A 144,179-nucleotide genomic window follows, 5' to 3' on the forward strand; every position below is an offset into this window, starting at 1 on the left:
GCATATATTGAAGTAAATGTTTTGCTCTTTTACCTTAACTTTTTAGCTCCAATTAAGAGTGCTGTTCAGGGAGTGAGTGTGCTGGTAGTTAGAGCAGAGTTTGGGAAGGGCATGTATGACTGTTTGGGAGCCAGGCCTCTGCGCTGTGTGTGAGAACATCGGTCCAACTCTCCTATGTGCTGCCAACACAGGTTTTTTGATGCCATACGCAACAGCTAAAAAAAAAATTTTTTAAAAAGGAAAAAATGTGCTAATTTGTTGTTGTATATACAGCCTGAAACATTAGAGTAATAAATCAAGAGAGTTCAAATGGGCCTTGAAAAAACAAACACTACTTCTTTAACAAAGAAGTTTAAAGATTAGTGATGATATGCAAATTGCGCCAAAGCAATTACCAATCCAAAAATAATCTCACAACGGTGTGACTCCATTGAGCTAGATCATGATTGGTTGTTACGGGTTATTGTACCATACATTCCCACTGATCTTTGTACATTCTGAATGAAACTGAGTAAAAAATTTTATTTTTATAGCACAATTCTCTCAATCGGCCAGGTTGCATGATGAACAACATATCTGCTCATCTGTATTTAATAAATATAAACTAATAATTGCAGCTGAACACTCAAGGCCAATTACAGAACACCTTCAAATAAGCTAATAAGTGAAAATAGTGCACATATTAAAAAACATATAAATCTTATAAAATATTTAAGAGGAAGGCCAAAAAATTTTCCATAAAATGTTTATAAAAAATATCCCGAATGGTGCAAAGTGGTGTAGAATGAACATGCAAGTGTCAAATAATGTACAGCACCTACACCATACACACAGATGGCCGCTCACCTTAGGACCATGACCCGCTGAACCAACAGGATGGTCAAACAAGCATTCTCATGAAGGGATCTAATAGTCTCCCAATGGTCTGAGTAGACTCAAGGCAACACTTGTGAAAAGTGCCAGAATTGTAAGTGGTTTTATATTTATTAAATAAATGATTATATAACAGAGAGCACTAGATTATATTTGCTTTTATATCGATATCCACGATCCTATGGAGGAATTGGCTGTCTTGGATCCACTCAGACCATTGGGAGACTATTAGATCCCTTCATGTGAATGCTTGTTTGACCATCCTGTTAGTTCAGCGGGTCATGTGTTAGATAAGGAAAGGTAGGTGTGGCGCTGTTCTAGGGTACAATAATTGCATGCCCCTGTGTGACACTTTGTGTATCCCTATATTATACTCCTACGCATTTCGTCATCAAGACGTCAGCTGGAGCGGCGCCATCTTGCTACACCATCCGGTTTAAAGACCATGTGGTGATCCCTGATTATTAGTCATGTGACCGCGGCCATTTTTGGTTAGTCCGTCGATAAATGAATACGAGCGCCATCTATTATTTTATTATCCTTTCTGTTAAATTAACTCTCATGCCCATATTAACTTATAATCCCAAACAGCCCATTTGGTAACTGATTACAATATCTGTTGTCTGGCCGTTTACAGTTTATAATAGGAAAAGTGTAAATTCTTCCAAATATCTGATAAATGATGGTTATGGGGACACTGCATGCTATAACAATGTTGCATACAAACACAAAAAATGGTTATACCTATTTTAAAACAAAGATATACATTTTCAAGTGTGTTAACCCCTGGATAATTTAATAAGTATGATGTAAATCATGATGTTATTGTAATTTAAAAAAAAAAAAATATATATATATATATATATATATATATATATATATATATATATAAATTAGACAAAATACTGGCTTCTACCAACCTTCTACCAACCTTTCCAACTAGCCCAATCTTTTACAACCCCAACCCCTCTATCCGAATACCTGCAAAAGGTTCCTAGGCAGTATCCAAAACCTTTCATAATATTAACAAATTCACAGATTGTCACCCTTTGTATATCTGTTTCCTATTGTTTAACGCACTCTTCGCAATACTATTCTCTCTCTACATGCATACTTGATCCAAATCATTTTAACTTCTCAAACCTTGAAGTATTCTGAAGATGTATAATGTGATTATTCTTGTTCTTTATTCTTTCTTCTGTTTCTCTGGTATTTACACCGAGCCAGGGTATCCCCAACTGGCAATGTTTTGTTAAAACTCATTTTCTCTTTGAAACTAATAAATACTTTAAAATAAAAAAAAATAATAATAATAATTTTAAAATACATTAAAAATACATAAAAAAATGTGTAATGTGTATAAAGGTCCTAAGGCATCGGTTCTCAACCTGGGGGTCGCGACCCCCTGGGGGGTCGATTGCCGATTCTCCAGGGGGTCGCGGATGCTGGCCGAGATGCTGCCTGAGATGCTGGCCGAGACGGACCCGAAGTTACTGCCGGAGTCCGTCCGTCTCGGCCAGCGAGATGTCACTTCCTGCACAGGAGAGACTGCACGGAAGTGACGTTCCGTCGCCGCCATCTTGGTACTCTCGTCCACAGTAATGCTTAGACTTAGAAGTCGGCAAGCGGACATCTTGTTACACCCACCGAAGTCCGCTTGCTGTGGATGAGTGTACCAAGAGGGAGGCAACGACACACCTGAAGAAGAACACCTGTGTCACTGTGACATCTGGTAAGTCAGACACACAGGAGAAGCTGACAAGATAACATTTTTTTCATTATGTTACTTAACATTTATATATATATAAACGTATATATATATATATATATATATATATATATATATTATATATATATATATATATATATATATATATATATAAATGTCCCAGTTGGTTCCTCAAAAGTGTTTATTCGTGCCAGTGCTAGATACATGTTTGGGTGCTATACACTTTGTGTATCTAGCACTGGCACGGAATAACCACTTTTGAGGAACCAACCGGGACGTTTATATATAAATAAGTGGTGGGGGCGCAAACAAACTGAAAAAATCTGAAAATAAAACCCCCATTAAAACGCTGCAACTGTGCCTTTAAATGCAGCCACTGTGCCCATCAATTGTCGCCACTGTGCCATCAAACGCAGCCACTGTGCCCTTTAATTGTTGCCACTGTGCCAAAACACAGCCACTGTGCCCATCAATTGTCGCCACTGTGCCAGCAAACATCGCCACTGTGCAGCCACTGTGCCCATCAATTGTCGCCACTGTGCCCATCAATTGTCGCCACTGTGCCAGCAAACGCCGCCACTGTGCCATCAAATGCAGCCACTGTACTCATCAATTGTCGCCACTGTGCCAGCAAACGCAGCCACTGTGCCCATCAATTGTCGCCACTGTGCCCATCAATTGTCGCCACTGTGCCAGCAAACGCCGCCACTGTGCCATCAAATGCAGCCACTGTGCCCATCAATTGTCGCTACTGTGCCAGCAAACGTCGCCACTGTGCAGCCACTGTGCCCATCAATTGTCGCCACTGGGCCCATCAATTGTCGCACTCTGCCAGCAAACGCCGCCACTGTGCCATCAAATGCAGCCACTGTGCTCATCAATTGTCGCCACTGTGCCATTAAACGCAGGAAACTGTGCCCTTTAATTGTTGCCACTGTGCCAAACGCAGCCACTGTGCCCATCAATTGTCGCCACTGTGCCAGCAAACGTTGCCGCTGTGCAGCCACTGTGCCCATCAATTGTCGCCCACTGTGCCATCAAACACAGCCACTGTGCCCATCAATTGTCACCACTGCCAGCAACACCGCCACTGTGCCATCAAATGCAGCCATTGTGCCCATCAATTGTCACCACTGCCAGCAACACCGCCACTGTGCCATCAAATGCAGCCATTGTGCCCATCAATTGTCACCACTGTGCCAGCAAACGCCGCCACTTGTGCCATCAAATGCAGCCACTGTGCTCGTCAATTGTCACCACTGTGCCATCAAACGCAGCCACTGTGCCATCAAACGCAGCCACTGTGCCATCAAATGCAGCCACTGTGCCCTTTAATTGTTGCCACTGTGCCAAACGCAACCACTGTGCCCATAAATTGTCGCCGCTGTGCCAGCAAAACGTCGCCACCTGTGCCAGCAAACGCAGCCACTGTGCCCTTTAATTGTTGCCACTGTGCCAAACGCAGCCACTGTGCCCATCAATTGTCGCCACTGTGCCAGCAAACGTCCCACTGTGCAGCCACTGTGCCCATCAATTGTCAGCACTGTGCCAGCAAACGCCGCCACTGTGCCAGCAAACGCGACCAACGAAAATAATTTTACTGTTAGGGGGTCCCCACAACTTGGGAAATTTTATCAAGGGGTCACGGCACTAGAAAGGTTGAGAACCACTGTCCTAAGGTGAGTGGCCATCTGTGTGTATGGTGGAGGTGCTGGACATTATATGACACCTGCATGTTCAATCTAGAGACATTACTTTGCACCATCCGGGATCTTTTTAATGAACTTTTTATGGCAATGTATTTGGACCTTCTCTTATATATTTTATAAGATTTATATGTTTCTTGCACTGCACTATTTTTATTGATCATCTGTATTTGTTAGATATTACCAAAAGCAGTGCATAAACCTTGCAAATATCTATCTGCTCAAACACTTAGCTACTGTGTATATTGATAACGGTAAATAATGATTGTTTAATAGTGTTGGGAAATATCATGTTTTATCTGCTCTGTTAATGGCACGTGTCTGCATAATGAGTTTACATGAGAATGGCTGAACAGCTCAGACCTAGGAACTTGTAAGTCTCTTGGGAAAATATAGATTCATTGACTAAAATATGCTCCACATAGTCTTAATCCGATTTACTTAGAGAGATTTTTTGCAGAAAACTGTGTGATATTCCCTTGGTAGTAGATGTGTACTATCGACACACACAAGGGCCAGTAAGTGCTACTATTCAGTTCCTGTTACACACATTGGATCCTTACTGGCAGTTAGCAGAAGGTCAGGGTCACAAATGTGTATAATATTTCTCATACATAGATCTTATGGAGTGCAGCCAAATGCCAAGTGGAGAAATTCAAAGATGAACTGCCATATGCATTGTTTTCTATGGATTGGTCAGTCACGAGGCACCTTCATCATTTTTGGAAAGCCTGAATAGCACTAGTATTATTTCAAATAACCACCACTCAACTAAATAATTATAGATATATGTGCTGGCACTACGAATAATTGCCCACGGAGGTTTTTTTTTCTTACTTCCATATGGAACACATGAACTTTATTCTGATAACACAATGGTGCACACAATGGTCATCGTCCAGCTTATTGAGACAGCTTGTTTCTGGTGAAAGCAGCCATTGATGTTTACAGAAGACATTTACAGAAGACTCCATTTTGATGGTCTCTCTATAGCCTAGCATGAGCAACCATCTCTAGGCGATCTTGTATTTAAATCTGAAGCCTTGAAAAGAAATATCCATAGTGAATATGTACCATGACATAGCAGTACATACAGCATCCCTTATTTTGCAAACACTGGTTCTGGTCGGGTTCACATATGTGCGGCCATGGTTCCTTGCCTGGGGTCCGGTGCATTCCTGTTCACTGCCAGTTCAGCACAGGTGCGAATCAGGTCTAAAATTTTGTCTAAATTTGCACCTGAACCGGAGCCAAACATGCACAGGATCCTTTTGGAATGCAGACAGCGGCTGCCCCACACCAGTGTGAACCGGCTCCATTGAGAGTCGGTCACACTCGCATGTCATGCGAATTGCATGCGGAGAAAATCTGCATCCAATTCGCACATATGGGAACCCAGCTTTAAAGCTAAGTAGGTAGATATAAAAGAGACAAACTAACATACCTCTGGATTTCTAGTAAATCCTTAAATGTATTTTTAAAGCAGTGTTCCTGAATTTGATCTGCTATCAGCCTCCTGTAGTCCCTGTACAGCAGAGCTCAGACAGGGAGAAGGAGAAGCAAAACAAATAGTCTATCAGCTGTGCTGAAGTGCAAAGAGAATGCCGATAGGGGAAGGGCAAAGAGATGAGCTCATCAGTCTGCTGCTTTTCCCTTCACTGTCCATTTACAGGGTGGAGGAGGGGGAGCTGCAAGTTTTACTACTTGTGCAGCAGAGAAAAAAAAGGTGTCCTACCCAGTTATATAAGGCTGTTTGGCCAAGCTGTGTAAATCTCAGGACTGGATGGACAGGAATACAAACCCTTTGATAGGTAAAAAGCTTCCATAAATGTATTTCATCTGTGCAGTTAGCCATTTGCCTAGAATTCAGCTTTAAAGATATGTGCTATTTGCACGTACAGGTTAATCCAAGGCTACCAATAATTTTGGTTTTGAAACTTGAAAGGACAATGAGCCCGACAATATTCTGCCTAGTATACAATGGCGACCCTGGGGGGGGGGGGGGCCAGAGGGGGCCCTGACCCCCCCCAACATTATGCTGGGCCCCACCATGTGCCCCCCCCCCCCCCCCCCCCAAAAAAAAAATTTTTTTTTTTTTTTTTACAAAAAGGCAATTTCTTTTTGTTTGTATTCATATCGGATGTGCCGCATCTTACTCGGGCCACCGCTGGGGTAACACAGTCTCTATTGAGAGGGAGAACGTCCCCAGTCAGCTCCTGCGGGTGATTCCTCCCCCCTCCCTCTGCTCGCTGACACTGCATAATGCAAGCGCTCACACAACCATGTCCGCCAGATCTGCTCCTTCCCCTGCATCCTCATTGGCAGGGAGAAGAGTGAGTTGCAGGAAGGACTCCACCAGGACTCTCAGTTACTAAAAAAACAGACAGGAGACAGGAGAACCAGCCTGTAAATTCCAAGAAATGCCAGACCAGCGCTGTCAATAGCAGGGGCAGGACAGCAAGAGGAGGCTGGGGAACCCCACAGTGACAGAACACCAGGGCCCGGTGGCAAGACAACCTTTGCAACCCTGATAGTTGTCCCACTGCTTTGGACCCTTATATTTTCTTGGTATGCTGGTGACATATATCTCTTGTTCTCTGTCACCCTGGGGGGGGGGGGGGCCCAATACAGTAAGAAGGGAGCTCACTGCAAAACATGTGAAAGGGCCATTGTGGGATAGTAGCAAAGGGGTAAAGGGCCCCAGGATAGATAAAATATAGATAGATAAATAGATATATCTATATATATATATCTATATATAGCTATATATAGATATATAGATATATATATATATATATCTATATATCTATATATATATAGATATATATATAGATATATATATAAATATATATATATCTATATATCTATATATATCTATATATAGCTATATATATCTATCTATATATAGATCTATATATATAGATCTATATATAGATAGATCTATATATATATAGATATATATATCTATATATATATCTATATATATCTACATATCTATATATATATATATATATATATATATATATATATATATATATATATATATATATATATATATATTTGCATTTTATATTGCCCCCCTATTTTTGTCCCTGTCCCCCCATGTGCCCCCCCTAAATATGAAAGCTGGAGACGCCACTGCTAGTATACAAAATGTTCCAAAAACAGATAATTTGGTTGTAATTCAGTTTAAATGCAAATCATTTGTACTGTTTGCCCTGTTAGAACCAGCGCAGCATCACAATTGGCCTTGGCTCTGAACACATATTAACTGTTAGATTCATGTGCTCTTTGGTGGGTCTTGCTTATGTCACCATTTATAGTTTAATTACTTTAACACACTAATAACACAATACACACATATACATACATATACACACACACACAGTATGTACGTTGTATATAATATATATATTTTTTGTTTTTAGAGTGTAGAAAGGTTAGAACGTCTGCTAAATTTTTATTCTTGTCTGTATCCTCACTGGGTAGATTGTCAGCAAGATAGAAAATGATGGAAAATACAGTAATTTGTAGTATTTAACAGAGCAGAAATGGGTATTCTGGTGACCACTGACAATGCCCTCTCACTTCCTATTGTATCCCTATGACAGGAGGTGAAGAGATATCTAGCCAATGCATGGCGTATCACCCATCTGTGCAATGTGTGCGTTGCATACAGGCCCTGAGGGGTGGTAGAGCCCACAGTGCTCATACACACATTGCACACATGGAGGAGCCACCAGCATTCCACCTGTGCTCCAAAATGCCTCCCTCCACTTTTATGTGCCCCCCCCCCACAGCACTGACCCCCTATGCCTCCCCTGCAGCTGCTAGCTTCTTCTCCTCTCCCTTCCTGCCGGCTTTGAGTGCTGCAGAGGAGCCACTTCTTTCACCCCTCACTGATCCCCCACGCCCCCAACTTTGCAGTGCTGCTGGCTGGCTTCCCCTTCTCCCTTTCCTGTTGGCTGCAGCTGCTGCTGAGGCAGTAGAACAGTGCAGTGTTAAAGATCGAGAACACAGGGTTGGGGGCTGGTTACTGACCCCTTACTGAATGAACACAGTGAGCAATTGGTACAGATCTGGTGTCAGGCATTCATTTGAGCAATGCTGCATTGCATCTATTTCCAACAAGCATCCACACACCAAAAAAAGAATGTACCAATGTATACAGCTTGCTATGCCTTTGACTGTTTTCATAAGATCAAGGTCCCTGATCCATATCTTAAAAATTGCCCTAAGTGTGGGTGTCAGGGATGGGCTCAGCCTTTCCTTCTCTGAGCTGGCCGCTCAGCTGGCGGCTAATTGCCAGCTCCTATCTCTCCACAGTGACTCACCTGTTGATGATATCCTGCTCATCAGTCCTGCCTACTTAAACCGTCCAGCCCAGATGATCTCTGCCTTTGCGTTGGTCAACATCACAGAGACTATCTCCTGCATTCCTGTTAAAGACTTGCTTGGCTGACATTCCTTCTGGCTCCAGGTCCTGCTTGCTGTTCCACTACGCTGATCCCTGGTTCCCTGACTTTCTAGCTTGTCTGACTATCCGTTCCGGTTACCGAACTTTGGCTATGTTTTGACTTCTTTTGTTCTATTTACTTTTATTATTAAACAAGTGTGATTTAACTGTACTTCTGTCTCGGTCTGATTCATGGTTTCTGACAGTGGGCTGGTGGGAGACACTGTAACACACTGCTTGTAGGATTGTTATCATATCTCACAATTCTGGAACAAAGCAGTTCAATATTTAAATCATATCCAGAGGATTATTCTGCCCAAGAACCCTTAAATTTGCCTATTTAGTAACTGGTCTCCCCAGAACCAAATCCACAGAGTGACGGTGAACTGGATATGCACATGCGCAGGCAGAGTGAGGAAAGAAATAATGGCAAATTGTCTTTCAGCCAAATCTTTGACTCGTAATTCCTGTTCCAGTTATAAAGACCATCATGTGGGCAGAAGGGCTGAAGATGCAAAACTGAACACAGACAAACTGACAAAATGATTCTTCCAAAGATGAGGCCTATTTATAACTTTTTCATTTCATGCTCAAGAAATAATACCAATTATTCAGTCTTTTCAGTACACAATGTGGTACTCAGAGGAGGTACTCAAACAGACTCCTATCTTTTGCCTAGCCAGCCTCAGGCTACGTCATACTAAAGTTAGACAAGAACTAAAATTCATTCAAAGGAGAACAATGAGGGCTTCCTCCCTTTTGTGTTGACTTTTGACTTTGTTGTAAGACCTCACCACCTTGATAGGCCTGATAGGCTCATCAATGACCTAAGTTGCAGATGCCACAGAACTCTGTGAAGGTCAGCTACATCCTACTTTATCTTGTTATACATCTACTTTCTCAATATTGATATTCTCCTTTCTTCCTCCTGTTTCTCGTATTTCCCACTTGTTTTATAATTTATCTATGTATATGTATTCAAATGGTATATGGGATGCGCTACCTCAAATGTGAGCCTTTCCGCACAAATCAAAAATAGGAATGGGAAAGCTGCTGCTATAACTTGTGTTACCACCATTAATAACCAAAAATGCTGCTTTGATGAAGGCTTCTTAGCCGAAACGTGTCAGCATATAGCCTGTACCCGTGTACCCATGTAACCAATAAAGGACTTTTATTCATGAGCATCCGAGTTGCCAGCCCTTTTTGATTCAAGTATTGTATTTGGGGCCTGAACGTCCTGGCTAGAGCACCGAATCACTCTTCAGCTCATGGACTTTCATATTGGCAGTGGAGCTGGGGTAACATTTTGTTTCTCTTATTAATAACCAAAAATAGTGAAAATAGCTGCACTATCTCCCACAGTGAAAAAAAAATTAAAATACAATTATCAAACTACAAATCAGCAAAGTGCAAATAGTGCTCACAAATAGTTGAAGTGCTGATAGCTCATTATAGTGCAATAAGTGCTGAGAATAATATGCTCCTCTTTCTTTAGCCAAAGGAAAGTGCTGTGCCTTGTGCAAAGAACACAATCTTTGTGTCCTATCACCAACAAACTCACCAGAGGTTGTTGATCTCCTGAGCTTACACTGAGGTAGGTCAAAACATGATTACTATATCTGGTCAGTCTCTCATTATGAGTCACCATCCGTACCACCGTAATATTCCATACAAGAAAACCAGAGAAGATATCATCACATAACACTGTTTATTTAAAATCCCAGAAAAATCGTTTGGTATGCACTCTCTCACATGGTTAGGTGCCTCCCCCAGCACCAGGAATTATCTGCCGTCAATATGGTAATGTACCGTGGCTGCTCCATGTCTCCAAATGTGTATCTAAGCTAGCATGCATTCCACCCTGCGATAGCGGAAGTGACGTAGTGCCGTGCTTCTTCGCCCCTATGCGTTTCGTCACAAGGACGTCATAATCAGACTATTTATAACTTGACCATTTTCCACCAACACACCACAACACAGTGCATGTATATTCACATGTATGGATTGTGGTGTATTGTAAATGTTGCACATTAATAAAAGTAATCTGAACACATAGATTTAAAGTCATCCCAAATGAATATTTGCCAGTAGTTTTGGATTTCCTTGTATATTACGAGCTTTCGCATTGGGGTACAACCCAATTTGCTCTGGCAATGTGACCAAGTGTGCACAATTGTGTCGAGACATAAAAAAAAGCCACAGTTGTACATGACCAATAAAACCTACAGCCTTTTAAATATATAGCAAGTTGTTAAAATGTGCCCTCAGCAGATCATCATTCACCAGAGAATCCAGAAAAAAGTTGTTGTATTAAAATAGTACAGAGCATAATACATTCACTGAATATTTAGAAGGAAACAGCTGTGTGGTAATTGTAAAAAGGTTTTAATGAACATATTTTAGCTATAAACTCTTTTTTTCTGCACTTGTTTTAGCCCAATGACGCTTTTCTAGAGCTATAACAGATGACATTTTATTGAATTCATTATATAGTGGGTTTGTGGTAATATTGAATGAGAAGTGCTAATGTAATAAGAATCAGATTGATAAAGATCTTAAGTCTTGCACTTTTCATGCTTGGAATGTTGTATTATTTAAAACCTCTTTAATTTCCCTACCGTCATCTTTTTCCAGCCTGCACACCTTGCATAAGCTTTATAAATAAAAAGGAAAAAAATTGCGAACAGTAACATATGATTGTGGTTGTTTAGCACAAATTATCAATGTGACCCCCAAGCTTAAAAAGAACTGCACTGCATCTGAGCACCACAAACCAAAAACGCTATTTAATTCATTTTTATTATTCAAAGCAAACTCACCCATCCATCCATGTCTTCATGCTTTATTTTGCTGAGAAATCACTTTGAACCCCCCTCCCCCTAGCATCTCTAGCCGCGTTCATTCTTGGTAAGGGCAGGTACTTCATGTAGCACTTACCTCCTGGAATCCATCTGCCCTTAGCTAAGGCATGCAGGCGGGAGGGTGTGCTTAGTTGAGAACCCCCCCCCCCCCCCCGAAGACCTCCGAGATGTATGACATCATTTGCCTAGGCCTGCAAAGCAGGAAGTAACTGAGAAGAAATGTAAAAAAAAGTTTAACACAAGTAAATATGATATTCTTTCCAATCTATTTAATAATGTTGGAAGCATAAGGATTAAAAATAGTCAATTTTGATTGCGAGAGCGAAGTTTCGCTTTTAGGTAAGTGTATTTGTTTGCAGCACTTTAGGTGAACATTATGCTGCTTTTATAAATGGATCTGCAGTGCCATGTACAATAAGCATATTTTTTATATTGGGGTAAAAGGTCCACTTTAAGCATTTTTGTTTCATACGCTTAATTCGAATTTCCCACATTTTGACTGGTTTACCACATTGGACTGATGGAATGTAAAAAAAAGTGTCAAGCAAGTAAATGTAATATACTTTCATATCTATTTACTATTGCTAGCAGCATACTTATTAAAAATAGTCAATGTTTTCTGGTTTACGTTCTGGATGATACTTGCTATGTCCCCCTGCAACTCGCTGGCCAACATTGGCCCTCTTCTTGACTTCCTTTTATTGGTTGTATTTGTACTTCACTGCTATTGGATTATTTGTATACTTCCTTTTTTGTATATGCATGTGTATTTGGAAGCTGCCTTTTTCTCTTGGCTCACCTAGTCCTAATCCCGGCTCCTTGCAATTTTTTATTTTCTAAAAAAAGTCCCTCAGGTATTGTCATATAAAATAAAAGCAGGTCTGGCTGCAATACTCACATCCATTCTGAAGCTGTGCCAACAGTACCTCTCCTTCGTCACAAGATATCCTCAGTTTTCTGGATTAAATGGCAGCCAGCATCAACCAACCCAAAAAGATTGAGCATTTACTGTGAATGCCAGACACCACCACTGTACCCTTTATTTGCAGCGTAGGGTGCAGAGAGTGGTACTGAGGTTAGTTCCTCCTTACCTTCTGTTGTAAAAAAAAAAAAGCTTATGTATACAGTGCTCAATAGCTTATGCTAAAATGTATACAAACAAGTAATGCCGCGTACACATGATCAGACATTCCGACAACAAAATCCATGTTTTTTTTCCGACAGATGTTGGCTCAAACTTGTCTTGCATACATGCGGTCAGACAAATGTCAGAAATTCCGAATGTCAAGAACGCGGTGACGTACAACGCGTACGAAGAGCCTGAGAAAAATGAAGTCCAATAGCCAGTGCGGCTCTTCTGCTTGATTCCGAGCATGTGTGGAAATTGTGTACACATGATCGGAATTTCCGACAACGGATTTTGTTGTTGGAAAATTTGAGATCCAGATCTCAAACTTTGTTTGTCAGAAATTCCGACGGAAAATGTCCGATGGAGCCTACACACGGTCGGAATTTCTGACAACAAGCGCCCATCAAACCTTTGTTGTTGGAAATTCCGACAGTGTGTACGCGGCATAAGAGTGGTGTCATCATCTTCACTCCCTTTTCCTACTGCAGCTCCAGTTAAGGATTTTATCAGAGACTTAAAGCGGACCTTCAGTCACTTTTTCAACTTTACATCTATTAAATTCTCTGCCTTTGTTGTTTTAACTTTGGATAGTAAAACATGTTTTTTTCTGCCAGTAAATACCTTATACAGACCACTTCCTGTTTCTTGTCTGGCCATTAGCCTAGGCTTATGACATCATGCACAGCTCTCTCTCACTCTCGTGAGAGTTTGCCAGGAAGGGAGAGGGAATGAGTCATAAAGGGCCAATAAAAGCTGCAGGGCTGCAGAGCTGGAGGTGTGCTTCTGTGTGTCTGTGTAAATCCAGGAAGTGAACAGGTAGCAGCTTCAGCTGCCCACAGTTAAAATGGCTGCAGCCAGACTCAGTGGAGGGAGATTTCTGCAGCATATTTGGCAAGTACAGAATCACAGTATATATAAAATAATATGTAAAGTGGTTGGAAGGAAGCTTCAGAATGGCAAAGATGTTTTTATTACAAATTACGTGAGCAGACTGCAGTTCCTCTTTAAGCTGGATACACACTATACAACTTTTGTTGTTCGATTTTCTTTAAATTTACCTTCAACTATGTAGTGGAAGGGCCTGCCTGATTGCATACAAATTGAACGTGTTTAGGTTTGACCTCATATTACATATATAGTATATATTACATATTATATTACATATTATTATATTATACATATATTACATATATATTACATATATATATTATATATATAGTATATAGTACATATTACGTATATAGTTTTGGTAAATCTAAAGGAAGAAAATCTAAAGAAAATTGTATAGTGTGTATCCCTCATAAGAAGGGAACACTTTGTGTTGTTCTCTCTCTTTTGAAAACCCATAGAGAGAGATTTCCTAAAACTGGAGCACACAAAATCTGGTGCAGCTCTGCATAGTAACCAATCAGCTTCTATGTTTTATTGTCAAAGCTTATTTGAAAAAGCTGAAGTTAGAAGCTGATTGGTTACTATGCACAGCAGCCCCAGATTCTATGTGCACCAGTTTTAGTAAATCTCCCCCATAGTGTTCTGAGAATCCTTTGTCATGTATTAAATATTTATTACATCATCAGCTGCAACACAAGGACATCTTTAGCACATACTGTAAGCATCAAAATATTACTATTGTGAATGAGAATTCGTAAGGAGATTCTTCACTTACCACAACTCAATTCTTATGCCCTGTACACACGGTTGGATTTTCCGACGGAAAATGTGTGATAGGACCTTGTTGTTGGGAATTCCGACCGTGTGTGGGCTCCATCACACATTTTCCATCGGAATTTCCGACACACAAAGTTTGAGAGTTTGCTATAAAATTTTCCGACAACAAAATCCGTTGTCGGAAATTCCGATCGTGTGTACACAAATCCGACTCACAAAGTGCCACGCATGCTCAGAATAAATTAAGAGACGAAAGCTATTGGCTACTGCCCCGTTTATAGTCCCGACGTACGTGTTTTACGTCACCACGTTCAGTACGATCGGATTTTCCGACAACTTTGTGTGACCGTGTGTATGCAAGACAAGTTTGAGCCAGCATCCATCGGAAAATATCCATGGATTTTGTTGTCGTAATGTCCGATCAATGTCCGATCGTGTGTACGGGGCATAAGACCATCAGACCTCCTTTAGTGGTACACAGTAAAGATCATTGCAAAGGCCCACTGGGCCCTATTATGGTGGAACTGGGACCTCCCTCTTAAGGCCATAAAAATATTTTTGCCTGTAAATAGTAATTAAAATATACATTTGCAGTGTATAAAGTAACCTCCCAGAACATTTGTCATTTCTGCACAATGCTCGCATTTCTTTTGGGTTGAATATAAGGTGCCATCTTTGTAACGGCAAAGTCTTGAACATCACCTTTCTGGATTTAAATAGCTGCCAAAATATTGATGCAATCTTGCATGTGTCACAAATGTGATACAGCAGTGATCAGTTTGACTTGAAAACATCATGGAATCCTGATTTTCTGGTCAGGTAACATTGGTCATTAGGATGAATTGAGTGGGTGAATATCTCTAGTAGGAAAACATAACTAGCAATAAAAGCACGACAGGTATTCTAACCTTTCCACACTCTGTCCACAACTGAAAAAAAAAAAGGTTTGGCGTCAGAATACACATTCATTTATGCAATGCTATAAAGAATGCAAGAGTAGTAGATGCTGGAACATACTCTAGCCAAAAACACCCAAATCTACCAGATGGACAGGAAGAGTGATTAGAAATATGACACATAGATCTCACTGTTGGGTTATCCAAGATCTAAGTAAACCAGACTCCTTCTATAAAGAAAGTACTACTTTTAGGTGGACTGACACGGCAATCTGTTTTGCTTAATAAACTCTTAATGCTCAATAGATCAAGGTGCTCCCAAGAACTGTTGTGAATGTAAATACACCAGTCTGATGTCCATATGCAAAAGTGGACGGTGACTGGTAATTTCAAGGTGGGAATTTCATTAAGAGACCCATGGGTTAATGTGATTGTTTCTTGTATGTTCTGCGTTCATTTTAATGACTATCCTCCCCTAGGCCAACATGGGTTTAAACTCACTTTAGCTTTGGTCGCCCAGGTCAGATATTGTCAGCCCTCCTCCACCCTGTACTGAGGCAAAAAAGCATAACTGCATTAGTCTTAATTGAAGTGCTGTTTTATAGGCAAGTGTGGAGGTTTAGAGTCCGTTAGCACAGCTGTCTGTACAAAAAGCATCAACCAGAGTACTGTAGTATGCACAATCAAGATGACCTATTTTATGACAACAGCTAACTCATGTCTCATTTTTCAGACATGAACTATTTTATACCGTCTGATAGGATACAGACACAATGAGGTGCTTCAGCATTGGGCAATGAACTACCAGAATACATTCTTTCTAAAAGCTTCTAAAAATCTAAGGTTTAAAAAAACAGGAATAAAACCTCAGCTAAGCACTATGTTATCAATGGTTTTATAACTAAAGCCTAGTACACACGATCAGAAAATCAGACAAAAAATACCGCTTTTGGAGCTATCTTATGATAAACCGAGCTTTAGTACACAGCTTTTGAGAGCCAATCATGACAGTTCACCTAAAATGATCAAACAAAAAAAAAATTCTTGTACGATACTAGATTGAACGATTTTAGTTTAATCAGTATAGTATTTGCATGAAAAAAAAATCAGAAGAGCAAGACCATGCATGCTCGGAAATGAAAGAATACATTGCAATACAACACATTAAATCACTTTGGAAGTTGAATTCAGGCGTACGAGAATTTTTGTATCTTTAGTAAGTTATGGGTTTTCGATAAGAAACTAGCATGTAAAAGAAAAAACGGATGATCATTCTTCCGATATTCTCATCGTGTGTATGAGGCTTTACTCATTACAATTTTAGCTACAAACCTATGTTTAAAACTAATTAAGGTTTATGATGCCCTGATTTCAACTACCTGAAACAATGTAAGTGTACAAATTTGAATTTAAGTTCCTGTTCTAGATTAATTTTGCCTGACCACTGTCCTACAGCAGCCTTTTTCAACCAGGGTGCCCTGAGGCTTCTTCAGGGGGGTCTTGGCAAAATGCCTAAAAATTAATAAAAAATCATAAACAAGCCGGCAGGTGGATGAAGATTGCATTTTAGTTACACAAAGCCACGGGTTTTCATTATGCACCATTACGACTTTCCAGGCACTGGAATCCTAGCAACCAATGATGTCGTCAGTTGATAAGGAGGATGTCTGTCCCTTCCACAGCATCCTTGTTTGACCCTCCTGTGCCTCTCTCCCTCAGCACTGGGGTTACATTAACTGACTGATGGAGAGAAATTGAGAGAGAAGAGAAACATTGGAATACTAGTCAGTACCAGTGTGTAAAAGTGTATTTGCTTTGGAAGAATAAATCACCTCTAACAATGGGTGTCCAACATGTGTGGTTCTTCCTGCATTATGTAAAACTATTGGAATAGTTTTTTACATTTTAGAATGGGGTGCCTCAAGACTGTCCATCATTTTAAAGAGTGCCTTGAGTGAAAAAAGGTTGAGAAACACGGTCCTACACTATGTCACAAATAGTTTTGAACCAGGGATTCAGAAGGTCCAAGAGAATCCTATTCTGATCTTACACGAACTCTGATATTATTGAGTATGTGGTAACAAAGTATGATGGGCACTTAGACACAACTTTCAGGGCATTGGATATTGAAGAGTATATTAGCTACTCTTTCATTGCACTGAAATAAAAAGATGTGTTACTTGGTTATATTGAATGAAATCCCTCAGGAATGAATAGCCTTCTTCCAGTGCTGTCATAGTTATAGTTGCTTTAATACTTTCAGTTTGTCATAGAACCAAAGCATGTATGTGTATATTCAGATGGTTGTACTAGGTCAGCGGCTAACCAAGTACAGAAAGATAGGTCAGGATGATAAAGTTGGAACATGCACCTTCAAAAATAGGTCAGCAATGGCAGCTCCCATAATTTTATCTTGACAGATTCCTTTAGGTAAACTTAAAATAGTGTTATACTTCTCAGTCAGATTAAAGCTCTTTCTTAAAATGTTACCTTAAACCTACAGTGCAATGTCTGCAAAGGTGGCATTCACTCTACACTACACTACATTATTTTAAGCTATATTTGACGATTGTTTCCTTGAAACAGACAAAAAAGGCCACAAGGCCTATTGGATAATTTGGTTGGAAGATGACTGCAGATGCTGAGTGTTTGCATCTGTATTGGCTTACCTTCTGAAAAAAGAAATTCTCTTAGGGAAACTTCCAATGCTCATGGAAAAGGCCACTGGTATTAGCTAACTTAAATAAACCATATAATGCCCACTTATTTAGCAAACTAACCCTTTGGGTTTAGAGCAGGCAGTTAAAGTGATGGTAAATAGGGATGAGCCCGTGGTTTGAGTTGAATGTGAGTTCAACTCAAACATGGGGTGTTCATTTGTTCTAAAACTAACCGAACATATGGGGCATTCGTGGAAAATTTGAGCGCCGCGGAACGCCCCATAATGCACTGCGAGATATACAACAGTTTGTATATGTGCCTCCCACTTTTTAAGGGACCAAAAGTAATGGGACAGTTGGCTGCTCAGCTGTTCCATGGCCAGGTGTGTGTTATTCCTTCATTATCCCATTTACAAGGAGCAGATAAAAGGTCCGGAGTTCATTTCAAGCGTGCTATTTGCATTTGGAATCTGTTGCTGTCAACTCTCAATATGAGCTCCAAAGAGCTGTCACTATCAGTGAAGCAAGCCATCATTAGGCTGAAAAAATAAAACAAACCCATGAGAGAACATTAGGTGTGGCCAAATCAACTGTTTGGAACATCCTTAAAAAGAAAGAACGCACCGGTGAGCTCAGCAACACCAAAAGACCATGGAAGACCATGGAAAACAACTGTGGTGGATGACCGAAGAATTCTTTCCCTGGTGAAGAAAACACCCTTCACAACAGTTGGCCAGATCAAGAACACTCTCCAGGAAGTAGGTGTATGTGTGTTAAAGCCAACAATCAAGAGAAGACTTCACCAGAGTGAATACAGAGGGTTCATCACATGATGTAAACCATTGTTGAGCCTCAAAAACAGGAAGGCCAGATTAGAGCTTGCCAAACAACATCTAAAAAAGCCTTCACAGTTCTGGAACAACATCCTATGGACAGATAAGACCAAGATCAACTTGTACCAGAGTGATGGGAAGAGAAGAGTATGGAGAAGGAAAGGAACTGCTCATGATCCAAAGAATACCACCTCATCAGTGAAGCATGGTGGTGGTAGTGTCATGGCGTGGGCATGTATGGCTGCCAATGGAACTGGTTCTCTTGTATTTATTGATGATGTGACTGCTGACAAAAGCAACAGGATGAATTCTGAAGTGTTTTGGGCAATATTATCTGCTCATATTCAGCAAAATGCTTCAAAACTCATTGGACGGCGCTTCACAGTGCAGATGGACAATGACTCGAAGCATACTGCGAAAGCAACCAAAGAGTTTTTTAAGGGAAAGAAGTGGAATGTTCTGCAATGGCCAAGTCAATCACCTGACCTGAATCCGATTGAGCATGCATTTCACTTGCTGAAGACAAAACTGAAGGGAAAATACCCCAAGAACAAGCAGGAACTGAAGACAGTTGCAGTAGAGGCCTGGCAGAGCATTACTAGGGATGAAACTCAGAGTCTGGTGATGTCTATGCATTCCAGACTTCAGGCTGTAATTGACTGCAAAGGATTTGCAACCAAGTATTAAAAAGTGAAAGTTTGATGGATGATTGTTAATCTGTCCCATTACTTTTGGTCCCTTAAAAAGTGGGAGGCACATATACAAACTGTTGTAATTCCTACACTGTTCACCTGATTTGGATGTATTTGGAGATGTTCGTTTCATTTAAAATCCATTATGGTGTTGTGTAGAGCCAAAAAGATTAGAATTGTTTAGAAGATTGTTTAGAGCCAAAAAGATTAGAAATTAGAATTATTGTCCCAATATTTATGGACCTGACTGTATATATAGACTGACTATATATACAGTCAGTCTAGAATATATATATATATATATATATATATATTATACTACAGTGCAGGCGGTGTACACAGTATAATAATTTTCTTCCAATAAACACAAAGTGAAAATTGTTGAGTGCCATAATAACGTATTGACACTATCACATGGGTGGCAGGGTATACCTAGCCTTATGAAAAAAAAAATGAACCGTGATTCCATCACTTGGGGAGGAGGCAGGTGATATCTATCTGTATGCAAATACCAACCAGCATTCTAGTGAAGCAGGTGGAAAGAGGCACCTTGTAATCAGCCGTCTTGTTTTCAGTATAGCAACCAATGTTTTCAGAAGGGAAGGTCATCAATGGCAGTCTCCATACTTCCTAAGTGCATGTTTTCTAAAATTAAGAAAAAGTGTGATGTCAGGAGACCTGTTCAAGCTTTTGCATAAAAAATATCTAGACATGTAAGTGATCTTGAAACCATAGCATTTAATTAAGGAGCAAAAATTGTGTTCCTTTGATTGTTTATTTTATTAGTAGCGTACCAATGAACACAATACTACAGAAAAAAAAACATTTGTTGCTGGTTGCAAAGGAGTTAATCCAGGCAATCCAAAGTCACGTGGGACTCAAGTCAAATGTGTTTTGAATACCGGCAATAAATAATGGAACAGAGCCTGTCTTGCAGCGATCATGTTGCATAAAAAAAGACCTGACTTAGCTTTTTTCCTTGAATCCGTTGTGCTAAGAGGTTGTGAGCAGGGACCGGCTCTCCCTGAAGTGCATGCAGTCTCCATGTCATCACTATCGATACATTATGCCAAATCACCCACAAGCACTCACCCTGGAGATGAAGAGAAGCATCATTTGAAGAATTCCTGGTTTTCAGGCTTAAAATCCTGTAACATACTTCTGAAAAAAAGGTGTCTGAGAGACATTTTCGTTCCATAGCTTTACAAGGTTCTTTCACTGTGCTGAACATTATCGTTTATAATTTATAAAGTGCTGGCATATTCTGCAAGGCTCCATGAAACGGGGAAAAGTAAACACTTACAAAAGCATTGGAGCACACATTGATCTTCAGTCCCAATTTGTAGAAAGGCCTGGAGAGCCAGAGGCTAAGAAAGCACAATGTTAGGAAATGGTAGGCTGTCTCTTTGATCTAAGTTACAAAACTGGAGAAAGGAAAATGCCTGTGTTGTCAGGAACATATGTGTTCTTTGGCCAAAGTCAGGCTATGGCAATTGTGCAGTGACACTAAGACAAAAAGGTTTTGGACTGTTCCTTTTAGTCTTTGTGGTATGTGATTTTTGACTTCTAACAGAAGCAACCAGCTTAAAGTGATTGTAAAGGCTCATTTTTTTTTGTTTTTGTTTTTAATAACAAACATGTTATACTTACCTCCTCTGTGCAGTTGGTTTTGCACAGAGTGGCCCCAATCCTCCTCTTCTCGGGTTCCTCTTTGCTGCTCTAGTCCCTCCCTCTTTTGAGTGCCCCTCTGCCAGTAGCTTGTTACAAGGGTCACCCAAGCTGAGTCAGAGCTCCGTGTATCCATTCAGGCAAGGAGCCCCGACCTGGCCCCATCCCCTCTTTCCCCTGATTAACTGACTGACTTTGATTGACAGCTGTGGGTGCCTATAGCGCTGCTGCTCTCTCTCAGGCATTTAGGAGGAGTGTACTGGATGGCCGAGGGGATCGTGGACATCGCTGGAGAGAGAAGGAGATAGGTAGGTAAGCAATTGGGGGGTGCCAGGGTGGCTGCTACACACAGAAGGTTTCTTATCTTAATGCACAGAATGCATTAAGATAAGGGCATTAACGTCTGCCTTTACAACTCCTTTGATGTGCTCTTTTACTCATGTGAATAGATATGTACAAGGAGGGAAGCATTAGTAAAAAGGTAACCAGATAGCAAAAGAGGTCTCAATAGGTCAAGGAAAAGGTACAGGCCGGCCCGAGGTTACAATCAAGATACAGTGCCTTGATAAAGTATTCCTACCCCTTGAAATTTTCCACATTTTTCCACATTTTGACATGTTACAATCAAAAACGTAAATGTATTTTATTGGGATTTTATGTGATAGACCAACACAAAGTGGCACATAATTATGAAGAGGAAGGAAAATGATAAATGGTTTTCAGAATATTTTACACATAAATATTTGAAAAGTGTAGCATGCATTTGTATTCATCCCCCCTGAGTCAATACCTTGTAGAACCACCATTCGCTGCAATCACAGCTGCAAGTCTTGGGGATGTCTCTACCAGCTTTGCACATCTAGAGAGTGACATTTTTGCCCATTCTTCTTTGAAAAATAGTTCAAGCTCTGTCAGATCTGTGAACAGTAATTTTCAAGTCTTGCCATAGATTCTCGATTGGATTTAGGTCTGGAATTTGATTGGGTCATTCTAACACATGAATATGCTTTGATCTAAACCATTCTATTGTAGCTCTGGCTGTATGTTTAGGGTCGTTGTCCTGCTGGAAGGTGAACCTCTGCCCCAGTCTCAAGTCTTTTGCAGACTCTAACAGGTTTTCTTCTAAGATTGCCCTGTATTTGTCTCCATCCATCTTCCCATAAACTCTGACCAGCTTTCCTGTCCCTGCTGAAGAAAAGCATCCCCACAACTTGATGCTGCCACCACCATGTTTCACGATAGTGATGGCATGTTCAGGGTGATGTGCAGTGTTAGTTTTCCGCCTCACATAGTGTTTTGCTTCTCACAAACTGCAAACGGGACTTCTTATGGCTTTCTTTCAACAATGGCTTTCTTCTTGCCACTCTTTCATAAAGGCCAGATTTGTGGAGTGCACGACTAATAGTTGTCCTGTGGACAGATTCTCCTACCTGATCTGTGGATCTCTGCCTCTTGGCTGCTTCTCTGATGAATGCTCTCCTTGCCCGACCTGTCAATTTAGGTGGATGGCCATGTCTTGGTGGGTTTGCAGTTGTGCCATAATCTTTCCATTTTCAGATGATGGATTGAACAGTGTTCCGTGAGATCTTCAAAGCTTGGGATATTTTTTTTTATAACATTACCCTGCTTTAAACTTCTCCACAACTTTATCCCTGACCTGCCTGGTGTGGTCCTTGGCCTTCATGATACTGTTTGTTCTCTAAAAAAACCTCAGAGGGCTTCACAGAACAGCTGTATTTATACTGAGATTAAATTACACACAGGTGGACTCTATTTACTAATTAGATGACTTCTGAACGCAATTGGTTCCACTTGATTTTAGTAGGGGTATCAGAGTAAAGGGGGCTGAATACAAATCCATGTCACACTTTTCAGATATTTATTTGTAAACAATTGTGAAAACCATTTATCATTTTCCTTCCACCTCACAATTATGGGCCACTTTGTGTTGGTCTATCACATAAAATCCCAGTAAAATAAATTTATGTTTTTGGTTGTAACATGGCAAAATGTGGAAACTTTCAAGGGGTATGAATACTTTTTCAAGCCACTATAGGTTTGTTCTTAGGTTGAATTTGTATGTAAGTCGGAACAGGTAATTTTTTTAAGTGAAGCTCCAGCCAAAAAATAATTTTTAAGTTTTTTTTGGATAGCATAAGGAAGGGATAACGCCCCTGTAACATTTGTTTTGCTGTCTGTCCCCCTGTTCAAAATATTTCACCTCACTTTCTGTCCCTGGGACAATTGGATTTTGAAAATTTTGGGTTGTTGTGGAAATAAGGATTGGTGATAAAGCTTCAGAGACACATTTTTCCCATGATAACATTTACAGGAATGAATTGCCCTTCCTAGGGGTAGATTTTCTTCTCAATTCCTGTTGTCTTCCGTTTGTAAGTCAGATGTTTGTAACCCAGAAACCGCCTGTATATAATTCATGTTGAGAAGATATGAAGCAACCAGGATTCCTAGGCTAGAGAAAAAAGGCATGAGGTGCAAATCCCAAAACAGCCCTTCATGTGCTGTATTGCCACGGAGTAAGTAGAAGTAGAAGTGCTGTGATATTGATTTTTTAGAAAGTCAGTTGGTGGTGCCTTGAGTCCCTCTACTCTCGATTAGGTCTGCGTGGGATGACAACAAACCTAGGACTGTAGCTAATTCAAACTTCACCTTTCCTACAAAAGGTATTAAAATGATAGCGGTCATCATATTGGTTACTATGGGAAATATAAATGTTATCCAACAAATATTTCTGGTAAATGGTGCAATGGTGCAACAAAAATCTTTGGTATCAGGTACAGAGACATGGACACAAATAAAAAAATGAAACATGGCTATGATTAATTTAAAAAGCTGATCAACTAGGGCAGGCCATAAACAGCCTGACCTCCAATGCAACATCAGGGTAAGGATGGCGGCACCTAAAAAAAGGAAATAAACTGCACTTCTATTCTCAATATCTGTGCAATCTGGTATTTACCGTAGCTGTCAGTTGGCCAAATCACATGAGAAACATTGGAGGGCCCAGGTTCTACAGATGAAGGGCAGATATAAGTTGTAGTGAGACATCTAAATGTCTATGGCTAGACTAAGACGTGTGCATACGCACCTGCAACCTGACTTTCTAACGTATTCACTGGTTCTGTTCCTTATAGCTGTAATTAACTGATTAAACGTATTATTGATTAAGTGCCTTTAAAATAAAAAGCAGATCTGGATGCAATACTATTTTTCTTTTCAATATCACCTGCAGACTCATTGCTCCATCTTCTTCTGGATTGAATGACACCAACCTCATTCAATCTACTGAGCTCAAAATAACAAAGATCCACCCCCTGGGGTGCATCCTTAACCACTTAAGGACCAGCCTCGTTTTGGATTTTAGGTGTTTACATGTTTAAAACAGTTTTTTTTTGCTAGAAAATTACTTAGAAGCCCCAAACATTATATATTGTTTTTTTTCTAACACCCTAGAGAATAAAATGGCAGTCAATGCAATACTTGTTTTTGCACCGTATTTGCGCAGCGGCCTTATAAGCGCACTTTTTTTGGAAAAAATTCACTTCTTTGAATAAAAAAAATAAGACAACAGTAAAGTTAGCCCATTTTTTTTATATTGTGAAATATAATGTTACGCCAAGTAAATTGATACCCAACATGTCACGCTTCAAAATTGCGCCCACTCGTAGAATGGCGTCAAACTTTTACCCTCAAAAATCTCCAAAGGCGACGTTAAAAAAATTCTACAGGTTGAATGTTTTGCGTTACAGAGGAGGTCTAGGGCTAGAATTATTGCTCTCGCTCTACCGGTCGTGGCGAAACCTCACATGTGTGGTTTGACCACCGTTTTCATATGCGGGCGCTACTCACGTATGCGTTTGCTTCTGCACCCGAGCTCGTCGGGGGGGGGGTTTATTTTTTTTATTTTTATTATTTATTTTACATGATTTTATTTTTTTTTACACTGTTTTGAAAAAAAAAAAAATTGTGTCACTTTTATTCCTATTACAAGGGATGTAAACATCCCTTGTAATAGAAAAAAGCATGACAGGACCTCTTAAATATGAGATCTGGGGTTAAAAAGACCTCAGATCTCATATTTACACTAAAATACAATAAAAAAAAAAAAAAGAAAAGTAATTTAAAAAAATGACATTGAAAAAAATGTGCCTTTAAGAGGCGTGGGCGTAAGTGACGTTTTGACGTCGCTTCCGGCCAGCAGTGTCATGGAGACAAGTGGGTGCCATCTTAGCCTCACTCGTCTCCAGGCACAGAAGGGAGAAGGCCGCTACCGACGGTTCCGGTAAGCGGCGGAGGGCACCGGATTGCAGCGGGAGGGGGGCTCTCCTCTCCCGCCACCGATAAAAGTGATCTCGCGGCGAATCCGCTCCAGGGACCACTTTTATCTTAAAGCCGACCGCCGCACGGAAACGGGGATACCGGGGTTATGGCAGCTAGCTGCTGCCATAACAACGATATCCGCCGCCAAAGTTTGGACGTACATCGGCGTTAAACCACTTTGGGCTCAAAGGAAAATTCTGTTTATTCAGAATCCTCCCACCATTTGGAATACGTGAACCCCATGTATCACATGACAATATTCTAGGCAACTGAAACAGGTATGTGAACAAAAATGCAGCAGGGTGAAAGATTGACATGGAAGGGGAGAGGGTCAGCGGTGTTAGCAGTTCCCAACCTGAAGTTGAGCTTCATGAGATATTATTTTTATATAACAACATGTCTCTATAGCCCCTATACAGTATAATATTTATTTAGCTTTGTATCTACTGCTTTTGGATTAAGCTTACCAAGCATCAGAGCCTTCTCTGGAGAGATGTTCCTGCACGCTGTGTGGCCAAAATACAATACTGGAGCTTTTGTGTCACTATTATATCCTTGTAAGAAACCTGAGCTTATTCTCTAGAATACCGTCTAATTGTTTAGTTGCAGTTCAACAAACTCTCAGAGGCTTACAACAACAGGAGAGTTTAAAGGCATATTGTACCTTTTGCAAAATAAATAAAATATATGCGCCCACATGGATTTAAAAAAAAAAATAAAAATTATTAATATTTTCATTTGAGTCTGCATAGCATTGCAACCATGGGTACAATGCTCAGACTCCTGCGGTAAGGTGGATGAATGTAAAGTCCGTCTCCTCTATTCATAGAGCACTGATAATTCGGCTTCTATGAATGGAGGAAAGGGTTTGTGTCAGAGAGCTCACCTTGCTGGTCATGGGATTGGCCGCCTGGGGGCGTGCCTGTGAGCAAGCCGGCCTATTTAAGTTTGTCAGGCACTCTGTTCAGTGCTGCCTGATCATCAGCTTCCTGTGCCATAGTTCCTGTTTCCTGTCTTGTCTTCCTGTTTACCTGATCTCCTGACGACCCGGGTTGCCCTTGGATTCTCCTGTTTGCTGCCTGTACCTGACCTTGGCCTGTTTGACTCCGCTTCTGCCTGCTCCTATTGTACCTTGCTGCCAGTCTGTTGCCGAACCCTGCTTGTGTCCCGATCTGCCTGTCTTGCTCCTGCTCAGCACCTGTTACCAGTGTTACGGACTACTGACCTGTTGTCTGAAGATCATCTCTCATCCTGTACCTGGATCTCTTCAGCAGGCTCTCATACCATTCCGCACTCTCGTGCCTCCTGTCTGCTCTACCAGGGCCCATGAGTCGGATAAGTAAGGGAGTCTACCCTCTGCCCAAGCGGACTCATCAGTCTGGTAAGTAAAAGTCTGACAGTATCAGGCAGCCATGACTGAGTCCGGGCAGGGGGCCTCCCCCATGGATGAACTATGTAGACACCTGGCAGGACTTACCCAGGCCGTGAAAAGCCTTCAGGAAGGTTACTCAAGATTGGAGGAACAAGTCCAGGCCTTATCTTCCTCTTCCAACCCCCAGGGGGTGTCTTCTGCTGGATTCCAATCTGCACCCTTTGTAGTAATGCTTCCTCCAGAGCCCAGAGTACCCACTCCCGAGAAATTTGCCGGTGAACGCAGCAAGTATCGTGCCTTCTGCAATTCCTGCGAACTCTACTTTGCTCTGCAACCCCGCACGTTTTCACTGGAAGCCACCAAAGTAGGCTTTGTTATTTCCCTGCTGACAGGTGAGCCACAAACCTGGGCTCACCGCCTTCTGGAGCAAAAATCTATCTCCCTAGATAGCCTAGACGATTTCTTCAGGGCCATGTCCCAATTATATGAAGATCCCCAACTGACAGCGACTGCTGAAGCTGCACTGCACTCTCTGCAACAGGGTCGCAGAGCGGCCGAAGATTATGCAGTCGACTTCAAACGTTGGAGCGCCGATACGGACTGGAACGACGCTGCCCTGCGTCATCAGTTCAGAATGGGGCTATCTGACCCACTCAAGGACGAGTTGGCTCGAGTGGGGGTACCTCAGTCTCTGAAAGACCTCATCGATCTCTCCATCCAGATTGACCGTCGCCTAAGAGAGCGTCGGTCAGAAAGGTCTACCAGCCACCTTCATCCCACCTGGATGTTACCCAAGGTTCCCAGTCCGGTCAGTCAGTTTCCTCCGGCTTCATCTGTCTTGACTCCAGAACCCCCTGAACCCATGCAACTCGGTCTGCTCCGGCCTACGCTTACTCCAGAGGAAAAGATGCGCAGACGAACCCACAACCTGTGCCTATACTGCGGTGAATCCGGGCACTACGTGAGAGCCTGCCCCAACAAGATGCGTAAGTTTCGTTCTGCCTCTTCAAAGTGTGCATCTGTGTTACCTAAACTTGGTTCTCATCTCGCTCTTTCCTTCACTCTGCAGCTTCCAGGAGGGAGTATTCCAGTGTCAGTAATTATTGATTCCGGCGCATGCAGCTGTTTCATCGATTTGACCTTTGCTGCCAACCATCGTATTCCACTTCAACCTAAGGCTCAGGGGCTTGCTGTCCATCTAGCGGATGGATCCATTATTAGTTCAGGCCCGGTCACTCAAGAGACCGTCCCCTTGCTGGCCACCATGGGTACCCACCATCAGGAGCTTCTGCGTCTGGATGCCATCTCTTCTCCTCTCTTCTCTATTATCCTAGGGATGCCCTGGCTGCAGGCCCACAATCCCAGTATCAACTGGGCCACAGGAGAAGTCAAATTTCTCTCTGAGTATTGCCAACAGCATTGTTTACAGCAATCTTCTGACATGACCTCCCAACTCCTGTGCTTGGACTCAGATGCTGAACTACGTCAGTCCGTCCCTGAAGCTTATCTGGACTTCCTGGATGTATTTAGTAAAAAAGGAGCAGAAACCTTGCCCCCTCATAGGCCGTATGACTGTCCTATAGAACTGTTACCTGGTACTGAAGTTCCATTTGGGAGAATCTTCCCGTTAACTGAGCAGGAGTTAGACACATTAAAGACTTACATAGATGAAAACTTGGAAAAAGGGTTCATTCATCCTTCTACCTCCCCAGTCGGTGCCGGCATCTTCTTTGTCGAGAAGAAGGACCACTCGTTACGTCCCTGCATCGATTACCGGGAGTTGAATAAGATCACCATTAAGAATCGTTATCCCTTGCCTTTAGTACCTGAACTTTTTCAAAGATTAGGAACCGCAGTCATATTCACGAAACTAGATCTCCGCGGAGCTTATAACTTGATCCGTATCAGAAAAGGGGACGAATGGAAGACGGCCTTCCATACTCGATTCGAGCACTTCGAGTACCTTGTCATGCCATTTGGATTATGCAACGCTCCCGCAACCTTCCAACATTTCGTCAACGATATTTTCCATGATTACCTGGATCTGTATGTAATAGTATACCTTGACGACATCTTGATCTTCTCCTCTTCACTAACCGATCACCGTAGACATGTCTGCAATGTCCTAACCCGGCTTAGGCAACACGGCCTCTATGCAAAACTCGAGAAATGCGAGTTTGAACGTCAATGTATTCAGTTCTTGGGCCTAGTCATCTCAGTGGAGGGTATCAAGATGGACCCCCAAAAGGTGTCTGCTATTATGGATTAGCCAGCTCCGATAGATAAAAAAGGGGTACAACGCTTTATTGGCTTTGCCAATTTTTACCGGAAGTTTATTAAAGGTTTTTCTGCAATCATCGCTCCAATCACCGAATTGACCAAACAGGGAACCCGATTCTCTTGGACTGACAAAGCCCAGTTGGCTTTCGAAAGACTCAAAAAGCTATTTACTTCAGCCACCATTTTGAAACACCCTAACCCCGTCCTACCATTTGTCTTGGAGGTCGACGCTTCGGAGATCGCAGTGGGAGCGGTGCTCTCTCAACGACAGGGCGCCAAGGCCCTCCTCTATCCAGCAGCGTTCTTTTCACGCAAACTTTCAATTTCGGAAAGAAATTATGATGTGGGGGATCGAGAACTTCTGGCCATCAAGGCGGCTCTGGAGGAATGGCGTTACCTATTGGAGGGTGCTGCACATCCTATTCTGGTCTACACCGACCACAAGAATCTGGAATACCTGAGAACAGCCAAAAGATTAAGACCTCGTCAAGCCAGCTGGGCACTTTTTTTCTCACGATTCCAGTTTCACATAACTTACAGGCCCGGTTCCAAGAATATAAAGTCAGATGCTTTTTCCCGCATGTTTTACGATTCAGAGAAGACCGTATCTCCCGATACGATTCTTCCTTCGGGGAACTTACTGCTCCTCCAAGGGGACCTTGTTTCACGGATAAGACAGGCCTCGGTGGGAATGCTTCCGTATCCCGAAACCGATTGGAGAGAGGGCCTGTTTTGGCGAAGAGACAAGATCGTGGTTCCCGAGAAGCTAAGGGTAACTGTGATGGAACTATGTCATGATCATAAGTTGGCCGGACATTTCGGTGTCCTGAAAACCACTGAGCTGGTACAGCGCACCTTCTGGTGGCCTCAATTAGCCTGTGACTGTAAAAATTTTGTGGATTCATGCAACACTTGTGCTCGGAGTAAGAACACCAGGACAAAGGCCTGGGGATTATTAAAACCCTTACCTGTTCCAGAGAGGCCATGGAAGATGATATCAATAGACTTCATCGTGGAATTGCCCCCCTCCGAGGGTTTCTCTACTATTTTTGTTGTGGTAGACAGGCTGTCGAAGATGGCACATTTCCTCCCCATGAAGGGTACACCTTCGGCTATGAATACGGCAAAGATTTTTGTCAAAGAAGTGGTTAGGTTACATGGAGTCCCAGCAAGCATTGTGTCCGATCGGGGTGTTCAATTCACTTCAAGGTTCTGGAAGGCCCTCTGTGGTTCCCTCGAAATTGAATTGGCCTTTTCATCCGCCTATCATCCCCAGACGAACGGGCAAACTGAGAGAACCAACCAGACCTTGGAGCAATACCTCAGGTGCTTCTCTGCCTTCTCTCAGGATGACTGGGTTTCCTTATTACCCGTTGCAGAATTCTCCTATAACAACTCCTTGCACTCTGCCATCAATCAAACACCATTTTACGCTAATTACGGGTTCCATCCATCTTTTCTACCAATCTCAGTACCTGAATGCTCCGTTCCGGCCGTCTCAGAGACTATGAATTTCTTTTCCACCAACAATAAGATCCTACAAGAGACAATGGCCAAATCCCAGGATTACAATAAAAAAATGTTTGATAAGAAGAGGCGTGGAGAATTGATCTTGGAGCCCGGCAACCAAGTGTGGTTGTCCACAACTAACCTGAAAATGTCTTGTCCCTCTAGGAAATTAGGCCCTAAGTTTATGGGTCCGTTCCCAGTGAAGAGGAAAATAAATGATGTGACCTATGAACTTGATTTGCCAGACTCTCTAAAAGTACACCCGGTCTTCCATGTGACGCTGCTGAAACCTGCTACCTCTAATCCTTTTGCTGGTCGCACTGTCGGCCCACCCAAACCTGTCATAATTGACAACGAAGAGGAATTCGAGGTAGAGGCAATCCTTGACTGTAGGAAAAGGAGGAATGGAATTCAGTATCTTATTAAATGGAAGGGGTATGGTCCGGAGGACAATTCCTGGGAACCAGAAAACAATTTACATGCCCCGGAACTTTTACAGACTTTCAGAAATGTTCATGCCTCCAAGTTGGCCCGGCTGGGCATCCGGAGGCTGCCTTTAGGGAGGGGGCACTGTCAGAGAGCTCACCTTGCTGGTCATGGGATTGGCCGCCTGGGGGCGTGCCTGTGAGCAACCCGGCCTATTTAAGTTTGTCAGGCACTCTGTTCAGTGCTGCCTGATCATCAGCTTCCTGTGCCATAGTTCCTGTTTCCTGTCTTGTCTTCCTGTTTACCTGATCTCCTGACGACCCGGATTGCCCTTGGATTCTCCTGTTTGCTGCCTGTACCTGAACCTTGGCCTGTTTGACTTCGCTTCTGCCTGCTCCTATTGTACCTTGCTGCCAGTCTGTTGCCGAACCCTGCTTGTGTCCCGATCTGCCTGTCTTGCTCCTGATCAGCACCTGTTACCAGTGTTACGGACTACTGACCTGTTGTCTGAAGATCATCTCTCATCCTGTACCTGGATCTCTTCAGCAGGCTCTCATACCATTCCGCACTCTCGTGCCTCCTGTCTGCTCTACCAGGGGCCGTGAGTCGGATAAGTAAGGGAGTCTACCCTCTGCCCAAGCGGACTCATCAGTCTGGTAAGTAAAAGTCTGACAGTTGGAAAGGGAAGGCATAGTCAGCACTTTTGGTGAGTGCCTGTGAGAGATGGAGCCAATTATATCAACCCTGCATTAACTGGAATATCACTGCTGCTGGGGTATCAGGGGGCAGAGGACAGAAGATTTCAAAGAGAGAGCAGCCACCTGCATACGGGACAATTGTCATTCATGTAAGTGCTGTCCCTGGTGCTGATTTATGTTCAATCATTTTTATTGTTTTCATAAGGCAGTGAGTAAAGAGACAAGAAAGCATAAAGTAAACACGAATATGTTTGCAGGTCAACAGTGCAGGGTTGGTCATCATTCAACAGTTTTGTGCGATACAAAAAATTCCCTGGTGCTATTTTAAAACAAAAGTCTCTATATGTAAGCATTAAAGTACAGTATGTCCAAGGCTAACAAATTTTTTTATCAAGTTTCTTTTGGGTCTCACTGAGGGAGATTTCTGTTTGCTTCCTGTCCTTTAGACACAACAGGAAGAGAAAGGAAATCCGAGGGACTTCCTTCTTATGCCCCATACACACGATCAGAAATTCCGTAAAAAAAAACTGGATGATTTTTCCGACGGAATTCCGCTCAAGCTTGCCTTTCATACACACGGTCACACAAAAGTTCTCTGAACTTTCGACCATCAAGAACGAAGTGGCGTACAACACTACGATGAGCCAAGAAAATGAAGTTCAATGCTTCCGAGCATGCGTCGAATTGTTTCCGAGCATGTGTGATTTTTGCGCGTCCGAATTGCATACAGACGAATGCATTTAAGGATACAGACTTTTTCCGACCGAAAAATAGAGAACCTACTCTAAATCTTTTGCTGGCTGGAATTCTGCCAGCAAAAGTCTGATGGAGCATACATTTCTGACCAAAAGCTCTCATCGGTCTTTTGCTGGTGGAATTTCTGATCGTGTGTACGGGGCATTAGACAGTTTCCACTGCAATACTGTAAATGTCCCCACTCCCCACTGAAATAAGTTCTCTCTATTCTTTTCTCAGTCATAAGTAAAACGTTTTATTTCCTCAGTCCAGATGACAGCAAGCACCAAGACAAATAAAGAGGGTGAATCCCCCCAGCAGGGACACAAACACATCTACTGCACGTGTGGAAACTTTCAATAAATCACATGTTAGTTTTCACTTTCCCATATACCTATATAATAAAACTATGGAAATTCTTTATTTAAGCAAAACAAATTGAAATTAGTATTTTTCCATACAGTATGGGGACGTGAATGCAGACAAATACACCTGTATATGTTTTGTAGCAGCTGGGCAAATATAACACAGAGACGTCCTTTCACTAACCCTATCTGTGTGTTCTGTCAAGTCATTATCTCTTCGAAGTGTGCATGTTAACATATCAAAACTGCAGTGTGGGTCATTTTGACTTTTGAGCCCAGCTGTATTTTTCCCCTCCATGCTATTGTCAAGAAGATTTAACCATTTAACCACTTTATCTCCGGAAGGATTTACCCCCTTCCTGACCAGAGCACTTTTTGCAATACGGCACTGCGTCGCTTTAACTGGCAATTGCGCGGTCGTGCACCCAAACAAAATTGCACCCAAAACACGGCCCGCCAGCAGCGCTCGTGCGCCCACAATGCCGTTATTTAAAGGGGACGTACCTGTACGCCCATTTGCCCACCCGTGCCATCGTGCCGATGTACATCGTCGTGCGCTGGTCAGTATGTGGTTAAAGCATTACTAAACACACACTGTTTAATTTACATTGTCCCTTCTATTTCTGTATATAGATAATGGCACTGTAATTATTTTAATAAAAAAAAGTCCCTTTTTCCTAATCAATATACACCATGACACAGATCTTTCCCAGCCTGTCTGCAGGAAAACATAAGCAGGAGGAGCTTATAGTCCTTTGCTGCTGGTCACATGTTCAAAATAAAAAAAAAACAGCCTTTGGAATACAGACTAAAAATAAATACATAATATCAATAAACTGTTTTAAATTTACATACACATATATAGTTGAAATAATTTTTTTTTTTGACAATAACATGGTGTGGGCGGATTTCTGCCAGTCACAGGCTGTGTCACCCCCCCCCAGTCTGCGTCTTAGAATAAGAGGGAGGTGAAGCCTCCATTAATCTCAATGCAATATACCGCTCCCATTGTGTTTAGCTGGTAAGTGGGCATGGAGGAAGAGGGAGGGAGTGGGCTGTCATTTAGCACTGTGTATACGCCCACATGTGTGACTCTTTAGTCACATGGGCTGCTCAGATGTGATAGGGAGAAAATGCTCAGCATAGAAGCTCACCAAAAACTCTGAGCATGTGCAGAGTTGCCACCACAGTTTCAAAATCCCCAGCTGAATTGGGGACATGAACAGAAGGTGGAGATAGAGAACAGCAGGATCAACCAGGTTTTTTGCAGCATACAGAAAACAAATCTTATAGTGACTATGAACAGCATGTAATACACCATTTATTGATAGTTTTTCTTGATGTGGGTTTAGTGACACTTTAATTCAACTGCCATTGTGATTTTCATGTATGTGTCCTAGGGTCATTTTAAAATCACTTCTGGACTCTGGAGTGGCCAAATAGCAAGGATACTTTGACACAAATTTGTGGCAGTGTTGAATTGTAAGTCTGTTAACTTTGTAGCACCCTCTAGTGTGCTAGAAGAGTAGTACATTTTGTGAGGACAGGTAAATTTCCAGGCTTGGCTGTGTTTTGATCTGGGTTGGGAGTTACTCAGGGTAGTGCTGGGTGACTCACAGGTAGCATCACCAGGACCTCCCACTTCTTTCCAGAATGTTTTGGTGTTTTCTGGAAAGAGAGGTGGAGAGGGGAGGTGGAGCTGCCTGGTGTATTCTGAGGAGCCATGACCAATCCCCAATCTTGATTGGCAGGGGGCAGGCCTCCTTAAATACCAAGGGTCAGCTCAGCAGGGGAGGAGTTGATTGGATGGAAGATGGAGATGGAGTGTTACGCTGTCAGAGCCTTTGAGGGAGCTCCCCAGTCCGGGGGCGGTGACCTTGGGCCTGGGCTTGGATGCAGACGGGACCCTCTTACAATCCACCGAGGTCTCCTGACCAGGAGGCACAGGAGGAGCAAGAGAGGACAGTGGGAGAACAGTGCCAGGAAAGTCTCCAGGAGTTTCACAGAGGCAGCCAAGAGAGCTGGTGAGTGTTCACACAGTGGGGAGGACTGGGAAGCACGCCTACGAGGACTGAGATGGAGCAGTCTGGGATGGGTGCAGAGCCAGTCTGGAGGATTGTGGTGGCATGGGCAGAGGAGAGGGGCAGCTGCAGCCAGGAGGGCTGACAGTGCCTGAAGAGGTGGTCCTAGGAGCAGTAGCCACAGGGACAGCTAGCACTGGAACTTTCTATTTTTTGCTACATCATAGGGGCCCCACGGTCCCTGCCTGCAAAGGGCATGTGCTTTAGGCCTGACTAAGCCAGTGTCAGGTCTACAGTGGTAGCTAGTCTGGGAAGTGCAAGCAAGTGATGTGCTGGAGTAGTGAGGAGTAATAGTCTGCAAGCAAGTGCAGGAGGAGAATAGGAGATTGTATATACTGTGGTGTATATAGTTGGTTCCAATATTGACTGTTGATTACCAGGGCATCTCATAAGTTTCCCATCCCCATCCAAGTTAAATTCCCCTCAATAAAACATAAAAAAACAAGTGCAAGGACTGCTTTCATGTCTCTTATTTGAGCGATTGAAAAGTGTGTGCCTGTCTGGGGCAGGGTGACAGACGGACCACTACATTCATAAGCCCCTACGGGGGTACCGCTACAACTTGCTGCACATTTTCACTGGTAAGATGAACACTTGCAGAGCACTTGAAGCACATGTTCTAGTTGACACTTTTCAAATTTGTAGCAAATTTGCGTGGCAAGTCACTAAGTTGCAGTGGTGAGTCTACAGCAAGAGCTCTGCAAGTCTACAGCGTGAAAATTCAGCCACAGTGACCCCTGTGGTGGGATGACTATTGCACAACATAACTGAACAAAAACTTGCAGCAGACTTGCAGAATGTTTGCAAAGAAAGTTGATCTGGAGTCATGCAATGCAGACTTGCAATTGTGCAACAAACCTGTGAAGCCTGGCAAGCCTAGCAATAGCTTATCAAGTCATTTTCAAACTTGCAGCACAATTACTTGCTATCCGGGTAGATGTTGCAACCAGGGGCTGCCATTAACAGCCAAGGTCCGAACCTAGACCTGGAAGCTCCTAGGCCTCCTATTGTGTTACAGAGCCCTTTAACCAGTTGCCGACCACCTCACGCAGATATACTGCGGCAGAATGGCACGGGCAGGCAAAATCACATACCTTGTACATGATCTGCCTCCCGCGGGCGGGGGGTCAGATCGGACCCCCCCGGTGCCCGAGACGGTCGGCTTCTGTCCGGGAGCGATCAGAGGCGAGGGGGAGACCATCCATTCATGGCCCCCCCCCTCTCTATTCTCTCTCTTTTGTTCTGCTCTTTTTTAATGTATTCTATTCTGCAATGTTTTATTGTTATTATGTTTTATCATGTTTGTTTTTCAGGTATGCAATTTTTTATACTTTACTGTTTACTGTGTTTTATTGTTAACCTTTTTTTTGTCTTCAGGTACGCCATTCATGACTAAAAGCAATCCTAGCGGCTAATTAGCCTCTAGACTGCTTTTACAAGCAGTGGGAGGGAATGCCCCCCCCCCACCGTGTTCCATGTTTTTCTCTGGCTCTCCTGTTTCAACAGGGAACCTGAGAATGCAGACGGTGATTCAGCCAGCTGACCATAGAGCTGATCAGAGACTAGAGTGGCTTCCAACATCTCTATGGCCTAAGAAACCGGAAGCTACGAGCATTTCATGACTTCGATTTCGCCGGATGTAAACAGCGCCATTGGGAAATTGGGAAAGCATTTTCTCACATCGATCTTGGTGTAGTCAGATGCTTTGAGGGCAGAGCAGAGATCTAAAGTCTAATAGACCCCAATTTTTTCAAAAAAGAGTACCTGTCACTACCTATTGATATCATAGGGGATATTTACATTCCCTGAGATAATAATAAAAATGATTAAAAAAAAAAATGAAAGGAACAGTTTAAAAATAACATAAAAAAGCAAAAAAAAAATAAAGAAAAAAAACAAAACAAAAAAGCACCCCTGTCCCCCCTGCTCTCGCACAAATGCAAACGCAAGCTTTTAAAAATGCATTTAGTTTGTCGCCACTGCACGTTTGTGCGCAATTTTAAAGCATGTCATGTTTGGTATCCATGTACTCGGCCTAAGATCATCTTTTTTATTTAATCAAACATTTGGGCAATATAGTGAGTTTTAGTGCATTAAAATTTAAAAAAGTGTGTTTTTTCCCAAAAAAATGCGTTTGAAAAATCGCTGCGCAAATACTGTGTGAAAAAAAAATGAAACACCCCCCATTTTAATCTGTAGGGCATTTGCTTAAAAAAAAATATATAATGTTTGGGGGTTCAAAGTCATTTTCTTGCAAAAAAAATAATTTTTTCATGTAAACAAAAAGTGTCAGAAAGGGCTTTGTCTTCAAGTGGTTAGAAGAGTGGGTGATGTGTGACATAAGCTTCTAAATGTTGTGCATAAAATGCCAGGACAGTTCAAAACCCCCCCAAATGACCCCATTTTGGAAAGTAGACACCCCAAGCTATTTGCACAAGTTGCGGGAAAAAGACAAATTTTTTTTTTTTTGCACAAAGTTGTCACTAAATGATATATTGCTCAAACATGCCATGGGAATATGTGAAATTACACCCCAAAATACATTCTGTTGCTTCTCCTGAGTACGGGGATACCACATGTGTGAGACTTTTTGGGAGCCTAGCCGCGTACGGGACCCCGCAAACCAAGCACCGCCTTCAGGCTTTCTAAGGGGCGTACATTTTTGATTTCACTCTTCACTGCCTATCACAGTTTCGGAGGCCATGGAATGCCCAGGTGGCACAAACCCCCCCAAATGACCTTATTTTGGAAAGTAGACACCCCAAGCTATTTGCTGAGAGGCATGTCGAGTCCTTGGAATATTTTATATTGTGACACAAGTTGCGGGAAAAAGACAAATTTTTTTTTTTTGCACAAAGTTGTCACTAAATGATATATTGCTCAAACATGCCATGAGAATATGTGAAATTACACCCCAAAATACATTCTGTTGCTTCTCCTGAGTACGGGGATACCACATGTGAGACTTTTTGGGAGCCTTGCCGCATACGGGACCCCGCAAACCAAGCACCGCCTTCAGGCTTTCTAAGGGCGTACATTTTTGATTTCACTCTTCACTGCCTATCATAGTTTCGGAGGCCATGGAATGCCCAGGTGGCACAAAACCCCCCCCCCAAATGACCTTATTTTGGAAAGTAGACACCCCAAGCTATTTGCTGAGAGGTATAGTGAGTATTTTGCAGACCTCACTTTTTGTCACAAAGTTTTGAAAACTAAAAAAAGAAAAAAAAATTCTCTTGTCTTTCTTAATTTTTAAAAACAAACGAGAGCTGCAAAATACTCACCATGCCTCTCAGCAAATAGCTTGGGGTGTCTACTTTCCAAAATGGGGTCATTTGGGGGGGGGGTTGTGCCACCTGGGCATTCCATGGCCTCCGAAACTGTGATAGGCAGTGAAGAGTGAAATCAAAAATTTACGCCCTTAGAAAGCCTGAAGGCGGTGCTTGGTTTTCGGGGTCCCGTACGCGGCTAGGCTCCCAAAAAATCCCACACATGTGGTATCCGCATACTCAGGAGAAGCAGCTAAATGTATTTTGGGGTGCAATTCCCATGGCCTGTGTGAACAATATATCATTTAGTGACAACTTTGTGCAAAAAAAAAAAACATTTGTCACTTTCCCGCAACTTGTGTCAAAATATAAAATATTCCATGGACTCAACATGCCTCTCAGCAAATAGCTTGGGGTGTCTACTTTCCAAAATGGGGTCATTTGTGGGGGTTTTGTGCCATCTGGGCATTTTATGGCCTTCAAAACTGTGATAGGTAGTGAGGAGTGAAATCAAAAATTTACGCCCTTAGAAATCCTGAAGGCGGTGATTGGTTTTCGGGGCTCCGTACACGGCTAGCCTCCCAAAAAGTCCCACACATGTGGTATCCCCGTACTCAGGAGAAGCAGCTGAATGTATTTTGGGGTGCAATTCCACATATGCCCATGGCCTGTGTGAGCAATAGATCATTTAGTGACAACTTTTTGTATTTTTTTTTTGTCATTATTCAATCACTTGGGACAAAAAAAAAATAATATTCAATGGGCTCAACATGCCTCTCAGCAATTTCCTTGGGGTGTCTACTTTCCAAAATGGGGTAATTTGGGGGGGTTTGTACTGCCCTGCCATTTTAGCACCTCAAGAAATGACATAGGCAGTCATAAACTAAAAGCTGTGTAAATTCCAGAAAATGTACCCTAGTTTGTAGACGCTATAACTTTTGCGCAAACCAATAAATATACCCTTATTGACATTTTTTTACCAAAGACATGTGGCCGAATACATTTTGGCCTAAATGTATGACTAAAATTGAGTTTATTGGATTTATTTATAACAAAACGTAGAAAATATCATTTTTTTTCAAAATTATCTGTCTTTTTCCATTTATAGCGCAAAAAATAAAAACCGCAGAGGTGACCAAATACCATCAAAAGAAAGCTCTATTTGTGGGAAGTAAAAGGACATAAATTTTGTTTGGGTACAGCATTGCATAACCGCGCAATTAGTTAAAGCGACGCAGTGCCAAATTGTAAAAAATGCTCTGGTCAGGAAGGGGATAAATCCTTCCGGGGCTGAAGTGGTTAAAGTATAAAATAACTACAATGCTTTCACCTGTGACATTCATCAGGACTTCCTGTTTGCTCTGGTACATAGCTTTGAGAAGGGCAGAGCTTTTTCTGCGCTGACCTTCTTTGACTGGAGTTGGGTTTAAAAAGCATTTAAGGCACTGTAAGGTGCTAAGGATAAAGTGGCTAAAGGCCAATTCTAGGCACCATAATTTTCACAGGTTTAGTGGCATTAGTAAGCATAGCATGTTAAAGTGGTTGTAAAGGCAAAATGTTTTTTCTACCTTACTGCATTCTATGTAATAGGCCCGTCCTGAATATTTACAGAGGGTCCAATGTGGTGAAATACTGCGACCATGCAACCAAGGCTCCAAACATGGTCTTTTCCGGGAGCTGAAGTAATTAAAACCGTGTGCGGCAGGACACATACAAGCAAATCCCCCGATGACACAAAAACATGCTGCTGATTCATATGTGAAAAACCATAGTAAGCCACGTGATGGCTACCTGGGGTGGTCTGAAAAAATAACATAGATGATGTGTGAATGTTGAAGGAAAAAAATAAAATAAATTAATTAATTAATAATGTGTAAGTGTGATAATGAAAAATAAATGTGTGGATTGTGTGAACAAGAGCCAATTAACATGGAAAAAAGGAAATGATAAAGAAAGATGGGGCCAAAGGGCCAAAGAAACAAGCCCAAAAGGTGAAAGGCATACAAGGAATAACATAAAAAATGTGTGTCAAACAGTGAACAAACTTACTTGTGGAACAAACTGGAAAAAGAGGATTAAGTGCTAAAATGTGGTGTGACGTCTGGCGTGTATAGTATTTTTTTTTTTTCCTTCAACATTCACACATAATCTATGTTATTTTTTCAGCCCACCCGAGGTAGCCATCACATGGCTTACCATGGTTTTTCACATATGAATCAGCAGCATGTTTTTGTGTCATCGGGGGATTTAGTTGTATGTGTCCTGCCGCACACGGCTTTAATTACCTCAGCTCCCGGAAAAGACCATGTTTGGAGCCTTGGTTGCATGGTCGCATTTTTTCACCACATTGGACCCTCTGTAAGTATTCAGGACGGGCCAACCTGCCTTTCCTTTATATGTACAACTAGACTAATGTTACTATTTTTTATACCTTATAGATAAATTGAGCATCCGCCCCTGAAGAGTGTTTTATTTATTGAATTTATTGAATTTGAGGTATTGATTACACGAAACGCGTCGGTCTTATGCAATGCTGACCCATATTTGTAATGAATCATGATGTCGATTTCTGTCTACAATAGACTATTAATTTATTGAATTTGAGGTATCAATTACAGGAAACGCGTCGAGCTTATGTGATGCTGACCCATATTTGTAATGAATCATGATGTCGATTTCAGTCTACAATAGACTATTAATTTATTGAATTTGAGCTATCAATTACGGTCTCATTATTTTATTTATTTATTCATACTTTTGCTGCTAGTGCTGCTTATATGTTAAATGTATATATATGAATTTAACCCATGCAATGTATTTAACAGAACCATTTACCTATGTACTTTATATCCATGCCACACTTGTATGTTATGTGTAAGTGGATTAATATGATTCAGTAGACCAAAGTTTATGTGGTTTATATATTGCCATGTTTCATATAATGTTCTTGATCAATAAACTTTATTTGTATAATATTCACCTCCACAATGTCAGCCACCTCTTTCAAAGTCCCCACTTTTTCCCCTTTTTTGCATACACATATACTAGGGTTGGAGGCACACCACATATGTGCCTCATATAAAGTCCCTCCCCCTTCCATTTGACATATACTAGGAATGGAGGTTTGCTGACAGGGTAGGCAGTGTTCCCCTGCCGCCCAAGTGAGAGATTTGCAGGCCCCGGGTGGCAATGTACCGTACTCGGGTACTGCACACTTGGGACACAACCACATTGTGTCCATGAGATTTTGCAGCACTTTGCGCTAAGTATATGGGGGATATCCTTCAGCCTTGGCGATCCAGAGTTCCTTCCCAGTCTGTACATGGGAGCTGTGATGCGCTCTACACGTAACCCCCTCCCACCCACCCGCCCATTAGGGGCGGAGAGCTGTTTGGGGTAGTGGGTGTAGACTTACAACGCATCGGTGCCACGCATCCTGCCCAGCGTGTGGTGTCCCTTTTGGCGCCAACACGCTGAGCGGTGATTTCCAACTCAGCTGCCCTGGCGGGAAACATGGGCTATTGTCGGGGGCGGTGACTACCGCCGCTGCCTGAGCCCCTCCCAGCCTACGCCACGCTTGCGTGACGCTGGTATTTAGCCGGCGTGCACATGTGCGGGACTCATATTTATACTGCCTCCCTTGACACAACCTTGCTGCTATACACGTAAGACGTCACACCACATTTTAGCACTTAATCCTCTTTTTCCAGTTTGTTCCACAAGTAAGTTTGTTCACTGTTTGATACACATTTTTTATGTTATTCCTTGTATGCCTTTCACCTTTTGGGCTTGTTTCTTTGGCCCCATCTTTCTTTATCCTTCCCTTTTTTCCATGCCAATTGGCTCTTGTTCACACAATCCACACATTTATTTTTCATTATCACACTTACACATAATTAATTAATTTTTTTTTTTCCTTCAACATTCACACATAATCTATGTTATTTTTTCAGACCACCTCAGGTAGCCATCATGTGGTTTACCATGGTTTTTCACATATGAATTAGCAGCATGTTTGTGTCATTGGGGGATTTGGTTGTATGTGTCCTGTCGCACACGGCTTTAATCACCTCAGCTCCTGAAAAAGACCATGTTTGGAGCCTTGGTTGCATGGTCGCAGTATTTCACCACATTGGACCCTCTGTAAGTATTCAGGACGGGCCAACCTGCCTTTCCTTTATATTTACAACTAGACTAATGTTACTATTTTTTATACCTTATAGATTAATTGAGCATCCGCCCCTGAAGAGTGTTTTTACAGGAAACGCGTCGGACTTATGCGATGCTTACCCATATTTGTAATGAATCATGATGTCGATTTCTGTCTACAATAGACTATTAATTTATTGAATTTGAGGTATCAATTACAGTCTCGTTATTTTATTTATTTATTCATACTTTTGCTGCTAGTGCTGCTCATATGTTAAATGTATACACCGTATTTATCGGCGTATAACACGCACTTTTTTCCCCTTAAAATCAGGGGAAAATCATGGGTGCGTGTTATACGCCGATCCCCCGCCGATTGTGAGCCTCTCGGCCATTCTCGGCGGCTTTTGGCCACTCTCGGCCGTTCTCGGTGGCTTTCCCCGTTTATCTCTTTGTATATGTTCATACACTTAGTTTAAACACCATTCTAAAAGCTGGTACCTTTTATTTGCTCTTCCCTTCTAGCTGTGGAAAGTCTGTCTATCCGGATCTAATTTAGATCCCCTGTTCTGTTATGCTTGATCCAAGCCTAGGGATATAGTGACTTTACACCTCACTTATCTTCAAATACCATCATCACATTACCACGCTGCATGTGTTTAAGACCTGCAGTGGTGTATACACATACATAGCCTTATTTGAGAACCCAGGTAAGCCATTTCGTTCTTCACACATACTTCTTTCCCCTTTTCTCTTTTTTTTCCTCCCCTTTTTCTTCTTTTGTCTTATCTCCCCTCCTATGTTTCTCCTCCCTTTTTTCTTCTCCCTCTCTCCCCTCTTCTTCTCCTCCTGTCCCCTCCTTTCCATGGTTCCCTTCCCCCCTCTCCTTTCCCTTTTCCCCCTCTCCTCTCTTTACTCTCCCCCCCTTTTGATTCTTTTCCCTCTTTTACTGTTATCTCCTTCTTAGTTCCTCCTTCCCCCTTCCCCTCACTTTTCCCTTCTTTCCATCTCTCCTTTCCTTCCTCTTCACTCCCCCCCTCCTTCTACCCCTTTTTGCTCTACCTCTTTCTCTCCTTTCCCCCCTCCTTTTCCTTTCCTGCTCCCCCCTCCTTTTTTTCCCCAACACCCCCCTTTCTCCTTCTTTTCCTTTTTTCTTTTTCCTCCCCCCACAGGCTCCCCAGGCTCACCGTCCTCAAAAGTGTCCAATCTGTCTGCCGCAATGTCACAGTCCCACTAAAAATTGCTGATCATTACTAGTAAAAAAAATAATAATAAAAATGCCATAAATCTATTCCCTATATTGTAGACGCTACAACCAATCAATATATGCTTATTGCGATTTTTTTACCAAAAATATGTAGTAGAATACATATTGGCCTAAACTGATGAAAAATTTGTTTTTTCACATTTTTTTTTTGGGGGGGGGGGAATTCTTATTATAGCAAAAAGAATTTTTTTTTTTTTTAAATTAATGGTCTTTTTTTTTTAACGGCGCAAAAAAAAAAAAAAAAAAAAAAAACGCAGGAGGTGATCAAATACCACCAAAAGAAAGCTATAAATATGGTAAAAAAAAGGACATCAATTTTGTTTGGGTACAACGGCGAAGGACATCGCAATTAGTTAAATCAGTTAAAGCGACGCAGTACCGTATCGCAAAAAATGGCCTGGTCATTAAGGGAGCAAATCCTTCTGGTCCTTAACCACTTTAGGTTGTACTGATCATAAAGAGATACTGTACATGGTTGTATGTTTTAATTTAATGGCAATGTACTATTCGCATTGTTATTATTATAAAAACAGAAAATATATTTGCAGCCCAGAGTTGCATTTTCATCCCTTATTTAGAAAACTCTGTCATTATGACACCTAATCAACATGGCTTATGAAAATAAGGTAAAGGAGATACAATTATCTATACAAGAAACAGATTTCCCAACCAAATGTTCTTGTAAACGATATAGGATACTCGTGCTCCACACACAGGTGCTTTGCATACATTTGCCTGGCTTCCTCTCCTGGCAGATGATCTCCTCTGTACACATACAGGACACTCTTCTGAATAGGTGATGAGCTTCAAACAATACTTATGTGATAACTGATTTCCGCTCCACACCTACACATCTCAGGTCCACCAGTCATGGAGAGCCATTCCTGGAAAGATTAGAGCTTGAGGCAAAGCCAGGTTTTAATGAACACAACAATCCTGCTGAGGTCTCATTAACGATGAAACAGGATGTGATGACTGGAATTTGTTATGTATTCATTTAACACTGTAATACATAGACATTTAAAGTTGAACCTCCAGGAAGACATAAAAAACAGTTATGTGTTCATTAAAAAAAAAAAATAATAATAATAATTATATATATATATATATATATATATATATATATATATATATATATATATATATATATATATATATAATGTATATAATTTTTTTTTTTTTACATAAACCCCAATTAGTCTTAAAGTAGGCAAAACTTTTTATTTTATTTTGGATAGAGTAAGGGAGGGTTAAAGCCCCTGTAAAAATTATTTTTGCCATCTTTGTCCCATTGTGGAGATTTACCTTCACTTCACTTCTCCAACAGGAGATTAAAGGTAATCTCTTGGGGACCCCCAGGTCACCACAACTAGTCTCCCCATTGAAAGATTTCTTCTCTATTACTTTTCTGGGGACAACCTAAAATGCAGGATTTTCTTTAACTTTTACTTTCAATAATTATGGTAAAAAGGACAAATAGAGAGGGTGAATCTCCCTATTGGGGGCACAGACAGCAATAAAAACTGACAGGTGTTCTAATCCATCCCCCGCTATCCAAAACTAAAATAAAAAGTTTTGCCTTTAGTTTTACTTTAAAGCAAAAGTAGGCCCATGGGTTTACCGGTTTCCCAAGAGAAAGCTCCAGTTTTAAATGTTCTATAAATGTTGCCAAATCCATAAAGTGGTGTTACACCTAACATCAAAAATGTATTATATTGCAGCTTACCAATCATTAGATGTGGTGGCTGCTTCAGTTTTTTGCTATTTCACTTTTTTCCCTCTGTTTTCCCCAGGTGATCTGACCAGTAACACACCTCCTGTATTAGTGAGACACAACTCTGGAGGAATGAATACTAGAGGCAGAGCAGACAGCAGCATTGTCAGTCTGAGGGGGAGGGGAGGAGAGTATTAAATGTATTAGCAGATTTATATACACTAACCAATTGAAGCAAAAACTCCAACTCACACTTTATAATAGGTTACGTTTTTTTTCCTTTAGGGATAAAGGTTTTGCATGAATAAATAAAAGATGATCATTTTATACACCCCTGCCAATGTTAAGTGGTTTGTCTCATCCATGTAAACTGATGCATTCTGCTGGAGAGCTTGAGTTTGTGAAAAAAGAAAAGAAAAGAAATACATTTAAATTGATTTTCACTGCAAGCTTTCTTTACTTTGTAAACAATGGCTTGGGGAGCCAGTCTGTATGATGAGGCCACAATTTAGTGCACTCGGAACAATATTAGAGATTTTTGGGATAAATTCTGGTGTATCTTTCTCAGACTTTGAATGAAAATAAAAATTTTTTGCCCCACAGAGAGCAAGCCTTATGTGAAGAACCCAAATTATAGTATACTCAGGCCCAAATTCATGGGGGAACACGACTGCCAATTTGTGTACCAGTGTTCTCCCCTCTCTGTAGGCTTATGTTACTCTCTTCCTCAACCTCAGAACCAACATCAGAATCAAGTAATGTCTGTGCATCGTCAAGTAACAAGTGGCTGACGCTGTGGTCAAATAATTCAGCTGACTCTTCCATGCATGATTCTGGGGCTATGGCAGGAGTAGCTGTGGACAAGGAGGCAGAATAAGCCACTCTGGCAGCTGCATTGGACTACAAACTAGTGTCATTTTGGGTCAAAGATGATAAGGATAGTTTAGTAAGCCAGTCCACGACCTCCTCTACATGCTGTGGCTGGATAGCATGGGCAACATCACTAAACAGAGACAAACATGCACTGCCTGAGGACGGACCACATCCACCTTTGCCTGTGGACACAGACGTTGCTGGCCCCCTCATAGTGGCATGGGAACATCTGCCTCTCCTTGTTGGCCTCCCAGACGATGGAGGAAGACTTATTACCAAAATGTATTAGAAACTGGGAAATGTTTGAATGGATGCACTTTTTTGAATGAAAAGTGGTGTTTGGTGTGCTTTAACCACTTATGGACCACTCATATACTATACTAACACTACACTAACACTATACACTCAGAGTCAAATGTTATGTAAAGCTGTGTTAAACACTGCACTACATTGACACTACACTATACTTACACTATACTTACACATCACTCAGAGTCACAATAAGTGAACACACTAACTCGCTAGTAGCAAACTGAGCCCTGCTCTATCTATCTCCACTCCAACACAATGCAAAAGCTTCTTATGGGAAGGTACCTTTTATAGTGTGGGGTGGGACTATGAGCACGGAGCCCTGATTGGAGAAAGTCATCATCACTTTGCTCATTTAGGGCTCTGACAGCGGTCAGGTGCAAAGCTTCATTCAATTAGGGCCCTAGAATGCACTGTGAAGCACGCAGTGCATTGTGGGGCGCTCGGCGGGCGAACATCCCAACGAGCTGCGCGCAAATTCAGGTGTTCGCCAAAAGGCGAACAGGCGATGTTCAGGCCAAACTTGTGCTCGGCTCGAACCGTTCACCCAACACTACTGGCCAGATAACCAGATGAAAATAGAAGAAAGAAAGCCTGAAAAAAGGAAACTAATGCAGCTATCACATCTAAAAATTGCTAAACTGCAATATAATAAATGTTTGCTTTTGGGTTAAATACTGCTTTAAAGTGGCAGTTAAGTCCGCTACAACTTATTTCTTTTAGATCATGACATAATGTGCTAGTATGCAATAATTAGCACATGATGGCAGACTTATTTGCCAAAGAAACCCTCCAGCACTACGGTGTATTCAATACAGCGTGCCCACAGCGCTCCCTTTCTTCATCTTCCTTCCAGGTTCTGTGCTTTCGGCCGCTTGAATGGCCGGGCTGTAACACTGGAGCTCACCTTAAGTCTCCATTAGTCACCACCTAGAAATAAATGTCACTTTGTGACATTTCAATAAAATAAAAAAAATAAAAAACACAATATAAAAAAGAAAGACAATGCCTTGCTTTGTAAAAAAAAGAAAATTGATGTCAATAATCTGACTATGCTTACTGGCATGGTCTGTCTATATCACAAGACTGGCTGAACAGGATTCCAAATATTTTTTGCAAATTCCAGTTCCCCCCCGCTGCATTGTTAATATAACATAATTAAAATTCTAGCACCAAGACTGGGAACTCTTCATGAAGGCCACAGCAGGTGTGCAAACCAAGGAACACAAATATGGTGGTCATATCTCTCCAAGAGATAAGCACTTGTCCACTCCAATATTAGAAATGTGGTAATGAATGTTGGGCTAAATTTGTCCATTATTATGGGACAAGGCTTGATTTAAGGAGCACTCTGATTATGGCAGCTCATGTACACCAGAGGACCTCAATGAACAAATTGGGATCATTTAAAAAAATATTTAGAAAACAAAGAGAGTGGAATGGGAATTATCACAGTATTCCAAAATCTGAGCTGATTAGTCTTTTATTGGAATGACACAAGATGCTACCTCCAACGCATTTCGGGGGCTACAGACATTCACCTTCATCAGGGCTTAGAAAGCTGTGTGGGACTGTGTGGCAGAAATTAATATGATTCAGAAACTCAGCAGTCTGTTGAACCTTAAGCCTAATACACACTAGTAGTTTTTTTTCCAACAGGGCTGAACGAAAAAAAAAACCTGACAGTTCAGGAGGAGCCACTGTACTAACCATGCTATGTTAGTACAGCAATCTCCCCTGCTGTGCTATTGTGTTCTGAAAGGGAGACAGGCCATTGGCTGAAAGGGCCGATCAGAAGCCGATCGGCAGACCTTTTTCGATCATGCCCCTTCGACAGAAGCCGCCTGACTGCAGTACACACTGGCCAAATGTCAGCCGGTTTCTATTGAACAGGCTGATGCCATCCGACGTTTGGCTCGTGTGTAGTAGGCTTAAGCGTCAAAACAGTCAAACAGAGGTACTACTATATTAATTCTAGGTGGAATAACCCTTTAAATACTGGTGTCAGGTAACTGCAACATTTTGTTCTTTGGGTTCACTTCATATCAAGTGTGTGGGTGGGTCTCAGTGCCTAAAAAACTTTGCGCCCATGATGCAACAGTAGCCATCCCTTTTGCATGACAAGGGCTATTAAAATGATGTAGAGAATAGAATGGTCAGATTCACAAGTTCCCAACTTCAAGTCCACTCCACTTAAAAGTTTTTATTGCTGTTTGTTTCCACATTGGAGTGAATGTGCAAGGAGGCTAGTGGCAAAAGCTGAACGTATAAAGTCCAAAAAGAAAAATATGCATAAAAAATGCATGGAGGGGACGCCCCTATGGACTTTATAGGGCAGAAAAGGAGTATGAAAAGTAAATATATGTAAAAGGCACAAAAATGCCAACTTTATTGGTATACAAAAAATGAAAATTCACTTTAAAAGACAACAATGGAATGAGTTGATATAAAATATTTAGAACATATGATATCACCCAGTGCTAGCGAACCCAAAGATCCACCCCAATAGAAATTGGGTACGGATTGAGGTTGGTAGCTATAGTGTACATCCCAACATTAGGGATGAGCCGAACACCCCCATCAGAACATGCGAACAGGCAATAAATTAGTTTGAACACCTGAACACCATTAAAGTCTATGGGACACGAACATGAATAATCAAAAGTGATCATTTTAAAGGCTTATATGCAAATCATCGTCAAAAAAAGTTTTTGGGGACCTGGGTCCTGCCCCAGGGGACATGTATCAATGCAAAAAGAAGTTTTAAAAACGGCCGTTTTTTCGGGAGCAGTGATTTTAATAATGCTTAAAGTGAAACAATAAAAGTGTAATATTCCTTTAAATTTCGTACCTGTGGGGTGTCTATAGTATGCCTGTGAAGGGGCGCACGTTTCCCGTGTTTAGAACAGTCTGACAGCAAAATTACATTTCAAAGGAAAAAAGTCATTTAAAACTACTCGCGGCTATAATGAATTCTCGGTCCGACAATACACATAAAAGTTCATTGATAAAAACGGCATGGGATTCCCCCACAGGGGAACCCCGAACCAAAATTAAAAAAAGAAAATGGCGTGAGGGTCCCGCTAAATTCCATACCAGACCCTTATCCGAGCATGTAACCTGGCAGGCCGCAGGAAAAGAGGGGGGGGGGCACGAGAGAGCGCCCCCCCCTCCTGAACCGTACCAGGCCACGTGCCCTCAACATTGGGAGGGTGCTTTGAGGTAGCCCCCCAAAGCACCTTGTCCCCATGTTGATGGAGAGAAGGGCCTCATCCCCACAACCCTTGCCCGGTGGTTGTGGGGGTCTGCGGACGGAGGGGCTTATTGGAATTCGGAAGCCCCCTTTAACAAGGGGACCCCCAGATCACGCCCCCCCCCTGTGTGAATTGGTAATGGGGTACAAATGTACCCGTACCATGTCACAAAAAAAGTGTCAAAAAGGTTTAAAAACACAAGAGACGGTTTTTGACAAGTCCTTTATTAATCTCTTCTTTTTTCAGCTTCTTATTCCATCTTCTTTCTTCTGGTGTTCTTTCTGTGTTCTTCTTCTTCCTCTATCTTCTTCTTCATCTTCTTCCTTCTTCTTTTCCATCTTCTTCTTCCTCCGCTCTTCTCGTCCTGCATCTTCCTCCAGGCTTCTTCTCCGCTCCGTCCGCACGATCCGCCTCAGTGGGAGTCTTCAGTCGTATGACGCTTCGCTTCTTCTGTCACTTCTTATATAACAGAGGGTGGGGCGACCCGTGACCCCGCCCTCCTCTGACGCACAGGGTATTCACGGTACTTCCCTGTGGCTTTCCCCATGTTGTCAGAGGGGGGCGGGGTCACCCGGCGGGCGGGAGAGATGATGCCAAAAGGGTATTATAGGTTCAAAAAGCCTCTTGAAGTATAGAGAGGAGTATAAAATATAAAAGAGAGAAAAAAAGATGGCATCATCTCTCCCTACAGCGGCATTAATTTAATCACTGCTGGGAGGACTGGGCGTCCCTTGTGAACGTGCCTTTGTGGACCGGCATATGGACACACGGATACTCTCTTGCCATATGTGGACCTTTGCAGCCAGCATGTGTTTTCCCCTTTGTTTTTACCTCTCCCCAATGAGTCTGATTATGTAAGTACTATGTACCTGGTTATTCTATATAGTGGCATGATAGGCCATGCTTTGATATTTCTGTCACGTTATTCTGTTACATCATCACATGTATATGTATCTATATTTTAGGTAAAAGAATAGCTTTACCCAACTGTGTAAATTCCCCCGAAGAAGGAATATTACGTCCGACTACGGTCTCCCCGAAACATGTTGGGATGTACACTGTAGCTACCAACCCCAAACCGTACCCAATTTCTATTGGGGTGGATCTTTGGGTTCGCTAGCTCTGGGTGATATCCTGTGTTCTAAATATTTTAATCAAATCATTCCATTGTTGTCTTTTGAAGTGAACTGTATTTTGCCTTTTAAATTTTGTATACCAATAAAGTTGTCATTTTTGTGCCTTTTACATATACTTTACATATACGGTATTTACTTTTCATACTCCTTTTCTGCCCTATAAAGTCCATAGGGGCATCCCCTCCATGCATTTTATTGCATATTTTTCTTTTTGAACATTTTCTTAGGATGATGGCAGGCATATTTATTTTTATTTATTTATTTCAGGTACTTATATAGCGCCGTCAATTTACGCAGTGCTTTACATATACATTGTACATTCACATCAGTCCCTACCCTCAAGGAGCTTACAATCTACGGTCCCTAACTCACATTCATACATATTAGGGACAATTTAGACAGGATCCAATTAACCTACCAGCATGTCTTTGGAGTGTGGGAGGAAACCCACACAGGCACAGGGAGAACATGCAAACTCCAGGCAGGTAGTGTCGTAGGTGGGATTCGAACCAGCGACCCTTCTTACTGCTAGGCGAAAGTGCTATCCACTGCACCACTGTGCCGCCCATATATACACCATCATTTGTCTTTCTTCCTAACGTATAAAGTCCAGATTTTTTTTTTTTTTTTTTTTTAGATTCTTTAGATTTTTTCAGATTTTTAGATCAAAAATGCCATCATGTTTTAGGGGTTTAGAGGGTCCTCTTTCATCAGGGCCACTGTTAAATAAAGTGTATACTGGACTGATAGATTTGGAAGGATTCTGAGGAGTAATTAGTACGATCGATCCAGACTTTGGTTAAGCTTTAAAGCAGAAGTAAACCCATCCACAAAACAGTTTCATAACAGTCCCATTGGTTGTGCTCTCTGTCAAACAATCCAATGGCTGGTGTCATAACTGATCACATGTGCAGCATCATGGCAGTTGTAGATTAAAGTGGAGTTCTGTTTAAAAAAAATAAATAAATAAAAGTCAGCAGCTACAAATACTGCAGCTGCTGACTTTTAATAATCGGACACTTTCCTGTCCCAGGGTCCAGCTATGCAGGGGAACGAAGCCCCACTCCTCTCCCCCTCCTCTCTGCGGGGCCGGCATTGTCACTGTGGGTGCCTGGCTGTGGTTTCAAAGCCGAGCACGCACTGCGCATGTGCGAGCTGCGCTGCGTTTTCTGACTGGCTGGGCAATCATCTGGGACCTGTGACGTGTCCCAGATAATTGTCGAGAGGGAGGGGGAAGAGGTGATCTTCCTTCCGGCGCCGCGGTGCCCTGGGAGGAAGTGGGAGCTGGACATGGGGTCACGTGGCATGTGGCAAATGTGGCATGTCAGGGGGTCACTTTCCCTTAAAGCGGAAGTTCCATTTTTGGGTGGAACTCCGTTTTAAGCAGAAGCAAAGATGGCAGCTTCCTTGGCTGAAAACGATAGGGAGGGTTTACTTACACTTTAAGTGATGGAAATTCAAGAGTTTACAGTAGTCACTGGAACAGAAGATGAAGGGAAATCCCCCGTAGCTGCTCCTGTTCTAGTGACAGCTGTATAAGGCACACTATGGAGAAATTTTCTCTCATTTCCTGCTGTATCTCAGGGGACAGGAAGTGAAGGGAAATCTCCTCAATACGGTACAAACTAACAAACAAAAAAAGAAACTGACTGACACGGGTCTAGCCATTCCCTATACAAACAAAAAACTTCTCACTAGAGATACATTTTATACACTGAAAATAAGCTGATCTAATGCTGCCTGTTAGGCCCCTTTCACACATGCGGACCGTATGTCCGTATTTCATCCATCCGTTTTCGGATGAAATACGGACATACATGCATCCCTATGGGATAGCGGGTGTCAGCGGATGTACATCCGCTGACACCCGATGTTGTCCGGCTCCGCTCTCGTCCGATTCTGCGGACGGAAGAAAATCCTTTTTTTCTATCCGTCTGCAGAGCGGATCGGAAGAACACGGACAGACGGTCCGTGTTCCTCCGATCCCCCATCGGGGAGAGCGGAGATCTGACAGGGCGGTCCCTGCACAGTGTGCGGGTCCCGCCCTGTCATCTGCCAGCTCAGCTGGGGAAAGCGGAGCGATCCCCGCTGAGCAGCGGATAAACACGGGGCGGATCAACACGGATCCGTCCCGTGTGAAAGGGGCCTAAAGCTAGCCATACACAGCTACATTCTTTATTCACAATAAACAGCATGGATGAAGGAATCTGCACTGCTGGCTATTGTATTTAGGGCGGCAACAACAATACCGGCTGCTTGAATACCCGCAAAATGACTGCATTTGATTGGCTGCAGTTACTGGTCAGCAGACAATTTTTCACTCAGCTCCTTTAATTTTTTGTTAACCTTTGCTGAGTCTTGAGGTTCCAGCAGGGTCACCCACAGCTCGATTTTAGTCTGATTCAGCAGAAATTGGCAGAACTTTGAGTCGTGTATGGCCTGCCACCTATTTAAAACTTGATGTTAGAATGACACAAGTCTTCGCTGGTCCCATGGACAAACACCTGACGTTCTGATACTTCTATACAGAAAGATCAGTTGCCCTTGCAGGGGGAATCAGAATATGTCTGTTCACTTATCGAGAAACAAAACAGGTATTATTTCACTTATTCTCCTCTGTATTTTTCTCCTCGCTAAATTGTAGTGGACGGTGTCAGTAGTTTTTTCTTTTTATTATTTTATCTATTATTCTTTACAATTTTGTTGTTTATTACTTTTTAAAATAATTTTAAAATATTTATTTTCCACAGTGCTTCTGGGGAAGGTGGTGGGGTATACGGTGGTGAATTGTGCCAGTAGTTTTTTATTTTTATGTATTTTTTTACAATTTAATTTGTTTTTAATTTTTCACAATGCTTTTTTTTGGGGGGGGGGGGTCGGGGCAGTAGGACAGTGTCAGTAGGGCGGGGGTGTCAGTAGTTTATTATTTTATTATATTCTTTTGACCCTGCAGCTGACTAAGGATGAGCCGAAACCCCCCCGGTTCGGTTCGCACCAGAACCTGCGAACGGACCGAAAGTTCGCACGAACGTTAGAACCCCATTGACGTCTATGGGACTCGAACGTTCGAAATCAAAAGTGCTCATTTTAAAGGCTAATTTGCATGGTATTGTCCTAAAAAGGGTTTGGGGACCCGGGTCCTACCCCAGGGGACATGTATCAATGCAAAAAAAACTTTTAAAAACGGCCGTTTTTTCGGGAGCAGTGATTTTAATGATGCTTAAAGTAAAAAAAAAAAAAGTGAAATATTCCTTTAAATATCGTACCTGAGGGGTGTCTATAGTATGCCTGTAAAGTGACGCGTGTTTCCCGTGTTTAGAACAGTCCCTGCACCAAATGTCATTTTTAAAGGAAAAAATCTCATTTAAAACTGCTTGCGGGTTTAATATAATGTCGGGTCCTGGCAATATGGATGAAAATCAGTGAGACAAATGGCATGGGTACCCCCCAGTCCATTACCAGGCCCTTTGGGTCTTGTATGGATATTAAGGGGAACCCCGCACCCAAATTAAAATAAGGAAAGGTGTGGGGCCACCAGGCCCTATATACTCTGAACAGCAGTATACAGGCTGTAGGTTTGTTGTTAAGTAGAATCTCTTTGTAATTTTGAACGGGTACATTTTTAACGTGTTTAGCTCCAGCCAAAAAATCTTTTTTAAGCTTTTTGGAAAACATAGGGAAGGGTTATCACCCCTGTGACATTTGTTTTGCTGTCTTTCCTCCTCTTCAGAAGATTTCACCTCACTTTTTGTCCCAATGGATTGGAAAGCATCAGTGGAAAGGAGAAATGTTTTTCCCATATTAACTCTTACAGGAGAGAATTTCCCTTCCTAGGGGTAGATTTATTCTCACTTCCTGTTGTCTCCTTCCGTTTGCAAGTAGGAGTCGTTTGTAAGTTAGTTGTTTGAAAGTAGGGTCCTGCCCTATATACTCAGCAGAAATTTGGGCCTTAGGTGTTGCTGTGGCCACAACACTGTAAGCCCTCACAGGGCTCTGCTGTGAAATATTAGATCAAGAATTGTAATTACATGCCCCTGTTGAACAGGAGCTGAAAAATTAGGCCTTAGGCACTGGTGCTGGTGCCACAACACTGCAACCCCTCACAGACACTCTAGTTGGAATGCAGGAACGAGCCCTGCTGCAAAGTATTACATCAAAAATCGTAATTACACGCCCCTGTTAAACAGGGGCTGAAAAATTGTGCCTTAGGCACTGGTGGTGGCACCCAGAACCAAAAATGTTCTTACAAGCTATCAGCGTGATGATTGAGGAGGATAATTACTCAGGGATAGTCACTCAGCATCAGCATAGGCAGTCTTTGAAGGGATCTGAGATTTCAAAAAAAATTATTCGGTTACATCAGCATCAGGTGCTTGGTAGCTGGTGGTGATCCAAGACTCATTCATTTTTATGAAGGTCAGTCGATCGACCGAGTCAGTGGACAGACGCACCCTGTGATCGGTTACCACGCCTCCAGCAGCACTGAATGTGCGTTCCGAAAGAACGCTGGATGCAGGACAGGCCAGTAGCTCAATTGCATACTGTGCAAGCTCTGGCCAGTGATCCATCCTCAAGACCCAGTAACCCAGAGGATTTTCGGTGGGAAAGGTGTCCAAGTCTGATCTTGCCCCTAGGTATTCCTGCACCATGTAAAACAGACGCTGGCGATGGTTGCTGGAACCGATCATACCTTGGGGCTGCGGACCAAAAAATTGTCTGAACGCATCGGTCAGACGGCCACCTTCTCCACCGCTCCTTCTTTGACTGACCGAAGCCTCAGCAACACGTTGTCCAGAAACAGGAGTTTGTAACCTCCCAGTCTCTGGGAACGCGTTGCACAGACCTTTCTGCAAGGCCTCCCGAAGATGTTTCATCCTCTGCTCCCTCTGCGATGGCAAGATAAGGTCCGCAACCTTACCCTTGTAACGTGGATCAAGGAGGGTTGCCAGCCAGTATTGGTCCTTCTCCTTGATACCACGAATACGAGGATCCTTACGCAGGCTTTGCAGGATCAGGGAGGCCATGCAGCGTAGGTTTGCTGAGGCATTCGGTCCGGAGTCCTCTGGGTCACTAAGGACGACATGGTCCGCAGCCACCTCCTCCCAGCCACGTACAAGTCCATGTGTTTCTTGGGACTGATCCCTTAAAGACTGCTGCTGATGCTGAGTGCCAGGCTCCACCTCCATACTGACACAATCTTCCTCCTCCTCCTCTTCCTCCTCGTCCTCTTCCTGTGTGATCGGCGGGCACGCAGGAACACTGTCTGGATAAAGGGGGCCTTGAGAGCTAAGGAAGTCCTCCTCTTCCTGCCTCTGTTCTGCCTCAAGTGCCCTGTCCATTATTCCATGCAGCGTGTGCTCCAACAGGTGGACAAGGGGGACAGTGTCACTGATGCATGCACTGTCACTGCTCACCATCCTCGTGGCCTCCTCAAATGGTGACAGGACAGTGCATGCATCCCTGATCATGGCCCACTGGCGTGGGGAAAAAAACCAAGCTCCTCTGACCCTGTCCTGGTGCCATAGTCGCACAGGTACTCATTGATGGCCCTCTGCTGCGTGTGCAGCCGCTGCAGCATGGCCAACGTTGAGTTCCACCTGGTGGGCATGTCACAGATTAGGCGGTTCTTGGGCAGGTTAAACTCCTTTTGGAGGTCCGTCAGCCGAGCACTGGCATTATATGACTGGCGGAAATGCACACAGACTTTCCTGGCCTGCCTCAGGACATCCTGTAAGCCCGGGTACCTGCCCAAGAACCGCTGCACCACCAAGTTAAGGACGTGAGCCAAACAGGGCACATGGGTCATTTGTCCCTGTCGGAGGGCAGAGAGGAGGTTGGTGCCATTGTCGCAAACCACCATTCCTGCCTTAAGTTGGCGTGGCGTCAACCACCTCTGAACCTGCCCCTGCAGAGCTGACAGAACCTCTGCCCCAGTGTGGCTCCTGTCCCCCAAGCACACCAGCTCAAGCACCGCATGGCATCTTTTGGCCTGCGTACTTGCGTAGCCCCTTGAACGACTACGGAGCACCACTGGTTCCGAGGAAGAGGCCATGGAGGAAGAAGAAGAGGAGGGGGTGGAGGAGAGAGGTGTGTCACAATCATTAGCATTTTGGAGGCGTGGTGGCGGAACAACCTCCAACACTACTGCACCTTGTCCTGCATCCTTCCCAGCTGCCAGCAGAGTCACCCAATGCGCCGTGAAACTTAGGTAACGTCCCTGTCCATGCCTGCTGGACCATGAGTCAGCGGTAATATGCACCTTATCGCTGACCGCCCTGTCCAGCGAGGCATGGACATTGCCTTCCACATGCTGGTAGAGAGCCGGAATCGCCTTCCGTGAGAAAAAGTGGCGTTTGGGTACCTGCCACTGAGGAACCGCACATTCCACAAACTCACGGAAGGGGGCAGAGTCTACCAACTGAAAAGGCAGTAGTTGAAGTGCTAGCAATTTTGCCAAGCTAGCATTCAACCGTTGGGCATGTGGATGGCTGGGAGCAAACTTCTTTCGGCGGTGCAGCAGCTGGGGCAGGGAAATTTGCCTGGTACAATCTGACGTCGGTGTACCAAAATCAGATTGCCCACAAGTACGTGGCTGTGACACACCTAATTCTACACCTTCATTCCTCTCAGTGCAGGTCTCAGAGAGGACTGAAGGTCTAGTGGGGTTGGAAATCTCAGCTGATGAGGAGCAAGCAGAGGTCCTCTTTGTTCTTTGGTGTGGGTCTTTTAGATACGCTTGCCAACGAACTGCATGGCAGGTCAACATATGTCTGGTCAAGCATGTGGTACCCAAGCGGGAGATGTTTTGGCCACGCGAGATACGCTTGAGACATATGTTGCAAATAGCAGCGGTGCGATCTGATGCACTCGTCTCAAAAAAGGCCCACACCAAAGAACTTTTTGAATAACGCGCAGAGACTGCAGCACCCTGCACATGTGGAGCTTTGGGGTGTGATGCAGTCAATGTGCTGCCCTTAGGCTGGCCCCTGGAGGGCATCCTGCCTCGTTGGTGATGTGCCGCCTCCTCCTCCTCCTCCTCCTCCTCTCTCCTATCAGGCACCCACGTTGAGTCAGTGACCTCATCATCCCCTCCCTCCTCATCACTGGAGCAAACCTGGCAGTATGCTGCAGCAGGGGGAGCATGACTGCCAGATTGCTGTCCTTCTTGGGCACCCCCTCTGTCCGTGCTCGTGTTACTGCCTTCATCGAGCTCAGTATCATCATCAGAGCCTTCCAAACGCTGGTCATCCTCCTGGAGCATGTACCCAACACTGTGGTCAAACAGTTCGAGGGACTCCTCAGGAGGACATGGTGGGGCTAGGGAAGGAGTCACTGATGACATTGAGCCAAGGGAAGAGGCCGCTGCTTTGCCAGACAAAGTACCCTGGGCATGGGTGAGAGAGGATGAGGAGGATGAGGACGGCTTGTTCATCCACTCGACCAAGTCTTCCGCATGTTGCGGCTCAACATGGCCAGCTGCCGAAAAAAAGGCCAAGCGTGTCCCATGGCCACGTGCTGATGAGGATGCACCGTCTCCACGACCAGCACTAGACACAGAGCCTGCTTGCCCTCTCTTATTGGCTTGTGACTGTCTGCCTCTCCTTCTTGGCCTTCCAGACATACTAATGGCCTGTAGCTGCACTAAGCTGGGATATATATATATATATATATATATATATATATATATATATATATGTACTGATACTGCAGCTAGCAAAATCAACTGCCTGCCTGTAGTATGAGAACACCACCAACCTTCTACAGGTAGCTTTAGCTGAACACTGTGAGGTGGACGCACCCCACTAACTTGTAGGTTTAGCAGAACACTGTGAGCAGGACGCACTGCACTAACTGTAAATAGTCTAGCTGTCTGACTGTGGTACTAATAGGATCAAAAGAACATCAGTAATTTTCTTTAAAATACTGTAACAAGACAAGCCTGCCTGTCAGTAAGAAGATAACAGGAACGGATCTAGCTGAACACTGTGAGCAGGACGCACCCCACTAGCTTGTAGGTTTAGCTGAACACTGTGAGGTGGACGCACCCCACTAACTTGTAGGTTTAGCTGAACACTGTGAGCAGGACGCACCCCACTAACTTGTAGGTTTAGCAGAACACTGTGAGCAGGACGCACTGCACTAACTGTAAATAGTCTAGCTGCCTGACTGTGGTACTAATAGGATCAAAAGAACACCAGCAATTTTCTTTAAAATACTGTAACAAGACAAGCCTGCCTGTCAGTAAGAAGATAACAGGAACGGATCTAGCTGAACACTGTGAGCAGGACGCACCCCACTAGCTTGTAGGTTTAGCTGAACACTGTGAGGTGGATGCACCCCACTAACTTGTAGGTTTAGCTGAACACTGTGAGCAGGACGCACCCCACTAACTTGTAGGTTTAGCAGAACACTGTGAGCAGGACGCACTGCACTAACTGTAAATAATCTAGCTGCCTGACTGTGGTACTAATAGGATCAAAAGAACACCAGCAATTTTCTTCAGGTAGCTGTATTTACTGTAACAAGACAAGCCTGCCTGTCAGTAAGAAGATAACAGGAACGGATCTAGCTGAACACTGTGAGCAGGACGCACCCCACTAGCTTGTAGGTTTAGCTGAACACTGTGAGGTGGACGCACCCCACTAACTTGTAGGTTTAGCTGAACACTGTGAGCAGGACGCACCCCACTAACTTGTAGGTTTAGCAGAACACTGTGAGCAGGACGCACTGCACTAACTGTAAATAGTCTAGCTGCCTGACTGTGGTACTAATAGGATCAAAAGAACACCAGCAATTTTCTTTAAAATACTGTAACAAGACAAGCCTGCCTGTCAGTAAGAAGATAACAGGAACGGATCTAGCTGAACACTGTGAGCAGGACGCACCCCACTAGCTTGTAGGTTTAGCTGAACACTGTGAGGTGGACGCACCCCACTAACTTGTAGGTTTAGCTGAACACTGTGAGCAGGATGCACCCCACTAACTTGTAGGTTTAGCAGAACACTGTGAGCAGGACGCACTGCACTAACTGTAAATAGTCTAGCTGCCTGACTGTGGTACTAATAGGATCAAAAGAACACCAGCAATTTTCTTCAGGTAGCTGTATTTACTGTAACAAGACAAGCCTGCCTGTCAGTAAGAAGATAACAGAAACGGATCTAGCTGAACACTGTGAGCAGGACGCACCCCACTAGCTTGTAGGTTTAGCTGAACACTGTGAGGTGGACGCACCCCACTAACTTGTAGGTTTAGCTGAACACTGTGAGCAGGACGCACCCCACTAACTTGTAGGTTTAGCAGAACACTGTGAGCAGGACGCACTGCACTAACTGTAAATAGTCTAGCTGCCTGACTGTGGTACTAATAGGATCAAAAGAACACCAGCAATTTTCTTCAGGTAGCTGTATTTACTGTAACAAGACAAGCCTGCCTGTCAGTAAGAAGATAACAGAAACGGATCTAGCTGAACACTGTGAGCAGGACGCACCCCACTAGCTTGTAGGTTTAGCTGAACACTGTGAGGTGGACGCACCCCACTAACTTGTAGGTTTAGCTGAACACTGTGAGCAGGACGCACCCCACTTACTTGTAGGTTTAGCAGAACACTGTGGGCAGGATGCACTGCACTAACTGTAAATAGTCTAGCTGCCTGACTGTGGTACTAATAGGATCAAAAGAACACCAGTAATTTTCTTCAAAATACTGTAACAAGACAAGCCTGCCTGTCAGTAGGAATATAACAGGAACGGATCTAGCTGAACACTGTGAGCAGGACGCACTGCACTAAATGTAAATAGTCTAGAAGCTAACAGGAACGGATCTAGCTAAACTGAATACAGTGTATATATATATATATATATATATATATATGCAACACCTGGGATGCATATATATACACAATACACTTTAAGTGCAGCTAACTGACTGACTGTCCTGCCTAATCTAGCTAACTCAAATGAAATGACACTGTCTCTCTCTCTCTCTAAGCACACCGGACGGAGCGATCACATGTAAACAAACCGGCGTCATCTCATGACCCCGGTTCCTCTCCTCCCCTCCTGAGTACTGATTGGTACACTGTGAGCGGAGAGGGGGAGAGATCGGATGGCAGTAGCGCTGTGGGCTGTATGTGTAGTGCCCACAGCGCTAACCAGTGACATCCAGCCATCCATCCATCCATGCTCAGCCATCCCTAATGCTCTGCAATGCCCTGCAATACTCTGCAATGCCCCACAACACTGTGCAATACTCTGCAATACCCCACAACACTGTGCAATACTCTGCAATACCCCGCAATACTCTGCAATACCCCGCAATACTCTGCAATACCCCACAATACTCTGCAATACCCCGCAATACTCTGCAATACTCCGCAATACCCCACAACACTGTGCAATACTCTGCAATACCCCGCAATACCCTGCAATACCCCGCAATACCCTGCAATACCCCGCCATACCCAGCCATACCCAGTCATACTCGGCGATACCCTGCCATACTCTGCAATACCCCGCCATACTCTGCAATACCCCGCCATACTCTGCCATAACCAGCCATACTCTGCAATACCCCGCAATACTCTGCCATACCCAGCCATACTCTGCAATACTCGGTGATACCCAGCCATACTCTGCCATCATGCCCTGCCATGCTCGGCCATACCCAGCCATGCTCAGCCATACTCTGCCATGCTCAGCCGTACTCGGCTGTACTCGGCTCCTGTATGTGGCCAGACTGTGGAAGTCTCACACATGTGGTATCGCTCTACTCAGGAGGAGTAGGAGAATCTATTTTGGGGTGTCATTTTTGGTATGTACATGCTATGTGTTAGAAATATTGTATAAATGTACAACTTTGTGTTAAAAAAAAAAAATGCGTTTTAACCACTTCCCACCCGCCGGCTGTCATACGACGAACTTGACTTTGTGTGGGGATATCTGAATGATGCCTGCAGCTACAGGCATCATTCAGATATCAGCTTTTTTAGCCGGCGATTCCCTACACCATAAGAATGATCATAGTGGCTGTTCCACTGCTTGATCGTTCTTACGGGAGGCGAGAGGGGACGTCCCCCCTCCCGCCACCCTCCGGTGCTTCTACCGACTCACCGCTACGATCGAAGCCAGGATCTTTTTTTTTATTTTTTTTATTTCAGGCTTCCCAGCCTAGAGGTGAGATGTGAGGTCTTATTGACCCCATATTTCACTGTAAAGAGGACCTGTCATGCCATATTCCTATTACAAGGGATGTTTACATTCCTTGTAATAGGAATAAAAGAGGTAAAAAAAATTTTTTTTTTGAAAAAAGCATCAAACTAAAATAAATTAAGTAAAATGAACAATAAAAAAAAAAAAAATTTTAAAGCGCCCCTGTCCGTGTGCTCGCATGCAGAAGCGAACGCATAAGTAAGTCCCGCCTACATATGAAAACGGTGTTCAAACCACACATGTGAGGTATCGCTGCGATCGGTAGAGCGAGAGAAATAATTTAGACCCCTAGTAACTCAAAACATGTAACCAGTAAAAATGTTTAAAGCGTCGCCTATGGGGATTTTTGAGTAGCGAAGTTTGACACCATTCCACAAGCGCGTGCAATTTTGAAAGGTGACATGTTGGGTATCTATTTACTCGGCGTAACTTCATCTTTCATATTATGCAAAAACATTGGGCTAACTTTACAGTTTTGTTTTTTTTAAAAGCACAAAACAGTTTTTTTTCCAAAAAAAGTGTTCAAAAAATTGCTGCGCAAATACCGTGCGAGATAAAAAGTTGCAATGACCGCCATTGTATTCTCTAGGGTCTTTGCTAAAAAACATATAATGTTTTGGGGTCTATGTAATTTTCTAGCTAATAAATGATGATTTTTACATGTAGGAGAGAAATGTCAGAATTGGCCTGGGTGCTCCAGAACGCCTGAAGATGCTCAGTGCATGTTGGGCCTCTGTATGTGCCACGCTGTGTAAAAGTCTGACACATGTGGTATTGCCATACTCGGGAGTAATAGCAGAATGTGTTTTGGGGTGTAATTTGTGGTATACATATGCTGTGTGTGAGAAATAACCTGCTAATATGACAATTTTGTGAAAAAAAAAAAAGTAAAAAAAAAAAAAACTTGATTTTGCAAAGAATTGTGGGAAAAAAATGACAACTTCAAAAAACTCGCCATGCATCTTTCTAAATACCTTGGAATGTCTTCTTTCCAAAAAGGGGACATTTGGGGGGTATTTGTACTTTTCTGGCATGTTAGGGTCTCAAGAAATTAGATAGGCCGTCAGTACTTCAGGTGTGATCAATTTTCAGAGATTGGAATGACAGGTCCTCTTTACAGTGAGATATGGGGTCAATAAGATCTCACATCTCACCTCTAGGCTGGGAAGCCTGAAATAAAAAAAATTTTAAAAAAGATCCTGGCTTCGATCGTAGCGGTGAGTCGGTAGAAGCACCGGAGGGTGGCGGGACGTCCCCTCTCGCCTCCTGTAAGAACGATCAAGCAGTGGAACAGCCACTATGATCATTCTTATGGTGTAGGGAATCGCCGGCTAAAAAAGCTGATATCTGAATGATGCCTGTAGCTGCACCCATCATTCAGATATCCCCACACAAAGCCAAGAACGTCGTATGACAGCCGGCGGGCGGAAAGTGGTTAAAACGCATTTTTTTTAACACAAAGTTGTCCATTTATACAATATTTCTAACACATAGCATGTACATACCAAAAATGACACCCCAAAATAGATTCTCCTACTCCTCCTGAGTACGGCGATACCACATGTGAGACTTCCACAGCCTGGCCACATACAGGGGCCGAGTACAGCCGAGTACGGCTGAGCATGGCTGAGCATGGCTGAGCATGGCTGGGTATGGCCGAGCATGGCAGGGTATGGCAGAGTATGGCTGGGTATCACCGAGTATTGCAGAGTATGGCTGGGTATGGCAGAGTATTGCAGGGTATTGCAGAGTATGGCTGGGTATGGCAGGGCATGGCTGGGTAATGCAGAGTATGGCGGGGTATTGCAGAGTATGGCGGGGTATTGCAGAGTATGGTGGGGTATTGCAGAGTATGGCAGGGTATCGCCGAGTATGGCTGAGCATGGCTGGGTATGGCTGAGTATGGCAGGGTATCACCGAGTATGACTGGGTATGGCTGGGTATCACAGAGTATGACTGGGTATGGCGGGGTATTGCAGGGTATTGCGGGGTATTGCAGAGTATTGCACAGTGTTGTGGGGTATTGCAGAGTATTGCAGAGTATTGTGGGGTATTGCAGAGTATTGCAGAGTATTGTGGGATATTGCAGAGTATTGCAGAGTATTGCGGAGTATTGCAGAGTATTGCGGGGTATTGCAGAGTATTGCGGGGTATTGCAGAATATTGCAGAGTATTGCGGGGTATTGCAGAGTATTGCGGGGTATTGCAGAGTATTGCGGGGTATTGCAGAGTATTGCGTGGTATTGCAGAGTATTGTGGAGTATTGCAGAGTATTGTGGAGTATTGCAGAGTATTGCGGGGTATTGCAGAGTATTGCGGGGTATTGCAGAGTATTGTGGGGTATTGCAGAGTATTGTGGGATATTGCAGAGTATTGCAGGGTATTGCAGAGTATTGCGGGGTATTGCAGAGTATTGCACGGTGTTGGGGGGTATTGCAGAGTATTGCAGGGCATTGCAGAGCATTAGGGATGGCTGAGCATGGATGGATGGATGGCTGGATGTCAGTGGTATAAATTTTGGCCAAAATATATGAAGAAAAATTACTAATTTGCAAAATTTTATAACAGAAACTAAGAAAAATGCATTTTTTTACAGATTTTTCGGTCTTTTTTCTTTTATAGCGCAAAAAAAAAAAACCCAGAGGTGATTAAATACCACCAAAAGAAAGCTCTATTTGTGTGAAAAAAAGGACAAAAATTTCATATAGATACAGTGTTGCATGACTGAGTAATTGTCATTCAAAATGTGAGAGCACCAAAAGCTGAAAATTGGTCTGGTTTAAGTGCCCAGTGGTCAAGTGGGTAAGGTGGGCAGTATCCTGACACTGTTTAAACACAACTCCCCCAAAAGTGACTAATAGCAACCTTTTGGAGTATTGGTGAATTCAGGATGTCCTGTGGATGGCGTTTCTTGATCTGGCACGGATGAATGTTCCTTTCTCACTATTTGAGTGTGTCTCTTCAGCTGCTGGTGAAATAACTGTGTATTTGGGAACTACAGCATTGGGAGTGGTGCAAACTGTTAAAGTCCCTGAGGAAGATCCGCACTTCAGAGTGCATTTGAAATGCATTGGACTATTCTTTGCGAGCTCCCCCCTCTTTTTAAGCTGTTTTTTTTCCCCTTATATAGATGTTTTTTATCATCAGTCATCTGTTTACATTCATATTTACATTGTATTACATTTGTTGATTTATTTATTGTTTGTCCAATAAATTTTGTACTTTTTTAATATTACTGCCTTGCGTCCATTTAAAGTCCCAAACCTTGAGGAATCTTGTTCTTTATTATTTTATTTTATATTTTAAAATTGATTACAATTCTTTTTTTCTATCAGCCCTATGAGTGGGCTTTGGTGAGATATTAGGGGTCTAAACAAATCCCTGAAATCTCCCCTTTGAGACAGAGAAAGGGACTGAGGACACAGGTTCCCCAGTCCCTTTCTCTGCTGTCTCAGCGTTGAAGATGAATGGACAGGAGACAGCTGCTCCTGTTCATTCATAAACTGATGCAGAGTTTACTCTGCTCAGTTATCAAAAGACATGTGACAAATGACAAATGACATATTTACTGGCCCCTTCCTCTGCTCTGCATCCAGACACATCCCCCCCAGCAGCCGGCGTGAGAGGAGAGGAGGTAAGCTGGCTGCGGGGGACGATGGGGGGGGGGAAGGACAGGGACCAGAGGAGCGGCCAGAGCACACGGGGCCGAGGAGAAGGACAGGGGACCGGAGGAGCGGCCAGAGTACAAGGGGCGGAGGGGAAGGACAGGGGACCAGAGGAGTGGCCAGCGTACATTGGGGCAGAGGAGGAGGACAAGGAAGAGGAGGACACAGGGAACAGCCGGGGAGATCGGCACAGCGGAAGCCGCGCAGCCATTACTTTGACAGGCTCGGGCTGTCACTGAAACCGGCCCACTGAGCCATCGGCCCACCGGGAAACTCCCGGTAGTCCCGGCGGCCAGTACATGCCTGGATTACACAAAATAAAAGGAAATGTGAGAGGAGCTTTAGGCAGGCCATACACGGTTCAAATTTAAGCTGGTTCAGCAGGAACCAGCCAAGATTTGAACCGTGTATGGTAAGGTGACCAGATTTTTAAAAGATAAGTATGGGGGGGGGGGGTTGCTCATTCATAGTGCATTTGTCCCCCGGCTCCTCTGCACTGAGAACCGAGCGATCGAACACCGTTGATCGCTTGGTTCTCACAGATCCCCGAGTGGAGAGCTGCTGACTGTCAATCAGCAGCTCTCCACTCTGCTCTTCCACGCCAACTGGAGCGCTTAGCTGTGGAGGGGCGGGGAGCGGCCGTCTCAGACTCTCAGTGGCTCGCTAAGAGGCTGAGACGGGTGTCAGTCCTGCCGGATCCAGACTTTGTCGCGATGATGCGGTGCCTGGACTGATTCCTGTGATATCAGCAGAGAGCGGACTTCAGTCCGCTCTCTGCTAAAAATGGGTCACAGGAGTGCAAAACTAATTGCACTCCTGTGACCCATAGGAGAAGCCCAGCCAAACAAGCTCAGGCTGGATTTCTCCTTTAACCACTTGACCACTGGGCACTTAAACCCCCTTCCTAACCAGACCAATTTTCAGCTTTCGGTGCTCTCATACTTTGAATGAAAATTACTCAGTCATGCAACATTGTACCCATTTGAAATGTTTGTCCTTTTTTTCACACAAATAGAGCTTTCTTTTGGTGGTATTTAATCACTGCTGTTTTTTTTTTTTTTTTTTTTGCGCTATAAATTAAAAAAATTAATCTGTTAAAATTTATTGCAAAGTATTGGCAGAGTATTGGCGAGTATTGGCAGAGTATTGGCAGAGCATTGCATAGTATTGCAGAGTATTGGCAGAGTATTGCAGAGTATTGCATAGTATGGCAGAGTATGGCAGAGTATGGCAGAGTACTGGCAATGTATGGGCACTGAGCAGCGCTGTGGGCTGGATCTGTAGTGCCCACAGCGCTGCAAACGATCTCTCCCCTCTCCTCTCAGACTGTACCGATCGGTACACAGAGGGGAGGGAGGAACCGGCATCATGACATGATGCCAGTTTGTTTACAAGTGATGCTTCGTCATTTGATGGAGCGATCACGTGGTAAACGGCCGCTATCATTGTCCGGCGGTCACGGATGTTCCCAGGTGTGCACCCCAGGGAGCGCGATTCTGTGAGGACGTCCCATGGACGCCCACCCAGAATAAGCCGACCACGCTGTAGCCGTCTTTCGGCTATGGCCCGGTCGGCATGTGGTTAAACTGAAATTCGGGGACATTTTTTTTTTTAATTGGAAAATGGTAAACTATTTTATAAGCATATTTTCCTCAAATTATATATGCAGTGCATGTGGTTTGTGTTTATGGAATGATTGTATGATATATCAGTTATTTCTCACATTTGATCCAGGAAAAAAAAAGGATACTTCCTAGAATTTTTGGGGATATGACTACCAAATGTTAAGAAGATAAGATAGAGAATTATTCTTACCAAAGATGTGCACAGGAGCACTATGTACAGAGTTCAGGGGTGCGCTATGTGCAGGATTCAGGGGTGCACCCATAGATGGTTCGAATCTTAGCTCCCTGCCAAACCAGGCAAGATTCTAATCATCTATTGCTGGCTTAACTGACACTGAAATCATCAGTGACACTAATATAACGATCAGCTAAGGGAGAGGAGTGCAGAGTATATGGCAGTGGATAGTATGTGCAGGAGAAGAGTGTAGAGTATATGGTAGTGGGTAGTATTTGCAGGATGGTGTCAGTAGGGCAGTGGAAAGTGTCAGTAAAGCAATAAACAGTGTCATTTTTTTTGTTTATGATTTTATTCTTTTTTATTTTTTACAAATTTATTTTTGTATTATTTTTTTACAAACATGTTGTGAGGGCAGTGAATGGTGTTAGTGGAGCAGTGGATGGTGTCACTAATTTTTTTTATTTATTCAATTTTATCTATTTTTTTTTTTTTAATAATTTTTTTCACTGTACTTCGTTTGGGGGTGGGGATGGATGGTGTCAGTAGAGCAGTGGACAGTGTCAGTAGTTTTTTATTTATACATTTTAACTATATATATATATATATATATATATATATATATATATATATATATATATATATTTACAATTTAATTTCTTCTTCTTTTGTTTTCACAATTCTTTTTTGGGGGGGAGGAGGTTGGCAGTGGATTGTATCAGTAGGGCGATGGATGGTGTCAGTAGAGAAGTGGACAGTGTCAGTTTTTTATTTTCACAATTGTATTTTTTACAATTTTCTTTCCAATTATTTTTACGATTTATATTTTTTTGTTATATTTTTTACAATGCTTTCTTTTTTTTGGGGGGGGGGGGGGGTGTGGACGGTGTCAGTGTTTTTTTTTTAATTTTTTTTTTTTAATTATTTTTACAATTTCATTTTTAAATATTTATTAGAATTCTCTTTTTTTTTATCAGCCCTGTTGGGTGAGGTTTGGTGAGATACCCCTGACATCTCTCCTTTGAGACAGGGAAAGGGACTGAGGACAGAGATTCACCAGTCCCTTTCTCAGCAGCCTCAGCTTTCCTGAAGATGAATGGACAGGAGACAGCGGCTCCTCTCTATTCATAAACTGAGACATCATAAACACAGTTTACAATGCTTAGTTATGAATAGAAAGATTTACCGGCTCCTTCCTCTGCTCTCCACCCTGACAGATCTAGGACGAGGGGGGAGCCAGAGGAGCACAGAGGGGGACCTGGGGAGCCGCAGGAGGGGGTGGGGAGCCGGAGCAAAACATGGGGAGTGGCAGGAGGACGTGGGGAGCCGGAAGAAGGCATCGGGAGCCGCAGGAGGAGGCGGGGAGCCGGAGAAGGACCCGGGGCCCAGAGATTAGGGACATTTGATGGGCAGCGGGGGATGATCGGTGTGGCGGTGGAGGGAGTTACAAGTACCGATCTCCCTGTGTGGCTTTCAATAAAGCAGCTGACAGCCGTGGGAGGGAGAGGAGGAGGAGCGGCTGTCAGTTGCTTTATTGAAAGCCACACAGGGAGATTGGTGCTTGTAATTCCCACCGCAGCACCGATCACCTGTGAGGCTGCCTGGGCCCCCCCTGTTGAGCTCAGAAGGGATTGTACTGGCTTATCAGCGACCCTTCCTGGCGCCGCCCCTGCTGGGGGCAAAACCAGGGACAGTCTTTATCCGGTCACAGTGTCCTCAGTCTGGGGACTGTCCCCAGAAATCGGGGACGTCTGCTCCCCCTAGTGTATGGGCAGTCTGAATGTACCAAGTTGATTGATCGATCAACTTGGGTACAACCAGCATGCCGGTCTGTCTGTGTTGATGGGGAAATCGACTCGTGGTTGCTGGAAAGAAATTTGCTCTGTCTATGGGCGGCCTTCACCCAGCGTCTCCTCCTTCTCGGCTTCATGGCGACTTCCCCTGTGTCTCCTCCTCCTCTACCCCTTCGCCTCCAATACAAGTGCTTCACCTCTCAGCCAATCGGGTCTCAGGACCCGCTTCCTGATTGGCTGGAAGGAGAATCAGGAAGACAATAGCGAATATTAATTCGCTATTGTCACACAACTGGGTGGGTTCAGGGCGCAGTGCTCTTCCCACCCTTTTTTGAAGCCAATTAGAGCCTCAGGTTCTAACCATGTGCTTCTAAAAAAAAAAAAAAAAAAAAAAAAAAAAAAGCCATTGGAATCTATGCGTCCGGTGCATGTAGATTAGGGACCAGGCGCATAGATTAGAGGGATGGACCGGCCACCACTGTTTAGGATATATTTTTTATTGTTTGCTTCTGTTTTGTGGAAATGCTACAAAATGTTGTTTGATTCTTCTAAACATGGCCTTTTTTGTTGGATGTTTAAAATGCAATAAAGCTGCTGTGTTCACGTTAAAACCTCCACAACTAAACAGACTATTGCTAACAGTATAGCGCCCCCTTTCCCCCCTTGATAGAGACTGTGAACCCCAAGAGGTGGTAAAAGAAAGACTGTATGGTTTGTATAAGATCAGCAATTTCCTGTCACTGTAATCACACCAGTACTGTACAAACCATCATGGCTCCTTGTATTGCCTCACTGTATACTCATGTATACAGGCATACTGTATTTGCTCATAAGCATTGTGCATTGCACACAGCAGTCATTGTATAAGTACAAAAAGCATTCCAGATGAATCATATGCAAAGTAAGCATTGCTGGGTATACACACTCTAGATATGACTGTACTGAGCCAACGCTGCAGTGATGAAGCACACTGAGGTGGGAATTATATGCTGCAGTAATAGTCTCTGGAACACACAACATCTTCATTCAGAGCCCAGCAGTTTCCATCAACAGCTACAATATCGCAAACTCCTTAGAGAATCCTTTCTTACATTATGTCTTTAGAACTGAATTCAGTCCCTGACTGCTAGTATTTCCTGATACAAAGTTGCGGTCTCAGCTTTAAATGTGAAACCTGTTGTGGTGTTTAGTTGCAACTAGCAACATTTTTTATTGTAGAGATGAAGTGAGGCCATCAATGTGTGGTAGAACTTTACTTATTTTAATGTGTTAGTGCTGCAGGCTTTTCTGGCAACGCACTGGAGATCTGCCCCGTGCACAGTATTCCAATCAACAATACCGCTCACACATTGGACCGCTGAAGATCTGGACCACCATACTCTACAGCAGTGGTTTGAAGACTGTGGCCCTTTGCTTGCCTTTATCTAGCCCTTGGAGCACTATTCCACCAACTGACACCAATGATGGGGCACCTACTGACACCATCAGTGGGGTACTAATCTTCGAATTGATATCAACAATAGGGCACTATTTATCCCATTAACCCCCCCCCCCCCCCTCAAAGCCTGATTAACAGTAAACTGGCCCTTTGCTTGGAAAGTTTGCAGACACCCGAGCAAGTTTGGGGTAGAGGAACTTGACTGGCCTGCACAAAGTCCAATCAGACTTCCAAATCTAAAAATGGGGCATAATAGGCAATCTGACCGCCCACACATTTTAATGCCTAGTACACATTAGAAAATCAGATGAAAAATACTGCTTTTGGGGCAATCTGATAATCTGATAATCTGATTGTTAGTACACAGCTTTTGAGAGCAGATCACAATGGTTCATGCAAAAATATCAGAAGGGACAGACACAAAAAATATTCTCGTACGATAACAGAACTAATTTTCGTGCAATTTGTATGGTATTTGTAGGGAAAAAAATCATGTGACAAAGAACATGCATGCTCAGAAATGAATCTCTTCTGGACTGCCCCATGCATATGTATTGCAGCAGGGCAGCCCTCCTCGGCAAAATCACATACCTGTACAAATTTCTAGTTCCGAGCCTGGGATGTGCACGCACGTCGCCGGAGACCTGCTACCATTTTGATTGGACACAGTGGGAGCCAATCAGCGTGTCTGGCACCCTGCGATCATTCCGAAGAGAGGCAGAACGGTGCTCTGCCTATGTAAACAAGGCCTGATCGCTGTTCTGTGAGAGGGGAAGATGGAGATCTTGTGTTTCTGCTAAGCAGGAACGTGGATCTCTGTCTTCCCCCAGCCAAAGCACCCCCACACAGATAGAAAGCACTCCCAGGAAACCCTGCCAGTGTCATTAGTACAGTGACAGTACATATTTTTTAGCACTGATCACTGTATTAGTGCCACTGGTCCTCAAAAAGTGTCAGTGTCCCAACGGCCGTGGCAATGTCGCAGTCCTGCTATAAATCGCTGATTGCCTCCATTACTAGTAAAAGAATAAAACAAAAAAAATTCAAAATATCCCATAGTTTGTAGACTCTATATCTTTTGCACAAACCAATCAATATACACTTTTGGGATTTTTTAACCAAAAATTTGTAGTAGAATACATATTGGCCTAAATTGATGAAGAAAGTTGATTTTTTACATTTTTTAATTAGATACATTTTAGAGGCAGAAAGTAAAAAATATTGTTTTTTTTTTTCAAAATTGTTGCTCTTTTTTGTTTATAGCACAAAAAATAAAAACCGTAGTGGTGATCAAATGCCCCCAAAAGAAAGCTCTATTTGTGGGAAAAAAAGGACATCAATTTTATTTGGGTACAGTGTCGCTCGACCACGCAATTGTCAGTTAAAGTAACAGTGTCGTAACGCATAAAATAACAAGCACTGTACAGGAAAGTAAAGTTGTTATCAAGTTGACAAGATCACCTCTACCAAAAAAGGAAAGGGGAGAAGTGGGAGGCACTGCAGAGGGAACTGTCAGTAACTGCATTTCACTGTAGTAATCTGGATATGTTTTATAACACGCTTGATTGCCAGAAGATCTGCACAAGATGAGGCAACTGTGATATCATGTCCAACAGTAGACATGTGGAGAATGGAAAAACTTGTTTCAGATAGATTTGTTATGTTACTAACTTTGTTTCGTTGATTCGTTTTCGGAATTAGTTTAATTTCATTACGTTTCTTTATTTTCGTTTTGTTTATTAATTTTTGAATGAATTCCAAATTATTGAACAATTCGAATTCTGTGTGAAAAATAGCTGTTATGGGGCGTACACGTGGGCGAACTTTTCGATCGGACTGGTCCGACGGACTTTCCGACGGACTTTTGACGGACTTCAGACGGACTTTTTAATGAACGGACTTGCCTACACACGATCACACCAAAGTCCGACGGATTCGTACGTGATGACGTACGACCGGACTAAAATAAGGAAGTTGATAGCCAGTAGCCAATAGCTGCCCTAGCGTCAGTTTTTGTCCGTCGGACTAGCATACAGACAAGGGGATTTCTGGGTCTGGTGGAGTTACGACGTAAAGATTTGAAGCATGTTCCAAATCTAAAGTCCGATTTTCGACTGCAAAGGTCCGATTAAGCCCACATACGATCAGATTGTCCGCCAGACTCGGTCCGTCGGACCAGTCCCGTCGAAAAGTCTGACCGCATGTACGCCACTTTAAGGAGTCATAAGCTGTCAGCAGACTTCACCATTGACAGCCAGGGCTGTCTTTAAGGCAGGGCAAAAGGGGCAGCTGCCCAGGGCCCCATCAATGTTGTGGGGTCCAAAGCAGCTGCCTCATACTTGCTAACTATCCCAGTTTAAATTCCCTTGTCCCTTGAAGTTTTTAGTCCCGTACTGTGTCCAATATCTCAGTGTGAAGTTATGTTACTAATGCTGTCCAGCTCTATTGCCGTGTACAGATTACTCACCAGCAGACCCTGTGTTTACATGTAAATAACATGCATTTATATGTAAATAGCGGCAGGATTAATATATAAATAGCTACATAGTGGCGGCATTGATATGTAAGTAGAGGCAGCATTCATATGTATATCATGCCCCCCCCCCCCCCCCCAAGGTTATATCTACCATCACTTTTAAAGGGGAATGCTGGCAAGTTTTGCCTACAACTGTGGTCATTAAGCTTATCAGCATGTTCTGCAAAGGTAAGCAAATTGGAGGTGGAACCCTTTTTCAAAGTAACATGGTGCCACGGCACCCTGAATTTAGGTGCATATGAATACGCACATCTCAGCTGATGCATGAGGGTGTCATTAACAATTAATGGCACTGCTAAAGGGAAGCACGTTTATGTGGTGTCAGGAAAGTGATTTTGCATGCATTCCTGACACACACAAATGTGAACGCAGGCTAAATGTCTCAGTTACATTGGTGGTCAGTGTAAATCTTCTCATTACATTGAGGCTTGGTGTAGAATCCTTTCATTCACACTAGTGGCCAGTGTGAAGGTCCCCCTTACACTGGTGGTCAGTGTAAATTCCTCCTTACATTGGTGGTTACTTCGAATCCTCCTTTACATTGGTGGTCCATGTAGAAGCCCCCTTTAAATTGGAGGTGGGTGTTAATCTCTCATTACATTGGTGCCCAGTGTAGAAATCCCCCTTTATTGGTTGTTGATGTAAAATCTTCCATTACATTGGTTGTCAGTGTAAATTCTTCATTACGTTGGTGATCAGTGTACATTTCCCCTTTATATTGGCGGTAAGCGCAGAATTGTCCTTACACTGTTTGTCAGTGTAAATCCCCCTTTACATTGGTGGTCTGTGTAAATCCCCCCTAACATTGGTGGTCGTTGTAAAAGTGTCACCTTACATTGGTGGTCAGTACAAATCTCATCGACAATGGTTGTCAGAGTTAATTCCCCCTTACATGGGGGTCATTGTATATTCCCCTTTACAATGGTGGTTGGTGTAAATGCTCCTATTACATTGGTGTCAGTGTAGAAATGCCTCTTTATATTGGTGGGTGGCGTAAAATTTCCAGTTACATAGTGGTCAGTGTAACTCCCCCCTAACATTGGTGGTCAGTGTAGAATCCCCCTCTATATACTTGCCAAAGATTTCCAGCTTTGCTCTACATGATTCAGAATTTGCCAGAGTGTACTGCCTCCTAACTAATCCCACCCCCACCACTGCTACTGATCTCATCAACCCCCCAGAACTACCACTGATCACCCCCCAGCATTGCCACTGATCTCAGGAGTCCTAGGATTCCTAGGAGTTTTCTGTCTGCTGATGGGTCCCCTCACTTCCCCAGTCCATGGTGTGCAGGCAGTGAGGATATGATGTGCTGTAACCTTTAGCAACCAATTAGTGTGCAGTAATGATTTGCACTAACCTCTTGCAACCAATCATTGAGCAGTAATAATGTGCGGTAACCTCTAGCAACCAATTAATGAGTGGTATGGATGTCCAATAACCTCTAGTAACCAATCAGTGAGCAGTATTGATATACAGTAATCTCTAGCAACCAATCAACAAAACAAGCAGAAGTCATGTGCTGTAACCTCTAGCAAATAATCAGTGAGCCATAATGTGTGCTGTAACCTCTAGCAGCCTGTCAGTGAGCGGTAATAATACACTGTAACCTCTGGCAACCAATCGCAATCGCTGCCTGATCTGATTCAGGAAATTGATTCTGAGTCTAGCTGCTATTTATAAATCTCAGAGCAGGTGGAGAGCGAGATTGCATGGAGGGGGGGCAAGCAAAGGTTTGCCTAGGGTCCAATATATATTAAAGGTGGCCCTGTTGACAGCTGAAATTTAAACAAAAGAATGCCGGAAATAGAAAATTTGGAAAACAACAAACAGTGTGGGGGTCTGGTATGGATTCTATGGGGAACCCTGTGCCAAAATAAAAAAAATAAAAAACAGCGTGGGTCCCCCTCAAAATCCAAAAAAAGGGGTCAAATAAGCGCCCCCCTTCTGAACCATACCAGGTCATGTACCCTCAACATAGGATGGTGTTTTGGTGCCCCCCCACCCCAAAGCACCCTCATGTTGATGGGAATAAGGGCCTCTTCCCCACAACCTTTGGCTGTGGTTGTAGGGGTATGTGGATCTAGAAGCCCCCCCCCCCGACCGGGGCATGCTGGGTTAATGATGTCATTACCTATTTAGGAAAATGTCAGATTTTTTTGGGGTCTTTATTCACTTTTTACACTTTTTTTGTGAATGGGTAGGGGGTACCCCCCCTACTCATTCACATAGGGGGGGAATTGGGGGCCTCCTTGTTAAAGGGGCTTTCAGATTCTGATAAGCCCCCTGCCCGCAGACCCCACAACAACCGCCCAGGGCTGTCTAGAAGAGGCCCTTGTCCCCATCAATGGGGATAAGGTGCTTTTCGGTGGGAAAGGCAGAGCTCCCCCGCCCCAAAGTAACCCCCATGTTGAGGGCATGCGTCCTGATATGGTTCAGGAGGGAGGCTGCTCGCTCATCCCCTCCTTTCCTGGCTTTCCGGGCTGCATGCTCAAATAAGGAATGGATTTTGGGGGGACCACACGCCATTTTTTCTTTAATTTCGGTGTGGTGTTCTCCTCAGAATCCATACCAGACCCGAAGGGCCTAATATAGATTGGGGGGACCCCACGCTGTTTTTTTTTTTTACTTTTCTATTTGCATTTCAGCTCTCAGCCGGGAGGGCTGCTGACAGCTGATGAGTCATTTGGCTGGCCAAAGACCAGAGCACTTTTTGCGATTCGGCACTGTGTCGTTTTAACCGACAATTGCGCGGTCGTGTGACATGGCTCCCAAACAAAATTGACGTCCTTTTTATCCCACAAATAGATCTTTCTTTTGGTGGTATTTGATCACCTCTGCGGTTTTTGAAAAAAACGCATTATTTTTTACTTTTTGCTATATCAAATATCCCCAAAAAATATATAAAAAAACAATTTTTTCCTCAGTTTAGGTCAATACGTATTCTTCTACATATTTTTGGTAAAAAAAAAAAGAAAATCGCATTAAGCATTTATTGATTGGTTTGCGCAAAAGTAATATCGTCTACAAAATAGGGGATAGTTTTATGCCATTTTTAATAATATTTTTTTTTTTTACCTGTAATGGCAGCGAGCAGCGATTTTTATAGTGACTGCGACATTAAGGCGGACACATCGGACAATTTTGACACATTTTTGGGACCATTCACATTTATACAGCGATCAGTGCGATTAAAAATGCATTGATTACTGTGTAAATGTGACTGGCAGTGAAGGGGTTAACCACTAGGTGGTGCTGTAGGGGTTAAGTGTGTCCTAGGGAGTGATTCTAACTGTGGGGGGGAGGGGCTACGTGTGACACATCACTGATCACTGCACCCGATTACAGGCAGCTGTGATTAGTGACAGTGTCTCTAGACAGAACGCTGAAATGCTTGTTTACATTAGCACTTCCCCATTCTTCCTCTCCGTGAGACGATCATGGGTATCCCTGCGGACATCGAGTCCGTGGGACCCGCGATCCTACTCACGGAGCTTGCGGCGGGTGCGCGCACTGCCGGCGGCGTGCATGCGATGGCAGGGCGGCAAGTTCAAAGGGACGTACAGGTACGCCCATTTGCGCAGCCATGCCATTCTGTTGACGTACATATACAGGCGGCGGTCGGGAACCGGTTAAGGGCGTGGCAGCCAGCTTTTCGGCTCGCTCCTTAACCACTTTTTCTTCACACAGAATTCGAATTGGTCAATTATTTTTCAACCGATACAATTTTGAATTGTTCAGAAAATTTGGAATTCGTTAAAAAACAAATAAACAAAATTAATTTCAACAAAATTCTTTAGTATTTTATTTGGAAATTCAGACACATCTGAATCTCCGAATAACCAAAAATGTTTCCAAATTTACATTCAGACCGAAATGAATTGCACATATCTATCCAACAATACACTACACTAGCTCAGCAGCAAAGTGTACCTGGAAAGTATTATAACATTCTTACATATATTTAGCCGGCATATATATGTCAGTCTGCTTTCACTAGTGCTCAGATCAATGACATTTTTATGCACAGGACTGACAGACACTTTAGTTATTAGCACACAATTCCTCTGCATTCTTTTTCACTGCCTGGGCTATGCCCTCCCTCCCTTTTCTCAGCCTCAGAATCTCTATTTCGGAAGAAGGCTGTCATGGCTTCTTTGCCTGAATCAGCAGTAGTCAGAGAACCTACGGTCAAAGGATCAATACAGATTTCTGAGACAAAGGGATGCAATTCAGCTCTAAGAAAATTGATTTGGGCTTCCTGGCTTTGACAGCTGGGTAGCTGTCATCATTTTAGATGGGGTAGAGTAGGGTGGGGGAAGGGAAAGAAAACATCAACTGAGGCCATAGGCAGGAGATTCATGGTATAGCCTATACTTCACTGCAATTACATATAAAAAGGGCAATTTGTGCCTGCCATTCAGTCAACCCAAACACCAACCCATATCTGCAACATTTGGTCAAACTATGCACATTTTTCTAAGCTCAGAAATTTCAAGACATCAAACATTACGACCAGGGACGTGCTGAGAGGTCAGGGGCTGGTGAGGTACTGGCTAGTATCAGAGCCAGATACGCACAGATTACATACGCTGCGAACGTTAGAGCGAGAGCAATAATTCTAGCACTAGACTTCCTCTGTAACTTTAAACATGTAGTTTGTAAAAAAAAATTGAAAGCGTTGCCTATGGAGATTTTTAAGTACTGAAGTTTGGCGCCACTCCATGAGTGTGCGCAATTTTAATGCGTGACATTATGGGCATCTATTTACTTGGAGTAACATCATCTTTTACAAAAAAAACCCCAAAAAATCAGGTTATCTTTAGTGGTTTTTTTTTATTTTTATATTATTGATACAGTTTTTTTTTCCAAAAAAAAGTTTGAAAAATTGCTGCACAAATATAGTGTAACATAAAAAGTTGCGATGACCACCATTTTATTCCCTAGGGTGTCTGCTATAATAATATATATATAATGTTTGGGGGTTCTGAGTAATTTTCTAGCAAAAAAATGATGATTATTACATGTGGGAGAGAAGTGTCAGAACTGGCCTGGGTGGCAAGGGGTTAATTACCATAAGTAAGTAATATACAAATAATTATTATATATTGTTTTTAAGGTAATTTACTATATTTTCAAAAACTGTACTCAAGCAGGTGGCTTAACAGACAAATTACTGAAGTTTGAAGTTATAACTTCAAACCAGCAATTTCACAGTAAATAGATACATTATAAATTATGTTATATGAAATATATGATTTAGCTTGAATATATTAGTACCTTTTCAACAGCAGCAGATTCTCATTCTCCCTCTTAACTGTGTGAGAAAAACATGGGATTGTGGGTACATCTTATACCCATAAACACGTTTTTTCCTTGTAGGTAGGAGGGCTTGGCCGGAAGGGAGCATTTGTCTTTTAGACACATGCCCCTTCTATGACACTGCAGTTAGAGGCGTGCCTCCACTGCAGCATTTTTATTGGACTGGGGCTAATGGTACTTTACCATTGGTCCAAGACTCCAAGCTGCCCATTGAGCTCAGTGCCTCTGACAAGAAGTGAGGAGAGGCACTGTGAGCTCATCCTCTCAGTCTGCTGTAAACGGAGTATGCCAGCTTGCATTTAAACTGGCCGCTCTGTATGTAGCTTCTGACAGGCTGCGCAAGGAGCCACATATCTCCGGAAACATAGGTCGTAGGAGCCCCAAATTTTTACCAGTGGTGGAGTAGGACTTCGGCTACTTACACTGATTAGGACACCATGAGGTTGATTTACTAAAGGCAAAAGGACTGCAGGGAAATTGCATTTTACAATGGAATTATCCCCAGAAAATGAGGTGAAGCACTGCTAACTTCTATCATCGAATTATGTGCCATGTGTCTGTGCAACTCAAACACGAGTATCAGATCTCTTACCACACCTCCTGCCATGTTTCCAACACTTTGAACTTTGAAAATCAAATAGATGATTGGCATCTTCAACATCTTCAAGTTTATTTAGACCAAAGCTCTGTTCACACTAGTGAGATTTCAAATGCGACTTAAGTCTCACAGAATCACATAGCAATGGAAACCACATTGTTTTCAATGGTGCCTGTTCAATGCAACTCAGCACAGTGCAATTTTGGAAAAGGTTCCTGTACTACATTGGTGCGATTCCAGTGTCATTTTGGCCCCATAGAATATGTAGACCTTTTAAAAGTTGCACTACATAATCACACTGACAATAATCAAAAACACACATCTAAGGCCACTATTGCATTTCTGAAGAAGAACAGAGTGAAAGTGATTCAGTGGCCAAGTATGTCTAATGGTCTGAACCCAATTGGGGAACAACTATGGGAAATTCTGAAGAGACACATTGAGCATCACTCGCCATCCAGCATCCAGGCTCTAAAAGAGGTCGTTCTTGAAGAAGGGAAAAAGATAGCTGTTGCATTATGTCGCCAACTTGTTCATTTCATGCCTAGAAGACTTGGTGCTGTCCTTACAAATCATGGAGGTCATACAAAATACTAGACGTAATAGTTCTTGTTGTGGGGTGTAATCATTTTTATATCAACTAATTTGAGTAAAACTGAAGATTTTGAAATCTAAGTTATATTATTAACCTTACTTTCATGTAAGCTAAACAAATGTTCTATAAAACTCAGTTGTTTCAAATTTTTGGAAATTGTTCTTGATCATTTTGATATGTTTTAATGTTTGAAGAGCACTGATTGTGTCACATTCAGTTTTGTTGCACAGCATAGTTTCAGCGATATATTTGTGGTTGCGCTGCACTCTTTTGAGAAGGACAGCATAGGACAACAATGGCAGACTACAGGTTTATCTCAGCACCAGTTTGCAATAAGAATAATCTTATTGAATAAGGCTGATCACTGCATTGAAAATAGAATTAATGATATGCAAATTGCAGTAACTTACAAAAAACAATCAAACTTTATCAGTGTAGAACATTTGCATAAATTCAAATTGATGCCTTTTGATTGGTTGCCATGGGTTCCTAAACTTTTTATACTGCTTTTTCCCTAATTAAATAAAACCAGCAATTGCGTTTAGGTGTACTGAAGAATATGCAAAGCCTTTAACTGAGAATTTCCAAAACAGCAGTTTCATTATTTATTCATGTTGTGATCAAGAAAAACATGAACACATTCTTCATGTGAAGGATGACCTAGTTTTTAGACATGCGTTGGATCCTAGCGCATTCTTGCTATTTACACGCCAGGTTCTACTTAATAATTATCTGCACAGAACATCATAATTCTGGGTTATAATATAATAATTTCAGTAAAGCATGTACAAAGCATATTTATCATACAGATAAAAAGAATATGAAAGGATGCTGTATAGGACTAGGGACCTTTAGCATGAGGAACAGTCCTTATTTTACCTAGAAGGTATTTCCCTTACAAATACATTGGGGATTACTACAGTGCCTTGAAAAAGTATTCATACCCATTGAAATTTTCCACATTTTGTCATGTTACAACCAAAAACGTAAATGTATTTTATTGGGATTTTATGTGATAGACTAACACAAAGTGGCACATAATTGTGAAGTGGAAGGAAAATGATAAATGGTTTTCAAAAAATTGTTTACAAATGTGAAAAGTGTGGCGTGCATTTGTATTCAGCCCCCCTGAGTCAATAATTTGTAAAACCACCTTTCACTGAAATTACAGCTGCAAGTCTTTTGAGGATGCCTCTAACAGCTTTGAACTTCTAGAGAGTGAAATGTTTGCCCATTCTTCTTTGCAAAATAGCTCAAGCTCTGTCAGATCGGATGGAGAACGTCTGTGAACAGCGATTTTCAAGTCTTGCCACAGATTCTCAATTGGATTTAGGTCTGGACTTTGACTGGGCCAGTCTAACACATGAATATGTTTTGATCTAAACCATTACATTGTAGCTTTGGCTGTATGTTTAGGGTCATTGTCCTGCTGGAAGGTGAACCTCTGCCCCAGTCTCAAGTCTTTTGCAGACTCTAACAGGTTTCTTCTAAGATCGCCCTGTACTTGGTTCCATCCATCTTCCCATCAATTCTGAACAACTTCCCTGTCCCTGTTGAAGAAAAGCATCCCCACAACATGATGCTGCCACCACCATGTTTCACGGTGGGGATGGTGTGTTTAGGGTGAGTTGGGGTCAGGCTAAGGATTAAGGATAGAATAGAGGTCAGGGAGATGGCTGTTTTCTGTTATTTCACTTTTTTTTCAACAGCTCAAACCAAAAACAACCAGCTTTAGGCTGCCAATTACAAAACCAAGTGTACCACAGAGCTGGATAAGCTGAATAATGTTCAGTAAGCCAACAAACCACAAAACTCTCTGTGGCCACATCACCCCCTCTCCATACTGTACATAATGCCATGTTACATATCTGATAAAATCTACATAGGTTTCATACGCTATATTCTGTTTTGTACCATTAAGCCTAAATTTGAAAGGCTGTACAATCAACTTGACGTGAAAATATTTAATTCTATGCAAGCTCACACGCATTTAAAATTTAAAATTTCTGCACAATTCTAAACTTGGAAGATTGCACAATTTGATTGTACAGCATCATCTGGAGATGGCACAAAAGAACAAGGGATAGTAGCAGGACTTTGCATGAGAACATGTCAATGAGTATAAAGATTAATTATTCAGGATCAAATAAGGTTGACCTGAAACATATATTCCACCTATAGTTGGTAAAATAATGTAATATCCATAGTTATATGTAAAGCCTGGGATACCACAATCTCAAAGGAATTTCAAGATGTAAATGGTACAAAGTAGTTTAATAAAATTATCTTAAGACATACATCATACAACATAGTTAGGCATATACAGGCAAGCAGACAATGGACATAATTCATGTAATAGGTATAGTTACAGAAACATACATACACACATCCGCTTTTATCCCCCTTCCTTTCTACTCTCACACAGTTTTTTTCCTTCCTTACAGCCTTTTCCGTGCTTGGCGACCTGGTTGGTCCACTCCCGCCTGGTGGTGTTGCTTCATTGGGGTGCTCCGGTCCTTTTGGCAGCTGTGGCCCAGGGATTGGGGGGTATGTGCTCTGCCTCAACCCCGGGTGAGACTTTGTTGACCCAGACCACTTATATATCCTAGCACATTGGTTGTCATTGACCAATGAATCATTTGTGAGTATTACTGAAACTTACGTTTCTTCTGTACTTACCCTCTACCTATCCATAACTGATTGCATGCTAATAGATGTTTTATTGTTTCAATTTATAGTTAATTTGCATCTGACTCCTGATGATTGGTTGAAAGCCAAGAAACGCGTTAAGTTACCAACTTATGGATGCACATACTGTTTCAATATATAATAACAACAGTTCTTTTTCTGTAACTATACCTATTACATGAATTATGTCCATTGTCTGCTTGCCTGTATATGCCTAACTATGTTGTATGATGTATGTCTTACGATAATTTTATTAAACTACTTTGTACCATTTACACCTTGAAATTCCTTTGAGATTATGGTATCCCAGGCTTTACATATAACTATGGATATTACATTATTTTACCAACTATAGGTGGAATATATGTTTCAGGTCAACCCTATTTGATCCTGAATAATTAATCTTTATACTCATTGACATGTTCTCATGCAAAGTCCTGCTACTATCCCTTGTTCTTTTGTGCCTTAAATTACTGGGATGGAGACATGTCAATGCATTTATTGGTGTGGACAGGTCACAACTCCATTTTTGCTATCATCTGGAGATGGTTATCCAGATCTATTAAGCTTTTACTGCTGGTAATTTTAGGGCTCATAAACATTTTGCAGCTTATTTATTTATGAATAATCTGTGCTCCACCCCCCCTTGGGATTTGGTATTGTTTCTAAAGCCCCTGCATTGTACTGTAACTTTCCCCCTCCATGCTGTATGTAACACCAGTCGCATTCTATCATATGAAGCAGAACTGAGACAAATTGAATGAAAAACCTTTAAGGATTGACATTTTCCTTCCTGTAGGTGGGAGCCAGAAAGGATCCAGCATCACAAGCAGGTGTGTTCCAGGATCATCAGAATACAGACATAGGGCAGTGAGGTGGCTGGTACAGTACAGCAATGTCTGTAAAACTTAAGTACTGATCAGGTAGCCTGTGCTCCATGTAGACATCTCAAGACTTTATTTTCAGTTGTATTTACGCTGTATCTTTTAGCTTACAACCATCAACTAATACAAACATTAACCACTTGCCTACTGGGTACTTTTACCTCATTCCTGCCCAGGCCAATTTTCAGCTTTCAGTGCTGTCACAATTGCGCAGTCACTATACCCATATGATTTTTGTTATCATTTTCTTCACACAAACAGAGCTTTCTTTTGGTGGTATTTAATCACCACTGGCTTTTTTTGTTTTTCATAGTTTGTTATAAAATTTTGCAGGCAGGTAATTTTTCTCCTTCACTGATGTGCGCTGATGAGGCTGCACTGATGGGCACTAATGAGACAGCACTGATGAGGCTGCAATAATAGGCTGCACTGATGGGCACTGATTAGACAGCACTGATGAGAACTGATCAGACAACACTGATGAGGCAGTGGTGGGCACTGATTGACAGCACTGGTGCGCACTGTTGGGACAGCACTGGTGGGCACTGTTGGGACTGCACTGATAATCAAGACACTGATAATCAGTGCCCTGATTATCAGCGTAGAAGTCCCTTTCGTACAAGCTGGTTATCGCCTCTCTTCTTCTCTTCTCGTCCAGAAATGCCGATAACCAGCTTGTGTTGACATTGTGATCAGCTGTGATTGGACACAGCTGATCACGTGTTAAAGGGCTACTGTGATCGGCCCCTTACCCTGTTCTGTGATCAGCTGTGTCCCAAGGAGGGCACAATCACAGGAGGATATCATATGTCACCCTTCCAGAACTGGATGACCGCGCTGTAGTCCTCATTCGGGTATTGCGTGGTCAGGGAGTGGTTAACTTAACTGTCATGGGCTACTGTGCTTTGCACATCCTTACTGTGCTTTTTTATTTGGAATTGAATAAGAAAATTGTATAATGTATGGTCAGCTTAAGACAGGAAGGGTTTGATTTACTAAAGCCAAATAGACTGTGCACTTTGCTCCAGAGCTTAGTAAATGAGGTAAAGCTTCACTTTGCAAAGAATACTCAATCACGTGCAAGGAATATAAAAAACAGCATTTTTGCTTGCACGTGATTGGACAATGGTGGTAAGCAGAGCTTCTGCTCATTTATTAAGCTCTGGAGCAACTGCAAAGTGTACAGTCTATTTGCCTTTAGTAAATAGACCCCGAAGTGTGTTACTGGCTGGCTCACCAGGTGAAAATAAGGGAAAACATAATGTAGTCACCATTTAAAAGGATTTGTTGATTTCTCTGTAAACTTCAGAGGGAGATTTATCTTCAACTGAGAGGAATTTGGCAGTGTAGACAGAGGTTGATCCATCCATAGAAGAAAAAGGTGCTACTACCCCAGATTTTGTAGAAAACCTCCTGAGCTGTTGGGTGCAGGATGTGCAGTTGCTCAGCTGCCAATGAAGTAAATGGATAAAATGGGTGGATGTGTGTGAACAAGGCCACTATGGCTGAAACGCGTTAACATCTGCTGTATAAATTCATATTTTATGGAGTTACAATAAATTTGGACCTTTTTAAGACTAGGTTGCAAAGTACCTGTGGTAGGTAGTGTCCGAAGTGCAGCTTGTATGCCTAGGATTCAGACGAAGACCTAGTCAGGCAGGTCAAGTCAGCAACAGATCAGGCAAAGCGGTTCAAAATCGAAATCCAAAGAATGGTCAGGCAGGTGGAGGTCATAAATGAGCTGGCGGTGAAGTACCAAATCAGCAGGTTGGAGAATGGTCAAGAATTCAGGCAGAGGTTCAATACACGGTAGTCAAAATCACAGCTCTATCAATACACCCAGGGAGCTAGTCCAAACAAACAGGCACTGAGTAACAGGAAGTGCTGCTGTTTATGGGCTGCTTAATTGTACATTGTCTGCAGCTGGTCGCAGGTGGGGCTGGTGAGTCCAAGGCAATGCATCAAGCTGGGAGAACATTGCAATAACTCCAGAGCTCCTTAATGGCACAACAGGTAAGGCTGCAGCTGAGGGACCAGGAACATCCTGGTTGACACCCAGGTACATGACACAGGTAAGGAGTTGCGGGTTGTTTCCTAGACAGAGGTTGAGGTAAGTATCTATTTCTTGCTAATTATATGGCTTGTTTACACTTGTGGTTCACTCTAAGGAGTGATCTGCTGGGGATAACTTTTCAGAGGGCATTTGACAAGCGGTGAGGATGCAATATCTTGCTTTCTCACCATCTGTTTTAACCTCTAAAAACATGCAGCATTGCACTACAACCATGGTGGGGCATTTTCGGCATGGCCCCATCCGTGTGGGTAATTTTTGCTGAGCTACAATGCAAAGCATCATGGCTGTGGCATGTGTATACCCCCATCTGCTGTCTTTGCAATTTAAGAGGGAGCGGGTTTACCCCCCAAACCGCAAGTATAAACAAGGTCTTACTGTCAAATATTTTTGAAGAGTAACATTGTGGTGGTAGGTCACTTTAAACAAACATCACATATCATGGGGTTCCCCTCCTAGGAAAAACCATTTTATTACAAATCACAACAAATGTTTTTGCAGGTGGATCCTCAGTCCAGGACTTGTGGTTTCGGTTTAATAGTTGTTTTAGGTAACCTGTGGGAATTTTCCACTAATTAAGGACTTATATTCACTGTGATTATTTAATGTGCTAGGAGTAGCTTTTATTGAATAAAAATATGTTAATACAGTTACTAATTATTATAGCTTCATGATTAGTAATTAAAATGAAGAAACATTCCAAATATTGTCTCCTCCAAGGGCATTTAAATGTCGGTCAAAGGATTCTGGAAAATGATGAGAATATTAGGAATTCTACATAGTAACAATGAGCCAACCATGCTGAAATGATGGTATATTTAATTGAAAAGGTTTTAGACAGTCCATTTCCACATCATGTATTATGTATAAGGAGAGGGAAGGATGGAGCACCCACAACTACCTAGAAAACAGATACTCATGCTGATACTCTTTAGCATGTAACATTTAAATTTTAATACTGTTATTGCAAAAAACCCATCCCAAATGCTCATCCTCAAAAAGCCTCACTAGTGTCTGCATTGTAAATGCATTTTCTGTTATAAAATAATAAAACTGATGGTATTTGGGTGGTGAAGCTCAAGATCTATTAGTTAAAACATCAGTAGATAGCTTACATGTACTATATGTATGTGTAGCAAGAGATATACACTATATTACCAAAAGTATTAGGAAGCCTGCCTTTGCACGTACATGAGCTTTATGCCGCGTACACACGATCGGACATTCGGCCAGCAAAAGACCAATGTGAGCTTTTGGTCAGAAATTCTGTCCGTGTGTATGCTCCATCGGACTTTTGCTGGCGGAATTCCCGCCAGCAAAAGAATGAGAGCAGGTTCTCTATTTTTCGGTTGGAAACAGTTCCGATTGGAAATTCCGATCGCCTGTAGCAATTCCGATGCGCACAATCCCTACACATGCTCGGAAACAATTTGACGCATGTTCGGAGGCATTGAACTTCATTTTCTCAGCTCGTCATAGTGTTGTACGTCACCGCGTTCTTGACGGTCGAAAGTTCAGAGAACTTTTGTGTGACCGTGTGTATGCAAGGCAAGCTTGAGCGGAATTCCGTTGGAAAAACCATCCAAGTTTTTTCTGACGGAAAATCCACTTGTGTGTACGGGGCATTAGTGGCATCCCATTCCTAATTCGTAGGGTTCAATATTGAGCTGGACAACCCTTTGCAGCTATAACAGCTTTAATTCTTCTGAGAAGGTTGTCCACAAGGTTTAGGAGTGTCTATGGGAATGTCTTCTTCCAGAAGCGCATTTGTGAGGTCAGGCACTGATGTGGACAAGAAGGCCTGGCTCGCAGTCTCCGCTCTAATTCATCCCAAAGGTGTTCTATAAGGTTGATGTCAGGACTCTGTGCAGACCAGTCAAATTCCTCCATCCCAAACTCGCTCATTCATGTCTTTATGGATCTTGCTTTGTGCACTGGTCCAAATCATATCTATATCATATTATTGTTACTTTATATTTATACTGTATATGTATCTCACAAAAGTGAGTACACCTCTCACATTTTTGTAAATAGTTTATTATATCTTTTCATGTGACAACACTGAAGAAATGACACTTTGCTACAATGTAAAGTAGTGAGTGTACAGCTTGTAAAACAATGTAAATTAGCTGTCCCCTCAAAATAACTCAACACACAGCCATTAATTTCTAAACCGCTGGCAACAAAAGTGAGTACACCCCTAAGTGAAAATGTCCAAATTGGGCCCAAAGTGTCAATTTTTTGTGTGGCCACCATTATTTTCCAGCACTGTCTTAACCCTCTAAAACAATGTAAATTTGCTGTCCCCTCAAAATAACTCAACACACAGCCATTAATGTCTAAATCACTGGCAACAAAAACGAGTACACCCCTAAGTCAAAATGTCCAAATTGGGCCCAATTAGCCATTTTCCCTCCCTGGTGTCATGTGACTCGTTAGTGTTACAAGGTCTCAGATGTGAATGGGGAGCATCTGTGGGGCATTCTCAAACGGAAGGTGGAGGAGCACAAGGTTTCTAACAACCACCAGCTCCGTGATGTCGTCATAGAGGAGTGGAAGAGGACTCCAGTGGCAACCTATGAAGCTCTGGTGAACTCCATGCTGAAGAGGGTTAAGGTCGTGCTGGAAATAATGGTGGCCACACAAAATATTGACACGTTGGGCCCAATTTGGACATTTTCACAAAAGTGAGTACACCTCTCACACGTTTGTAAATATTTTATTATATCTTTTCATGTAACAACACTGAAGAAACGACACTTTGCTACAATGTAAAGTAGTGAGTGTACAGCTTGTATAACAGTGTAAGTTTGCTGTACCCTCAAAATAACTCAACACACAGCCATTAATGTCTAAACCACTGGCAACAAAAGTGAGTACACCCCTAAGTGAAAATGTCCAAATTGGGCCCAAAGTGTCAATTTTTTGTGTGGCCACCATTATTTTCCAGCACTGTCTTAACCCTCTTCGGCATGGAGTTCACCAGAGCTTCACAGGTTGCCACTGGAGTCCTCTTCCACTCCTCCATGATGACATCACAGAGCTGGTGGATGTTAGAGACCTTGCGCTCCTTTGAGGATTGAGGGTGCCCCACAGATGCTCAATAGGGTTTAGGTCTGAAGACATGCTTGGCCAGTCCATCACCTTTACCCTCAGCTTCTTTAGCAAGGCAGTGGTCGTCTTAGAGGTGTGTTTAAGGTTATTATCCTGTTGGAATTCTGCCCTGCGGCCTAGTCTCCGAAGGGAGGGGATCATACTCTGCTTTAGTATCTCACAGTACATGTTGGCAACCATGGTTCCCTCAATGAACTGTAGCTCCCCAGTACTGGTAGCATTCTCACCACCTTGCTTGACTGTAGGCAAGACACACTTGCCTTTGTACTCCTCACCTGGTTGCCACCACACACGCTTGACACCATCTGAACCAAAAAAGTTTATCTTGGTCTCATCAGACCACAGGACGTGGTTCCAGTAATCCATGTCCTTAATCTGCTTGTCTTCAGCAAACTGTTTGCTGGCTTTCTTGTACATCATCTTTAGAAGAGGCTTCCTTCTGGGACAACAGCCATTCAGACCAATTTGATGCAGTGTGCGGCGTATGGTCTGGGCACTGACAGGCTGACCCCCCACCCCTTCAACCTCTGCAGCAATTCTGGCAGCACTCATAAGTCTATTTTCCAAAGACAACCTCTAGATATGACGCTGAGCATGTGCACTCAACTTCTTTGGTCGACCCTAGAGAGGCCTGTTCTGAGTGGAACCTGTCCTGTTAAACCGCTGTATGGTCTTGGCCACCATGCTGCAGCTCAGTTTCAGGGTCTTGGCAATCTTCTTATAGCCTAGGCCATCTTTATGTAGAGCAACAATTCTTTTTTTCAGATCCTTAGAGAGTTCTTTGCCATGAGGTGCCATGTTGAACTTCCAGTGACCAGTATGAGAGAGTGAGAGCGATAACACTAAATTTAACACACCTGCTCCCCATTCACACCTGAGACCTTGTAACACTAACGAGTCACATGACATCGGGGAGGGAAAATGGTTAATTGGGCCCAATTTGGACATTTTCACTTAGTGGTGCACTCACCTTTGTTGCCAGCGGTTTAGACATTAATGCTGTATGTTCAGTGATTTTGAGGGGACAGCTAATTTACACTGTTATACAAGCTGTACACTCACTACTTTACTATGTGCAAAATGTAATTTCTTCAGTGTTGTCACATGAAAAGATATAATAAAATATTTACAAAAATGTGAGGGGTGTACTCACTTTTGTGAGATACTGTATTTCTGTAAGTGTACGATACAAAAAAAAAAAAATCACATTTAACAGACCCATACTGTACATACTTACACTGATCAAAGCTGGACCAATATAATATCCATCCCAAATATCCTAAACCTCAGCTTTAACAATGGATGACATCTTATATGCCTGCACTTTACCAAAGGAGTCACTTCAGGCATTCTGCAACCAACATCATTTGGTGAAATAACTGCAGATGTATTGTCGACAGATTTGGGTTCAGCAGAAAGGAGAGATAAGAGAGTTCGTCCTTGGCATGGTTCCTTTTGTATGTGCCTGAGCCATGTACTGGTTAATCTATAATAGCCGAATCTAAACTGACACAGATGGGACTGATCAGTCTGTGGTCAACCATTTATACAGCTCATGCCAGTGATCTGAGCCATTACTGAGACTAGGAACAGAAACACTGGTAAAACCAGTAAGATTACATTTTCTAACAGCCCCTGTAACCATGGATAGATTTCCCTTGTCCTATGTTCTGCTATGGCATTTATTAGCCCCACCACCCCACCTATTCCTAATAGTTTTCAGAATGGAGGATGCACAGCACAGAATCAGGCTTCTTCAGTAGGCAGTAAGGTCACTGTTATTGCATAGGGGGATGGCAGTTGTCGGAGCTTAGCAGCAAATTTAAATTAAATCAGAGCTTTTCTGGTGAATAAAGGCAAAATCAAGCATTTTGTCTGTACTACCACTGTATGTAAAAAGAGCAATCTTTCCCCACTGACCACTAATGTAAGAGGGCACATTCTTCTCCCACTGACCACCACTGTAAAAGGGACATTCTTCTCCCACTAAAATAAAAGGAGACATCTTTTTTTCAAGGACAACAAATATAAAAGGCAGCATTACTCTTCCACTTACCACTTACCACCCACTTACCACCCATAAAAAGGAGCATCCTTCTCCCACTCACCACCATTGTAAAAGGGGGCATTCTTCTCCCACTGCACACCAATGTAAGAGGGGGCATTCTTCTTCCTCTGGCCACCAATGGGAGAGGAGTGTTCTTCTCCCACTTACTACTAATGTAAGAGGAGACATTCTTCTCCCACTGGCCACTAATGTAAGAGGGGGCATTCTTCTCCCACTGATCATCAGTGTAAGAGAAGCATTCTTCTTTCACTGACCAATAATGCAGAAGGGGGCATTCTTCTCCCACTGGCCACTAATGTGAGAGGTGGCATTCTTCTCCCACTGGCAACTAATGTAAGAAGGGGCATTATTCTCCCACTGGCCACTAATGTAAGAGGGGGCATTCTTCTCCCACTGACCACTAATGTAAAAGGATTATTCTTTTTCCACTGACCACTAATGCAAAAGTGGTCATTCTTCACCCACTGGCCATCAATGTGGGAGGGACATTGTTCTCCTACTGATCACCTGTTTAAGAGGAAGCATTCCTCGTCCACTGGCAATTAGTGTAAGGGAAACATTATTCTCCCACTAACCCCTAGTAAGAGGGAGCATCCTTATTTCAATGACCACCAACATAAAAGGAAGCAGCTTTAAGCTACCTACCAGCCCTATAAGAGGATCATTCTTCCCCCAATGAGAACCAATGTAAGAGATGGCATTCTTCTTCCACTGACCACCTGTTTAAGAGGAGTATTTTTCTTCTACTGACCAATAATGTAAGAGGGGCATGCTTTTCTCACTAAGCACCAATGTATGAGGAAGCATTCTTCTCCCATAAAATGCTAATGTATTAGGGGGCATCTTTCTTTCCATGGCCACCAATATAAGGGGGGGTTAACACTATTGTGAGAGATGGCATTCTTCTTTCACTGACCACCTGTTCAAGAGGAGTATTTTTCTTCTACTGACCACTAATGTAAGAGAGGCATGCTTTTCTCACTACCCACCAATGCGTGAGGAGTCATTCTTCTCCCATAAAACGTTAATGTATTAGGTGGCATCTTTCTTTCCATGACCACTAATATAAGGGGGGGGGTTCTTACCACCATTGTAAGAGGGGTCATTCTTCTTCCACTGAACATTAATGTAAGGAATGTTCTTCTCCCACTGACCACTAATGTAAGGGGGCTGTCTTCTCTCACTCTCCACTAAGGTAAAAGGAAGAATTATTCTCTCATTCACCTTTAATGTAAAATAAGCATTCTTGTCCCACTGACTACTATTTCAAGAGGAGATATTTTTCTCCCATTAACCTCCAATGTAGCAGGGACATTCTTCTCCCACTGACTACCAGTGTTGGAGGAGCATCCTTCTCCCACTAATCGCTAATACAAAAGGGGGCATTCTTCTCCCACTGACCACTATTGCAAAATAGGACATTCTTCTCCCACTAACCATTAATGCAAAAGGGAGCATTCTTCCACTGCCCAAAATAAGCATTCTTGTCCCACTGACTACTATTTCAAGAGGAGATATTTTTCTCCCATTAACCTCCAATGTAGCAAGGACATTCTTCTCCCACTGACTACCAGTGTTGGAGGAGCATCCTTCTCCCACTAATCGCTAATACAAAAGGGGGCATTCTTCTCCCACTGACCACTATTGCAAAATAGGACATTCTTCTCCCACTAACCATTAATGCAAAAGGGAGCATTCTTCCACTGCCCATCGATGTAAAAGGAATATTTATCCCCCCTAACCACTTATGTAAGAGGGGGCATCCTTTGTTCAATGACCACCATCATAAGAGGAGGCATTTTGATCCATGTACCCCCTATATAAGAGGATTCTTCTCATATTGAGAAGCAATGTAAAAGAGGGCAATCTTCCACTGAACACAGTTTAAAAGATGAACATTTTTCTCCCAATGACAACCAATGTTCTTACCACACAAATAGCAACACAGCCAAGTCATTTCCACGCACCACTGTGCAGGGTCCTTTCCTGCTTCTCGGCATCAGTGGGTCCTCTGGCTTGCCCTCCTCCAGGTTGGTGTTGTGTGGGCGTGGTGGAGCTGGACCAGCACATACGGGCCAGGCATTTTCCTGTTCTTGAGGTATGCCTGCATATTGAACTCTGTGGCTCAAGCAATTTGAAAACAAATCCTCTTGGCACCTCTATGTTCTTAAACAATTGTGACTTCCAGTCTATAATACTGAGTTTCTTGTTTAAACTATACCCCTGAAGAAGGAGGATTACATTTGTACTCCGAAACGCGTTGGGTACAGGAAACATCAGTCCATTATATGTATTCTGATTTGTATGACAACACTGGAATGTTTATTCTAAACATGTTTTTTTATTAAATGTTGTGTATTTTTCATATTTCAATAAATACTTTTCAAATACTTTTCATATTAGTATATACCTTTTTACCATTTTGTGCCTTAAAAGTCTGCCACCTGGGGATCTTGTTTAATTTCTTGTTTACATAGGAATCTCCCCATTGTGCCTCTTCGTGCCACGATCGCGGGCCACCAGCGTACATCGAGTCCGCAGGACCCACGGGCATGCTCCCACGGTGCAAGGCAGGTGCACGCCGCCACAGGCGTCCACGCGCCTGCTAGCCGCCAATGATGGAGTGACGTACGGGTACATCGTTTTGCACACCCGTGCCATTATGCCGTCGTATATCGACGTGAGCCGGTCGGCAAGTGGTTAAAATCTCCCATGTAAAGACAAATTGCTGGAGATTATAATATCTACACTGATCATCCATAACTTTAGGAATACTGACTGGTTAAGTGAATAACATTGATTATCTCATTACAATGGCATCTGCAAGTTGGTAGGATATAGAAGGCAGCAACTGAACATATTGTCCCTGAAGTTGATGTGTTGAAAGTAGAAAAAATGGGAAACACAGTATGTTGTATATGGGGCTGCGTAGCCGCAGATCGGTCAGGGTGTCAATGCTGACCTGTGTCTACAGCCAAAAGCACCTAAAATGGCACATGAGCATCAGAACTGGATGACAGAGCAATGTAAGAAGGTGGACTGGTCTGATGAATCACGTTTTCTTTTACATTATGTGGGAAAGAGATGGCACCAGGATGCACTATGACAAGAAAGCAGGTCAGCGGAGGCAGTGTGAAGCTTTGGGCAATGTTCTGCTGGAAAACCTTGGATCGTATCATTCATGTAGCTGTTACTTGACATGTATCACCTACCTAAACACTGTTACTGACCAAGTACACCCCTCCAGAGGTTGAGGTGTTCAGTTAGCCTTCAGATTTTCCAGAGCTCATTCCAATTGAGCATCTGTGGAATGCGCTGGAAAACAAGAACGTTCCATGGAGGCCCCACCTGGCAAATTACAGAACTTAAAAGGATCTACAGGGCTGTTTTGGAGGCAAAAGGGGCTGTTTTGGTGGCATAGGGGGGACCTACACAATATAAGGTTGGTTGGTAGCTTAAAGTTATGACTAATTAGTGTATGTTGTTCTGTCTTGATGCTTCACTGCATACCTAGAAGTTGTAAATATTTGATGTCTTCCACTCCACTCTGGTCTGCTGACCATGTCATTTATATCAATAAAGGGTGCAGTACTTATTGACAATAGTCGATGAGCTGTGAGCACAAGACATTGCCAAGCAGTTGCCTGTTTATAACTATCATCAAGGGATCATTTTCTGCTGAGTAGGTTTTCTAATGAATGTGTGTATTGCACATACAGTATGTAAAAGGCAGCATCACTGATGGGCACACGCCCTGTACATACGATAGGGTTTTCCAACAACAAAATCCATGTTTTCTTTCCGATGGATGTTGGCTCAAACTTATCTTGCATACACACGGTCACACAAAGTTGGTTGGAAATTCCGAATGCCAAGAACGCGGTGACGTACAACAGGTACGACAAGCCAAGAAAAATGACGTTCAATAGCCAGTGCTGCTCTTTTGCTTGATTCTGAGCATGCATGGAACTTTGTGCATCGGAACTGTGTACACACGATTGGAATTTCCGACAACGGATTTTGTTGTCGGAAAATTTGAGAACCAGTCCTCAAATTTTGTGTGACGGAAATTCCGATGGAAAATGTCCGATGGAGCCTACACACGGTCAGAATTTCCGACGACAAGCTCCTATCAAACATTTTCCGTGGGAAAATCCTATCGTGTGTACGGGACATTACAAAGTAATTCTATTTTCAATGCATAACTGCCATAAGGTTTAAATGGTGGATGGAGGGCCGTTTTTATACAACTCTACAACAATGCCTTTATCATACTCTTCAAATCTAATTTATTCACCACTATCCAACCTAAATTCCAACCCAAATGAAGAAAGAAAAACAGGAAAAACAATGCATGTTGGCCACACATTTCAGGTCTAATTGCTCAGTTTCTTTATAATTTTCTTTGTTATACACCTGTTGATTGAATAAAGTCGATCTGAACATACAAAAATTAAGCTTCACTACGCTATAAGCAACCTCTAGAAATGTTAATGTAGAAATAAAGGCAAAAGTTTTTGTCTTTTTAATTTTGGATATAGTAAGGAAGGGTTACAACCCCATGTCAGTTTTTTTTGCCATCTGTGTTCCAATGAGGAGATTTCTCTAAATAGTCAAATAAGGAAGTGAGAGGAAATCCCTCATTGTCATCAGCAACACCAAAAGTATTGTCCCCATTGGAAGAATTGTCCTCTATTACTGTTCTGGAGACAGCAAAATTTGGAAAATTCTATTATTTGAACTTTTAATGAGGATGGTAAACAGGACAACTAGAGAGGATGAATCTCCATAATGGGAGCAAAGACAGCAATAAAAACTTGAGAGGTTTACTAATCCCTCTCTACCCTATACAAAAAAAGCTCTGCGTTTAGTTATACTTTATTTGTTCCAAAGCAGTACCCTAAAAACTAATTGTATCTGTCTTTTTCCTCTTGAAAAATATCAATGCTTTTCCTGCTGTGTGAGAGTGTCTCATAGCTTTAGGTCTGCAGTATGAGATTTAAGGCACTGCAGTCTTTGAATGCTGGTCTCAAGAGATTTGGAGTTAGATGTATTGATGTCAATACTGTGCTGCTCCCTGTTCTCCTTGCTGGAGACCATGAAATAAGGAATCAAAGCACTGCCATGACGTAGATGGCTGCCTCCATTCAAACACAGTGCAGAACAAGGCATGGTAAGTCTTTTGATGGAGATGATTAGCTTTGGGGAGAGCACAGTAGATACTGGCAACTAGTCCTTTGCCCTCTACCTACCTATTTTTGGACAGAGCTTCCAAAGCGTTTATCTTACCAGTCAGCGTGGGAGAGGGATCTGGGTATAGCCCCTGAGGCAGAGGGTGGGCGTAAGTGGAGCACACCTATTCATAAAGGTATTTTTTTTGCAATACATTTTTATTTATGTATACTGATTAACAATACAGATACAAATATAAATTGCCAATGCAGTATTCGATAATGATAACTAACATAAAGTGGAAATTTGGTATAGGGTTATTCAATTCTTGGTGTTCTAAACAAGCCCACTCCTAATGGGTTCAAACTGTAGGCCTGCGATGGACATAAAGTAGATCTAAAGTTATTATTACTTAAACTAAAAACAGGGGAGAAGAGACAGAAGAAAGTAAAGGAAAGATGCTGGGTTACACCGATTTTACAATCTTTTAAATACTTGGAAGCTCTTGGGTGAGATAGCCAGGTATACCTTTTTTTGTGAAGGTGGTGGTGGAGTTCATAAAGGTATTTTAAACATTGCTCTGATCGAGGCTGGCTACAAAGTGCATGCCAGATGGCACTTGGTCCCGGAGCATCTTTAGAAAATGTATCCGGGATCGTTGGCCTCTTGCTTCAGGGGTTGTGGCCAGATAGGTTTGTTTCTGCACACATGGTGGACTTGTCCAAAGTGCATCATTTCTGCATGAGGGTACATTCCTTTATCTTTTCAGTTATGATGGTTAATATTACTAATGATGCAAGCGTTGCCCTACTAAACAAACCAGATGAAAATGTACCAAGACATACACAGACCCTAATATACTATACGTTTTTAGCAGCAAATCTCTATTGCGACTGCTTGGAAAAGTCCAGTCATAGACATAGCTTTAATGAAACCTAAACCAACATGGATCATGTTAAACGGAAAAATAGTGAGCGTCTTGTAAGACAATCAACCCCTCTTTGATAAAATATGGTCCCCTTGGCTCGCCTACTTGCAGGTCCCACACATACGGTATTGACACCAGGAACACTTGGTGGTAGATCACCGGATGGACTCACCTTCTCTTTTTCTCCTTTCTATACTCATTCTTTTCTTTCCTACTTTCACTCTTGGTCTTGTGACCAGTCCTTCCCCACCCCCTCTTTTCTATCTATTCTTACCTATGTTCAACAAATTGTCAGTAATGGGGAGTAGTATTCCCTATAAATGACCAAAAGTTGTATGACAATGGAGAAAGCATTTGACTTGTGTAACATAAGTTCATTGTTTTATTAGTCTAAAGATCTCTTCATAGAGGTCACACAATTTTGATGTGTTAAATCTCATAGTCTCTAAGCATATCACAGGCGGACCCAACAAGCTGTCTCTGTGATGGCTCGTATTCATTCCTTAGAGCATTATGGGGCTAAGTTAAGTAGCTATTTATAATATATTTGATCTCCCTCTTTGTTGGGGTTATAGGGGAGACCATGGTCAATTCCTCCTCTTTGCCATGTCCTCTCTTTTATATTTTTTTTCTTTCTATTATGTATGTATGTTTTTGAATGTACAGAACTTAACGAGGATTGTTTGCTGCTCTGCTTTGTAATGTTTATTCCTTACCGTTCAATAAAACCAATTGAAACAGAAAAAAAACAAAAAACAATTATACTCACCTAGGTAGATGCAGCATCGATCCGATGCTGCATCTATCCCCTGCCGGCTCTGTAGTGAGAACCGATCAAACACCGCTGATTGCTCAGTTCTCCCCTACGCTCTGATCCCAGAGAGGTGACTGTCAGTTAACGGCTCTCTGCTCTCCCCTCCGGCGCTTATAGGAGAACTGAGCTGTGGGAGGGGGTGGTAGGGGCTGGCTCAGGCTCTTGGTAGATTGCTAAGTGGCTGAGCCAGCTGCTGGTCCAGGCTTCTTTGCGGATCCCGACCATATGTTTGGAATCTTTTCAGAGCCTCAGAGCCTGGAAGTCAACCGACAGTGGGCCTCAACCCGATGTCGGCTGAAAACTGATCACAGGAGTGCAGAATGAACTGCACTCCTGTGATTCATAGGAGAAGTACTATATAGCCAAAAAAGCTTTGGCCATACTTCTCCTTTAAATGGTAAGTCTCTTGTTCTAGGCTAATCCAGCCATTGTTGATTGTTTCTTAAACAAGACTGGAAGTGGAAAATTCTGACTGGAGATGGTTTGGAAAACTTATGCCGTGTACACACAACCGGACTTTTCGACTGAACTGGTCCGACGGAACAAATTCGTCGGACAATTCAATCGTGTGTGGGCTTCATCGGACCTTTTCTGTCAAAAAATCTGTCGGACTTTAGAAATAGAACATTCGTTCGTCTGTATGCTAGTCCGACGAACAAAAAAGGACGCAAGGGCAGCTATTGGCTACTGGCTATGAACTTCCTTATTCTAGTCTGGTCGTACGTCATCACGTTAGAAACAATCGGACTTTGGTGTGCTCGTGTGTAGGCAAGTCCGTTTCGTTGGAACTCCATCGAAAAGTTCTTCGTATTTCAGTCCGTCGAAAAGTCTGGCATTAGATTGTCTTCAAGCCAATCATACAGTTTATGCTGTAATCAAACAATTCTAAAATGTAAGGTTTGTTTCCATCTGAAAAAGTTGAGAGGTATGCATTCCCAGAGGGACTACCATGACAGCTACCTTTTACCAAAAGCACTGCCTTGAAAGCTTTACAATAATAGAAAGACTGTGATGACAGCTACATATTTTGGCCTTGTTTCCAATTGCAGCAGTGTTCACTGCCCCTCTGAAAAGTGATCCATGATGAATCGTTTTTCAGAAACATTATGACAGGTGGATACCTGTTTTAACCTCTTGAGAAGCTGCAGCATCACAGCACAACTGTGGGAATTAAATGCAGTTGTAGGGCTGTTGTGGCACGTCCCCATTTACTTGAATAGGTCACATTTGGTGGGGCTACTGCCTGCCGAATGTGAACTGTGGTATAATTTTTCGACGCCGCACCACGACTGTGGCAGTGTGAACTAACTTTACTGGTGGCGGTAAAACCACAGCTCAATTGATTTTTTTTTTCTGCCCCTCCACTGTCAGTCCAAACGAGGCCTACCAGCGATACTGCCATGAGAGCTGTCGAATTACATATGAGAACTACACATTACCAGTGAAAAGGCAATAAAAGTTATACATTGTCAGAGAGACAGTTATGAGGCGTGCTTATTACTAGAGAGATTGCCATGAGACCTGGACATATTTTGCAATGTTAAAGACATTTCTCTGCTTATCTAAGTAGCTTCCTAAGTTATAATGAGTGGGACATGTCCCTAAGGCTGAGTATACACTTTTAGTTTCATCCGAATTGGGTGCAGGGATGCACTAGATGCCTTTAGCTGTCAATGTGCTTTTGCTGGGCATCCCGTGCATCTCTGTGCCTTTAAGGAGGTGTGGGTTCCCTCCAGGCAAACTTGCCCTTAATCTACCCACTGCTATATGTGTTCCAACTTGGGAGACTCTGAAATTTATAGAGTTAGGACCGCAGTACACAGAGGAGCCTTGACATAGGCACTGCCTTGACGTAGATACTTATACATACTATATTTTTGCTGATGAGTCCAAACAAAACATAAACTGTTAGACATGGGGGATATTTACGAAAGGCAAATCCACTTTACACTACAAGTGCAAACTACAAGAGCAAAGTGCTCTTGAAATTGCACTGAAAGTGCACTTGGAAGTGCAGTCACTGTATATCCGAGGGGGACATGCAAGGAAAATAAAAAAAACAGCATTTTAGCTTGCACATGATTGGATGATAAAATCAGCAGAGCTTCCCCTCATTTCAGATCTACCCCTCAGATTTACAGCAACTGCACTTCCAAGTGCACTTTCAGTACACTTTTAGGGTACTTTCATACTGAGGTGTGCGGGCGCTGGCGGTACAGCGGAGCTAAATAAAGCGTTGCTTTACTGTTGTTTTAGCGGTGCTATTCGGCCCCTAGTGGGGCGGTTTTAGCCCCTACTAGTGGCCGAAAAAGGGTTAAAACCGCCCGCAAAGCAGCGCTGCCCCATTGTTTACAATGGGAAGGGGCGCTTTAGGAGCGGTAAATACACCGCTCCTACAGTGATCCAAAGATGCGGCTTGCAGGACTTTTTTGACCGCCCTGCAAGCGCACTGCTCCAGTGTGAAAGCCCTCGGGGGTTTCACATTGAAGTGCATTGAGCGGCTCTTTCAGGGAGCTTTGCAGGCGCTATTTTTTCGCACTTTAGCGACTGCAAAGTGCCTCAGTGTGAAAGCAGCCGTCGTTTGCCGTGCAAAGTGGATTTGTCTTTCGTAAATAACCCCCAATGTCAATTTGGTTGTTTTGAAGGCTGGTTGGAAGGGCTGGCAAGTGTGCTCGGAAACCTTTTGTTTATTTGTGATGTGTGTTGCCCTTCCATGTGCACCTTGCTGCAAAGGCTAGTTACTGTACAGGTTGGAGTCATTACCATTTTTTTTTTCTGTTAGTTTTCCAGCATGCCCATTCGACAGAAACCAGTCGTAGAACAAACAGCTGTACAAACGGACCAAAAGCCGTCTGGGTCCTGCTGAATGGACCAATTTTCGTCCCATGTGTACTGGGCTTTACACTCATAAATAGCATTACAGAACAAATCCAGCAGCACGTGTATAACTACCATTAGGTGTTCCAACATCTCTCAGAAGTACAGACCAGGGCAGCAGTCACCAGCCAGTAGTCCTTGGACCACTGATGGTGCAAGAGAAAATTTTGGTGGTCCCCAGGGGCTCTGCCGCAAATCAGCATTGTGGCAGATGTAAAGCACCCAATGTTGTTTCCAGTGTTTTCAATGTGCGTTGACAGTCAATACTATCAGTGTGCATTGATGCCAGATGCCTACAGAGCTCAAGCTCATGACTGAATAAGGAGATGAGATCCAATGATGAGTCTGTGTAAGGCAGCAGTGTGATGAAGAGTGTGGAGAGGAGGGGGCAGAGAGCCACAGCGCTGTGTGTATAAGGAAGAAGTGTGATCCAGAGGGGGGGGGGCGCAGAGCTGGAGAATTGTATGTATAAGGCATGTTAGTGGTGGGCAGGAGTGGGATTCAAAATTGTGAGTTTAGTGGTCATTGAGGTCTGGAAGGTTGGCGACCACTGGACTAGAGGACTCACAATCAGACACTCCAAGGGATACAGGAAATCACATATGTTTCAACCCTCAAGCACCTATCAAAATTGAAATACCACTTTTGGGTGGTCTGACCCTTTAAAATGTCTAATGATGATTTGCCTATAATAAAAAGATGCTTGTTACTAATGACAGTCACCAATATAGCCAACAGGAGCTACAAAACAGAAATTTACAGAAGCTTTGAAAATGTTCATTAATTCTGCCTAGGAATTCAGGTCTATTTTCCGTCGGATCACTGTCTACGCGGTCTTGGCAGGTAATTCTGTTTATGTTCACTGTCTCTATTGTATCAGTTTCAGCAGCCCTCAGAGCAGACGGTACTGCAACAGTTCCCACCTCCCCCACCTTCTGGTATAGATGTCAATGCAGCCGTGCACTTATTGTGAGAGGTGGAGGCTTCCATCCACACTGCATTTATTTAAGCTGTCACTCCTTGGTCCAGATGTAGCTATTGATCTTGTTACTATAGAAACTCCTTTTTACAATATGTTTTGTTTCCATAGAGACACTGTTCAATCCCATGCACCAGTTTAAGGGTTAAAATACTGCAGAATCACCAGCTCTCGAAGATACGAGGCTGGAAGTCCATGCAAGAATTATTTCTCTCTGTCTGGGTGGATCTGGTAGTACTATCTTATATCGGTCAGGGACTCCAGCACCAAAATGCAGTTACGGTAAAGACTCTTTGCTCCCCTCGTAGAGGTATTAGGACACTCAGTACTTTAGCTGCATTCTTGTAAATGGAAAACAGATATACACTATATTGTCAAAAGTATTGGGACGCCTGCCTTTACACGCACATGAACTTTAATGGCATCCCAGTCTTAGTCCATAGGGTTCAATATTGCAGCAGCCCAGCCTTTGAAGCTATAACAGCTTCAACTTTTCTGGGAAGGCTGTACACAAGGTTTAGGAGTGTGTCTATGGGAATGTTTGACCATTCTTCCAGTCTCCGTTCAAATTCATCCCAAAGATGTTTTATCAGGTTGAGGTAGAACTCTGTGGAGACCAGTCAAGTTCCTCCACACCAAACTCGCTCATCCATATCTTTATGAACCTTGCTTTGTGCACTGGTGCGCAGTCATGTTGGAACAGGAAGGGGCGGATGGCCCTAAACTGTTCCCACAGAGTAGGGAGCATGACATTGTCAAAAATGTATTGGTATGGTGATGCCTTAAAAGTTCCATTCACTGGAACTAAGGGGCCAAGCCCAACCCCTGAAAAACAACCCCACACCATAATCCCCCCTCCACCAAATGATTTGGACCAGTGCACAAAGCAAGGTCCATATAGACATGGATGAGCGAGTTTGGGGTGGAGGAACTTAACTGGCCTGCACAGAGTCCTGACCTCAACCTGATAGAACACTTTTGGGATGAATTAGAGCACAGGCTGCGGGCCAGGCCTTCATGTCCAACATCAGTGCCTGACCTCACAAATGTGCTTGGAAGGATGATCAAACATTCCCATAGACACACTCCTAAACCTTGTGGACAGCCTTCCCAGAAGAGTTGAAGCTGTTATAGCTGCAAAAGGTGGGCCAACTCAATATTGAACCCTACAGACTAAGACTGGGATGCCATTACAGTTCATGTGCGTGTAAAGGCAGGCGCCCCAATAATTTTGACAATATAGTGTAGCTACTGAAATTCCGTCATAATGGTCACAGCAGACATTTGGAATTATAGACTAAGGGCTCTTTCTCACGGGGCGGATCAGTGATGATCCGCCCCGTGAACACCCGCTTGCTCAGCGGGGATCGCTCCGCCGATCCCCGCTGAGCAGGAAGATGACAGGTCCATCGCTGCACGCTGTGCAGCTACGGACCTGTCAGAGCGCCGCTCTCCCCTATGGGGGGATCGGATGATGACGGACCGTAGTGTCCGTCATCACCCGATCCGATCCGAAAACGGATGGAAAAGTAGGTTTTTCCTCCGTTACACTTTTCGGATCGGAGCGGGGTCGGATGTCAGCGGACATGTCACCGCTGACATCCGACGCTCCATAGGGATGAATGTATGTCCGTTTTTCATCCGAAAACGGAAGGATGAAAAACGGACATACGGATCCCTCGTGTGAAAGAGGCCTAAAATGTAGAGGAATCATTCCAAAGTGAACCAGTATGAGGTTTATGTCAGTCTGCAGGCTAGTATATGTGAGCAAGGCTGCCTTGTGTTTGGAGAGAGAGGGGAGTGCTGGAACCAGGGAACACATCAGCCTGCATTAGTTTAGGTTCAAAGTTCGGTCAGTGTGTTTTAGGTAGGACAAAAAAAAAAAACAGCAAAATGCGCACTATTGGTTCTGGGCTGTACTACAGGTACAAACAACAAATAACATACACATATGTGGTATCACTGTGATTTTCAGAAGCAGGAGATTTTATTTGGGGTTGTTCTTTGGTAGTAGGTTATAGTAGTAACAAAAAATATACAGTGGAACCTCGGTTTGTGAGTAACGCGGTTAACGAGCGTTTCGCAAAACGAGCACTGTATTTCTAAAAACCCTAACTAGGTTTGCGAGTGTTGTCTTGCAAAATGAGCAGGATTCAGGCCAAAAGCAGTGTGCAGTACCGCTTTTGTCCTGAGGTTGGGGGGGGGGGGGGGCGCCGGAGCCGAACAGTGCCAAACGTCAGCGTTCAGAAATGCACGGAAAGGCCCGAGGACAGTTCGGCTGACTTTGGCAAACCTCGAGAAAGGCTCGTGAACGGAGTCTTTCCGAGATTTGCCGAGGTCAGCCGAAGTGTGCTCGGGCCTTTTCAGCCATTTCCAAGGATCTCTGGCACCCCCCCGCCTCTGGCCGCATGCGGTATTGCATCCCATTGAAGTCAACGCGGAACAAATTATTTTCGTTTCCATTGACTTCAATGGGAAAACTCTCTTTGATATGTGAGTACTATGGAATGGATTATGCTCGTAATCCGAGGTTCCACTGTAGCGTTAAATTTAAAAAGAAAGATTTTTTTTTTCTTTTGATAAAAAAAAAAAAAAATCAGGAGATACCCATAACCATTTACTCCCAAATGAAAACCCAATTTGTCCTATGCACAGTTTTACTAACACATGTCAAAGTTGCAAAATTGTGCCTAGGCATTAAGATTTGTTTTACCCTTAGGCGTGAAGGGGTTATTGTATAGAATGCATTACGGTTAAAAACATTCTGCCTTTAGAATCACTGCTTAAACTGACTGATAAAACTGCTCTTAAATGTTCTCCTAGATAAAACCAAGCCTTTAGCTTTTCCTGCGTGGAGGGAGCCCTAGTTCAAGGTAATTATTACATTTCCTCAAAGTTCAGTTTAAGATGACAAAGTAGTGACAAAGGGGCCAACGGATGAAACCACCGCGCAGCAGGGGACGCAGGCATCTAACACATTTGAAATTGTGTCAGTTCTGAAGGCTCCGCTGGCAGCTTTGATATGCAAGACAATGAAGATTCCAGAAATGGGTGGCAGAACGGGGAACTATTGTTTTCTCTCACAGGGCATTTTGTATTTTATTTTTGAAAAAAGGTCACTCATAAGGAAGGAACGGGGGTGCTTAACAAAGTAACTACTTTATCGGCATGGTTGATGTGACCAGATGTTTCAGGGGTAGCAATAGGGATCATAGGAATGGTCAGAGGCACTAAAAGAAAGAGAAATGCAGAGAATGGTTAGAGCGTTTGTCATTTTTTTTTCCTGTGCAGAGATCCACAATTTTACACTTCACACTAGGACAGGAGCTGGGGGGAAATACAGTGACTTCCAATCCTCAGAATCATAAATTGCCTGCCCAAGCGCTCTCAGGACCTGCTCACACCACTGTTATATGCGTTGATGCACTGTGGTGATATTCATTTTGAATGGCCCCCAATGCACCTTCACAACACACCTTCATTGCAGGCCACCACTCTGCACTACTGTTTGTCTCACATAATGTGCAACTGATCAGATGGGTATGAATGGGCCCTTCCTTTGTGATAATCCTTTTAAAACAAGTGTCAGTTTGTGATTTTTTTTTTTTACAGGAGGAGAGAGACAGGCTTCAGTATGAGAAGATCGATTTCGATATTATGGTTCCCTGGATTTCAGGACTCCCTGAGATATGTGTGAAGCTGGTTTTTAGAGATGTGGTTGCATTTGTGTGATCAGTTCGGCAATTTTACAATGTGACAGACTTACTGTAAGACTCTGGTTACACATGTTTTGATCTAACACGTCAACACAAACGCACACAGCTTTGATTTTATTGTTGCTAGTTCACATCTCTTCACTGTGTTGATGTGTGTTGGCCAAAAACATTGCAGGTGTATTTTTCTAGGTCCTATTGATGGGAACGCAGCACATGAAAATGCATATAATATGTTTTGACAAGAGATGTAAAAATTACTGAAATTTTGACGCCATTAGAAAAAAAGATTTTCCTGTTTTTTTCTGGAAAAAAAATTGTAAAACAAAATTCTGTGTGGAGTAGTTTTACCAGTAGTGGCCCATCTATAAGGGGCGCAGGGGCTCCACCATCCTAATCCATGCCCCCCACCCCTAATCTCCATGCAGGGCACTGGACGCATGGATTTCAAAGCACAGGATTAGAGCCTGAGGCTTTAATTGTCTTCAAAAAAGTTGTGTGACAATAGCAAATTCTTATTTGCTATTGTCTTCGGCTATTGTCTTCGGCTCGTTGCGGCAACGAGCTGAAGTTGCCCGCAACCTAGTTGGGGGAAGTGCGGGGCTGGTGGGGGGGACAAGGGAGTGACGGGGGGATTTGACTGAGCGACCGACCGACCAACTGGGGGGGGGGGGGTTTAGGGATGGCGGTGGGATGTCTTGTTTGCTGCCCCCTCCCCAAATATACAGCACCAGCCGCCACTTATTTTTACAAATTGAAACTCATTTTGTCACACTGGGAATGTAAAATGCAATGTATATAAAAGTATTATGCTTGAAATAAAAGTACAGCTTATTCATTATGGCCCTCATCATTTAATTCCATAAAGTATTTTTGGCATTGGACCCTTTGTTCCGTTGGCAGATAGTACAAGAGTTTACATACTTCCTGCAGTCTTGACTCAGATTGGGCCACCAAAAAGAGTGTTGGACTAGTTCAGAGGTTTTTCATATTCCGAAATGTCCAGCAAGTTTATGATCATGAAAAGTTCTCAAGACCTGAAGCCTGACTTGCTGTGGGACAAAAATGTTATCTTGGTACCAAAGCAGACCTTCCGGGTTTCTTAGAGAAGATACCTCTGACTCTGTCTAATTGCTGTTCTCAAGTCAGGGAAGATGAGTAAAAAAAAATTTTGCAGACAGAATGGTGTCAGGTTCCATTATTTCAGGGGTATCAGGGAACTGAATAGATGATTTTTCAAAATCGCATTTCTCAGCTTTAACGTATAGTCCATGTCAGAGTAGACAATACCCTTTTTACATGGGTACGATGGAGCTCTAAAGTGGCAGAAAAAATTAGAATGTCATCAAGGTAAACGATAACAAAGTTGTCCTGGAATTCTCGGAAGATATCATTCACCAAGTATTGAAATGTAGTTGGGGCTAGGGATGAGCTTCGTGTTCGAGTCGAACCCATGTTCGACTCGAACATCGGCTGTTCGATCGTTCGTCGAATTGCGAACGATATGGGCCGTTCGCGCCAAATTCGTGTGGCGCGTCACGGCCCATAATTCACTGCGGCATCGCAGTGCATTGCTTGCTGATGATTGGCCAAGCATGCACTATGACCCGCATGCTTGGCCAATCACAGCGCCGCCTTAACAGAGAGCCATAATTGGCCAAAGCCAAGGAGGCTTTGGCCAATTATGGCTCAGGGGATTTAGTACACGCCCCACACTATATAAGGCCGCCTGCACGGCGGCCCTGTGCAGTGTGTTCCGGTGTGCTTAGAGAGAGAGAGAGACAGTGTCATTTCATTTGAGTTAGCTAGATTAGGCAGGACAGTCAGTCAGTTAGCTGCACTTAAAGTGTATTGTGTATATATATGCATCCCAGGTGTTGCATATATATATATATACACTGTATTCAGTTTAGCTAGATCCGTTCCTGTTATCTTCTAGACTATTTACATTTAGTGCAGTGCGTCCTGCTCACAGTGTTCAGCTAGATCCGTTCCTGTTATATTCCTACTGACAGGCAGGCTTGTCTTGTTACAGTATTTTGAAGAAAATTACTGGTGTTCTTTTGATCCTATTAGTGCCACAGTCAGGCAGCTAGACTATTTACATTTAGTGCAGTGCGTCCTGCTCACAGTGTTCAGCTAGATCCGTTCCTGTTATCTTCTTACTGACAGGCAGGCTTGTCTTGTTACAGTATTTTAAAGAAAATTACTGGTGTTCTTTTGATCCTATTAGTACCACAGTCAGGCAGCTAGACTATTTACAGTTAGTGCAGTGTGTCCTGCCCACAGTGTTCTGCTAAACCTACAAGTAAGTGGGGTGCGTCCTGCTCACAGTGTTCAGCTAAACCTACAAGTTAGTGGGGTGCGTCCACCTCACAGTGTTCAGCTAAACCTACAAGCTAGTGGGGTGCGTCCTGCTCACAGTGTTCAGCTAGATCCATTTCTGTTATCTTCTTACTGACAGGCAGGCTTGTCTTGTTACAGTAAATACAGCTACCTGAAGAAAATTGCTGGTGTTCTTTTGATCCTATTAGTACCACAGTCAGGCAGCTAGACTATTTACAGTTAGTGCAGTGCGTCCTGCTCACAGTGTTCTGCTAAACCTACAAGTTAGTGGGGTGCGTGCTGCTCACAGTGTTCAGCAAAACCTACAAGTTAGTGGGGTGCGTCCACCTCACAGTGTTCAGCTAAACCTACAAGCTAGTGGGGTGCGTCCTGCTCACAGTGTTCAGCTAGATCCGTTCCTGTTATCTTCTTACTGACAGGCAGGCTTGTCTTGTTACAGTATTTTAAAGAAAATTGCTGGTGTTCTTTTGATCCTATTAGTACCACAGTCAGGCAGCTAGACAATTTACAGTTAGTGCAGTGCGTCTTGCTCACAGTGTTCTGCTAAACCTACAAGTTAGTGGGGTGCGTCCACCTCACAGTGTTCAGCTAAAGCTACCTGTAGAAGGTTGGTGGTGTTCTCATACTACAGGCAGGCAGTTGATTTTGCTAGCTGCAGTATCAGTACATATATATATATATATATCCCAGCTTAGTGCAGCTACAGGCCATTAGTATGTCTGGAAGGCCAAGAAGGAGAGGCAGACAGTCACAAGCCAATAAGAGAGGGCAAGTGTCTAGTGCTGGTCGTGGAGACGGTGCATCCTCATGGCAGCTGGCCATGTTGAGCCGCAACATGCGGAAGACTTGGTCGAGTGGATGACCAAGCCGTCCTCATCCTCCTCATCCTCTCTCACCCATGCCCAGGGTACTTTGTCTGGCAAAGCAGCGGCCTCTTCCCTCGGCTCAATGTCATCAGTGACTCCTTCCCTAGCCCCACCATGTCCTCCTGAGGAGTCCCTCGAACTGTTTGACCACAGTGTTGGGTACATGCTCCAGGAGGATGCCCAGCGTTTGGAAGGCTCTGATGATGATACTGAGCTCGATGAAGGCAGTAACATGAGCACGGACAGAGGGGGTGCCCAAGAAGGACAGCAATCTGGCAGTCATGCTCCCCCTGCTGCAGCATACTGCCAGGTTTGCTCCAGTGATGAAGAGGGAGGGGATGATGAGGTCACTGACTCAACGTGGGTGCCTGATAGGAGAGAGGAGGAGGAGGAGGAGGAGGAGGAGGAGGCGGCACATCACCAACGAGGCAGGATGCCCTCCAGGGGCCAGCCTAAGGGCAGCACATTGACTGCATCACACCCCAAAGCTCCACATGTGCAGGGCGCTGCAGTCTCTGCGCGTTATTCAAAAAGTTCTTTGGTGTGGGCCTTTTTTGAGACGAGTGCATCAGATCGCACCGCTGCTATTTGCAACATATGTCTCAAGCGTATCTCGCGTGGCCAAAACATCTCCCGCTTGGGTACCACATGCTTGACCAGACATATGTTGACCTGCCATGCAGTTCGTTGGCAAGCGTATCTAAAAGACCCACACCAAAGAACAAAGAGGACCTCTGCTTGCTCCTCATCAGCTGAGATTTCCAACCCCACTAGACCTTCAGTCCTCTCTGAGACCTGCACTGAGAGGAATGAAGGTGTAGAATTAGGTGTGTCACAGCCACGTACTTGTGGGCAATCTGATTTTGGTACACCGACGTCAGATTGTACCAGGCAAATTTCCCTGCCCCAGCTGCTGCACCGCCGAAAGAAGTTTGCTGCCAGCCATCCACATGCCCAGCGGTTGAATGCTAGCTTGGCAAAATTGCTAGCACTTCAACTGCTGCCTTTTCAGTTGGTAGACTCTGCCCCCTTCCGTGAGTTTGTGGAATGTGCAGTTCCTCAGTGGCAGGTACCCAAACGCCACTTTTTCTCACGGAAGGCGATTCCGGCTCTCTACCAGCATGTGGAAGGCAATGTCCATGCCTCGCTGGACAGGGCGGTCAGCGGTAAGGTGCATATTACCGCTGACTCATGGTCCAGCAGGCATGGACAGGGACGTTACCTAAGTTTCACGGCGCATTGGGTGACTCTGCTGGCAGCTGGGAAGGATGCAGGACAAGGTGCAGTAGTGTTGGAGGTTGTTCCGCCACCACGCCTCCAAAATGCTAATGATTGTGACACACCTCTCTCCTCCACCCCCTCCTCTTCTTCTTCCTCCATGGCCTCTTCCTCGGAACCAGCGGTGCTCCGTAGTCGTTCAAGGGGCTACGCAAGTACGCAGGCCAAAAGATGCCATGCGGTGCTTGAGCTGGTGTGCTTGGGGGACAGGAGCCACACTGGGGCAGAGGTTCTGTCAGCTCTGCAGGGGCAGGTTCAGAGGTGGTTGACGCCACGCCAACTTAAGGCAGGAATGGTGGTTTGCGACAATGGCACCAACCTCCTCTCTGCCCTCCGACAGGGACAAATGACCCATGTGCCCTGTTTGGCTCACGTCCTTAACTTGGTGGTGCAGCGGTTCTTGGGCAGGTACCCGGGCTTACAGGATGTCCTGAGGCAGGCCAGGAAAGTCTGTGTGCATTTCCGCCGGTCATATAATGCCAGTGCTCGGCTGACGGACCTCCAAAAGGAGTTTAACCTGCCCAAGAACCGCCTAATCTGTGACATGCCCACCAGGTGGAACTCAACGTTGGCCATGCTGCAGCGGCTGCACACGCAGCAGAGGGCCATCAATGAGTACCTGTGCGACTATGGCACCAGGACAGGGTCAGGGGAGCTTGGTTTTTTTTCCCCACGCCAGTGGGCCATGATCAGGGATGCATGCACTGTCCTGTCACCATTTGAGGAGGCCATGAGGATGGTGAGCAGTGACAGTGCATGCATCAGTGACACTGTCCCCCTTGTCCACCTGTTGGAGCACACGCTGCGTGGAATAATGGACAGGGCACTTGAGGCAGAACAGAGGCAGGAAGAGGAGGACTTCCTTAGCTCTCAAGGCCCCCTTTATCCAGACAGTGTTCCTGCGTGCCCGCCGATCACACAGGAAGAGGACGAGGAGGAAGAGGAGGAGGAGGAGGAGGAAGATTGTGTCAGTATGGAGGTGGAGCCTGGCACTCAGCATCAGCAGCAGTCTTTAAGGGATCAGTCCCAAGAAACACATGGACTTGTACGTGGCTGGGAGGAGGTGGCTGCGGACCATGTCGTCCTTAGTGACCCAGAGGACTCCGGACCGAATGCCTCAGCAAACCTACGCTGCATGGCCTCCCTGATCCTGCAAAGCCTGCGTAAGGATCCTCGTATTCGTGGTATCAAGGAGAAGGACCAATACTGGCTGGCAACCCTCCTTGATCCACGTTACAAGGGTAAGGTTGCGGACCTTATCTTGCCATCGCAGAGGGAGCAGAGGATGAAACATCTTCGGGAGGCCTTGCAGAAAGGTCTGTGCAACGCGTTCCCAGAGACTGGGAGGTTACAAACTCCTGTTTCTGGACAACGTGTTGCTGAGGCTTCGGTCAGTCAAAGAAGGAGCGGTGGAGAAGGTGGCCGTCTGACCGATGCGTTCAGACAATTTTTTGGTCCGCAGCCCCAAGGTATGATCGGTTCCAGCAACCATTGCCAGCGTCTGTTTTACATGGTGCAGGAATACCTAGGGGCAAGATCAGACTTGGACACCTTTCCCACCGAAAATCCTCTGGGTTACTGGGTCTTGAGGATGGATCACTGGCCAGAGCTTGCACAGTATGCAATTGAGCTACTGGCCTGTCCTGCATCCAGCGTTCTTTCGGAACGCACATTCAGTGCTGCTGGAGGCGTGGTAACCGACCACAGGGTGCGTCTGTCCACTGACTCGGTCGATCGACTGACCTTCATAAAAATGAATGAGTCTTGGATCACCACCAGCTACCAAGCACCTGATGCTGATGTAACTGAATAATTTTTTTTGAAATCTCAGATCCCTTCAAAGACTGCCTATGCTGATGCTGAGTGACTATTCCTGAGTAATTATCCTCTTCCTCCTCAATCATCACGCTGATAGCTTGTAAGAGCATTTTTGGTTCTGGGCGCCACCACCAGTGCCTAAGGCACAATTTTTCAGCCCCTGTTTAACAGGGGCGTGTAATTACGATTTTTGATGTAATACTTTGCAGCAGGGCTCGTTCCTGCATTCCAACTAGAGTGTCTGTGAGGGGTTGCAGTGTTGTGGCACCAGCACCAGTGCCTAAGGCCTAATTTTTCAGCTCCTGTTCAACAGGGGCATGTAATTACAATTCTTGATCTAATATTTCACAGCAGAGCCCTGTGAGGGCTTACAGTGTTGTGGCCACAGCAACACCTAAGGCCCAAAATTTCTGCTGAGTATATAGGGCAGGACCCTACTTTCAAACAACTAACTTACAAACGACTCCTACTTGCAAACGGAAGGAGACAACAGGAAGTGAGAATAAATCTACCCCTAGGAAGGGAAATTCTCTCCTGTAAGAGTTAGTATGGGAAAAACATTTCTCCTTTCCACTGATGCTTTCCAATCCATTGGGACAAAAAGTGAGGTGAAATCTTCTGAAGAGGAGGAAAGACAGCAAAACAAATGTCACGGGTGATAATCCTTCCCTATTTTTTCCAAAAAGCTTAAAAAAGATTTTTTGGCTGGAGCTAAACACGTTAAAAATGTACCCGTTCAAAATTACAAAGAGATTCTACTTAACAACAAACCTACAGCCTGTATACTGCTGTTCAGAGTATATAGGGCCTGGTGGCCCCACACCTTTCCTTATTTTAATTTGGGTGCGGGGTTCCCCTTAATATCCATACAAGACCCAAAGGGCCTGGTAATGGACTGGGGGGTACCCATGCCGTTTGTCTCACTGATTTTCATTCATATTGCCAGGACCCGACATTACATTAAACCCGCAAGCAGTTTTAAATGAGATTTTTTCCTTTAAAAATGACATTTGGTGCAGGGACTGTTCTAAACACGGGAAACACGCGTCACTTTACAGGCATACTATAGACACCCCTCAGGTACGATATTTAAAGGAATATTTCACTTTTTTTTTTTTACTTTAAGCATCATTAAAATCACTGCTCCCGAAAAAACTGACGTTTTTAAAAGTTTTTTTTGCATTGATACATGTCCCCTGGGGTAGGACCCGGGTCCCCAAACCCTTTTTAGGACAATACCATGCAAATTAGCCTTTAAAATGAGCACTTTTGATTTCGAACGTTCGAGTCCCATAGACGTCAATGGGGTTCTAACGTTAGTGCGAACTTTCGGTCCGTTCGCAGGTTCTGGTGCGAACTGAACCGGGGGGTGTTCGGCTCATCCCTAGTTGGGGCATTGCACAGGCCGAATGGCATAAGGAGATATTCAAAGTGTCCGAATCGCGTTATAAATGCTGTCTTCCACTCGTCTCCCTCACGTATTCGAACAAAGATTATAGGCTCACCGCAGATCTAATTTGGTGAAGACCTGCACAGTTCGAAACCTTTGGAATAGTTCAGGAATGAGGGGGAGCGGATACCAGTTCTTTATGGTGACCTTGTTAAGCTCCCTATAGTCCACGCAAGGTCTCAGTGAACCATCTTTCTTTTCAACGAAAAAGATGCCAGCCCCAGCGGGAGAGGAAGAGGGACGGGTGAACCCTTTTTCCAGACTTTCATTGATGTATATTCGGAGGGCCTCCAACTTGACTTCAGATAAGGGGAAAATTCGTCCAAACTGAATTTCTGCCCCGGGGAGTAATTCTATGGGACAATCGTAGGGCTGATGAGGTGGAAGAACGTCAGCCTTTTTCTTGTCAAAAACGTCCAAGAATTCTTGATAGGCTGCAGGGATGTTTTGATGTAAGCTGGATGTGGTTTGGATGGCAACACAGTTAACCGGACTGCTAGAACAAGGGACAAAACAATGCTGTAGACAATAGACTGAGGAGAAAGAGATTTCTTTTTTGCCCCAATGGATCTGGGGGTTTTGGGCTTGCAGCCAAGGAAGTCCTAGGATAACAGGGAACAAAGGGGAATGTAGTACATCAAAACAAATTAATTCCTGGTGGCCGGAATTTGTAATTGTCATAATAGGTCTAGTTTTGTGAGTGACAAGTCTGGAACTAGTCAACAACCTATCAGCCATATGGACTTAAAGTTTCTGTTTTTTATCATGAAGGGGTATGCAGAGTCTTTTAGCCAGAGAGGAATCTAGGAAGCAGCTGCAGGCCCCTGAGTCAATGATCATCAAGAGCCTGATCTCCCCTTCCGCCACCTGTAGGGAGACAGGAAGAACAAGATGAGAGGGGGAAGATCCGGATACCCTTAAAGTTCATAGGCCTTGGTTGAGAAGACTTACTGGGTCTTATGGGGCAGTTGCGCAGGAAATGTCCAATTTCTCCACAGTAAATGCAGAGGTTGGCCTGCTGGCGGCGTTGCTTCTCTTCAGGTGTAAGTGAGGAACAGACTAAACCCAGTTGCATAGGCTCCCCTTCTGCAGTTGGGGTGACAAAAGGTGCTGTAAGGGAGCAGAGACCTGCAGAATCCGGGGCATCATCCAAGTAGGTTGTGGGTTTTGGAATCGTTCTGATCGCCATTCCCGCAGGCTTCTATCCAGCTTAATAGCCAGTTGTATCAGATCCTCCAAGGTAGCTGGGGTCTTAACCCGGGCCAGTTTATCTTTCAGGGTTTCAGATAGCCCTGGATACTGGTACTGGTACTTCAGTACTGCTTCATTCCAGCCAGTGTTAGCAGACCATCTACGAAAATCGTAGTGTAGTCCTCAGTAGTGTAGTCTTCTGCTGTGCATTTCCCTTGGGTCAGGGTGTGCAGGGCAGACTCAGCAGTGGCTGTACGCTGTGGGTCCTCATAAAGTTGGGCCATTGCTTCAAAGAAGGAGTTCTCTGAATTGAGTACAGGTCTCTTTTGCTCAAGCAGATTATAAGCCCAGGTCTGGGGTTCTTCAGATAGTAGGGAGATGATGAACTCAACTTTCATAGTCTCTGAGAAGGTTCTTGGGTGAAGGGCTAGGTAAAGCATGCAGGTGTTTTTAAAGGCCCGGAATTTCTTCCGATCACCAAGGAATCTTTCAGGCGTAGGTACTCGAGGCTCAGGAGGAGGGACTACCACTGTAGGAGCCGCAGTGGCATGTTCTTGTGCAGAGGAAGCTGAAGCAGCGCTGGTGGATTGTGGACTTGGATCAGCCATAGAAGGAGAAACTTTTAGATGTTGCAGATGCCCTTTCAATTGGAAATAACCCTCCTGGAGTCTTTGAACTGCCTGGGTAAGGGCGGTAACTTGCTGGCACAGAGCCTCCAGTGGAGAACCACCTCTGTCGGCTTCTGACATGGCTGAATTGTACTGTCACGTACCTGATCCAAAGCCAATATGCAGAGAGGGGCTCCCCATGCGGGTAGGTGCGGTATATCTCTGAAAGTGCCATAGAAGGTATAAGAAGCACGGGTTGCCGGCAGGCTCTGGTTGGGTCCAGAAGAGCGTCACCTTGTGAGGACTGCCAGGGTGTGGTGGTGCACAGGCGGTCAGGAACTCACGCTGTGCTTGGAATAAACTGTGCTTCAGAAGACAGCAGTGGACCCCCGGCTGAAGGTCAAACACAGGATGGCAAGAAGCAAGAGCAAATCCGTGAAGTAAGCTGAGGTCATAAACTGGTAATCAAGCAGGAGCAAAGTCCATATAGCAAGCCAGGGTCATGCACAGGTAATCAGGCAGAGGAAAAGTCCATATAGCAAGACAGGGTCATGCACCAGTAATCAGGCAGAGGCAAAGTCCATATAGCAAGCCAGGGTCATGCACTGCTAATCAGGCAGAGGCAAAGTCCATATAGCAAGCCGGGGTCATGCAAGGATAATCAGAAGAAGGAAGTGTATGAGCCAGGAGAGGAAGTCAACAGGTCTGGAACAAGCCGGGTCAAGAACAGGTGGTCCAAGGAATAACACAGAGGTTCAGGAATACAGGAAGCTGACAACAATCCAGCAACTTGGGTCAGACATAAGCAGTCTTTTATAGGCCAGCAGGGGGATCCATCTGTCACATGATGCCTATGGCACCCATTACTTCTACTGGCAAGATTGCCAATGCTTCCACTGCAATTTCCCTGACACCTACTTTTTACAGCTTGTTGGTAAGCAGATTGGATTCTCACATGGTGTGGTGTGCTTTCCCATACACACTGAAGCTGGTGACGGGTTTATCAACTCTCCCTTTTTGGATCAATTGTTTATCTAGCGTTGCATGTGGACTTATATCAATATATTAGTGACCAAGACACCTATGTCCAGTTGTGGAGGGACCCTGTGAGTTCATATAAAAGTGAGTTGGAGAAGTTAGTTAATAGAGGCCATACCCAGGGTATTCTAAACAAAAAATAACTTTTACTTTTTGGTTCCTTCATCCCCAAGGACACCAGTCATTTATTATTTACCTAATGTCCACAAAAACCCTATTTGCCCCCCGGGATGTCCTATAGTCAGCTGTATTGTTTCCGTAACGTCCCAGGTGAGCAAACATATATATATATATATATATATATATATATATATATATATATATATATATATATATATATATATATACATTCTTACAACCGCTGGTTAAGAAAATGCCCTGTTATATTAAGAACACAAAATCTGTCATTAATTTGATCAGGGACTGTCCATTTCAGGAGGGGTGGTGGTTGCTGATGGCAGATGTCGCTTCTTTGTACACCATCATTCCCCATGATCTGGGCTTATCGGCAGTGTCATATTATTTGGATAAAGATTCTAACTTGGCTTCCATCCAAAAAGAATTTATTTTAGACCTTTTAAAATATGCAGCTACACACAATTATTTTTGGTTTGGGGGGGTTTTCTCCAGAATAGGGGTGTGGCGATGGGGGCTAAGAATGCCCCCAGTGTGGCCAATTTATTCATGGCCAGATGGGGGGTGTCATCTATACCCAACAGAGGATGGAATTGGTCCTATGGGCACGCTATATAGATGACATCCTCGTATAGAAGGGAGACTCCACCTCTCTTGCAGAGTTTTTGGATGCTTTGAATCAAAACAATAGGGGTATCAAACTCAATTATGAGATGAGTCAAAAGGAGATCCATTTCTTAGACCTTTCCATCAAAGTGGATGAGGGCCATTTGATCACTGCCACGTTCTTCAAATCCACTGATTTGAATGCTTACATATCAAGGGACAGCTGTCATCATCAACTGTGGTTAAAAGGGGTCTCCGTATCAGACGGAATTGCACTACCTTGGAGGACTTTAATAGACAAGCTGGAACATTAACACAAAGATTTTTGGAGAAGGACTATGACCCCGTTATTTTGGAGGCCACATTAAACCAAGTTAGAAATAGTGATAGAGATTTGTTATTGAGAGACAGGGTGGATGAACCCACAAATGTAAATGGCAATTCGAACAAATTTTCTCTAATCACCAATTTCTCTACACATCTAACCATTAAACGCATAATGCAAAAGCATTGGCCTATTTTACAAAACAACAGAGTTTTTGGTCCCCTAATTCCACCTAAACCTCAGGTCATTTACAGAGTTCAGTCGCTGAAGGATAAGATCGCACATAACATGTAACCTCAATAGCAAAAAGAGAAAAATGGTAGAATTTTCTTCGAAGGTCACCTCAAAAATGTATACAGTAAAACCCTTTATCACCTGTAGAACTACACATATAGTCCATTTGCTTCAGTGCCCATGTGGGTTACAATATGTGGGCCATACCACCCATGCACTGAATAGAATGTCAGACTTAACGAACATATAGCTAATATTCACAAGGGATATAAAAATCATAGTGTCTCTAGACACTATGATCTTGTTCATGGTAGAGAACCAGCTGGAACCCTTTTCATGGGCATAGACAATTTTGTTACTCATTAGAGGGGTAGTGTTAAAGTTTGGGAACTGTCTAAGATTGAGAGTTATACTCCATATGGGTTAAACGTGGACTGGGATGTAAATTGTTTCTTGGACAATTCCTGAACCTGCTATTTTATGCACTTTATTTGTATGCATATATTTGTATTAATAAGGTGTTAACATTTTACCCATTGTTTTTTATAATGATATATGCAATATGATGCTGTCAAACCCATTTTCACTTCCTTTGAAGGGGGTATAGGATGGGTAGGTCCCCACCGGATGTGACCAAGGATATGAAATTGGAGCCGTCGGTCTTCTGTTTCTGGCATGGTGGGTTGTGAGATGTTGCAGCGGCTCTGATTGGCACTAGAGTGAGGTGAGGCTCTCCATATAGTCAGAGCGAGACTTGGAGCGGTGAGCCACACAAGGTTGGAAGTGAGATCGAGGCTTGGACAGATGCAATGAGTATATACAGCGATGATAGGGGATGATGCCCACGCTCCAGAAGTCCTTTTGGTGATGAAACCGGTCGGGCTGAGGTATCGATTCCTGGCACCGCAGTTGAAGATTAGTCAATGATCGTTGTTGTACACATTAGGAATCTAATATACAGATTTTATTCTGAAAGCATGTAAGTGCATACTTTTAATAAAGCTCCATTGTAACGTTTTTACACTATTGTCATTTATCTCTTCACTGGGGTATGTCATCCGGTACCATGGTTCAAGAGGAGTGTCCACACAAGAGGAGTGTCCGTTTACCCACTGGCTGGTTGGAGTGATTTCCTTCATCTTCCGTGTGCTGGATATTGACCGTTGATGGAATATATGAGATACATGAGCTTTTTTTGACCCTCCTTAGTAGGTGGTCAACGCTCTCTGGTAAGAGCATGACCATTAGTGTGGTGGTGGTGAATTCACGAGGTGGAGGAACCGGTTGGTGATTTTGGAACTCAAGACACGTTTCACCTGTTTATTGTTTATGGAATTATTATATTAGTGTCATGTTAGTGACACTTGGACTCACAGAACATTTTTTATTTAAAGCGCAACACAATCTTTTTATATTCATTATTATGTAATAATATCTCACGTAAGTGGTGCAGCTACAAGTGTTTAACTGAATAGTGTGATATCACAAGCGCAGTTTTATTTGTGTTATTATTGAAATTTGTTGCATATGGGACTGCATAGCCGCTGACCAGTCAAGGTGCCTATGCTGACCCATGTCCACAGCCAAAAGCAGCTAAAATGTGCATGGGAGCATCAGAACTGGACCATGAAGCAATGGACGAAGATGGCCTGGTCTAATGAATCATGTTTTCCTGCACATCATGTGGATGGCTGGGTGCGTGTGCACTGCTTACCTGGGGAAAAGATGGCACCAGGATGCACTATGGAAAAAAGGCAAGCCGGAGTAGGCAGTGATCTGCTACTGACGGCTTGGTGCCAGATACCACAGAATACTTTGAGAGGTATAAAGGTGTCCATAGCTCGATGGGTCAGGGCTGATTTGATGGCAAAATGGAGACAAACTCAATATTGGGTGGGAGATTATATTATGGTGGGAAGTCATAATGTTATTGCTGATTGGTGTAAGTGTGAATGGGCCCTGTATCATTCGGTATACAGGCTTCAATGATTAAACAGCTATTTAGTACCGTAAAAACATGTTGACACTCCTAATGGTACTTTTGTTTGTGTATCGACCAAGTTTAAGAGAAAATCATCATGTGATAAAATGCTGAATCTGAATCTTAGCAAACAGAGCCTAATGTGTGCATAATGTTCTCTTCAACATTAGTTGAAGGGGCAGAAATCTCCTGAGGTAGACACCTCTACTTAGACACAGACGGTTGTGCTTACTTTCTGCTTGGATTGTTGAGCCCCATGAGCAATAGAACATTGTTTGAAGCTTGCAATTGCCCCATCAGGCTTACCCCTTTGTTGTTACACAGAGAGTATAGCTGCAGTACAGCAGCATAGGAACAGTTGCATCTGAACCTCTAGGAGCCTAGACCTACTGTATAGCCTCCACTATCCTATATGAAGACATGTTGGAATAGGGTAGGGTAGTACTTGCTGAGTGCAGTATCCTTTCAATGCGCCTCCCTGTACTCTGTACCCCTGTACTGTTACTGTCCCAGATTTGCTGGGGCAGTCCTGCATCTGGGAGCTCTGTTCTGATGATGCTCTGTGTTGAGATCAAAGCATCACCTTTATTTGAGTTAGTGAGCATGAGCAGTAACTTGAAAAAGAGTATTGACTGAGGGATTTCAGCCATATGTGGGCAGTTTCTACATAATTTAGGGGAGGGGCAACCAGTGATTAGCACTTTCACCTAGCAGCACTAAGGTCGTTGGTTCGAATCCCAACCATGGCACAACCTGCCTGGAGTTTGCATGTTCTCCCTGTGCCTGCGTGGGTTTCCTCTGGGTATTCCAGTTTCCTCCCACACTCCAAAGACATGCTGGTAGGTTAATTGGGACCTTAGATTGTAAGCTCCTTGAGGGCGGGGACTGCTGTGACTGTACAATATATAATTGTAAATCACTGCATAAATTGACAGCGCTATATGAGTATCAATAATAATAAATAAAACAGGAAAGTGGGCGTGACCAATGGAAAGGTGGGTGTATTATGTGTGAGCCATAGGCCGGGGTGACAGTGTCCCAGGGACTGGCACAAATATGTTGGCAAGTATGCAGATCACATGACTGAGAATTAGGGATACAAGGAAAGCTTCATTGCATTCAGCTCAGCCAATTATCTACTAAAGCCACATTACACCGGCAATTCTATTAGTAGTGGAAAGCTACCACAGGAGTGCTCACCTACTTTTACATCATTGCGCCATCGCTAGCCAAAACCCTGAGGAATCTGGGTTGCCAGCAAATGGGCAGTGACAGAGCTACACCTTGACAGTTCAGCTAGAAAAAGCAATGCCATAAGAAAAAGGTGATGGTTCTCTTGGTTTTTCTTATTGATCCTGCCCCTGGAGATAATATTGCAGGTGTAGTACCCTCCTAGATAGGTGCTAGGATTAGTTAGATTTATTGCTGTCTTACTGTGTTCAGGGTATCTGTGTGTGTTTTTGTTAGGCTGCAATTATTGTGTCAGGTAAATTTAGCTGTGCTCATGGTACCCAGTGCAGCTGCCTTTGATTAGTTAGGTCTGTTCAGTGTTTCAGCTGCTGCTAGTTTGACTCCCCCCCTCTGCTTTCCGGAGAACTGTAAAATTCTATGGAACATACGTGTGGGGCAATGCAAATAGCAGTATGAATATATATGTAGCCCTTGTGAATCCCAGGGAGCAGGGCCCTGAAGGCTACTGGGAGTCTGCATAAATACTTTGAGACACTGAGGTTCTGGGTCTTTTCCTTTTTCTTGCCCCTCCAGGGCAACACTGCCATGGGCTTGCTGCTTGTGAGGCCTCAGGTGGGCAATCTGAGGGCCTAGATGCTGAAGCTACAGAGAGCTGACTGAGGGGAAGTCTGTTGAAGATCTAGTCTGGTATCACAGGAAAAAGGTGTCGCTTGGAAGTTGGAAGGAGGCAACCAAATGTCTCTGGACATTTTGTGTGTACAGACTGCTGTGAGATCTTAGAGACTTTTGGGCTACTGCCAACCCTCTTGTGCTAGGGAGTCAGCTGGTGTTTGTCTAAAGGGGACATTGGCTGGTGTCCTGAAGAGCTTAATCTATCTGACTCCATCTGAAGGGACTCTGCTCTTGTTGCTCTAAAGTAGGAAGTCTGCATTTAGCTGTTTCCACTACAAAGCCAGGTCCACAGTTTGCTATAAGCAAGGACTTTTGCTTCAGCTTTAAAAAAAAGGGAGTTTATTGCCCTCAATCTGTACATATTTCTGTTTTTGAAGGACCAATTCCTTCAACCCTATCCAGGTTCTCCAAAAATAAAAACAAAAAAGAAAACCCTAGGATGGTTATTGAGATAAAGAGTGACTGTGAACATGTGCCTGGCTGCAGGGCAATCCACTGGGGAAGAACCTGGCCAAAAGCCCTGCCGCTCCTACGGGAGTAAGCACTACACAGGTTTGACACGGCTCTTACTCCAACATCTCTGCTAAGTGCACTCTATGTAAAAAAATTGCGTAAATTGGGATTAATAAGGGGTCCCTGGATCACTTAATGGTGTAACTATGTTTGTAGAATACTGAATTCTACACAACCTTGAGGGCCCATTTACACCATTGAATCATGGTACCACAGTGCATTTTAAATGTTAGGGCCCACTCATTTTTAAAGGAATACACATGCAGCACATTCCAATAGTCCTTCAAAAAATGGCATATGTCCATATTTATGGACGTTTCGGGATGTTGCTACTCCAGTCATTTGAATTGGCTTCCTTAAAGTGTTAGTAAACTTAAAAAAGTCATCACAGTTTCTACAATACATTTATATAACATCAAGTTCATTTTCTTTTTTTTTTATAAATTGTGGTCTTTCCAGAGATCTACTCATGTTGTTAGTGGTGGCAATGACCTGCCAGGTCATCTATTATCTGCATCACTCATGCATAGGCTCTAAAAAAAGCCATGTAATCTGCCTTTCAGACAAGAATGGCTGGATATGCAGGAGGTACCAGTACGCCCTGCGGTAAATTGCAAAAGCAAGAGGAGCCACTTTTAATCAAATACTTCTATTACCCCCATAAGGTGGTGCTTCTGGTGACCTGGGGTACTGTATTTTTGGATCTAGGATCCCCAGCTTTGCCAGAATTCTGGGAGAAGCCAATGCCTAGGAGAGTTTGCTGGAAGTTGGGAAAAAAGGTGCTTTTTTTTACACTTTTATTTTAAATTACTTTTAGGATCTGTCCACATTTGCTGCATGCTAAAACTGTCCCTTTTTGTGTACTGACTGGTCTCCAATGTGTGCTGTAGTGCAGTGTCTTTTTTCTTTTTAACTTTACTGAATTCTCAAAGTGACTTTTCATTAATTGCTAGTGTGGAAATGGTGACTTTAGAAGAGCTCTAAGGCATTGTGGAAAAACTCAGCATGTATGCATTTCTTTGCAACACACTGCAATACGTGCCGCCTATCAGTGCTCACCAGTGTCGCCTACCAGTGCCACCTATCAGTGCCCATAAGTGCGGAATATTAGTGCCTCATCAGTGCCACCTAATCAGTGCCCATAAATGCCGCCTCATCAGTGCCCATAAGTGCCACCTCATCAGTGCCCTTCAGTGCAGCCTCATCAGTGCACATCAGTGAAGGAGAAAAATTACTTATTTACAAAATTTACTGACAGAAACTAAGAAAAACTTTTTATTTCAAAATTTTTGGTCTTGTTTTTTTTTTTTTTTTTTTGTAAGAAAAGAAAAAAATCCAGCAGTGATTAAATAGCGTCAAAAGAAATCTCTATTTGTGTGAAGAAAATGATAACAATTTCATGTGGTTACAGTTTGGTAGGACCGCACAATTGTCATTCAAAGTGTGACAGCGCTGAAAGCTGAAAAATGGCCTGGGCAGGAAGGGGGTAAAAGTGACCAGTATTGAGGTGGTTAATAGTATTCCTGTGGACCCCATGAAGTCTGGAGCTCTATGCAGCCACACATTGTGCCCTCATCATAAAAATAAATAATAGGTACCATTAACAGGTTGGACTTGATGGACTTGTGTCTTTTTTCAACCTCACCTACTATGTAACTATGTAACAGTATAACAAAGTCTACCTTCCACTGACCCCCGATGTAAGGGGACACCTATCCTACTGACCACCACTGTAAAGGGAAACTTTTCCTATGATTTCCAATGTAAAAGACACCTTTATACTGGCCACAATGTAAAGGGGCACTCCACTGAACATTAATGCAAGGGGTAATTTTTTACTGACCACCTATGTAAGGGCTTATTCACACCACATGGGGAATGTGTGTGCATATAGCTTGCTGGTGTGTTGGGCATGTACATTGCATTTGTAAAACGCATCACAGTGTTTTCTTATTTTCCTTTTTTGTATAACTTCTATCCTAATGCTGTAATGCACTGCAATGTAATATAGTGCCTCCAAATGTGCTGCACAAAATAAAAATGTTTTATTCTTTTCCAGAGTACACCAATGCCACGTGATGGTGTTAGCTAAAGCAATAGAACATACAGAAGATCTACAGTGTGCCTTGGACAACATTGTACAGTGGGGACAGAGAGCCGCGGCTGCATCCCCCCCACTCTCTCCTCGTTGGCTCACTGGCTGTAATTGATAGCCAAAGGGCTCTCACTGCTGTCTCAACCAATGAGGATGGAGGGTCCCGTGACAGCAGAGTCTATCGTGAACATCGCTGGATCGGAGGGAGCTCAGGTAAATGGGGGGCACAGCACAAAGAACGTTTTTTTTATCGTCATGCATAGAATGCATGAAGGTAAAAAACCTTCAGCCTTTAGAACCACTTTAATTGAACAAGCTGAAGTTAGAAGCTGATTGGCTATCATGCACCTGTCAGGGCTGGCCGCTCAGCTGTCGGCTAATTGCCAGCTCCCATCTCTCTCCACAGGTACTCAGCTGTTGATGATATCCTGCTCGTCAGTCCTGCCTACTTACGCCGTCCAGTCCAGAGGATCTCTGCCTTCACCTTGGTCCACATCACACAGGGGTCTTCAAACTATGGCCCTCCAGTTGTTCAGGAACTACAATTCCCATCATGCCTAGTCATGTCTGTGAATGTCAGAGTTTTACAATACCTCATGGGATGTGTAGTTCCACAACAGATGGAGGGCCGTAGTTTGAGGATCCCTGAATCACAGAAACTATCTCCTGCGGTCCTGTTCAAAACCTTCTTTGCTGACATCCCTTCTGGCTCCAGATCCTGCTTGCTGTTCCACTACACTGATCCCTGACTTCTGGCTTGGCTGACTATCCGTTCCGGTTACTGAACTTTGGCTATGTTTCGACTACATTTGTTCTTTTTACTTTTATTTTTAAACTAGTGTGATTTAACTGTACTTCTGTCTCGGCCTGCTTTCATGGTTTCTGACAGCACCAGATTTTGCACTCTCCAGTTTTAGTAATTTTTACTTCTCTTTTTTGCGCTTTTCAGCGCTGACAGTTGCGCGGTCATGCAATGCTGTACCCAAATAACATTTTTATTATTTTTTTGAGACAGATAGAGATTTCTTTTGGTGGTATTTAATCACCACTGTGTTTTTTTTAATTTTTTTTAAACAAACGCAAAAAGACTGAAATTTTGGAGGGAAAAAAAGTTTTTCTTACTTTCTGTTATAAAATTTTCTAAATAAGTAATTTTTCTCCTTCATTGATGGGCACTAATGAGACTGCAGGGATAGGCATCACTGGTGGGCACTGTTGGGGCTGTACTGATAATTAGGACACTGATGATCAGCATAGCTCCCAACTGTCCCTGATTTCGAGGGACTGTCCCTGATTTGGAACAAAGTCCCTCTGTCCCTTATTCCTCCTCATTTGTCCCTCATTTTGGTCTGATGCATATACCTGTACATAAAATGCACTATTTAGCGATCAATAAGTGTTTCCCAGTGCTAAACCTTTCATCCAGTTTCTAAGTTGTTGCATTTGTACATTTCAAAAGCCAATATAAAGGAATAGAAGTGTTAAAAAAAGCACTTGTGGGTTTAACTAATAATTCTTTTTGTATAATTCTCCTTTAAGGGGGCGTGGCAGGGGGTGTGTCCTATGCCTACATACTTTTGCTAATAGGTGTCCCTCATTCCCATCTCAAAAAGTTGGGAGGTGTGTGACCAGTGCCCTGATTATCAGTGTACATGTCCCGTGTGGATTTGCCAGATACTGGCTATCATCTCCTCAAGCGTTGTCACCGTGAGGATAGGATTGCCACTAACTGGCAAATCCTGTTTACATTGTGATCAGCTGTGATTGGACACAGCTGGTCACATGTAAAGAGCCGCTGTGATTGGCTCTTTACCCCGATCTGTGATCAACTGTGTCCAAAGGACACATCAATCACAGATCCCTGCTAACGTATGCTACAGGGGGTGTGCGGGAAGTGCGATCACGGGAAGATGTCTATAGACGCCCTCCCAGCAATATAAGTCTGCACTGTAGCCGTCATTTAGCTATAGTGGAGGCAGGAGGTGGTTAAAGCCCCCCCCTCTCTGCCATTGCTGTGTTCAAGGGGTTAGAGAAGTCCAAAACCGCATTGAAAGAAGCTTCTACAGCCTGTGATGACTCCATCCTGGGGTATGGTAGGAACAGAGAAGCCATTAGGACCAGTGCCATGGGCGGGTATGCCGTCCTGTTCTTTCAGGCTGAACATGTGAAATGTCTACTCTCTCCTATTGCAGCCAATTAGCTTATCATAGGTTTCAGGAGAGAGTACACAATGGGCCCCAAAAGCACAGGATGTGACAGCCAATCACGATGGTCATGTGATCGGGCAGTTCTTCCTGCCTCCTGGGCATAAAGACCCTGGTAAAGGGACACTACGGCTGGGCAGAAAAGGGGTAAAGCAGTGATTGTCAACTTATGAGCTAAAGAGGGCCTCAAATGTGGCCCCTGCCATACTGTTCAAGATTTACTGTTACCAAAAGTATTGGGACACCTGCCTTTACACACACATGAACATTAATGGCATCCCAGTCTTAGTCCGTAGGGTTCAGTATTGAGTTGGCCCACCCTATGCAGCTATAACAGCTCCAACTCTTCTAGGAAGGCTGTCCACAAGGTTTAGGAGTGTGTCTATGGGAATGTTTGATCATTCTTCCAGAAGCGCATTTGTGAGGTCAAGCACTGATGTTGGACGAGAAGGCCTGGCTCACAGTCTCCACTTTAATTCATCTCAAAGGTGTTTTATCGGGTTGAGGTCAGCACTCTGTGCAGGCCAGTCAAGTTCCTCCACCCCAAACTCGCTCATCCATGTCTTTATGGACCTTGCTTTGTGCACTGGTGCAAATCATTTGGTGGAGGGGGGTTATGGTGTGGGGTTGCTTTTCAGGGGTTGGGCCTGGCCCCTTAGTTCCAGTGAAGGGAACCTCCAGGCTACATTCACACCAATGCATTTTTTTCATGCTTTTTGCAGAAACACAGGACATTTTTTTAACATGAGTTCCTATGGAACATGTTCACATCAGTGCATTTTTGGAAAGGGTCAGGGGCTTTTTTAAATGCAACTGTGCTTTTTTTGCTTTTTTGGTTCAATAGACTTCAATGGAGAAGTGTCAGAAAAGCATGTAATGCGTTTTTTACCTTGTTTACACTGCGATTTTGCTGCAATTTGCATTTTTATATCTGCCTTACAATAAATTTTCCCCCAAAAAACAAATGCAAATCGCATTAAAATTGCGATTAAATAATGCGCAAAGCACCGCAGAAAGGCTCAAAAGCAACATGCATAGATGTGAATCAAGCCTTAAGTCATCAGCATACAAAGACATTTTGGACAATTTCATGCTCCCAACTTTGTGAGAACAGTTTGGGGATGGTACCTTCCTCTTTCAACATGACTGCGCACCAGTGTACAAAGTAAGGTCCATAAAGACATGGATGAGCGAGTTTGGGGTGGAGGAATGTGACTGGCCTGCACAGAGTCCTGACCTCAACCCGATAGAACATCTTTGGGATGAATTAGAGTGGAGACTGTGATCCAGGCCTTCTCGTCCATATCAGTGCCTGACCTCACAAGTACACTTCTGGAAGAATGGTCAAACATTCCCATAGACACTCTTACACCTTGTGGACAGCCTTCCCAGAAGAGAATGCCTGTAAAGACAGGTGCTCCAATACTTTTGGTAATCTAGTGTATGTAATACTGGAGAGGACTGTCAAAATCTGCAGATCTAATAGAGGAGATTGGGATCAGAGAGTGTGGCCAGAATACATGGCTGGGTGGGGATGGCTGCAGAAGACAATACAAGACTGGGAGATGTCTACATGAGGCTCAGTGTTATAACCCTCATCAATATTCCCACTACAGACAGAGGGCCACACATCATATACCAGAGGGCCGCTTGTATCCCCTGGGCCGCAGATTGGGTACCTGGGGGTAATAGAGAAAGGGAGGGGTGACTGGGAGGTGTAGAACACTCATATAATGATATAGGACAGCATGGTGTGATTGTACTCTTCATCATTATACTTGATGAGTATGGAATGATTATATCATTATATGGGAGGTGTGTATGGGATGTGTATGGAATGATTGTATCATTATATGGGATGTGTATGGAATGAATGGATGTGTATATAGAATGATTGTATCATTATATTGGATGTATATGGAAGGATTGTATCATTGTATGTATATATGGGATGTGTATGTAATGATTGTATATGGAATGATTGTATATATGGGATGTGTATGTAATGATTGTATATGGAATGATTGTATATATGGGATGTGTATGTAATGATTGTATATATGGGATGTGTATGTAATGATTGTATATATGGGATGTGTATGTAATGATTGTATATGGAATGATTGTATATATGGGATGTGTATGTAATGATTGTATATATGGGATGTGTATGTAATGATTGTATATATGGGATGTGTATGTAATGATTGTATATATGGGATGTGTATGTAATGATTGTATATATGGGATGTGTATGTAATGATTGTATATATGGGATGTGTATGTAATGATTGTATATATGGGATGTGTATGTCATGATTGTATATATGGGATGTGTATGTCATGATTGTATATGGAATGATTGTATATATGGGATGTGTATGTCATGATTGTATATGGAATGATTGTATATATGGGATGTGTATGTAATGATTGTATATGGAATGATTGTATATATGGGATCTGTATGGAATGATTGTATATGGAATGATTGTATATATGGGATCTGTATGGAATGATTGTATATGTAATGATTGTATATATGGGATGTGTATGGAATGATTGTACATATGGGATGTGTATGTAATGATTGGATATGGAATGATTGTATATATGGGATGTGTATGGAATAATTGGATGTGTATAGGGGGATAATAATTGTAGGTAGGATCTCATTGCCCCCACACATGATCAGAGGGCTCCTCTATGATAACAGACACACATGGCTCTCCCTGCCCCCCCCCCCCCCCCAATACAAGGCTCCTCAGTATCTCCAGCTCAGGTATCGGTGCTGCAGACCGTAGCGCCGTACACCGCCCCTCCCCCTCCTCGGGGTCCGCTCCGCTCTGCAGCACTCGCCTTCCTCCAATTCATCTCCCCAACTACAGCAGGACACCCCCCCCCCCCCTCCTCCTCCTCCTCCTCCTCCCCCTCCTCCTCCCCCTCCTCCTCCCCCACCCCCATTGGCCCCTCCCGGATGGAGATCCCACGAGGTTTAGGATGCTGACTCGGTGCCAGAAACCCAGCCCGTGTTATCTGCAAGAGGGCGGGGTAACCTAATGCAGCACTGGCAGCGTCTCCGCTCAGTCCGGGATCCCGCAGGACGAGGCGGCTACTGCGCATCTACCAGCGCCGGCCGGACGTGTTGGGCTGGGCTGCAGCGCCATCTTGTGGCCGATGGTGTAAGTGCGCTGGAAAGGTGTGACTGCCAAGAGACAGACAGGAGGGGGAACTACAGGAGGAAATCTGGGGGGGGGGGGGGTGGAGGTACCTGACTGTCATTTTAATATAATAAAGATTAGACATTAATAAAGCTGGGGGCACAGAGAGAAATGCACACAGTTCTATGTGCAAACTGATGTGGGCTGTTTTGTGCCAAACGACTCGTTTATATATATATTTCATGTATTTATACAGCACTGACAATTTACACAGCACTTTATGCTTTTGTTCACATTGGAGAGAATTGTCATGTGAATGGAATGAAAAGTCGCACCCTATTGTCAGCAATGGCCATGTTCAAATAGGTAAAATGCCAACTTTGTGGCGCCCCATTGATTTGAAAACATAGTTCCTGCACTACTTTTTGCACTACTTTTTGATGCTTTTGGGTGTGACTTGCATAGACACCTGTGCCTGAAGTTGCACTGACATGTGGCTTTGAAATCATGGTTAGTCAGGTTAAAAAAAAGACACAAGTCCATCTAGTTCAACCAGGGTAATTAAAAACATTACATACAATCCCATATACACGATTCTATACCAACAGTTGATCCAGAGGAAGGCAAAAAAAAACAGCAAAGTATGATTCAATCAGATTTTCCCTGGATCAACTTTACCTATAAATGTCAGTATTCAGTTATATTATGTACATTTAGGAAATAATCCAGGTCTTTATTAAAGCATCTACTGAGCTTGCCGGAACCACCTCTGGACAGAGTCTATTCCACATTTTTACAGCTCTTACTGTAAAGAAACCTTTCCATATTTAGAGATGAAATCTCTTTTCCTCCAGACATATAGAGTGCCCCCTTGTCATCTGCGATGACCTTACAGTGAATAACTGTTTTCAGATAAAGTTGTATCATTTCAAAGCCACATTGTGAACGAGGTGTACATGTTGTACATTCACATCAGTCCTTGCCTTCCAGGAGCTTACAATCTAAAGCTGCCCATACACTGACTGATATGTGTCCAGTTCAGCAGGGAGCGGCCAAATTCAGATCAGCACGTGGCTGTCCATGCTCAGAAGAAGTTGAACGCTTGATCAACTCCTGTGAAATAGACATGCTGGAAAACTTTTCTATCTGCAGCTGCAGACACTGATCAGTGTATTCTGACAGCAACAGGTTCCACTGTCAGAAAAATAAAATACTGGTAAAAGGAGGAGGACAGAGTATCTGGAGAGGGTATACAGGAGAGGGGTGCAGAGTATAGGATGCCAGCTATTATGTATAGGAGAGGGGTGCAGAGTATAGGATGCCAGCTAATATATATAGGAGAGGGGAGCAGAGTATAGGATGCCAGCTAGTATGTACAGGAGAGGGGTTCAGAGTATAAGATGCCAGCTAATATGTATAGGAGAGGGCTGCGGTTTGGCTGCAGCGCAGGTGTACCCATGGGTTTCGTGCAGTAAGCCTGCAGTTTCCAATAAACTTTTTATTATGTCTTACGTGTTTGGTGCACTTTCTGAAAGTGCCCCAAAGATGCAGCATGCAGGACTTTTGGTGTGCTTTCAGAAAACGTGCCAATAATACAGGACTTAATAGAAAGTCTTTGGGAAGCTGTGGGTAACTCACATGAAGACCACTGGCACACCAATGGAACTAACTCCAGTGCTGCAGCAGCCACTGGGCACTGGCATGCATAGAGGCATATTGGCATACCTACCATCCTCCCGATGCTCCATGCTACCTAACACATTGCCATCCCTAAGACTGCTTTCACACTTTCTGCTTTCTTCAGTTTTTGCGTTAAATAAAGCAGAAGAAAAATGCATGAGCATTAAATCCTATGGAAATCTTCTCACTGGTCTGTTGTGTTTTTCAAAGTCCTGCTTGCTGCATTTTTTGGTGCATGTGTGGTGTGGTACAAAAACGGCATCAAAAACACACCTCCCCTTGATTGGAAAACGCATCGAAAGCGGGGAGTGGCTGCAGGAGCTGGAACGGGGGTGGGGGGTCACGTTTTTTTGGTTCCAGCACCAGTCATTTTTAGGGGAGGTTTATAGCGGTCTTTTACATGATTTGAGGGAAGATAGGGGATGAGAATGGGTTAATACAACTTATAGGGCTGTGGGGGTGGGGTGAGATAATTTATTTGTGGGGGATGTAATATTTTTTGTGAGGGAGGAGGGACTTTTGTTTGGTAAGCTGTATTTTGATGTATTTTTTTCATAACTAATAGTGAGGAGATAACCCATGGGTGTGCAGAAACATTTTTATTTTATCTTTGTGTGCCAGGAGCTGAAACATGTTACATCTTCCACCCTAAAAACGGGTGGAACGTATAACATGTTCCCAAAGGTGAACTTATCCTTTTGAACTTGCCAGCTAAAGATCTGTGCAGATAGGTGAATGTAGCATGGTTTCAGGTGCATTCAGCTTGCAATTCATAATTTTAAGATGCATCTGAGGTCCTTCACATGTTCATCTGAGGTCCTTCACATGTTCATCTGAGGTCCTTCACATGTTCATCTGAGGTCCTTCACATGTTCATCTGAGGTCCTTCACATGTTCATCTGAGGTCCTTCACGTGTTCTACTGACCTCCTTCTTTTACTGAAATGTAACAAATTTTGCAATAATAAGAAAAAAAGATATAGTACATAGTCAAAATTGTGACAAAAGGTATCAATACACAGTGAACAGTTAATCCTGACCAAAATTTAGGGTTAGGACGACAATGACCTAATAACATATTATAACTTGATTAGAGCAAAGCTTGTGAGGAATCCATTAATAAGAGGTAAGTAGTAGTTTGTAATGTTAAAGGTGAACAATCGAGTTGATATCATGCTTACCAATCCACTGGCATCCTAACCAGTGGCAACCCGTTCATTTAGGGCACAGGGGCGCCGCCTCCCTAATCCATGCGCCTGGCCCCTAATCTACATGCAGGGCGCTGGACGCATGGATTCCAATGAGGCTCTAATTGGCTTCAAAAAAGGGTGGATGGGGGTGGGCCCAGGCCCACTCAGTTGTGTGACAATAGCAAATTAATATTCACTATTGTGCTCCTGATTCGGCTCCCGGCCAATCAGGAAGCGGGTCCTGATTACTGCTGTAGGAAATACGTTGAGAATGGAAAAAGTTATTTACCAGCAAAGGGGGTGCCCCGGAAAATTTGAGAAGTTATGGGACCCATGGTTGGGGACACCGGGGCTTGCCCCAGAGGACCTGATTATGGACCGACTTTTGTGATTAAATGTGGGATAATGAAGATACCTTAACGAATAACAGATAGATTATGGGTAGGAGGCAAAGTCACTCATACTCCGGCTGTACAGTGAAATGGGCTCCGGTATTAGAATGTGGGATGTATGATGATGGTGGCTGTCATGAATATATAAGGTTCCCAATGGATATTGGATTGTATATATATGCTGCAAATGGACTACTGTTGATCTTTGGACTGTATGTATTCAATTTAAAATAAAAACTGTTTTTTTGGATAAAAAAAAAAGGAAGCGGGTTCTGAGACCCATCACTCGATTGGCCGAGAAGAGAAGCGATTCTATTGACTGCCGAGAAGGAGGGAGGAGACGCAGGGGAAGCCGCGGACGCTGAGGACCTAGATGGGGTAAGTGTGGGGCTGGTGACCGACGGACCGGGAGGGGAGGGTGGCGGCGGTTGGATTGTTTGCCTCCCCTCAAAAAAAAAAAAAAAATACCACCAGCCGCCACTGATCCTAAAAATTCTGAAACCAAAATAGAAGATTTGAACAAGAGGCCGGGAAAGAAAAAAAATGGTGGGGTTGGGTGCTTTTAGGTGCAGGGGTAAGGGGAATAAACGGCTGTGGCCTATGTTGCTCATCTGGATCCTACAAAAGCCCAATAAAGAAAGGATTTGTGCAGCGAGAAAATCGAGGAAGAAGGGAGAGAGGAAGAAGAGGGAGGCAGGGAATTGGGTACCCCAGGGGTTCTAGGCTGTGTCACATAAGACCATCACAGTTCTAAGAAGCGAGAGGTCATTTGAGGAGGAGGAAAGTGGTCTAACCAGGGTTGCCAAATCCATTGAAATTTGTCATATGTGTCTCCTACGATTGCCGTCCTTCTGACCTTCTTCTAAACTGCTTCATGCTATTTTTGCTTTCCCATTGACTTGGGGAGAAAAAGAAGGTTTAAATAAAATTCTGAAAACCATTTCTGCGAAAAAGCATTCTGTTTCTGGGTTGTGGCAGGCACATATGGACAGCTTAAAAGGCATAAGGTGCCCAGAACATATAAGACCAGTTACAGTTGATTTGGCAATGATCTTATACTGTGTCTTAAAGCCCCTCCTGTACATTTCATGGACTAGTACTCTCAGTGAACTAAGTAATCAGTACAAGATGTGTTTTCCCAGCTGGTCGCTGTTTTACCCTTATCTAGTAAAGCAGGTGAATCTAGGGAAATCTAAACCAAGAACAATTATCCATGATGAAAAAAAAAAGTAACTACACGGTTCTCTGTATGCTGTAGAGAAGGGCTGGGGTATAGACACAACATTTTCAGGCTTTCTGTCTGGAGGGTACAGTAGCTTCTCCCCAATGGCAAGGAGCATCAGCTAATGTATAAGCTCTAGTTCATGAATTCTGTTGCTCTTAACCTTACTTCCTGTTAGCCCAAGAATCTATTTTTTAATAGCCTCTGAGTTTTACTAGTTTTGTAGTGTATAACAAAAATTAGACCTTACACTTCAGCAATAGGTCACAAATCATCTTTTATTCTTCTACCTTCAGTAAAGTGATGAAAGCTGAAATCGAATTGGCTGCTATGCTTTACTGTACGGCATTGCCTCTCGCACTTATTAAATAAACCCTTGCAAAGTAAATGTTCCTTCTAAAATGTTAATGCTAAGTGATGGAGACACTACAAGTCATTAGTTCACTACTCTGTGCTTCTACATTCTACAACAAATATATGCAGAGCTAATGGAGAGTATTGATTATATAACACTGTCTGTAATCATAAGTCACTTGCTCATTGAATAATGGATAGAATGATATTTTCATTGCATAGTTTCAGTAAAATCTATCACATATAATAACCATTAGTAACTTCTAATTCCCAACAGAGGAAGTAAATGAGGATACAGGGAGACGATAGTAAGAACTGGCCTTTGGTGAATACATCTTTGTCTCTGTACAGTGGGGAAAATAATTATTTGATCCCCTGCAGATTTTGCAAGTTTGCCCACTTACAAAAAAATTAAGGGTCTAGAATTTATATCATAGGTGTATTTTAAATGATAGAGACAGAATATCAATCCCAAATCCAGAAAAAACACAAGTCACAACTGTTATAAATTGAGTTGCAGTTCAGTGAGTAAAATAAGTATTTGATCCCCAAGCAAAACATGACTTAGTACTTGGTGGAGAACCCCTTGTTGGCAAGCACAGAGTAGTTGGTGACCAAGTTTGCACACATCTCGGGAGGGATTTTAGTCCACTCTTCTTTATAGAACTTCTCTAAATCCTTAAGAGAAGCACAAAATTATCTGGCACAACCCACAGTGACAAGCCTCCATCCCTGTAATGCTGCGTACACACGACCGGTTTTGCCGTCGGGATAAACTCTTAAGGTTTCTCCGATGGAATTCCGCTCAAGCTGTCTTGCGTACACACGGTCACACCAAAGTCCGACCGTCCAGAACGGGGTGACGTACAACACGTACGTAGGGACTAGAAAAAGGAAGTTCAATAGCCAGTAGCCAATAGCTTCCGTCTCCTACTTGCTTCAGAGCATGCGTCGATTTTGGTACGTCGGAACAGCATGCAGACGAGCGCTTTTCCAGATAGGAATTGGTTTCGTCTGAAATATTTAGAACATGTTCCGTTTCTAGGTCCGTCAGAATTTTCAAAAATAAAAGTCCAATGAGGCATACACACGATCGAAATAAATGATGAAAAGCTTCAGTCGAACTTTTTCTGTCGGACATTCCGCTCGTGTGTACGCGGCTTTAGTAGTAGTATACAAGAAAGGGCTATTGTCATGGGACTTTATATGGGGGGAGTCACTAGAAAGATAATATAATGAAAATATAAATATAATTTATTCTGAAATCGGAATCAGACCACCATGATTGAGTACACGCTGCAATGAAGTAAAAAAATCAGAACAAGCCATGGAACAACTGCCATATATCACATAGTAAATAAAAGAATTCATGGTATACAGTTACATAATAAAATTAGTACATAAAGAGAAACATAATAGATATTAGTATATACATAAGACAGTCCAGACTTGTAATTAGAACACATGATTGGTAAGAAGCATACATGATAAACAAGTACATGATACTATTGGCATGAGCGATTTCATAAAAGATTTTTTCATAAAAATAAGATAATAAAAAAGGTCAGATGGTCTTGATATAAGAGAACTCTACACACTTCGTGGAATAACATCCATTCATCAGGAGTAAGGTGTAGGTGTAAAATGTCTGAAAAATTTAAAAAAATAAATAAATAAATAAATATATATATATATATATATATATATATATATATATATATATATATATATATATATGAAATAAATAAGACAAATTCCCTAATTAGGATAATATGCATAGCATAGTTCTTACATATTAGCTAGGGTGGAGCCCAGTTTGATGTGGGAAAAGGGGAAAACATCAAGTGCAATGTCTCACCTGGGGCTGAGGCAGGAGCAGCCCTGATGGACCACGGGAACAGCCCAGATAGGGGTCAGGATTTCCAGGGTAATACATGTGAGGTGAATGATTGGGGGACACATCTGACCTGCACCAATCTAAAAAAAATGCATAGCAGTGTATAATTATAACTACGTAAATATGTAAATAAATCAAGGAAAAGGTGAGGATATTGTGAAAAATGTGCCCAAAAATCCCCTGTATGAGCATAGATGTGTGGAGAAAAAAAAGGTATGAGTAAGCAGTCCTCCACTGCACATCATTAAAAAAGTGAAAAGCACAAAGGCAAAAAACGTTATAAAGAAACCAAGACTGTGAAAACAGTGAAAGGACTCATAATAAACACTTGGACTTACTGGTGCAATGAAATGGCGGTATGCTGGGGTAAGCGTGCTTCTCATGTGAAGAAAGCAGAGGAAATGCCACTGGCTCATCAGAGCTTATATGCCAAGATCCGGGATGGACACCCCACCAGCTTCATACCTGACGCCGATGGGAGGAAAAAGAAGGGAACAGAGCCAGCATCCGGTGTGTATGCTGGATGTTAAGCTAGACCCCTCCATCCTTTGGCACCAAGAAGGAGTAGTTGGTGACCAGGATTGCACACATCTCAGGAGGGATTTTGGTACACTCTTCTTTACAGAACTTCTCTAAATCCTTAAGGTTTCTTGGCTGTCGCTTGGCAACTTGAAGTTTCAGCTCCCTCCATACAATTTCTATAGGATTAAGGCCTGGAGACTGGCTAGGCCACTCCATGACCTTAATGTGCTTCTTCTTGAGCCACTCCTTTGTTGCCTTGGTGGTATGTTTTGGGTCATTGTCATGCTGGAAGACCCATCCACGACCCATCTTCAGTGTTCTGGCTGAGGGAAGAAGGTTCTCATCCAAGATTTTACAATACATGGCCCGTCCATTGGCCCTTCAATGTGGCAAAGTCGGTCTGTACCTTTAGCAGAGAAATAGCCCCAAAGCATATGGTTTCCACCTCCCTGCTTGACTGTAGGGATGGTGTTCTTAGGGTCATAGTCAGCATTTTTCTTCCTCCAAACATGACCAGTCCCCCTCCTCAAGAAGGCACATGTACAGTCATGCCAATGAACATCTAAATGATTCAGAGAAGGATTGGGAAAAGTGCTGTGGTCAGATGAGACCAAAATTGAGCACTTTGGCATTAACTCGACTCGCAGTGTTTGGAGGAAGAAAAATGCTGACTATGACCCTAAGAACACCATGGACGGGGCCATGTATTGTAAAACCTTGGATGAGAACCTTCTTCCCTCAGCCAGAACACTTAAAGTGGTTGCATACCCTTATTTTTACCTACAAGTAAGCCTATAATAAGGCTTACCTGTAGGTAAAATGAATATCTCCTAAACCTGTACAGTTTAGGAGATATTCACTTTGCATGCAGCCGCTGACATCAGCAGCGCATGCGCTTTGAATGCCCGGCTGAAGTTCCAGCAGGGGGCTGAAACTTCGAGTTGCCAAGAGACAGTCAAGAAACCTTAAGGATTTAGAGAAGATCTGCAAAGAAGAGTGGACCAAAATCCCCCCTGAGATGTGTAAAAACCTAGTCAGCAACTACAAGAAACGTCTTACCTCTGTGCTTGCCAACAAGGGTTCCTCCACCAAGTACTAAGTAATGTTTTGCTTGGGGATCAAATACTTATTTTACTCACTGAACTGCAACTTAATTTATAGCATGTGTTTTTTCCGGATCTTTGGTTGATATTCTGTCTCCATCAGTTAAAATACACCTATGATAAAAAATGATAGACCCTTCATTTTCTTTGTAAGTGGGAAAACTTACAAAACCTGCAGGAGATCAAATAATTATTTTCCCCACTGTATACCAGGCTGGGGCAGTCTCTGAATCTCCAGCTGCCTTTAACTAAATGGCCCAGCATGCCTTTCTAGCTACTTTTTGGTAGTTTAATTGTTCTGGTGTATACATGGGAGGACTGAGAATCTTTGGCTTGGGTGCAAACATAAACATCTAGACCACATGTGTCAAACACAAGGCCCGAATCCAGCCCGCTAGGCCATTTTATGTGGCCCTTGCACTCAGGGCTTTTTTCAGCTGGAAAGTGGCGGAACTCCGTTCCACCTTCGCCAGCTCTCACCCTCTGCTCACCACTACCACTTATAAACACTGAAGCCTTCTGTGTTTACAAGGACAGTTTTCCTCTCAGTGGCTCTCACAGATTTCTGCCTGCCTTGCAGGGAGATGCAGGTGCAGTGTGGTCATAGGTGGGATGGGGCACCTTGTGGTAGGCTGCACTGTGATTCCCATCTGTGCCTGGGTGCACAGACGCTGACCAATGATCTCGCTGCAAGTGAGAGAGAAAGGTAGAACCACCTACACTGCAGGGAGGTACTAGAGCCGGGTCGAGTATTTTATGAAAAGGTGAGATGTGAGGAAACTTTGGGGGATGGGGGAGAATGAGGGCTGTAGAGGGAGATGTATGCAGAGGTTGGGGATGGGGGGAGAGTGGTGCAGAGTGTCAGAGCTGAGGAGGGGTGGAAGTGAGATGTGGAGAACCTGTGAAAGAGAGCTGAACCCTGCACACTGTGCATAGCACACCCCTAAACCCTGCACTCTGTGCATAGCGCACTCCTGAACCCTGCACTTTGTACGTAACACACCCTTGAACTCTGCACTCTGTACATAGTAAACCCCTGAACTCTGCACTCTGTACATAGTAAACCCTTGAACTTTGTACTATGTATGTAGTGATGCATAATGTACTTCTGGTATTTATTGCCTTTTAAAATAGATCCATAATGATAATAGCCGGCAACTCGGTAGCTTCTTCACAAATTCTTTATTGGCTACATAAGTGCATTTCGGATTCTGTACCTGCACTTATGTAACAAATAATGAATTTGTGAAAAATCTACTGCGTTGCCGGCTATTATCATTATGGATTTAGGTTGAACTGTTCTGGTTAGGAGGTTCGTTAAAACACTGAACTTTTAGCCTGTATAGTAGCAGTTTCTCTACTGCTAATATACACTCACTGGAAACTTTATTAGGTACACCTGTTCAATTGCTTGGTAACACAAATTACTACTCAGCCAATCACAAGGCAGCAACTCAATGCATTTAGGCATCTAAACATGGTGAAGATGATTTACTGAAGGTCAAACCGAGCAACAGAATGGGGATTTAAGTGACTTTGAACGTGGCATGGTTGTTGGCGCCAGACGGGCTGGTCTGTGTATTTTAAAAACTGCTGATCTACTGGGATTTTCACGCACAACCATCTCTAGGGTTTACAGAGAATGGTCCGAAAAAGAGGAAATATCCAGTGAGCAGCAGATGTGTGGACAAAAATGCCTTGTTGATGTCAGAGGAGAATGGGCAAACTGGTTTGAGATGATAGGCAACAATACCTCAAATAATCACTCGGTACAAGCAAGGTATGTAGAATAACATTTCTGAACGCACAACATATCGAACCTTGAAGCAGATGGGCTACAGCAGCAGAATACCACACCTGGTGCCACTCCTGTCAGCTAACAGGAAACAATTTGCACAGGCTCACCAAATATGGACAATAGAAGATTGGAAAAACGTTGCCTGGTGTGAGGAGTCTCGATTTCAGCTGCAACATTCAGATGGTAGAGTCAGAATTTAGCGCGAACAACATGAAAGCATGGATCCATCCTGGCTTGTATCAGCGGTTCAGGCTGGTGGTGTAATGGTGTGGCACACTTTGGGCCCCTTAGTATCAATTGAGCTTCGTTCAAATGTAATAGCCTACCTGAGTATTGTTGATGTCCATGTCCATCCCTTTGACAACAGTGTTCTTCTGATGTCTACTTCCAGCAGGATAATGCACCATGTCACAAAGCTCAAATCATCTCAAACTGGTTTCTTGAACATGACAATGAGTTCACTGTACTCCAATGGCCTCCACAGTCACCAGATCTAAATACATTAGAGCACCTTTGGCATGTGCTGGAACAGAAGATTTGCATCATGGATGTGCAGCCAACAAATCTGCAGCAACTGCGTGATACCATAATGTCAATATGGACCAAAATCTCTCAGGAATGTTTCCAACACATTGTTGAATCTATGCCATGAATAATTAAGGCAGTTCTGAAGGCAAAAGGAGGTCCAACCCGGTATTAGCAAGGTGTACCTAATAAAGTCGCTGGTGAGTGTATTTGACAGCTTCCTCCTTCTCCTCCTGTCAATGGTTAAGGAAGCAGGAGGTGGACATTACCCAGTCCCATTAATTTGCTGGCTTGGAATCCCTGGCCAGGTAAACAAAGGGACAAGGATAGTGGCTGATATCATAGCTTAAATATGTCCACATATATATTTAGGCAATCACATTGACCAAACATAAGGGAATGGAGAAAACAGTGCAGACCTCTGGTGTAGTAAAAAGATCAAAGGGCTTTATTAAAAACAATATATTATGTACTCACAAAATAAAATGTGAAAGAGTGCATATAGTCCACGAGGAAGAGTCCACCCAACACACAACACAGTCACAAGGAAAGGATGGATGATCAGCCACAGCGTGCAGATCACTGTGTGGCCAGCTGACAGGAGAAGAGCTGGGCTGGATGCCAGAAGTCTCCGCTGCTCCTGCACAGTTCGCTCAATCCCAAGGACAGCTCAAGAAGAAGAGAAGTCCTCGAAACGCATCCTGCGACCCCACTTTTACAGGAGACCATCGTCCACTGAGTGCTGTCCTTGGGAAATAAAACAGAATACCATTCTTGCTGTAGTATGTACCACAGCAAAAATTTCATTTACAAAGAAAACAATTAATCAGGTTAACCACTTAAAGACCGCCCACCACTAATATACTGCGGCAGGGCAACTCTATTGCGCGAAACAACGTACCTGTCATTTGTGCAATAGATACTGTGGGCGTGTGCTGCCGCTGCACAGAGGGGGAGCCAATCAGCTGGTCCGGCGGACCCCATGTCTGCCTGCCACCAGCGATCGCTCCACAGAGAGGCAGAACGGGGATCTGCCTACAGTATGTAAACAAGGCCGATCTCCATTCTGACTGGGAAGTATACAGAGATCTTCTGTTCCTTGTAAGTCCATCCCCCACACAGAAAACACTCCCAGGGAACACACTTGACCCTTTGATCGCCCTGTTTACCTCTTCCCTGCCAGTGTCATTTATACAGTGATCAGTGTATTTTTTTTTTAGCACTGATCACTATATTGGTGTCACTGGTCCCCAAAAAGTGTCGCTTATGCCGTGTACACACGGGCGGACTTTTTGACCGGACTGGTCCGACGGAACAAATCCGTCAGACAATCTGACCGTGTGTGGGCTTCATCGGACCTTCAGTTAACTTTTTCTGTCAAAAATCAGACGGACTTTAGATTTGGAACATGTTTCAAATCTTTCCGACGGACTTGATTCCGGTCTAAAAATCAGTTCGTCTGTATGCTAGTCCGATGGACAAAAAAGGACGCAAGGGCAGCTATTGGCTACTGGCTATGAACTTCCTTATTCTAGTCCCATCGTACGTCATCACGTTCAAAGGAACGGACTTTCGAACGGACTTTAGTCCGTTCAGGTGTGGGCAAGTCTGGTCGTTCGAAAGTCCGTTGTAACTCCGTTAAAAGTCCGTCGGAAAGACCGTCGGACGTTTGATGCTGAAAAGTCCGCCCGTGTGTACACGGCATAAGTGTCAGAATTGTCTGCCGCAATGTTGCAGTCCTGCTAAAAATTGCTGATCACCGCCATTACCAGTAAAAACAATAAAAAAAATTAAAGTCCATAAATCGACTCCATAGTTTGTAGATGCTATAACTTTTGCGCAAACCAATCAATGTACACTTAATTGGGATTATTTTCCCCCAAAAATATGTAGAATAATACATATTGGCCTAAATTTATGTAGAAATTTGATTTTTTTTACTTTTTTTTGTGATATGTATTATAGCAGAAAGTAAAACATATAGTTTTTTCAAAATTGTCGGTCTTTTTTTGTTTATAGTGCAAAAAATAAAAACCGCAGAGGTGATCAAATACCACCAAAAGAAAGCTCTATTTGTGGGAAAAAAAGGACTTCAATTTTATTTAGGTACAACGTCGCACAACTGCGCAATTGTCAGTTAAATTAACACGTGCCCTATCGCAAAAAATGGCCTGGTTATTAAGGGGGTAAAACCTTCCAGGGCTGAAGTGGTTAAATTGCCGGTAAATAACATTCATTCCCAAATTCTTTAAAAAAAAAAACAAACCTTCAAAAGGTCCCTCAAAATACATAGCAGACCCTTGGAGGGGTTGGTGTGCTGTTTTTTTTGTTGTTGTTGTTGTTGTTTTTTACAACAAAGAAGCTGGCAGTGACAATTGTCAAAGTCATGGCTTTTAAAAACTTTTTTTAATTTGTAAATGTCAGTGCTGCTGTAGCTCTTTCTGTACATCACAGAGATGTTGATTCATCATTTGGATACATTGTAGGAATATAATAGTGTGCATGCAGCAACCTCAAATATTATACACAGTGTTTTTTTTTTTCAGTTATACATATATTTAATTTCATATATACACACCTAGGTTTTTTAGTTTGTCTAAAGCCTCGTACACACGATCGGATTGTTGGCCAACAAAACCGTGGACTTTTGTCCGAAGGGCGTTGGCCCAAACTTGTCTTGCATACACAGGGAACACAATTGTTGGCCAACAATCACGAACGTAGTGACGTACTACATGGTTTTTCAGCTCTTTAGCGCCACCCTTTGGGGTCCTTCTGCTAATTTTGTGTTAGTAGAAGTTTGGTGAGTGTTAATTCACGCTTTTCATTTTGCGCTTTTCAGTAGGTTTCTGAATGGCCGTTCGTCAACCAGACAACACTCATTGTACTATATCTGTGGAGGAGCTGCTTTGTCATAATTTAAAAAAAAAAAGAAAAATGATTCTCTGCATTGTTAAACCTAAAATCAAAGCAGAGAAATATTTAATGTGTCAGATGTCGTGCAAGTAACACTGTCAGCAACTAGACCCTGATTCTATGTACTGATTGCACGAAAAACAACAGCAACAATCTTCCTATTTGTAGCAAGTTTAAATATTTGTGTTTTGCCATTTTTGAATTGACTTGAATGGGCTGTCTGGGGACGCAGTGGCTGCATGGCCACAGACCCTCCTCCTGATGTGACAGGCATGATGGGTGCAGTACACGGTCTATGTTCTGGGCAGCTCAACCGTACACCTAGTGTCCTACCAACCACTGGCTTTGTACGCCTGTACATATTAGGCCCTATTCACGCCTGACCGACAAGGAGTGACGCTACAGTGTCGCTTTTTTTTTTGCACGATTTTGTGGTGCGTTTTTGGAGCATTGCCCTCCAAAAATGCACCAAAGAAGCTCATGTACCAAGTGTTGGCTTTGAGCCAGGAGTGTTTGGCGTTTCATTTTTTGCTGTGAGTTTTGTGTGTTTTGTTGCACAATTGCACTGCGTTTGGGGTGCTATTAAGAAATAATGGCACTGCAACCGCATCCTGCATTTTGCTGTGATTCTGGCCTTGATTCCAAAATAATCAGGTGTGAACTGGGCCTTATTGAAACTATTACATGCATACAGCATAAGGATAACATTTTTTGCAGGATCTTGCTGTCAGCTTCTGGAGATCTTGGATATTTCCATATGCCCGTGTGACATGGGTGGATGTGACATGGGTGGATAAGGCTTAAGCAGTCAAGCCCCAGCACTATTTGGATGTATCTTTATTTCAGAAATATTGAAGGCAGACACAACCAGACACTGAGCACTTTCAGAACAAGGCCAGAAAGGTATCCTCACATTTCGGACATGACAGGTGTTCTGTTCTGTAAGCAAAAGAGAGCAAGCAAAACCGAGCTTCCTAAGAAACCATATAACAGGCCGCCCTCTAGTGTCCATTAAGAATATAAAACTGGAAAGATTTAAAATCCCTTCATCACACCGAAATTACTTCTGTATGGCATTACGTCTATCTATCTATTTAGGTGTGCAGGATGTAACATGTAATAACAACTGGCAATAAACAACACCAGTTTTAAAGAAGAAGGTGGACTTGTCTTTCATAATAAACAACTTACAGATGCCCAGAGTGGTCAAAATGAAAAAAGGCTAAACCTGATAAGACTGTTGACCAGTAGCCGCAAGTGCTAAAAAAAAATTAGGGGGGGCGCTAACAAACCCCTCCAGGTCCGCACTCACCAAAGGATGCCTTGCCTTCCACAGGACAAGAAGCTGGAAGTGACGCGATGACGAATATTGATTCACTAACATCAACAGTTGGAGGGTGCAGGGTACAGTGCTCTGCGCCCGAGGACAACCTGAAACAAGCCAATTAGAGCCTCAGCCTCAAATCACATGCTTTTCAAAAATGTATGGACCTAATAGACACCCATCAGTCCGGCGCGCCACACAGTGCACACACATATGAACGATTTCTTTTTTAATAAAGGATAATATGACTACATAGTTACATAGTTAGTCAAGTTGAAAAAAGACACAAGTCCATCCAGTTCAACCAAATAAATAAATAAATAAAAAATAATGA

Source organism: Aquarana catesbeiana, linkage group LG06 (assembly GCF_042186555.1).
Source record: "Aquarana catesbeiana isolate 2022-GZ linkage group LG06, ASM4218655v1, whole genome shotgun sequence".
In the NCBI taxonomy this organism is placed as follows: Eukaryota; Metazoa; Chordata; class Amphibia; order Anura; family Ranidae; genus Aquarana; species Aquarana catesbeiana.